Source organism: Dipteris shenzhenensis, chromosome 5, assembly GCF_047967505.1.
Source record: "Dipteris shenzhenensis isolate YYH24624 ecotype China chromosome 5, Dip_SZ_1.0, whole genome shotgun sequence".
In the NCBI taxonomy this organism is placed as follows: domain Eukaryota; kingdom Viridiplantae; phylum Streptophyta; class Polypodiopsida; order Gleicheniales; family Dipteridaceae; genus Dipteris; species Dipteris shenzhenensis.
The window spans coordinates 42,709,810-42,853,988 of record NC_141600.1 but is presented as its reverse complement, the minus strand read 5'-3'; the positions used below and the strand labels follow the sequence as shown (position 1 = coordinate 42,853,988).

Below are 144,179 nucleotides of genomic sequence, written 5' to 3'. Positions count from 1 at the left end.
GAAAGAGCATCAGACGCCATTACAGAACACTGCAAAATATTCTGTCACTACAAAAAAACACAACTTTTGCCTCACAAGGGCAAATCTGCAAAACTGACAAGAGTGGTATTTGACCACACAGTCACTTTCTAGTGACGATTATGCATCAACATGCAATAAGAATGATTCTGTCACTCCCAATATCTATGCGCACAGGCATACAATGCAATTTCTGCAATAACTTTTCACCAACCTGCAAAACAATGGTCGCACAACAAAAACAGGGCACTTTCCTAAGTGCCTGCGAAAAACTTCCGCCACCAAAATGGGCCCCAAAATGGCATCGAATCAAAAAAACTCCCGTAGCATATACTGCCCTCTCACCACATCGTGAAAGCAACACTGATCCTCTTACTAGGACACCGCGAACTTGGCTTACTTTCTTGAGCTCCTCACCACGAACCGAGCTCTGATACCATGTGAAGAGAGTGGGAGAGAAGGAAGGAGTCTCACTTGCAGCTTTCTCACATACACAATGGGGGAATATACACAAAGGTGGAGGCTGAAAATAGTTTTTCTCTTCTTAGTTGTGAAAGCCAAAAGAACTCTAAGTGCAAAAGAATAGGTGAACCCTATATGTGGGTCTCAAACCAAACTCAGCTAACTAAGGTGGCATACTAATTGAGCCACTAACTAGAGTACATAAAGATAGCTGTCATCTAGCTATTATTCATGGGCGGTGTACTAACCGCATCTACAACTAACAAGTTGGTGACATAAATGCACAACGGTCACCCTGGCATATCACGAGTGGAGCTCGATATCTCAATAGGGACTTGGGGGAGGGCTCAAGGGCAGGGGAAGACTCATGCGGAGGAGAAGGCTCATGCAGAGGAGAAGGCTCATGAGACTTAGGAGTGGACTTGGGAGACGGTTCATAGGACAAGCTCACGGGAGTCAGGGGAGGGCTCATGGGACCTAGGGGAAGGATCATGCTCTTGGGAGTTAAGGGAGGGCTCACGAGAGTTGAGGGAGGGCTCATGAGAGTTTGGGGAGGGCTCACGAGAGTTCCAAGAGGGCTCATGAGAGTTGGAGGAGGGCTCATGAGAGTTAGATGAGGTGCCACCGAACCCGGAGAGGTTCATGTGCGCAGATGCCATGGAGGTAGTGGAGCTAAACTTTTTATATAGGCCATCATTTTTTTACACCCCTTTTAATTACGTTTAGGGTTTCATCCTACCCCCCGCCCCCGCCCTCACCCCCACCCTAACCCATCCAACCCCCGTCGCCCACCCATCGACACCCACCTCCCTACTTCGCCCGCCCACCCCCATCTCCCTCCCCCTACCCCCCTCTCGCTGCTGTTGCCGCCCTCCCCCCTATCCCCCCCCTCCCCCCACCCTTGCCACCACTTTGCCCCCCTGCCCTGCTCCATGCCCCTCCCTTCTCTTCCCCCTCCCTCACCCTGCCCCCACCTTCCCCAACCTCCTTACCTCACATAGAACCTGGACTCCAAGAGTGAGTATACAAATTGTGGTCAAACTAAGCAAGACATTCATTTCATAACTGTATACAATTACACCATAGCTTATGTTGCTAGTTGGACCCATCTGCTCCCTTCTCTCACTCTAGCTTGCAACCAATGTGTGACTCCTCGAATCCCTATGGATGCTTTCCAAGCACTATGCCTTCTATTCTTTTATACAATTTGAACTGCTTTTGCAAGTTATGATGCCTTTGCCTTTTCAAACTTCAAAGTCCTACCTAGTAAACATCTAAAAAGCCAGTCGAACATCTCATGCAATTGCTACAAGTGAACCACCACCATGCCTTGAGTTCTTGAAGTAGGTTTCCTTGGCTCTATAGTGTTACTTCTCCATGCCTTGTGTATTCCAAATGGACAAAGGGTCCCAATTCTATACAAACCATGGTCCATGTGCATAGAGAATATGCTGCAAACATGGCGAGCATCATTTCTATTTAAAAAATATAATAAAGCAAGTGCTAAATATTACGATGGTGACAAGATTACCATGTAATGCGTAATGTGAGACTCCCCCCATGCTTTCACCATTAATTGCATAAACACTTTCATAGCCATCCTGGACCTTTCATAACACATCTTGTCGATTTGAACCTGGCGAAACAATTTTATCAATGCCTCTACCTTTGTCCATACTTTAGCTCTCAAAGCTGCTACTTGAGGATGAGAAGCCTTATTGGTCCTGCATTCACACAATGCTTTCCAATATTCCCAACCCAAGCTGCTTTGAGACAATGTATGTTTGTCTTTTTTGGGATTTTGATTAGATAGGAATCTCCTTGCCTTCGCTTCGCCCATGGATACTTTGGTAGGAAGATTCTATGTTGCCCTAGACGTTTTATTATCCTCCTTAAGTTTGACATGTCCTCCATGGAATCCCATATCTGACAGCAACTTCTCAGCTTTTGCAATTCATTGTGCGGATACTTCTTGAATTAAATTCCAAGCATAAACGAGATGCAAATACAACAACTTATCAAGAACGCGCAATTATGCGTGTAAAGTACATATGTGTACTCTCTCTAGTGGGATGGGCAAGATGGGATCCCAATTTGGATCCTTCTTGAGCTTGCATTTGGCTGCAAGATAAAATGCCATTCTCCCATAGTAATCCAGCCTTTTGCTTACGTCGCATGAACACATGCAATAAAGGCATGTGAACATTGCATTTTCCCCTATATAACAACCATGCAAGCACTTGAGGGCTTTCAAACCACCAGCAAGATACCATTCAACTCAAAATGTTCCATGTCCATCTATTGTCATTATTTGCCCTTCATCTTGTTTTCGACTAGGAGGCATTTCCTAAGTGGACTTTTCACGACAGACAGCCTAGAGGGGAGTTTTGATTCTTCGAACCTTTAGGAAACCACGTGTCACAATTGAAGACGTTGCTTTGAAAAGCTGTGGTCAAGATCAACGGTTCTCAATTTCCTCCAAATTTATTTCCTCTGCTCCAAATTTGCCTTCCCACATGATTTTTTATTTTTCATTGTCACCAACTAATCCTTTAATCGCATCAAATCTCAAAAGCCCATTTGAATCTTCCACTACGTGCTTCAAGTCTTCGATAGTTGCAATTGGCAATTAAAACAATATCCAAAGCCTGGAGATGCTCTTGTGGAGTGGGTGCATGTCTACATGTGAGACATATCCATGGCTCACTAGCCACCTCCAAAGCAGAGCTAAGAATTGTTGGCAATGTGGATATTAAGAATTACTTGAATCTTCTCCAATTGGGTATCAACCAAGTCACACATCCACATTGTTATCGGCCTTATTGGCGCATAGAAGTTCAGTCACCACCCATATCGTGTGTCCCTATTATTGTAGACAAATCGCACGTTAAAACAAACAATCACAGAAAAAACAAAATTCCTTGATTAGTGGTTCTTCTTTCGAAAAGAGTTGCGACACAAATCTAACTATTTGGAAGACCACCGGAACTCCTATCTCGACAAGTTAGGCCGCCACGATGGAGATTCATAGATTCGCTAGTCCTCAGAACCAAGTATCTTGACGATCGATTAGGCCCGAAATTTGTTGTAGATTGCAATGCTTCGCCTGGAGGAGGAATCTCGTAATTTACTAGAGAAGTATGGTGAATTGATAGATCCCAACTGGCTACTCGATTCGTCGGTGTCCAGCGCGCTCCTTTTGACACCAGTAGGGAAAAGATCATCGGTGAGTATTCTCTTTCAAATTAGAGAGCATCTTAGGTATAGACTGCCGTCATGAAGAGATTTGGAATCTTTGGATCATTTGTTTGAGCATCCCTTAGCTCTTAGATTGACAACAATGAAGGTGGTTTGAGAGCAATCAAAAAAGGAGTGCGTGCAGCCACATGAACTTGTACAAAAGGGCGTCGGCCAAGATTTGGCATCTGAGTTGTGGCTTGCCTTCAAATCCTTAGTTCTAACATCTGGTGGAGTCATTGGAGAGAGGAAGCCTCATTGGACTTGTCGTGTGATGTTGGGGTCACTTTTCGAATTCATAGCGTGTGAGGAAGTCACATCTTTTGTGCCTCATTAGGCAACATCCTGCTTTCGACTACTACTGCTATACTTTTTATGCAAGGAGACCCGAAGGCAGCCTTTGTTCTCACATTCTAGGAGCTGCTTGTGTGTAAAATTCTACTCCTGCACTCTATTTTGACACGATCAAACTACCACGGAGAAATATTCTCTCTATAAGAGATTTGACATCATTGGATGCAGAAGAATATGCAATGGTGTTCTCGAAGTTTTGAGCTAGAAGAATTGCATTTGGTCCAATGTCAGTATGTTGAATGCGTTGCTTCTCTCCATGGCATAAAGGTGTTAAAACTAGTCCACACCCTCAAGACAATTCAGTTCTCAACAGGTTTTTCTCTTGTGAATTCTCCTTATCCTTGCAATAGCCAGCATGAGCGCAGTTCTACCATTGTTGTTCCACTTTCTGAACAACTTCTTTTTAACCCTATCAACCTTTAAAAACACTTGTAAGACTTTGGGATCACCACTCTCTACTGCTAGATGAAGCCGATGCCAAGGGCCTCCGCATTCTTGTCGTATGGGCCAGTTCCTACAAAACAAGCAACAGAACCTCAAGCTGAAGCACTGATCCTTGTACATCTCTCTCGCTTTCCATGCCTGACAGCAGCACTAAGAGGATAGAGGCTTGGGTTCCATTGCAAAAGCAAAGATTGATCTGTAGCAAGCTTGCCCTTTCGGCCATAGGCGATCAAAGGAGAAGGAAAAGCATTTCGCAGCAAGCTTGCCCTTTCGATGTTTGTGCCCAATCACCCAGTGGAGCATATCACTTCTCCCGTAATCTCCTATGCAACAACAACATCCTATGATTCCAATGCTACCAGCAGGAAGCTACCTGCAAACCGAAGACGTGATGGAGTTGATCAGTGTAGCGATCAAGGTGGCAGTAGCATAGGTTCTAACTTCAATGATGCAGACTCCGCCAAGATGGACAACGATGGGACTGAGCGATTACGGTTGTTGACTAGGCAATATGCTAGTATCTTATCCATTCACGAGACTTATTCTCGACGCTTATATTCTCAGTGTTTATATTCTCGGCACTTAGGGAAGGGCTCGTTCCCTTGGATTATAACTCTCTGGGAAAGGAAGCACCCCACCTCTCCGCCCATACTATGTGTGGTTATAATAATTATATATTATATATTATCATGCAAATATTTTCAATTGCTCGTCCATTCAAAATAGCTTGTTTTCAATTTGAATTCTTATAACATTCTTCTCTTTTGATGCATGTTCTCGATGCAAGGGAGCAAGGAAACCCAAGCTGGATGCAAGATTGAAAGATATGGACACCTTTATTCATACGATTGTAGTCCATGTGACAATATTGTATAGACTACAACAATGAGGATCAGTTATGAGCTCTTGTAAGTGTTACCTTATTCATGTATTTGTTGGTCTTCAACTCCCAAATCACACAATTAATATGGATATCGCCAACTCAATAATAAATCACCACCCTTGACATTTGCAAGGAGGTTCGGGTCCTAACGGACCCTATGTCGTGTCTCATGTCCATATTTTTACTCGTTCACTTTTTTTCCTTTAAATGTTTGATAAAATGCTAGGATTCAAGTTCAATTTTGACTTAGTAGTAATGTGCTCCACGATGGAAAGGCTTCCTGTCGCAAATCTAGTTTGGCCTGCCTTGGATAGGTAGGCCATAGTAAAGACTCACTCATTTAATGAGTGAAAATTACATTTTGATGAATTTGTGCACACACTTTTGTGATTGGGCTTTGTATCCTTGATCTTGCTATTTGTACCGATCCCCCCCCCCCCCTTCTCTCTCTCTCTCTCTCTCTCTCTCTCTCTCTCTCTCTCTCTTACTTCTTCTTCTTATCTCGCTCTCAGCTTTCAATTCACCCCCTTTCCATGCACCATCTTGGGCAAGCCACATGAATGAAGTTCATCTTGTTATGATTTGGGCTAAAGTTGCCATGTGTACCCCATCTTTCTCTCCCCCCCCCCCCTCCCTCTCTCTCTCTCTCTCTCTCTCTCTCTCTCTCTCTCTCTCTCTCTCTCTCTCTCTCTCTCCTTCCTTCCTTCTTCTTCTTCTCTAGCTCTCAACTTTATTCGCCCCCTTGAAGCTCATCTTGTTTGAGTGGATAGTCTTTAACCTATTAACCACAGACACCCACAAAAAAAAAAAGAGGACACGTGGCAGCTTGGAGGAGAAGAGCCTGCCACATGTCACAAAGAAGGAGCTCTTAGATGGGCTTGGAGAGGGGAGGAGGTGGAAAGACAAGAGGCAGGCTTTGAGTGGGGAGGAGGTGGAAAGACAAGAGGTAGGAGAGATAGAAGGTCAATGGAATGGAAGAGATGGAAGTTCAACTTCGGGAGGGAGGAGGAGATGGAAGGTTAATGGAATGAAAGGAGGAGATGGAAGGTCTCAGATAGCTGGGCACATGAGCAGTTCTATTTCAAGTTCCATTTCAAAGGCTACTTGCTGGAGCTTATCAGAATCATGGGCAGATGCCTACCTCAACTGTGTTAGACCCTGCCGAAATGTATCAAAATCAGGGGCACATGCTTACAGGTTACTCAACCGGCAAGAATAGTTGCTGTGGCGGATTCTCATTGGTTATCGGAGCATTGCTAGCCTTACCTGCCTGTGCACTCCATTTGCAACCGTCAGATAAAAATTGGAGATCCGTTTGCCACATCAGCTGCAAGCTACTGGAACCGGTCAAAAAAGCTATCATGTGCCCGGTTAAGAGAGTGAAATTTTCAAAAGCCAATCCAAGTTTGAGTGAGGGAAGATCCACCTTCACATTCGTGTGAAATAGATAACTACGGTGCGGTAGGCCACCTAAGGGGAATGAATGAAGAGAGTAATCTATAATATGTTGATTATAAATTAACAATGAAGAAAGGATGACAGGACAGTGTTTAAAAAATACCTGACTATAAACTAAGCTGACAATAGCAGGCCCAACCAAATGTCGTATGTATTTAAGCATTCCCTTCTTGCGAACACCTCAACACACAAATAGAAAAAGAAGAATTTAGAATATGCAAAAGCAAAAGAAAACACAGAACTTGAAATGGAAAACATGTATATATAAATATGTATATCTTTTATATAGCCACACATAGTGTGGGCGGGGAGGCGGCGTGCTTCCTTTCCCAAATAGTTATAATTCGAGGAAACGGGCCCTTCCCCATGCACTGAGGTTGTAATCGCTGAGAATATTAACGGTGAGATTGAGTATCGCAAATATGTAAGAGAATTATATATTACCTAAATCTCAATGAGTGTATTTGTATTCCAACTCGAGCATCGACCAAATTCTTGTCATGATTTCTTCCGTCATTTACCGTGGAAATCTTGTCTCTACCTCCGAAGTGGTTTCTCTATGTGAGCGATGTTGGAGAGAGAGGGCGACAGAGCCAACATCAACTAGACGATCCAAAGAGTTGAAGTTTGCAAAATGTATAGATTTAGAGGCCTTCAAAAGCGCTCATGCCTTCCATCCAGAGCTTTTCATCAAAAAGCATGCTTTTCTCATCAAGTGTTGTGGGCCTTCATATCAAAATCAAATCCAAGGCTTATATTAAGACACTTGGCTCAAGGAGAGTTGAAGAAACCCAAAATTCCGCATAGGCTGGCTACCGTAAATAGATAGAGAGATTTATTTTCTCTATTTAAAGACTACTTTGAAACCCTAACCCTTGGTGTCGATTTCAATAACAGATTCTTTTAAGGAAAACTCTTATTATTAGTTCGATAGATTCTTGTTACTGTTTTCGATGTTTAGAACCGACGGATTTCTTCTTGTTGTTTCCGGCAGGAATTTTATGATGCTGTCGATTTCATCGAGTTCGCGGGATTGTTGATCTCGATTTTTTTTCTGTATTGCCGTTTTTGCGAGAAAGAACACAGAAGTTGCGAGATATTTCTGCCAGAGCTCTTAAAGATCAAGGCGGATACTTACAGCAGCAAGTTCGAAGATCGACGGAATTTTGCATCAATCGGAAGATCGACGGAATTTTGCACGGAGTTATGGAGTGGCGGGACGTGGAAACAGTATGGCTAGCACCGAAGCAAAGCTGTAACGTGACCGTTAATATAGTTCTCCCAGCTGCTGCTTCTCCGGCATTCGCATCGACGACGCACTCTGAAGAATCTGCTTCCGCGATCGTTCTCAATACCAACAGCTTCAGTTCACCGAAGATCGTCGTCCACTCTCCTTCGGACATCCTCAGTCGTATCCCTTACTTCGCTACCCGCCTCAACAAGCCTTGGTGTGACCACGATGACAAGCTTGTTGATGAGGATGATTCTCAAACCCTATTAACTCTCGTAAGCATCCCTCCCTCCCCCCCTAGCGCTTACCGCCGTTGCCTCCAGTTCCGGTGTCCATCCCCGTCGATTTTTTCCTCCCCTTTCGTCTTCAGCAGCGTCGCAGAGGCTCTAGAACTTCTGCCTGTTGCGGATCATCTCCTTTTCAAGGAATGTGCCGACGCTTGTATGGAATATCTTGTGTCAGTCTGTTGGACTTGGGAGGAAGAGGAATCCATCCGTTGCACGGTTTCTAATCTGGGTTTCCAGCCTTCGAACGACTTGAGAGAGAGACTGGATTTTTCCAATGCTCCCGAGACGCTCAGAAAGCTCCTGGTTCACATGCTGTCTAACAACAGCTTTGAATCAAGGTCTGCTCTTGAAGGGCTTGTTAGCAAGAGTGTCGAAAGTGGCTCAAGCTTTCTTGCTAAGACGACCACGGATATTTTGATGGAAGCATGGGATTCTAGTATGAAGAAATTGTGCTCACAGAATACCTTGGTGCAGGATGTAACGACTTGGTTGGGAACGGCAAAGCTTCTTGTAAGGCACACGAATGCAAAAGAACTCGTGGAAGCGATTGCTAGCTGCCAAGATTTTGGAGCTGTGCTTGAACGGAAGGTGCTACCCCATTGCACTCCTCTCACCATCCTAACGAACGATCTGCACAGCATCATCAGGGGGATACTTGAGAAAGTGAAGGATGGGAGACTGGTGTTGAGCAATTCTGTACGCTGTTCGCTGTTGCGAGTGTGGATGCCCATGGTGCACAAGGTGAAGGCTGAAGCAGGGTCGATAGAAGCGATTGCATTTGGGGGGATCATGAAAACATTATCGATTCATGACGATGAAGTGGTGCAATTGATGAAGAAAGTAGCCTTTGACGGTGCATTTACAGAGTGGACAGGGTACTACAAATGGTGGAGCGAACGCTTACTAGCACAACTGAAAGCTGCAGGGGAGCAAAACGAAAACCAACAAATGAGAGGTGCCTCAAATCTCTGATGCATCCAGTCCCTCTCTTTCAATCCCTGGTCTCTGCAGTTTGTGCTTGAAATTTCCTTGGTTTCTGTCTGTCTCATGAAAACCAACAAATGACAGATGCCTCTCTGTTTTTGGTTTGCTTCGAGGTGAAATTTCTTCTGGTTTCTGTCTGTCTCCTAGACCAAAATCCAAGAAAAAATTGCCCTGCCATCTCCCTTCCTCAAAGCCAACATCAGATGCAGCCACTTTGATGCTTCTAGGTACATGATTCTTTTCTTTGCCTTTTCTCTGACCCTATGTTGCTCTGTTGGTGCTTGTGTGGAATACTTTTTGTTAGGTGGATTGAAGAAATGCCATTCCATATCCTTGTTGGGGAGGCATAACGATTTGAGAAGATTGCATGGGTTGTGCTTGTAGAGATCGATTTGAGCAATGACATTAGACTCAATACATCTCCCAGAAACGTTCCTATTAAGTAAAATGACACAAGCTCTTCATAAATGGGGTGAAATCTGAAACTAGGAGGAGGGAATCCTCACATGGCCATAGTCAGAAAAGTGAACACCTAAGCAAAGGGTTGAGCAAGGGGTTCAAGAGACAAGATGAGGATGCAATTAGATGGAGTAAGGAGTAGGGGAAAGGAGGGGTGGCTTGGGGACTTTGTAATTGGGTGCCTTCAGGTGGAAGGTGTCATGAAGGATTGGTGGTGTTGATGGTTCCAACCCAATGCATGTGGGTCTAAGCTTACAACAAAGAAAGGTAGATTGCTTGAATGAGGATAAATAGAGTTCGTTGGTTGTAGATCCTATTGCTCAACATGCAAGGTAAATGTTGTAGTTGGAGAAGATCCAATGTCACCTACCAAAATTTTTCTTTGTGAGGGTACAATCGGCAATCCTCGTGTTATAATGTCATATTTCTAACTATCTATCTTTTTTTATGTTGCCCTTTGAATTGAGGGCAATCCTAGTCTCACAAATTTCATCTTTTCAACTATCTAATATATTTTCATCGCCCTCCAAAGCAAGGGTACCAGTGTGCAATCTTTGTCTCACAATTTCATCTTTCTAACTACTGAGCGTCCCCTAGGCGGTTTTCTAAAAGATGCTAGTCAATCACAGTGGCAAAGGTGATCACAAGGTATAGAAGATTTGTATTTTAAAATGCGGAGCTTCCACGTCTGGCACTTATGAATTTCTCTTTGTACTTGATCTTTTAAGATTAAATTTCTCAAAGAATGACTTGTAACTTGGGCATCTTGGTTTCTATGCAAAGCACTTGTCAAAGCCTAATGTAGTGCTTGATTTTGGAGAACTATTAGACGTGGATATAATTGATGATATTGAAATCGAAGTAGACTATGAAACAGTGTTCACTTTTTGGGCCCCATGGCACAATAACACCAACATTCATGTGATTGTAGTTATTTTAGAGGTTGTATTGATGATAACTTTCGTTCCAAAAGTAGTAATCTTTGTGGACATCCAATTCAATCAAGAAACAAGGCCTCTCAAGTAAGGCAACCAAATGAGTTTTTTATTAGGTTAAGGCTTGTGCACCCTCTTCCTGCTTGCTATACCCAAGGATCATGGCATTCCAAGAAATTACATCACGATGAGGCAATTCTTCAAAAACACACCGTGCATCCTCCAAGCTTCCACATTTTGTGTAAACATCCACCAATGTGGTTCCCACAAATGCATTTGAATCGAACCCATGCTTTAACACCTGGGAGTGGATGGCTCTACTTTTCTCTAGGCCTCCTATTTTTATTAATTTCCCGTCAAATTCCTTTCCCTCATCCAGAGCTACAAGGATATTGCAACCCTTTAGTGCTCCAACAAAGGTTCGAGCATTCGGTTGGACACCTTCTTGGTGCATTCGTGCATACAATTCGAAAGCCAGACCACCGTTGTCACAATTTGCATAACCCAGGACCATGGCAGTCCACATAACCACATCGCAATAAGGCAACTCATCAAAGATACAGCGTGCATCCTCAATGCTCCCATTTTTTGCGTATATATCCACTAAGGTGGATGCCAAGAATACATCCACCTCTATGCCACTCTTTATCACGTGGGAGTGGATGGTAGAATGTAGAACTACATTCTATCTACAAACTCTCCGTTAAGAACCACAAATAAAACTACTAAGGAATGACAGTAGAATATTTTACACAATGGCCATTTTTGTTTTTTCATGCTTGTTCTTAAGATTAAAAAATATCACTACGTGTATATATAATATGTCTTTCTTAAATGCTGACATAATTCTAGATTTGCATTTAAATACCCAAATCAAGTTTTATTTTTTTTTGTTTAGGGAACACATCTTCTTTTCACAACCATTCCTTTTTATTAGTAAAATTAAAATCATGGTACGCGTAGATTTGATCTTGTGCTACGAGTTTGTGAAACAATGTTTTTCCTCTTTTTATAGCTCAAGACCTTTGAGTCTAGTGTTTCATAGTCCTTTGTGCTCTAAATTTTGAATGTATTTGCTTAAACAAATTTTAAGTTGTCTTATGTTGATTCTCCTATGTTAAACCCAAGAAAATAACCCTTCACCTAAATATTTGGCATCTCAACATGGATTTTATAGTGGTGATTCAAATTTCTTAAATCTTAAAATGCTTGAGAATGTTTGTAGTTTGTTGGTGATCAGTAATTGCCCAAGAGACTCCGCGGGTCTTTAGAAACCCAGTATAGCTGCTTATGCTTGGGCACTGATGATGACATAAGTGTTGCTTTGCTTGCTAAGTATGTCTTCCTTTTGTTTTTCATAAAAGTTCTTGTTTACCTCTTTTTTCTTCTCTTTCATTTTCTATGTCGATTTTTGGTTTTAGAACAACAAAGAATCTAAATTTGTATGATTGGACTTATTCTAGTCTTACAAAGGTATATATATATATATATAATTATGTTTTTTGAGCACACACGCCGTACTTGCTCTTATGTTATTTCACTTAGCTTACACTTCCTTGCTAACATTTTTGGGATCAATATGCTAATGATCTTTTTGAGTAAGCCATTGAAATTGGATTAGATAGGATGTGTCCTACTTGATATGAGCAGGCTTAAAAAGTCAACTCATTTTCTAAAACTCCACTTAATCATGCAACATCATCTAACAGGAGTCCAATTTTAGATCCTGTTTGGATACATTTGGTTTTGGGTTTGTGTCGTCTTCTTCATACACTTGCATTTCCTGGAGCCCTCTTACCTCCATCACTTACAATAGCTCTTTCGCTTCCATTGTACCCAATAGTTTCCTTTGTTTTTTGCTCTTCATCATCCTCACCTTCAATCAACTTCTATGCCATGTTTGTGGTTGTGGAGGAGTGGAAAGGCCAAACCAACTACCAAAAGAGGTGAAGGGAACCTTCCTGTGTGTCACCTCCACACCCTATTGAAGATTTCAACAAAGAGATTGTCACAGGAATTTTGAGGAGCAACAAGCTCCTAAAGTATGCCCAGTTGCCATTGAAGTAGGCATGGAATGAAAATCTGGTAGAAGAAATACCAGACTCTTATGACACTAAGCACCACAACATCATCATCAACTATGTTAATGTTTGCCTAAGCATGGCTTTGTTGGAGTAGGTATTCTAGTTCAAAGCACACCCAAACCCATGACAACTAGCCTCTGCTTTGTGGTGCGATGCTTACTTCGACAAAAATAGCTACTAGAGCTTGCAAGGCTACTTGATCCTCAGTAAGGCATTCATAAGGGCCTAAGGATGGTTTGTAGAATTTATCTGAGTTTGTTGGCCTTAAGAAAAGCATGGGCTATGTTCCACAACCATATGTAGCTCGACTAGTGGCAGTGATATAGAATGACCTTATAGTGGGCTAGTTTGAGTCCCAATAACAGTAGCAGCAACGAATGAAGGCAATTTAGCAAGAGATAAACACACTGCACTCGATCCCCACCTTTGCACACTACTTTGCAGACTTGCAACTAGCTATGGTACATTGGATTAATGCCATTCCCAACACCGGCTGGAGTGGGCTCATCAAGAGAACAAGATGATGAAGAGCTCTTGGAAGAATAGGGCCCAAAGGAGAAAAATGATCATGCCAGCCAAGGCAACAAAGAGAATGAGAAGGATCAGACTCTGGAGGGTAGCAACAGCGAGAGCACCTCCAACGAACAAGTGGCAAATGAAGCTACTAAGACAAATAAAGGAAACACCAAGCAACCATAGCAAACATCCATGGAACAACGAAAGTCTGAGCAAAAGATTGGCGATACAGAGATCAAGACTCCAGCTAGTGCAATTACACTATCCCTTCCTCCCTTTGCTTTGTAAGGTTTTCTTACTCTTGAGCCATTCTCCCTTGACCCTTTGTAAACATAGGATAATCACCTGGATCAAAATGCCAACGAGTTCCAGTGGCAGATCCTTAGGGAGAATATGGTCCATGCAGCTCAATCCCTTGACTACCTAGCCAACCGTTTGCTCCCTCCCTAGGTTTTGGACCACAATCTGTTTCTTTAGAATCAGTACAGGCAGGATTTGACTCGGTTCTTTGAGGAGCAAATGGCGAGACTAAGGCGGACTAAGGGGGATCTTATGGAAGAGTGTAAGAGCTTATAGGAGCGGTTGGATAGCAAGAGAATTCCTCCCTACCAAGCCAAACTCGAGCTAAAGACAGAATTGGGAAACCTCAAGTGTGAGGTGGATAGTCTTAGAACCATTGCATGTTGCAACAGAGAATGTAAAGATCCAAGACAAGTTGGCAAAAATGCAACAGACAAGGGTTGACCCAAAGACAATCCAAGTGGCCCAGGCTCAAGTGGCACTACCACGAAAAGAGAACGATAGAGAATGCTTGACTTCCTCATGTTGTTGCCGAGGTTGATGAATTAAAGGAGGAGAACACTCTTGCTAGCAAAGTTAGAGTAGTATGCCCAACTTCAATCCCTTCTCTCACACCTCCAAGCACCTGATGAACATCCGCACAAGCTGCCCTAGAGACAACCACCAGACAATGATGATTCAAAAGCAAGACAAGCTGGTGTGCGTGAATACACTCAGACAAGACCCTTGGAGTCGAAGCCTATGGGAGGTGAAGGTACCTCAAGCACTAAGGTAGAGGAGGAAGCAATGGCCCATGCATTACGTTTCCTTGACCCAGTTAGACGAGTTGAATCCAAGAGCATGGCCGCCTAGATTTGTTGTGATTTTATAGAGGCCGTAGTGCGAAATATCTTCTCGAGGCCATGCCAATATCTGAAATCATGCATCAAGTACTAGGCCAAGAAGGGATGCCTATTCATTATTATGCCTAGCACAAATTGAGGAGATCAAGTTTAACCCTGTTCCCCCATGATAGTCGTTACATCAGAGTTCAACTTGTTATCTCTATCTATGATTGGGCCATAAAGGCCTTCAGTCATTTGGTTAAGGAACATTTTCAAGGCTGAGTGACAGTTGATTGCTGTTGCCTGAATCCATTAACTTCCCAAGCTTACTATGCTGAGCTGCCATCTTACTACACCCAGATTTTGAGGAAGTTAGAAATATTACTATAGGTAGCCATGTTACAGAGGCAGCTGGCCATGCGCAACAATGCCCGAGATCTATGCAAGGACCCTATGACTAAGTGGCAAGAGCGAGTTATACATGTTCATAGGAAAGCGGCCCATTTTGAATCTGCACTTGACATCTCCAATCCACATGAAGACTCTATTGCTGAGCTATGGATGGTGGAATGGCTCACCAATTTGGAGAGGCCACCCATAGATATCAATTTGTTATATCCATGGACGAGCGATGCCAAAATTTGAGCCCCAACCCCATAGCTTTCACTTCATCTCCCTGACCTCCACCCTTTGCTCCACCCACCCATGCTACCCACCCATGCTGTTTCCCCACCTCAAAAATGTCAACATCCTTCATGGTGTCCCCGCGGCTTCAATCCCAAAGTGTTAACATCTCACCAATTTGGAGAGGCCACCCATAGATATCAATTTGTTATATCCATGGACGAGCGATGCCAAAATTTTAGCCCCAACCCCATAGCTTTTGCTTCATCTCCCTGACCTCCACCCTTTGCTCCACCCACCCATGCCATTTCCCCACCTCAAAAATGTCAACATCCTTCATGGTGTCCCCACGGTTTCAACCCCAGAGTGGTAACATCTCACCAATTTGGAGAGGCCACCCATAGATATCAATTTGTTACATCCATGGACGAGCGACGCCAAAATTTTAGCCCTGACCCCATAGCTTCCGCTTCATCTCCCTGACCTCCACCCTTTGCTCCACCCACCCATGCCATTTCCCCACCTCAAAAATGTCAACAACCTTCATGGTGTCCCCGCGGCTTCAACCCCAGAGTGTTTAACATTTGAGCAACGTGGCTGCAGTCCATCACCATGAGGACTTGATTCAAGGATAGTCGAGGCAAAATGTTGGCCCTCAAGTAAGGCCAATAGGAACACAGGTTACGGTTAACACAAGAGTGTGGTTACCATGAGGACTTGATTCAATGATAGCCAAGGCAAAATGTTGGCCCTCAACTAAGGCCAACAGGAACGTAGGTTACGGCTAATACAAGAGTGCGGCTAACATAAGAGTGCAGTTACCAAGTGCAGTCTCGCTCGGAGGCAGTGGAAGCAATGGAACTTTTTGGACCAAGAATGTTCACAGCTAGAGGTGCAGGTGATTGTGGCAGGTGGTCCAACCAATAGCAAGTAGCAATGTGGCGCACCGATGTGATAACTTTTAGAAGGAATTTTTCTTAGAGAAAAGTCTTTGGTGACACTCTTTGCAGGAGCTTAAGAGAGAACTGAGGCAAGATCTTACATCCATAGAGCATCTTAGAGAGGTAGACCTAGCCTTGTAGTTCCCTTATCACTCTTCCTCAACTCGATGGTTACATCAAGGAGAAAAGATTATTTAGTTGTTCTTCTAGAGTGTTGGCCCACATTCAGTAGGGACACAACTCCAATTGAGGGATGCAAGTGGGCAAATTCACTCAAACTCACAAGAGATTTTAGAGATGACCATAGACTTCTACCATCAATTGTTTTAGTCCAAGGAGGAGTCCCCCTTGGTCCTTGTAGCCTGAGAGGTAGAATGGGTTTAGTTACCATTAGTGGTCTCTTAGAGTAGGACCAAGGAGTTGGAGGCACTGTTCACTGATGAGGAGCTCTAGTAGGCTCTCAAGGCTCTCCCACCTCAAGAGGTGCCCTAGGGAGGATAGTTTGACACCAACATTCTTTAGGTGCTTGTGGCTCACACATCCTTAGCCCCCTCCATTAAGCTTTTCAAGAGATGACTCAGGCTCCCTTCCTCATTATTGTTTGATTCTAGGCTGGATTTGTTTGATCTCGAAGGGGGGACATGTCCGACATTCGCTAGTGGAGACCAATCACTCTATTGGGCATCACTTGCAAGATCTTGGCCAAGTTATTGAGCTTATCCAAGTTCTTGATCTTGTGGTTGTGGGCTGACCTTATGAAATCATCCATGACATATAGATAGGTTTTTCAATAGCACAATATCCTAGAAAATACCTTCACCTTTTGTGGGGCAATTGATTGGACATGTGAGGAGATCACCCTATCTCATGAACCTTCTTCTATCTTTCGAGAATACTTATGATAGGGTGGAGTGGTCTTTTTTGGAGGGCACTATGCCAATGATAGGCTTTTCAAAAAAATGGATTTGAGAGGGGTATATATATATATATATATAGACAGATAATAGATAGATGGATAGAGATGTTACAAATTTACACGTTTGTTTCATATGGAAAAAATGCTAAGTCTTAATTGAGATCCAATTTGAAAGAAATTAAAGGTGGCCTTGAGGCCTGAGGCAAGTCTCAGCTACGCATGTAGGAATTGCTAGCCAAATTCTCATAGGTGGTCACATGGAGGAGGCCTTTTCTCTTTCTCATAGGTGGTGACATGGAGGAGGCCTTTTCTCTTTCTCACTCAATTTTTTAGGGTTCTCCCCTTGCTCCTTCCTCGTACTCTTTGTAGCAGAGGTTCTTGTCGAGATTTATACATCAATGTGATTGGATATGTTGAATCTACTTCCATGTGATTCAAGAATGTAGATATTGGATAGGGTTGGATGTGGATGATGGAGACTTGGTTCCTATTTAGTGGGTGGCTGCCTCACTTGTATGGTGTTGATCATTCTAGCTTTTGATTTGTTGAAAGTGATAGCTAATACAATCTTGTATATTAGAGCCTATTGTGTTTCCCTCCATTTCCATCTCTACCTTTGGTGGGCCTCTCCTCCATTGAGCATGCATAGTCAGTAGCCAATGATGTTTTTGTTGTCTGTGAATTTTGCATGTCTAATGGGGCCAAAAAATTTCCAAACCCCATGTTTGAAAAGCTTCCAAAGGACGAGTAGATTACAATGGCATGGACTGATTTGGCAATAATCATCTAGTGCACTAGCAAACATCACACTGCAAACACTTAGTTTGAGAAACCTTAAACAAGGTTTCTTAACATAATCCTACTTGCAATTCTTTCGTTATGGTTAATTCTCCTTGGAAATGTCCTGGAGGGCCCAAGTGGGCTTCCTGTAAAATGATTGCTCACTTGTGTGGCATAACCCAATAATGAAAAACACCATCAGCACATTGCCAATAAAGGTGTCCACCAATTACATTGTATTTCCAAGCCTTCAAGGCTAACTTTTTGTGCTTGTCATGAGGAATTGTGTCAATAAATGTACCCTTAGACAAATAATGCATCAACTTAGCATATTCATGCTCATAGTAGTCAACTGCAAAGAGTTCATCATGTAGAAATTCAATAGTAACTACTTGATTATCCTCTGGGGCAGGTAGTCTTAACAAACAGTTAGCTCCTACATGAGTTTTCTAAGGTTTATGAATAATCTTTAAATTGAAATCTTGCACAAAAAGCATCCATCATAAAAGGTGCCCTTGAATAACATTTCTTGTTGATCAAATAAAGTAATGCATCTGATTATCCACATAAAACATAGAGGGGTTGTTGAGTAAATAATGTCATAGTTTTTGCACGTTGAAAATCATATCCAAAGCTTCTCACTCAATGGTGCTATAGTTGGACTCAGTAGGCATTAATAACCGACTAGCATAATACACTAGATAGTCTAACCTACTATCTAGTTGAGCCAAAATAATGCCTAAGGCGTACCCAAAAACATCCACATTCACATGAAAAATAAAATCCCATCTTGGTTGCCTTAAAATGGGTGTAGCCATTGCTCGGCTTTTTAGATCAACCCACACACAACTCGGTAATCCATTCAAATTTGGCATTTTTCTTTATCAACTCATATAATGGAGTGGCAATCTTGGCAAAATCCTTAATATGAATCTTTAGAAGCTGATAAAGCCCACAAAGTAAATGCAATTGAGTTAGATTCTTAGGCTCGGGCATTTTTTGTATAGCGCTAAGCTTACCTGGCTCGATACATATACCATCCTGAGAAATGACATGATCGAGAAATATGCCCACTCGGACACAAATTACACTTTTAGCCAAGTTGAGTGAAATACCCACTTGTCTACATCTCATAAATACCTTTTGTAGATAACCAAGATGATCTTTGTCTTAGGAGTAAATACAAAAATCATCCAAGTAAACGGCAATGAACTCAATGAGATAGTCACGAAAGGTTTCTACCAAATTTTTGGGAAGGTTGATGGACCATTTATTAACCCAAAGAACATCACTCGGGTTGCATAAGCACCACATTTTGTGATAAAGGCAATTTTGGATTGGTCCTCTAGGGCTATAATAATCTGCTCATAACCATTGTAACCATCCATAAATGAGTACATCTCATGTCCCACAACTTGATCCAAGATCCCATCAATGAAAGATGTCAGGGACCGTTTGTGCATTTAACTTTCTATAATCCACACATACTCCAAGTTTACCATTCTTTTTAGGCACAACCACAATGGGAAACAACCAATCACCATGATCAATAGCATGGATAAAGCCACCATGGGAAACAACCAATCACTGCAATTAATAGCATAGATAAAGCCAGCATGCAAAAGTTGATCCAACTTGGCTTTTATGTATTTAGCATAGTTGGGATTCATTTTGTACCTCTGTTGTCGAATTAGTTTGGCATCTGGCACTAAAGGCATCTTATGTTGGTTGACACACAACTTAGGAGGAACTCCTCGTAGATTAGTGTAATTCTAGGCACAAACATCCTTGTACTTGGCTGATAAATAGATCTTTGGTGACCCTTAGTTGCTTGGAAGAAAGATTAGCACTTACCACTACCATTGCATGTTTGTCTTTTGTCATGAGATTAAGTTCTTATGTCGGCTCTAGTACTAGTTTCTTAGTAGCAAGTCACGTAATAGTCACTAGTGTCTCGGCTAGTACTCGTTCCCCTTCAATGTCTTTAGTGAAGTTACTCGAAAACAGATCATTTTGTTTTGCAATCTTCTCAACCTTTAATTTCTGCTTGATGTCTGCAGCCACTTGGAAAATACCAATTTCACCCACAGGTAGTATTTGCAATTCCATCAGCTATGACTCAACATCTTGAGGAAATGGATTTATAACTTCTAGTTCCTTAGGCTGACAACTACTCGAAATATTCCACGGATTTGTAGGAATGCATACATATTGACTATCTATTTTAATGATTGTCTCTTTTGAATCCCAATCATGGAGTATTTTTGCACTTTTAAGACGTCGTCCCAACTATATTTGATAGGCATGTTGCTTAATGGCAATTACAATAAAGCTAATTGTATAATAAATACCACCTATTGAGATAATAACATCCTATGGCATACCTTTTCGATCAACTGGCCACCATTGATCTTCCATTTGTACTCAGAAAGGTGAGGTTTTGAAAGACTTGAACTTCAACCTCTTAGCAAATTCTTCAAAAATAATGTTTACTCTAGAACCTCCATCTACTATCACGCTTGGCATAGTTTGTTTCTTAACTTTGATGGAGGTCATCAATACTTCTTCATTGACTACTAGAGTGTCAATGACAGGTATAGTGGCTAAAGAATCAATCTCTTTTGGTTGATTGGATGATTCTTTAATCCATTGAGCAAAGAAGTCCCGCAAATATGGAGCTATCCGCATCAACTCAACAAATGTTAGACTGATTTGCATGTTCTTGAATATTTCCCATGCTCGGGCTAGCTCTGGGCTAGATTCTAATGAATGGCTTCATTCTGATGCACTTGAATTAGACTTTAAGGACTCTCCTTGCTTGTTAATGGATGGCTAAATCTATTCTTCAAGCATCTCCACTGTCGGTGCTTTCCCTTTTAAATCCCTTGCAATTTTAGTGGCAAACTCCTTTTGAGCTCTCCAATTAATATCTTTTCTTAAGGAATTTTGTGTAGCCGGTGGGGTGACTCAATGTGTGATAGGGATCCTAGAGGGATGCCGACGGAGACTCCACTCTCGAGAAATGCCTTGCGAGAGCTTTGCAAGCACAAGCCTTTCACTTGTGTCATGCAAGTGTCTACCGGATTATGCCAATGTGACTCCACGAGAGTGAAGACGGAAGGGGAGAGAGGGCAAGGAGTGTGAAAGAGAAGGAAGGAGTGAAGGGAGGAGAGTGGCAATCACAAGGTAATACACAATAGAATGCAAGAAGTCTCACTCAACAAGAAGATAGAGAGAGCTTGTATTCCAAAAGTTGCAAGTACACAATGAAGACCAAAGTCAAACTTTTGGCCATTTATACATTCCATGTTTTGAAGGGAGGGCTAACCCTGTACTCTCTTTCACCTCTCTCACTCTGTTTTTACAAGCACTTGGGCCCATGTGACTCCAAGGTGGATATCATTCTAGCTACCTCACATCCTCTTCTACTTCTCCACTTCATCATATGAAACCTTTGGCGCCTGCATGAACTATTAACCATGGTGGTTAACATGCCCCCCTTCCTGCTCACAATCCATCCTTGGATTGTGTCTGGTGCATGATGTAGGACTTGAGGGCATTGTTCATGATGCGATGGTGATCGGATAATCTATGGGAGATTTTGCAAAATAGATGGAAAGGATTCCAAAAGTGTGCCTAAAACATGTCTTCAAAGGTCTAGATATGGTGACCATGAAGATTTTTTTGCATTGCATTTGCTTCTCTTGTTATCCACTTGTTTTTCAACACTAAGATTGTAGAGAAAAGCTGTTGGTTTTTTGTGTATAGGAAGCCGTGAGTGAAATAGAGGTGTTGAAAGTTGGTGTTTCCAAATTAACGTTGATGTTTCACTCTATGAATTTTGACATGGAACTAATCCTTTGCTAATCCTAGTACATGTACTTCATGAATAATGATCCACTAGGCATATCGTGGTATCATAGATCTTGTGTACGATGAATTTTGCAATCATCTCCAAGGTATATATCTTTTGGTTTATCAAGGGCTTAGTAAATCTTTTTCAAAGCTCATGTGGAGAGATGCTTTTAAATTATTATATTATGTGTCCAAATTGGACTATATTCTAGCCAGGCATTTTGTAACCAGTCTTTCATTTGTATAGTGTATTCTTTCTTCAAATTGTTCTTATTGAAATATCATGCCATCATTTGGCACTACAGGAAATAATTGTTGTATATACATTACTTCTTCATTTAACTTCTCTTGAGTTTGACTAATATCCCTTGATATTGTATGCTATACGAGCTTTTGTCAAATTTGTGATTTACTACCCTTTATCTCTACAACTTTTACATATTTTGTTATTGGCCTGAATCCTTGGTTTTCACCTATAGTGTGCAATTAAAAGGCCTCCTTTTTCACAAGTTTAGCATGTCAACTTGGACTCTAATGGTCGCTTCGCGCATTGTTGGGGGTGTTGTAAGGATAGTAATCATTTGATTTGTTTTGTTAAATTACTTTACTTTATGCCAATGATCCTTAACTAGGCAAGTGAACCCATGATTCCATTAGTTGTAAGAGAAACTTAGATTTATTTTTAACCCATCTTTATTGAGAATCTGGATTCACGTCTCGTCACCTCTTATTAAACCAAAGGTACGATAAATGAATGTGTTTTAACGTATTGTTATGAGAGTATAATCAACGATGAGGGTAGACTTCAATCTTCTCCACCAATGCTTAAAGTTTCTATATAAACCAATCTCAATATGGCAATCCCAACATGTGCATATTAGACAATAGGCACTAACAATGTTCAAAGTTCTCAAAAGGCACTATAGGGGCATGGAAAACTTCAACCCTGATGTGGGGTATTGTATTTGATAATTACCCACATTGTATTGTGTTGTGCTCTCCTCACCACTTGTCGTCTTTCTCCCTTACTCTCACTCCTTGTTCTATCATTATAGCAAAGATTTCTTACTAGACTCTTGCGAGTTTTCCACTTGTCTTTGTGCATTTTAGCACCACCAACTTCAACAACTTAGTAGCACACTACATCAGGACTTGTAGAGGAAGGTTAGCTAGTTACTTTACCTTTAAATACCTTAGTTTGGAGTTTCCAAGCCCAACTTTTAGAAATCTGAGTGTGTGCCCTCCCTTGTGTAAGCTTGAGAAAGTTTAAAAGGAGTAGCGAATAGAGAAGAAATGAAAAGAGGGGAAAGAAGATTAGAGGAGTAGAAGAGAGGAGAGTTGTGGTGGCAAGGTCCCCCTCAAACTTGAAAGTTTGTCGTTTTGAGCTCTAAGCTCTCGTACTCCTAAATCTAGGAATCAACATTTCTTTTGCACTTGATTCAAAGCCTTATTTTAAGGTTATCCAAAAGTTTCCAACTATAACAAGGTTGTAAAATCACAATATCCCCTACCAAGGTGAGGACACGTCATAAAATATGGAAGGGATAGATTGATGAGCATGAATAAATAGTGTCAAACAACATTTTAAAAATGCAATCATGAAACTATGGAGTAAAAGAAGGGTGGATAGCTTAACAATAGTATGACCATTAAAAAACGATCACTGAGGGTTTTGAAAAAACCTCATTAGGGTTCCTTTTTTAGCCAAAAATTGAAAAAACCTCATTAGGGCTCCTTTTTTAGCCAAAAACCAACAATTACAACCCGCTCATATCATGGCTTAGGACAGAGGTGGCAATAGGCCAAAGTTTGTATAGCAACAAAGAGACACAATTTGCACAGCAAACATCCTCCATGCCTACCAAGTGCATCAGGCCTTGTGATAGGCCAAGAGTGCTTTGAAAAGAACTCATTGCTTAGGGCTAAAAGGACCAAATTTTAAATGGCATCCAAAGGCCCATACCTTTAGTGAGCAACAATGCTAATTTTTTTCATGACAAACCGAACAAATCTCATAAACATCTAGCCCCATACCGAACAAATCTCATAAAGGTCTAGCCCCATCATCAAGTTTATGGCTCAAACAACGATAGGTTTTTTTTTACAAAATAATTGAGCACATTAAATAAGCATATAGTTTGAATTGACAAAAGAGATGCCTAACCCAAGCCTGGCAAGAAGAGCTAAGAGGACTCAATGCCAAATAAAGTCAATAGTATCAATGAAAGTAGACAACATAGACAAAGCAGCAAAGACTAACCTTAAGATGATCGCCCACTCTAAGGGCTCATAGAGGAAAAGAGCAAGGTCACACTAGAAGTTGACACATCGCACTTCAAACGAATCCTAAATCCCAAGCACACTCAACAATAGAACCAAGAATTGAATTGACATTCAAGACATGTGCACATGTTGCAAAGATAAACAATATAAAATTAGAGTTATATAGCAGCAAAAAAGATATGTTCCGTCTCCCAAATCAATGTTAAGTCTATTTAAAAGAAAAGGCTAGAAGGTTTTGTCAAGGAAGTGCAAGAACATCTTGTGAGCAAGTTCAAAAAGCATTTGATGGCTTAAGCCAACAACCAAAACATAGGAACTTTTTCAAAAGGCACAAATGAAGGCAGATTCGGCGAAATCTTGAAATGTTAGTAGGGATTGCTTTAGAATTGAGATGGTTTACTAGGCCAAATTTTAGAGATGGCAGTAACAAGTTGAGACCTTACAATGAGCTACCTTCTGTGGACCGAGTATAGCTAGTTCGTGGGCAACCTTATCCATCTAACGACTACCAAGCCAAACAACTCTTACGATGGACTACATTGCAAGGAAATTGCAACACAATTTGAGAAATATTGGTGAATCCTAGAATTGTGTAGCTTAAATTCCTCAAATGCACCACACAATTTTGGCAACTTTAAGGTCCTTCAAAATCTCCCAACGAAGCTATGTGAAAGGCCCAAGGATTGCATATACTTGTATGTTGAACCAATTAAGCTTGAACAATTTGTCTATATGATGTGTCGACAACCATTTGGCATGCCATGTCACACTGGCATATCATTGAAAACTTCATAATTCCTAATCTAAATTTATGATAAGGATCAATTGTCTTTGTGTTCCACCATCGTACACAATGTTCCTCTCCAATTGTCACAATCTTCTTGTATAGGCCACTCAAAAACCCAATTGTCAAAGGTCTACCACTTAGCAATCCATGCTAGCTACAAGTGCGAGTTGCAATCAAGAGATTACATGCATCAAATAAGAAGGCACTTACGAGTTGCATCAACACTCGAACCTCCATACGATCCAACTGCTCATTGAATGAAAAACATTGGCCAATTTCATACAAGGTAATGACCTCTGATTTATGTACAAGCAAATAGCTTTAGAGAGCCCGAAGTGAGGTATCAGGACCTGGTAGCTGTCCATATGTACTAGTGGTCATAATAGGACCGTTTGCACATTATTTATTGTAGAGGATGATAAAATTTAACAACATCGAAGAAACCATGAAGATTTCTCCCAAGGAGTCATGTTCGCACATTATTTGTCCTAGAGGATGTTGAGAACAAGCAAAAATAATTAAGAGTGTCTACCTTTAGGGGAAATGTTCGTGGTTTCTTCGATGTAACAAATAATGTGCAAATATGGGTCCTACCACGCACAAAGTCATTTAAGGGTCTACTCCTTGCATTGAGGCCCCAAGGAGGGACAGTGACATTGGGCAGATGGAGAGGCTGCTAGTGGTCCATATCAGCAAATTTCTAAGAGCTGTCTATCTCAATACAAATAACTACTGCAACATTGGCTTTAAAGCAACGCTAGGTCATGAAAAGCATTCCCACAAGCAGACATGAAAGTTCGCTAATACCACTCCTACTCATTCTATTATCATAAGCTTACGAAAGAGAGCTTCAGAGTGGCAAGAAAGAAAAGTCCCGTAATAAGAGCGCACACTAAGATTGAACTGAACTGAATGGTTACTCCATGTAATAAGCTTATAACTAGGGGGTGGCTGTAATAAGAGTACACTGAGATGGAACTGAATGAATGATTACTACATATAGGGAGGAGAATGCACACAAGTGGATGTCCATCAAAAGTGCATGAACGGGTGTGCACCTTTTTTGCAATACAAAAGTGTGACACATACAAAAGGGTGTACAATTCACAGCGTAAATAGAAGTGCTCACTCAAGGGTGTACAATTCACAGCGTAAATAGAAGTGCTCACTCGTGGGAAAGCAAAGCCCTAGAATTCAATAACAGAGAGAAAGCATACAATCTTGCAATCCTTGCAGAGTTAGTATTCCTGCTTTTCCAACAAACTGCTTTTACCAGTAAAGAAACCCATTAATTTCTCCATGTGGCGTTACATGAGAATGTAATGGACCTCATCTCAAAAATCAGTACTGCTGATAACCAAGCTGAGGCTAAGAAAGACAGCTCTCAACACTAGCAGGACACCGAGTGTATATTGAACAAAGGCCCCTCGAATTCAAGAAATAAGAGGCTCAAAAACCTTGACTCACACGACTGCATCAGCAAAATACTCTTGCAATAGACTGCTGTCCCATAAAGGATTCTTATGCTTTCATTATGTGACCCTGGTGCACACAAGCCAGTTGTTTGCAAGCTTTGCAATGGACTCACAGCCTTAGTTCCCAATGAGGTGAGTCAGGACGAACACAAAGTCTATCAGATCAAGCTGCTGAATATTAACGAGTGTCTCCCAAAAAGTATCTGCTGTTATACAAACATGAATGAAGTCCTGACAGACACCCACTCACAAAATGCTTTGTAATTGGCAAATATTTCATGTATTTAGCTTTAGAACTGCTACAAATAGTTCCTTTTCCAAAGTTGGTAGCAGCTCCATACATGTTCACCGTACCTCTATTGAACATCTTCGGTAATGTACAGATTATAATACACAGACTCTGAATGTACTGATGACAACATTCGTGATCAGTATCCTTGCCAAGATCATTTCAGCAAACTGAAAATAGCAACTGTGGTCCGTATTATTCTGAGCTTGTTTGAAGTAAGCCCCACATTGAAACAAAAAATGGTGTCGCCTGTGGCCATGTCTCCAATGTCTTTTTTTAACAAACTTCACTATGGTTCCTGCAGTACATCATTTATACTTTTCCAAGTCCCAGAAAGTACTGGCAGAATGTTGCAGCCTCCTTTAATCAAGAACCATACCTACCTGCACTGCAAAAATAAGCTTGAAAAAGCTTAATAACATGCAGGTGAATAAGCAGAACCAAACTCTGAACTGTCAACACCATACATAAATGGTGTTGACCAGGAATGCACAAGCAATGAACTGTAAACTTTGTGCGTTTTAGCACCAGTTATCGATTTCTCTTTCCTCCTTGCGGGTTAGTCAGCTTCTCCCGTAATGTCCTCTTTGTAGCACTTCTTGTTAGAGGTCGTCGTCCTACAATTTGAGAGGCATCAATGTCTTCCTTTGCTTTCTTCCTACGACTCTGCCTTCGCATTTTCACAGCTGCAATCAGATTTTTAACCTCAACGTCCAATTCTGGTTGAAAAACTGGTGTAGAATTTTCCTCATCTGATGATATATACTGAGCACTATCCAAACTTGAGATAGTTTGTATAGTGGGGCTTCTAACATGCATCCTCTCAGGACTTTCTTGCTCTTCCCTCGATGCCAGTGACTCTCTGTCAAGTGCATTCAATTCCTCAACTCCAATCGCTGTGTCAGTATTAGGTTCATTATGCAAAGAGTCCCTTTCTTCACAGACTGTGACAGCTGGAAACTTGTCTTTTGACTCATCATCAATGGCTCCAATTGAGAGAGTGAGCATGCTCTGCTTCAACGGTGAGCTTCTGCATGTGTTCCTGTTGTCTTCAGCGCTACCTTCAAGAGTATCAAAGAGGGAACTATCTCTTTCCGCAACTAAGACTGACCCTGCATTCTGGATGCCTATCTCCATAGTTGGCTTAGAGAACTCACTGTTTTCTTTCCCATACTCTATGCCTGTATCCATCTCCTTGGAGCCTATTGTTGATATATTGATTCCATCTTCAACTGTACTACTCAACAATATATGTCTGGTGGTCCAAACATCCTGCATCTCATTGTTTGCAAGTCTAATTGCATCAAAGCTACTTGAAACTCCGACTGTTTCCAGCACTTGAACATAACTGGGATGATACATATGCCCAGATGCCATGTTCCCATCCACACAAATATTGTCAGAAATTTGGTTGATGTTTACATCTGTAGGACTCGCAGGCACCGTTCCTGAAATGTTCAAATCTTCTTCTCTGGAATAGTCTAGTGAATCCTTCGCTGCATCACATGACAGTAAAAGCTGCGTGCAAGATGGAAATGGAGGCATATGACTGCAGCCCAGATTGTGATTAAATTGGGAGTGTTGTAAATTTGTAGCTGAGTGTAGCTGGCTAGTGTAGAGATCTCTTATTACAGAGTCATGCTGAAAACAATCATTTGCATCAAGAATGTCCGTACATGTCTTATCTTCACTGTGCCAGAGGCTCGAATGCATAGGTTCACCCATTTGCCCAACAAAGTTCCTGTAATCCATGTTCGATCTCTCAGATGCTTCTGAAGCAGATGCCGGATCACTGTCTCCCAGTGCAAACAGTCCCTGAAGTACAGAGGCACCATTTGTGGAGACCATACAATTGTTCGTAGCCAAGGCCAGGTAATCCTGTAAGTCGTAGCTTTCAACACCTTGTTCACATAACTCTTTGTCTATCAGCTCTAGTATAAGGGTCTGTATGTCAGCGCGTTTTTTAGAAGCATCTTCAGGATTGAACCATTCATTTGTCACCTGCAAGAACATATGGTTGAGAATCTTGCTGCAAAGAAACTGGTCAAAAGCATCACACTATGAGCTGTGGAAGAGTCCAACTTGCAGACTTTAGCTATCAGACCCATGCAGCAAATGACAGAGAGAAAAAACTCCTCAACATAAATGTCAGCGTGATCGAATACAGCTTCTGTAAACGGGTGACCCCCCCCCTTCTCCTCGCCCTCTTTTGAGAAGGCTTTTCGCTTTTTTCTGCGCTCCAAAAAAAGGAATGCGTGGTTTCCAATAGTACAAATGACATCAGAAGTCATGAGGCAGTAGAAGGAACATTATATCCATTTTCATCAGGATTAATGAAGGATGTCGCTCCCGGAAAAAAGGTGTTAAGTGAAGGATACAGTGAACAGGCATAGAAGCTACTGTCCATTCCTTGCATCCTACTTTCAGCCCTATCCTTGCCGTTAACTTCATCAGGTCTTCCCAGTTTAATCATGCATCACCAGGTCATATAGAATCTCCGTGGTAAGTTGCCTCATCATTTCAAAAGCCATCAACCCCCACCGCACAAGATGTCATCCAGAAATTCTATGCACTAAGGGCTGATAAGAGCTAGAAGCTGTGCCCTGGATGTATTTTGGAAAGCAGTTAGAAAGAAGTAAGTTTGAAGTAGACTAACCATTCTAATAATGTTAAGATGAGTAGTAGCACATCTGTGAAGAATCCATCAAATCTTCAGGCAGCCTATCTCCATCGCATACACCTCTAGCTGACATACAATAACATGCAGTCTATTTGTGCAATTTTTAAACACACTTACAAATTCAGTAGTGTCTTCAGCCTGGACTTCTTTGATAAACTGTTCAACATAATGCAGGAGGAAGAGCGCACAATCAGAATAGTTCATTTGTTGAGGCACCTGTTCATTCACCAAGCAGGCATTTCATGGTGAAATACAAAATCAGTATTTGACTTTTCCACTAAGATCCATTACCACTGACATTAGTAGTACCCAATTGCATACAAGAAAACAGCTGCAGACTGAAATTTGAGATCCAAGAACTGAAAGCGGGAACCTGCCATGTCAAAGCCTTACTCTCTTAAAAAAGGTGCAAATACCTGCGCAGATATATATTTCAATTCAGAAAACATCTTCCAGGAATGGCTGTTGAAATCTCCAGCGTAGCCATTCTTCTGAATCCATGCCTCCATAAGATAACTGAAATCAAAACCATATGGGATAGCCAGAGCAAAGAAAATGTTACTCCATAAGAAAGAGATTTGTATATTGCAGATAGTCAAATCTGAGTAGTAGACACTACCTTAGAAGCCAAACATCTCAAACTCTGCAAGAACTCTTCAAGGACAATGTATAAACAAAGTATGCAGCTTATTCTACTAGACCATGATTCAGCTAACCTTAACCTTATCCACAAGCTTACTGTTAGAAAAGTAGAGGTAGGTTGCCTGCTCAACAACAACCCTCCTACACACCGGAAGATTTGCCCTGATATCGTAAGACAGTTAACGCAGAACACAACTCACCCGTGTGCTTATAGATTTAATACACACAAATATTCGTCCAAGTACAAAATATAGCCACAACACCTTCAGCAAACAAGCGCCGATGTAAGCCACCAAGAACAGGCTCTGTTTGCTAATCTTCTGTTGTAGACCCCTCCTAGATCATTGCGTGTCCCTGATGGGCTGTAGTAGCTTCCCTAGGTTGAGCACTTGTGCAAGTATGCTCTGATAGGTGCTCCAGAGAAAAGCTCCCTTCCATGCAGTCCTGATGCTCTCCTACAGATGTAGGTCTGCACCTAGGTCTGCTCCAACTGTCAGGGCCTTGTGCTCTTGCTCACCTTCCTGTGCACACCACTCTGGCTCTTCTACTGTAGTGTCGATCTGCCTCTGTTAGTGCATTGGTGTAAAATAAGTGAAGTACTTTTGTGATGTCTATGGGTTTGTGCCTGTAATTCATGTTTAAGTAAAGAAGGTCTTATTTTGTATGTTGTCCATCTCTTATTTTGTTGATGATGTCGATGTACTGCATGTTGGTTTGTATCATAGGTTTAACCAATTCGTAGTATTTGACCTTTTCTTGCCATATGGATGGCATTATTGCCAACACTGTGTTGTTTTGTTGGGCTTGCCTGACAAAGATCTCCACACAATAAGAGATCCACTCCTCTGAACGGTTTAGAGTGGTTATGCTTAATCTCTCTCATACGCATGTCAATGGCAATGAATCTGTTCAAACCAATCAGCGAAATTTCATCCAGGAGCAATTCCAAGTTTTGGTATGGCGTTGACAGATATTGCAATGTCTCTGCTGAAAGGCATGTGTAGTTGGACATGAGAAGTTGTAGATGCAATGCAGAGTGAATTGTCATGCCTCCAATGTGGAAAGATGCTTTGCCTGTGTATGCTAATAAAAGGACTCGTGGTAGTAGCTATTTTGTGTTCTTTTATGTGAGTAATGTCGTAGCAATGCTTCTACTATCACATGGAGAGTGTAAGTTTTGCATGTTGCTGCATTTGTGGATAGGAAGAGAATGAACTGCTTGTTTTCATGTTTCCTTTTTTGCAACATAATGTCTTCTACTATTATACGTTGCTCGTTGTTTAAGTTCTTAAACATTTCATGGTATTCTTTGTTGAGCTCCCTAATCTGGCGCAGATTGCTGGGGCAGGAATAAACTCTCTCCAGGCCTAAGGACCCTCCTTTTATAGGGCTGTACAGCCAACTGGCCACTCTGTAGATCTCTACAGACCAGGTCTGCTGCCCCGACCTGACAGAATGACAGCTGCAGACTGTCAGTCTGCCGACCACCCTTGCCTATAGATAGGCCCTGCCTCTTTGCTGGCTTCTGTCCATCTGCAGCCCACCTGATCCAGGCTGCTCTGATGACTGTTCCACCTTCTGCCAACCTGCTGAACACCTGCCCAGTCCTGCAGATGTCTCTGCTGTACATGTCCATGCTGTGCCTGCCTGATTACCTGTCGTACCCACTGCTGTACCAACACAGGTACATGCACACACTTGACCTAACGGTAGATCTATGTGCTGCAAGTGGTAGCCAGTCTACAGCTGTCATAGGAAATAGATTACCATATGTTCTAATGTGTATTGTGTTATTTCATGAGGATGATAATGTGAATTGTCCTCAGGTAGAAGGAGTCTATGAAATATTGTGTACGTTTGATGTTTGTTTGTGCAGGGGTAGTTCATCTAGAATAAGATAGGGAAAGGTGGATGATGTGTAGGGGAATCTTCATGGGCCATCTTGCCACATAAGTGGACCCGTGTCAACATTAAGTGAGTAGGCACAAGGTCAATGGCATGGAAGTATAAAATGTGTGAGGGGGGGGTGGTGGATGGAGGTGGCAAGGAATCTTGGGCCAACCCCTAGGAATATTTTAGTGCATGAGTGGGGATGAGGTGGCAAAAGCAACGGGTTTCTAGCAGGACTGAAACGGCGAACACCACGTCATCAATGGGGGTTTAGAAAAACGAATTTCCAGCTGAGCACACATAGGGAGGGTTGAAGGACTGGAGGCTGAGCTATGAAGGTGGGCTGAAGGGGAGTGGATGATCAAGGGGAGCTGAAGCAACCTATAAGAGAGAAAGGACTCCCAGGGAGTGAATGGGGCTGGAGGAGGGCTAGAAAACCCTCAAAACTCCAAGAGGGTGAGGCTGAAGGGGTGGAGGGAGTGAAAGATTGCAGTGGAGGCCAAAAACGAAAATGCAAAGAGAGAGAATACCCGTCAGCAGAAATCATGATTTAGAGGGAGCCTGTGTTACTTGAAACGGCCCGTTTCAAGGCCCTGAAATGCGTTTCAGACTGGCTGAAACGTTTCAGCCAGCCGCTTCAGAGGGGGCTGAAACGTTTCAGCCCTGAAACGGCATTTTTGACCTCATGCCTCCACTTCCACAGCCTCATCCATCCTGATGTCCTGTTGCTAACAATGATGATGATGATGATGGTTATGATGATGCCGACGATGATGCTGAGATTGATATATATATAGTCGGGATATGACTATGTTGTACTTAGGACTTAGTACTGCCATTTTGCATTTTTTTGCATTCTGCATTGGTATGGATGCTCGTTTAGTAGCTCCACTACCACAGCTCATTGTATCAAGTTTTTCACAGTCTCATAGACCCATCGATCTTCCGAAGACGCATAATCCGTCTCAGAAAGGGGCAATTTACATATTTTGCCTCAAAAAAAGAGGGCAACACAGCATTAATTGCAGAACTTGGGGCTTGGACTAGTTCACAGTTTTCCAAAAAGAAATTGCAGTAATGGCCTCACAATATGATGCCATCTCATCCCTTGAGGAGAGTGCAAGAAATGATCAGGCCAAACAAGAAGTGAGCCTGCAATAAAGGATGAGGAATCCTACAAGCATTTACTGGCACAACTTGCAAAAGACAGGAGGGATCCATTGTTTCCCAGGCTCGAAAATCCTCATGCAAAGGAAGAACAAGAGAAACCTCCTTCTGAAGTAACTCAGGCAAGAAGAGAACTTTCAGTTTATTTATCTCTCTCCTTCAAGATGATATGCCTGTGAAGCGCAAGAAGGCTCGCCATGAGGGCAAGAAAAAGAGATGGTCATGAAAAGAAGACTCATTCTAGGAAGCAAAGGACCTAACATCATTATTATCTCCCAGTCCTACCTCCGGCTCCACTTCTTCATCTTCTTCTTCTAGAACATCCACTCATAGGACCAGAAAGAAGAGATCATCCAAAGGAAGGCATGCAAAGCCTAAGGAATCTAAGCAAGGTGGAAATTCTATAAAGTTTGCAACTTTCAATGGCCAGTATGGTCATTCTAAAAAGACAATGCAATTCATAAGGCAATTTGATGCTGCCTTTGGCACAGAGAATTTCCATGAGTCATCAAAATTGCATATGGTCAGCCTGCATCTGACAGGTACAGCCAGTGCATGGTGGAGTGCATAGACCACAAATGGTTCGGCTCCTAGGCACTGGAAGGGGCTTCAAGAAAGCTCTTTATAAGAAATTTATGCCAAAGCAGTTCAGGGACCATGTGTCCTTAGTTGGGAGAGTTTGCACATGGATGAAAGGGATTCCGTGGAGACTTATAATCACAAGTTTTGGGATGCACATCTGCAGATTGCACCTTTTAAGAAGGTCTCCAAGAAGACCCAACTCAAGAAATACAGGGCTGGCCTCACTCCCAAGATCCAGGCTGTGTTAAACACCCAACACATCAAAAGTATTCAAGACATAATGCATTCAGCCTCTGTGGCCAGCATAATGCATATGCAGAATCCCACCACTGTGCCTTCTTTGCAGGTTGGGACAGCAGAAAAGAAGTCAGCCACTTTTCAGTTTGAGAAAAAAGGAGTTTCGCAAGGCTCAAAAGAGGGAATTCCAGCCTCCGAAGTCGAGGGGAAAGCAAGCACAAAAAGCCTATAAAGGGAAACCACAGTTAACTCCTGAACAGATTCCCATTATGCAAAAAGAGGGTAGATGCTTCAGGTGTGGCAAAGAGGGGTATGTGGCTGCCAAGGAGCAAAGTCCGTCCGAAGTACCGCCCAAGCCGGTGGCGGGTGGAATTCCTGATGTTTCAGAAGAGTATCAAATCCAAAGGAGAGAGTGATGTTGCTTTCAATGGGGCAAGATAGAGACCACCAAGCACTTCTTCTGTTTGATCCATGGGCTACTAATAACTTGGTATTAGAAGACTTGGCCCTAAGGCTAGGAATTAAGACCGAAGAGTTAGGCAGAGCCCTAGATGCCGATCAGATGTTCCATGGGGTCCCTGTGTCTGTTACTCCCTTGATTGGGAAGCTTCATATCCATGTACAGAGTTACGTAGATCAAGAGGACTTCTTCATTTTCCCTCTTAAGCATCATGATGTAGCTCTGGGAATGCCTTGGTTTCATCGTAGTGCTTGAGTTTGTTCAAAAGGGTAAAGTGCAACGTATCATTGCCAGGAATAAAGGAGAGACCCTCCCCATTATATCTGATGTTTCTGTTGGCAAGGCAATAAAGTCTGCAGTTTCAGCAGACATGGTTTTCATTAAAGAAAGATATTTAGAGATGCATGCTGATTGCCGATAGAGAAAAATTCCAGTTTCTTGAAAATTTTAAAGATTGCTTCTCATATGCATTGGCCACGAGAGTTACCCCTTGAGAGACCAGAAGACCATTGTATGGAATTGATGCCTAGTAGTAAGCCACCCAACAGACCAGTTACAGAGTCAATGCTACCCACAGAGAGAAGATTATGGCCCAAGTACAAGACTTGCTGTCCAAAGGCTTAATTCATCCCAGCTCTTTTTATTAATGCTTGAAAACACCATACAAACAGTTGCCAAAAGGAGCTGTCAATGAAAGTATAAAAGAAAAACACGTTGCCAGCTATAGAAAAGCCACCTGTTTTTGGATCTCACGGCTCACCATCTAGAGAGATTCCGAAACAAGAGCTAGCAACCAAGATGGTGGTCTATACATCCAGAATTCATCCCAGCTCTTCTCTGTTTTGTTCCCATGTACTTCTTGTAGAGAAGCAAGATGGTTCATTTCATATGTACGTTGATTATCATACACTAAATAAGATGACCATCAAGAATAGATTCCCAATTCCACGCATAGACGTTGTGTTGGATCAGCTCAATGGAGCTTCAGTTTTCAACAGGATACATATTAAAAGTGGTTATCACCAAGTCCGCATATAGCCACAGATGTGCACAAGACAGCATTCCGGACTATTCTTGGTCTGTATAAATACTTAGTAATGTCATTCGAGTTGACAAACGCCCCTGCTACCTTTCATCGAATGATGGATCGTATCTTCCGTCTTTACAGGTAGTTCACTGGTACCTTCATTGACATCATACTCTTTTCCAAGTCCAAGAAGAGCACAAGGAACACCTTGTTACTGTCTTCCAAGAGTTGCATAAGCATCAACTCTACGGCAAGAAGAATGATTTTTTCCTACTATCTAGGCCATATCATTTCCAAGAATGGAATTCACATGGATGATGGATCCTACTAAGATTCAAGCTCTTCGGGAATCGCCTAAGTTGAAAAGTGTTCATGAAGTACGCAGCTTTTTGGGTCTACTACAGAAGGTTTATCCGGCACTTTGCTAATATAGCTGCCCCACTTCATGACTTAACTAAAAAGAATGCAGCCTTCAAATGACATGAGCCACAGAGGACAGGATTCACTACACCCAAAAGCAAGTTGACTACGGAACCAACTCTGATAGTCCTTGATTTGTACAAGCCTTTCATTGCAATGCTTGCAGAGAATGTGTTGGGTCTACACTTCATCAGAATGACCATGTTGTGGCTTATGAGAGCCAGAGACTACGGGATGTTGAGAGATACCTGGAAATCTATGAAAAAAATTGCTAGCTCTAATTCATGCCATTAATACAAGGAAGCAATATTTCTTGGATGCAGATTTTACTATAAAGACTGACCACCAAAGCCCGAGATAGTTTCTGACACAAACTAAGCTCTCCGAGAAAATATAAAATGGGCAAAAATGTTGTCGATGTACCATTTCCAGATTGTCCATACACCGGGACCACAGAATAAAGTGACTGATGCTTTATCTTGAAGACCCCAGGTCAATAATGTGACTATTGCATATTATGCACATAAAATACTTACTTGGAGCATCTTGTGCCAATCATGAGATGTCAAGCCATATAATTGCTCTACACCTCTTTTCTTGCTCTTTGTGAAGGCCCCCTTCAAAAATCTAATGCATCCAGTGGGAGTACGAATTGTAGTGATAGCTCACTTCACCACCACCATCTCTAGCTTTGATATCACAAGGATCTTGAAGAGATGAGGGAACACTCTGCCACTAATCCAGCCTTTGGAGAGATTATGTAGCAATGCAAGAGGAACAGTCAACGAGTCATTATTCCATAAAGGATGGCAACCTAATAAAAGATGCCTATGCATCACCTGAGATTTGAGGTAAAAGATGTTGGAGGAATGCCATGCACCTCCATATGGTGGGCATAGAGGAACTATGGCTACCTCCATATGGTGGGCATAGAGGTGGGCATAGAGGAACTACGGCTACCACTCGAGTGTACCTTCCATTTTTGGAGTTTGCATACAATAAAACCGTTCATACCTCCATAGGTAAAGCCCCCTTTGAGGCCATTTATGGAAAGGTGATTTTGTCACCAATCCTGAGGACCAAAGACGAGATATTTGCAGCTGATTAGTATGTCAGAGACCTCCAAACAGCATTCAGCCAGGTTCAGACAGCAATAGAGAGGTCTCGGGAGAAGCATAAGAAAGTGTGCAGATAAGCACAAGAGACAGCTAGATCTCAAGCAAGGGGATTGGGTACTTTTGAAGTTTAAGAAAGCTAGGCTCCACAAGCTTAAGGGAAAAGAGAAGGTATATGCCAAGCTATCTACCAAGTACTACGGTCCCTTCAGGGTCACAGACAAGATTAATGACGTAGCATACACACTGGAGTTACCAGAGGATTGGAAGATTCACACTTCCTTTTGAGTCTTCTAAAGAAATATCAAGGGCCGGAGCCTACAAAACCTATAATGGAAGATCCACCAGAAGTGGATGACCTAGAGGAGGTCCTTTAGCCAGCGCAAATTTTGTACCATACTATACGCAAAGGCCCTTAGGGCAAGGAATTTTACAGGTACCTTGTAAAATTCAAGAATTATTCGGCATTGAATGCCAAGTGGGTGGATGAAGACATGTTGTCTGACTCTCCACAAGTTTTGGATATTTACAAAGAAGCTTTTCAGTTGAGGTCAACTGATTAGAAGCCGAGGGGATGTCACCAAGTTGTAAATGCTCCAAGTCAAAGTACCACTTGACCTTTTAATTGATCACAATTAAAGACTTTTCATTTATTTAATTATGGTCAAAGAGTTTTCTTAATTGGTCAAAGAATTGACTTCGGTCAAAGATACTTGACTCCAGACAAGTAGGCATGACCTCCATCAAGGAGGCTTGGCTTAGGCCAAGGAGTTTGACTTCAGTCAACCAAGATAGTTTGACCTCAATTGGAGAGAGTTAGTCATAATTAAGGCACCTTGACTGTCGGTCAAAGCCCCTTAATTATCAGCAGGGTTGACCTTAGTCAACCCGAGAAATTAATGTATGTCATGTGCACACACGTATTTAGCATGGATGCCCACAATGACTAGGCATAGTCTAGAGTTTTATTTTGCATGCAAAAGCTAACCGTTAACGGATGCCATGGTGGTATGCTTCATTAATTTGTCGCAGGTACCAAGAGGGAGGTAAAAATGCCCTACATTTGAGGAGCTATGGGAGAATATGCCTTAGGGAAGACTAACCATGGGTGTGGGAAGACCCCAAAGGACCAAACCCATAGTACTAGTTGTGTTAGTTGTTAGAAACTTGACAATTGGCACTTGCCAAGAGTGGGAAGCTAATCTCCCTTGTAATCAAAATTCACACGTCTGTAACAGCAGCTTGGAGCTTAGAACTTTTGTACTCTCAATTTTTGAAATAAAATTGCTTTTGGGGGGTCCAGCCTGCTTGGGTTCTTGGCCCTTATGTGTTGCACAGAGAGAGAGAGAGAGAGAGAGAGAATTTCTCAATTCTGGAATCGTCAGAAATTTTTGTCGTCTAGCTTCACTTGAGCAAGTGGTCGCCAGTTACTTCTTTACGTTTGCAAAGCCACTTATTCCCATCACAGATCCGGGAGTGTAATGCACATATACGTGGCATCGCTCTATGATGTTCCCGGTTCATGCACCACCTGATATGTCCTCTCTACCCAGGACCACCACATGTGCAACAACACCAAAATGTTGTCCCTGTCTCTCCCAAGTCCACGTTCCAAGGGTGTTGGTCACCTACAATCATGTCATAGAATGAAAAGGCTGCCTTATGTCGGCTTCACAACCGATGAGCCCAAGACCATGAGCGGTTGCAGACTAAGCATTTTGCACATGGGCAAGAGGCCTTGCTCCATGTATCAATACACAGAAGCAGGAGACCCCACTGAGATGAAAGGGCCTCCCTGCGGCCACTAGGAGTGGCCTGCAAGTTGCCCTGGGACACTGAAACTCTTGCCTCCCAGACCTAACACTACTTTGCGGTATGAGCATCTGTAAGACCTGTGCGATGAGGGCGTCTCGCAGTTATGAACAAATGACAAAGGGGGTAACGGGAGCTTTTGGTTCATAATCCTAAGTGGTGTTGGAGGGAATCCCAATGCTCATGGTCAATCTGTGGGTGATCCTAGCCTGTATCTCATGAGTCTCAGAAGAAGATATGTAACAGGCAAGTGAGCTACACCACTTTATCAATAGCCTGTAGAATTATCTTACCAGAGGGAGAGCATAACTGACCTGAAAAGAAATGTGTTTGCAAGAATGTGTGTGAAGGTGCAAGAGAGAAGCAATAGGTGTAGCTGGTTTCCCACTTCTACCTCCTCCCTGCTGCAATAGGGGCTCTGCTGATGGCTGACTGAACGACTGCTGAAGGCTGCCAGGATGAATAGAATGAAGGGAGATGGGACCTTTTAGAGGCTGCTACCCCCCAGCCCGGCTGTAAACCAACCTGAACAGTCAGCCTTAGACAGGTAGGTCGACTAGTACAGGTCTGACCTAACCCTGCCACTGTACCTGACTATGCTGCTTGCTGCTGACCCCTCTCTGCCTGCCTGGAAACTTGCCCTGCACATCTGTGATGACGTGTGTAACACCACCTAGCTGTATGGCTGCTGAAGTCTGCCACCCACATGTGAGATCTGCTCTGTTGCTGTCTGCTGGTCACCGTACTCATGTGGACGCCTGCATACATTCTAAGTGAGTCACAATCTTCCTCATATTCGCTAATGTGGCAGCCCGCAGATAAAGTCAAGCATGGCTGCCTGGTGTGGCTGCCATGAAGGCAGCATCCATGACGACGGTCTGCCACCCCTGAAGACAAAAAGTGTCTAGTTTTAGGAATGGAATTCCTTAAGAGAGAAGAACTAAAGAGGTAGATTAACAGGTTCTATACATACTGCCTTTCACATACATAAAACTGCAAAAATGTCCATGGCACTTTCTACCCATTTGTGTACAGTGTTTTCATCATCTTCACTGTTCATTTCAGCAAAGGTATGATAGCTCACTTCTGAATCGGTCCTTCTAAGCCTGTCTAGTTTTAGGAATATGATTCCTTAAGAGAGAAGAACTAAAGAGGTAGATCAACAGGTTCTATACATACATGCTTCAAACTGCAAAAATGTCCATGGCAATTTTTACCCATTTTTTATACAGTGTTTTCATCATCTTCACCGTTCATTTCAGCAAAGCTATGATATTCTAAAGGTATGATCCAAATCAGTTCTTCCAAGACTGTCTAGTTTTTAGGAATGGAATTCCTTAAGAGAGAAGAACTAAAGAGGTAGATTAACAGGTTCTACACATACCGCCTTTCACATGTATAAAACTGCAAAAATGTCCATGGCACTTTCTACCCATTTCTTATACAGTGTTTTCATCATCTTCACTGTTCATTTCAGCATTCTGATTTCAGCAAAGCTATGAAATTCTAAAGGTATGATAGCTCACTTCCGAATTGGTTCTTCCAAGCCTGTATGACAACCTTCCAGAGAATCAAAATGCAGAATTGAAGGCACCTTATTGGTGCTCATCTCTTCACACCCTGTAGTCACCAAAACCAGCTGCTATGGAATTTGTACAGTAAAACATGAAGTAATCATGATTACAAAATATAGTCTCACTATAGGAAAACACAGAATTTAGAAAACACCTGTTGATATGTATCCAGGGTGACAAATGACGATCAAACTCCAATGAGCACTGGCAGAAAATAGTCGAACAATATTAAAGCCATAGTCATTTGAAAGCTCAATCTTCCCTCACCCAGGTTGAAGATAAAGATAAGAGTGTCTCACCTCTGCATGATGGGAATAAAGAGGTAGTCCTTTTCAAATATGTTAATTTTTGCTGTCCATCTTTTCACACGCTCAAAAGCAGATTTGTATTTCTCAGGTCCATCAAGAAGGTTTTTCTCTATCTCTGTTAGCTTTCTAAAGAAAAAGCTGTTGAAGAAATAAAACCGTTTCTTATCATGCTCTGAAAGAGTGCTCTGCAGATACCTGGATGCAAAAAATTAGCAGCACGATTTTATGCCTGTGAAAAGGGAGTATTTGCTTCTCTATAGGTGTATTCCACTACCATTCAAGCTACAACAAGAAACTAGATCCTATGATTTCATAACCATGGGAGTGGTGGAGGTATGAGTAGAAAAGATGCATGGAAAGATCAGAGGAAGGGCAAATTATGACATCAAACAAGAATACTTTCAAATTGAACAGTCAGCCCTATTTGTCAAGGTCGTGACATGTCATCCTTACTGTGTTACCATAATAGAGAGTGCTGGTGAGCAACTGTAGAGAAAGAGCAGCACCTCAACAAGCAAACAATGCATACACAGCCGAACTAAACTAGTTTTGGTGGCCAGTGAAAGTGTGCACACGTAAATTAGCTACCATATCCAGATACTGAGATAGTGATAGCACAGTAAATGGGACAGGATTGCTTGTAGTTTTAGAAAAGCTTACTTGATGTAGAAATCAACAATATTATCACTAATGAACTCTCCTGGACTGAGTAACTGAAAGTCATTCTTTGTCAATGTGACGGCATCATGGTCTCCTTTTGGATAGACTATATCAAACCACGTAACTTCATACCTGTCAGAGAAACAGTTTCATTTATAAAGTGTAAACATATGTAAAAATGCTTTACTATAATAGATTTACAAAATCTTTAAATGAGATCTAGGAAAGAAAGGAAAATATTCCCCTTCTTATCTGAACCAAGACAAGGAAAAGCTAAAAATAGCAGTCGCCAAAAGACTGGGCTGACGCTCCTACAAAGGTATGACCATACTTTGCACAGCTCGCTGCATTCTGAAAGTAGACATTACCTTTCTTCCTCCACTTGGTCATTTGATCCATCCTCCTCTCTAGAGTTCGTCAAATCTTCACTGAAAACGAAATCTTCCTCTCTGGAGTTGGCCAAATCTTGTCTGCAGTTGGTCAACTCTTCTCTGAAAACGAAATTCATTCAAAGTTTTAAGCAGAACATCCAAAAATTTTGAAGGGCTGAACTAGCAATACAAAGCCAATGCTTAGGAAAAAAACTATATCCATAACCTAATCTGATCATCCTACAAGGACTACGAAGCCACACTCTTCTGCCCTCCCATGCACAATATCCACAGGCAAAGGGACAGTTTACTGATACTCATTCCTAAAACTGGACAATATCCATTGCACAATAGCCGCTTGCACAATGGGCAGGGCAGTTTCATTGCCATCCATGTTCCCACTATAAGATGCCCTTACATAAAAGTGACCCGAATTGAAAATACCTGCCTAACCTTAGCCCCATTATCCATAAGACCTTATTCCATGACTAGCCTGACATCATCTAGCCATTATCAATTGCCGCTATGCCTCTCTCCCTTCAGACGTAAGTTTCTTGGTTTCTTACTAGATAAAATTTTAACACCACCCTCTGAAATACAACCACAAAACCTTTTCCTGATGCTAATTGATGTTTCTCATATTGTAACTTTCAACACCATCCTCTGAAATACAATCATGAAACCTTTTCTTGATTGTTTTTTGGAGCCCAGTATCAGTAGGCTGCCAATAGGCTAAAACCAAGGAGTCTGTTCTCTACATTGGATTAGAATGTCTTCTAATTCTGTCTGTGTTGCTAAGACTTCTACATTTTTTGCAGATTAAGCTTTGGGCATCTCAAATCTGGCAATGATTTGTGTATGAGAGCTTAAATATTGTATAGATGCACAGTTGTAAACTGTAATGAAGCATATAGTGGTAATTCTAATCACATATAAGACACGAGACATTGATCATGATCCATGATGTCACATAATGTAAAATGAGGTAAAGAGCTGCCACATTGTAATGTGCAAGGCAAAAGCCCAAGCTGATCTCCCCTGCATGTAGCCACTCTCCAACATAGTGATAATGTATCTCAATATGTTTCGTACGTGCATGAAACATAAGATTCTGAGGAATGTAATGGCAAATTGACTGTCAGTGATAATTGGAGTAGACTTCTCCAGTGATGCATGTAGTGTAGGGCCACGCAACAATGCCAAGTGGCACCAAGAGCGCACCGGGTATTGTAGGCCATCTTCTCCCAGTTCTAGTGATGCCCTATGAGCCCTGGTATGTGCCTTGTAGGCATAGGTATAGGCACTTAGTTTATTTTGTGCCTTTTATGCCACATAGGACACTTAGTCCTATGACGGCTGTTCTTCATCGAACCTTGTACCTTGTACTTGCTCTCTTTCATTCAACGATCCTACAGTGGTATCAGAGCTAGGACCTGCTCCGTGACCCCGGACCTTCATTGCTTTCTGCCTCCCCTTTTTGTATAGTCCGTACGCACCTGCGCCGTACATCCTGCATGCGTTCTGTACAGCAACCATAGCGTTCCGTACTTGAGCCATCATACCTGCGTTTCGTACCCGAGCCACCATACTTGCGTCGTATTTGCGCCGCCGTACAACCGTACAAAAGGCTCCGTACATGATCTGTAGCTGTTCCATAATGCGCTCCATAATGCTCTCCGTACTTGCTCCATACTGCATTTTGTACACCGTACAACTTAGTACTTGCTTCCGTACAACCGCACACCTTGCATCTGTACATTGTACCAGTCCCGTACCTGCTCCGTACGATTGTACGTACACAACACAGTGAACCGGCTCCGTACATCCGTACATTGTACCTGCATCCGTACAGTTGTACTTGTTTCGGGATCTCCGTACAGGTTTTGCACGTGCGAAGTAATATTCAGAACATTCTCAAAATTTGGGGCTTTTGAGGGCTTTTGCTGTCCTTACCTTCCTTTTACTATTTGAAATCTTCTCAAGCCATTTCAACAGTTTGGAAAGCCTACCCCTTGAGGTCTATACTTTGGGACAGTTGCACTTTTGCAGTCAATTTGTGGACAGCAAGTCCTAATTTTGCAGTTGCAAGCCTTGAGGCTGTCTTTTGGGATTTGGTCTGCAATTTCTTATTTGATTGCAGTACATTTGGGTCAGATTGCAGGACATTGAATCACATTTGCAGGACATTGAGTCAAATTACAATACATTGGGTCACATTTGCAAAAATCTCAACAAAATTTGGGGCTTTTCTGCATTTGCCCTCTTTTTGGCCTATTTGCCCTCATTAAATTGGGGCTTTTACCAGATTTGCTGTTTTTGCAGTGAACATTGCCTGACACAATCACATTTGGGTCAAATCTGCATTTGCCCTTTGATTTGGGTTGGAAATTTGCAGAATATTTATTTGCAGATATTTGCTATCATTTTTGGACAGCCAGCTCTTTGCAATGATAGCCTTGAGGCTTTTGGGTTTTCAAGTCTTTTTCAGAGTATCCCATTTGCAATGGCGGGGAACAATCGTGATCTATTTGGCATTCTTCGTGAAGATGATAAGTTGGATGGCACCAACTATCTGATGTGGTCTTATCTCATGAAACATATTCTTGTTGCAAAGCATTTATGGAATATTGTTTCTGGGGTTGATCTGAGGCCAGCCAATGCCACAATGGTTGCCTCTACTACTGGTCCCTCTGTAGGGGGTACTCCTCTTGATGCCTTATCTTCTAGCACTCCTGCTGCTGCTCCCCCAACTCAGGAACAATCAAGATGGGATGCAAGAGATGCGAATGCACATTCCTGTATTGCTTTATCATGCAAGAAAATCATTATTCCACACATCCGGTCTTGTAAAACAGCAAAGGATGCTTGGGACAAATTTCTTTATCAGATTCGCAATGAGGCACGTGTTGCATTTTTAAGAAGACAGTTGCAGGAAGTCAGTATGAATGAAGGTGATTCTATGGATGCATATTTGACAAAGGTGAAGGACCTCATGGAACAACTTGCCAATATTGATGAGGTGGTGCCAAATTCTCAGCTTGTCAGTACCACATTGAATGGATTGCCAGATTCATATCAAGGGTTTGCTACAACCCTTCGGTTAGTGGCCATGGGTAATCCATACCACTACTCTTTTGATCAGCTAGTTACTTTGCTTTTGCAGGAAGAGCAAAGTCGTGCTAATAGACAAGCCATTGTTCCTAATCATGCATTTACTTCACAGCAGACAGAAAGAGGCAAGGCTTCCAAGCCTATGGGCAAGCCTAAATGTGCGCATAGTAGTGGCAATTCCTCCAATGCATCTAAAAATACAGCAGATAAGTCAAAGAAGAAAAGATGCAACTATTGTCACAAGCCTAGACATGACATTTCAGAATGCAGGAAGCGCATTACTTCGGAGAAAAAGAAAGCAGGATTGACTATCAATGCCTCACATGCAATTGAATCCCACGAGCCAGCAGATGCTTCACATGCACATGCTCTTCAAGATGATTGGGCATGGGCTGTCCATTGCTCATTTGATCCCTCCAAAGTTGATGCACTCTTTACTGCTAATGATGCTCAGTCTTGGTATTTTGATAGTGGTGCTTCCAAGCATGTCACATCTTGCAGACAGTTGTTTCATTCTTTAGCTGATGCACCTCAAGGGGGGACTGTCACATGTGCTAATAATGCTTCCTATGCTGTGAAAGGAATTGGAGATGTGCAGCTCACATCCATTTCAAACCATCCCGTCACTTTGACAAATGTTCTTTTTGTGCCTGGAATTGAAGTCAACCTGATTTCAATTTCAGCAATTGCCACTTCAGGATTCAGAGTGATTTTTGATGGATACGAATGTCTAGTATATGATCTTCGTGATGACAATGCCATAGTTCTCACTAGCACTTTGCAAAAGGGACTTTATCACCTTGATCATCACTCAGCTACACTTTCTATTGAAGCATTTGCTATTTCAAATTCACAGCTTGCTGAAACTCATCTTTGGCATGAGAGAATGGGTCATCTCACTTATAGAGCTCTTGCAAAGCTACATTCACAGCAGATGGCTAATGATGTACCTCAAACTCACACAGTTTCCAAACATGTGTGTGAGGGTTGTCTTTTGGGTAAGATGCATCGGTTTCCTTTTCAAAAAAATTGTCCAAAACTCTCACAAAGGAAATTGCAGCTAGTGCACAATAATGTCTGTGGCCCAATGAAGACAGCTTCCATTGGAGGGTACAAATATTTCATGACTCTCATTGATGATTTCACAAGATATTGCTGGTTATATCCTTTAAAAGCCAAATCTGAAGTGTTCTTATGCTTTCAGAGGTGGCTGAATATGGTTGAGAATGAATCAGGATGCAAGCTTGTCACCCTCAACACAGATAGGGGGGGAAAGTATATGTCAAAGGAGTTTGATGCTTTTTTGTCTTCACGAGGCATTGTTCACTCATGCACTACTCCTTACACTCCTCAACATAATCCTGTTCCTGAAAGCAAAAACAGGTCCACTATGGAGATGGCCAGATGCATGCTTAAGGCCAGGTCCTTGGCCAATAAATTTTGGCTTGATGCAGTGATGTGTGCCAACTATGTGCTGAATAGATCACCTACAAGGGCATTGAAGACTGTTACACCTTATGAAGCATGGAAAGGCAGGAAGCCTTCACTTTCACACATGAGAGTTTTTGGGTCTCTTGCATATGTTCATGTACCATCTCAGCTGAGACATAAGCTTGATGACAAGGCAATCAAATGCATATTTATTGGTTACAGAGCCAAGAGAGCAGAGGGTATAGGTTATACCAACCAAATACTAGGAAGATTATTGTCAGTAGAGATGTAATCTTTGCTGAACATTCAGCTTCTCCTCTTGTGGACTGCAAAGCTAAGCCAGAAGTTGACATGTTTGATGCCTTTGACTCTTGGTTACCTCTGCTTTCCTCAGAGGAGGACTTTGACCAGCAACATGAGCCTCCTACAAGCCCTCCAACAAGCAATGATCAGCCAGCACCCCATGCTGATTTGCAGGTCTCTCTTCCAGCACCAAATGATCCCACTATTCATGATGCAGTGATTGAAGAAAGAACTATCAATTGACAGCAAAGGCAAGTTCCCAGATGGCTTCTTGATACATTGAGGGACAGCAAACAAGATCATTGGCTGCCCGGACAAGTTCAGGGAATAGACAGATGCATGGTCACTTTCTTGAGTTTGCACTCCTTGCTACAGCTTGCAATGAAGAGCCTCTGTGCCATAAAGATGCTTTTGACAACAAAGAGTGGATGGATGTAATGAGAGCTGAGTTACAATCCATTGCCAAAAATGACACATGGGAATTAGTAGTTCTCCCTCCCGGCAAGCATGCCATTGGTACCCGGTGGGTCTACAAATTAAAAAGGAAATCTGATGGTAGTATAGATCGACACAAAGCCCGTCTTGTTGCAAAAGGGTATGCCCAACAACAAGTCATTGACTTTGAGGAGACATTTGCTCCCACATCCAACCATTAGATGTGTCCCATTTCAGCCCATCATCATTGGCAAGTGCACCAGCTTGACATCAAAACTGCTTTTCTTCATGGGGATCTGCAGGAAGAAGTTTATGTGACACAACCTCCTGGCTTTGAGGTTGTTAATTCTGAAAACAACGTATGCCGGCTCAGAAAAGCCCTTTATGGTTTGAAGCAGGCACCCCGGGCATGGTATGCCAAAATTCATGCACACTTACTATCCCTTGGTTTTCAGAATAGTCCCACAGGACCCACTCTTTATGTCCGTGGGAGTGGATCTGATTTTTTAGTGCTGATTTTATATGTGGATGATATGCTCATCACGGGCCCAGATACTCAGCATATTGCAGCTTTCAAGACTAATTTGCAGCAGATTTTTGAAATGTCAGACATGGGACAGCTCCACTATTATTTGGGCATTCAGTTTGCTCATGTTGAGGGGGGTATCATGATGTCACAGTCCAAGTATATTGGACAGCTCCTTGATCGTTTTCAATTCGAGGATTGCAAGCCAATCTCTACTCCAGTGGACCCTGGCTTCAAATTCTCAGCTCATGATGGGAACCCACCATGTGATATCACTCTTTATCAGCATGCTCTTGGATGCCTTATTTATTTATTTGTCACACCAAACCTGACTTACAATATGTAGTATCTCAACTCAGCAGATTCATGCACATGCCCAGCTCACAGCATTGGCAGACAGTGAGAGTTTTCAGATATCTCAAAGGCACTCAGAATTTAGCCCTCTTCTATGGTGATCAGGGCTCACTTACCATGCATGCTTAACGGATAGTGACTGGGCAGGTTGTTCCGACACCAGAGTGTCACATACCGGCAATTGTTTTTTGCTTGGCAATTCATGTATCTCTTGGCTTAGCAAGAAGCAACCAACAGTTGCCACATCTAGCTGTGAGGCTGAGTACAGGGCAACTTTCACCGCTATAGTAGAGTGTGTCTGGCTTCGATAGTTACTTACAGATCTTGGTATTCGCCAGACATCCTCCACTATGGTCTACACTAACAACCAGAGTGCTTTGGCCATTGCGCGTAACCCAGTGTTTCATGCACGTACCAAGCATATTGAAGTTCACTATCATTATGTTCGAGAGCGGTTGTCAGCAGGAGACATAGATTTGTCCTATCTTCCCACAGAGGACAACAGAGCAGATCTGTTTACAAAGGCACTTCCTCATCCCAAGTTCGAAATCTTCCGCCAGGCTTTACACTTGGTTCCCTTTGTTACGTGATCTGACATACCTTGTACATTCATAGGTGGCTATATCCTTTTGGATGAACATGTGCCACCATGATCAGAAAATACCAAGTATTCTAAGACGTTTCCAGAATACTTCAGCCCATACCATGGAGGGGGGTTTGTAAGCCATCTTCGCCCAGTTCTAGTGATGCCCTATGAGCCCTGGTATGTGCCTTGTAGGCATAGGTATAGGCACTTAGTTTATTTTGTGCCTTTTATGCCACATAGGACACTTAGTTCTATGTGACACCTAGGAGGTCCTTTGTGTGATGCAGATATGGCTTGTCCGGGCAACCAGTCAATTACTCCGGTGATAGGCAAGCTGCGGATGCATATTCAGAGCTACGTGAACATGGAAGAGTTCTATATTATGCCGTTGAATGGTTGTGATGTGTTGCTGGGGGATACCTTGGCCCTTTCGTGTTGGGGCTGTTTTGGATACAAAGAATAAAACAATCACAATCACTCACCGTGGCAAAACCCACGTTCATGATACTACATTGAAGGGAGAATCCATCCCTGTTGTATCTGCTTCTGCCATTGGCAACGTAATGAAAAAACATCTTTCAGCGTACTTAGTGTTTGCATCTCAAAAGAAGTCACTAGAAGAGGAGTCTCAGTTTTCTAGGCTGGAAAAACAGCAGACAGATTTTCTTTTTCAGTTTAGGGAATGTTTTTCTAACTCACTTCCACAAGAGTTGCCCCTTGAAAGGCCAGAAGACCACACGATAGATATATAATCCTTGGTAGCAGCCCTCCTAACCGACCTCCTTACAGGGTCAGTGCAGCCCAAAAAGAGGAAATTGAACCACGTCAAGGACTTGCTGGAGAAGGGGCTGATTCAACACAGCTCTTCACCCTACTATTCACCCGTGCACTTGGTCCAGAAGAAGGATGGATCCTGGCAAATGTGCATTGACTACAGAGCTCTCAAGAAGATTACCATCAAGAACAAATTCCCTATACCTAGGATAGATGATATATTCGATAGGTTACAGGGGTCTGGAATGTTTAGCCACATCGATCTCAAGAGTGGTTATCACCAGATCAGAATTCAGCTAGAGGATGTCCACAAAACAGCATCTCGTACCACATTTGGAATGTACGAGTTTATTGTTATGCTATTTGGGTTAACCAATGCACCTGCCACCTTCAACAGAATGATGGACAGGATTTTTAGAGAACATCGAGCCTTTGTTGGCACTTTCTTTGATGGCATCATCATGTTCTCTTAGGATGAGGCTGAACATAAGAAGCACCTAGCAATTGTTCTTGAGGAGCTACGGAAGCATAAGCTGCTTGTTAATGCCAAGAAAATTGAATTCTTCATGCATGAGATCCATTTCCTCGGGCACATTGTTTCCAAGGATGGAGTTAGGATGGACCCCGCCAAGGTAGAGGCCATCAGGAATTGGTCACACCTGAAGGAACATCCATGAAGTACGCAGATTTTTGGGCTTGTGCTCGTACTACTACAGAAGGTTCATTCGGTATTTTGCAAAGATTGCATCTCCTTTACATGCCTTACAGAAGAAAGAGTCACTTTCAGATGGGGTCCCAAAGAAATTCCAGCTTTTGACCTACTAAAGGAACAACTCTACTCAAATCCTGTAATTGTTTTGCCTGATCTTCGCAACCCCTTCGTTGTTTAAGCAGATGCATGTGGGAGCAGCATAGGAGGGGTACTTATGCACGATGGTAGAGTTGTGACGTACAAGAGTCGAGTGCTCCAAGCCGCTGAAATGAATTTTGGCATCTATGAGAAAGAGATGTTGGCTGTCATACATGCTCTTTCGACCTGGAAGCATTATCTTTTGGATGTTGATTTTCATGTTCAGACTCATCATCAATCATTGCGGTACTTTCTCACTCAGAGAAAGTTGTCTGAGAAGCATATGAGGTTGGCAAATTTTCTTTCTATGTTTCATTTTCAAATTGTGCATGTGCCTCGAAAGAAGAATGTTGTTGCAAATGCACTCTCACGAAAGCCCACTCCAGATGCAGTGTCTATTAAGCCACAAGTTTCAGCAGTGACCATTCCATATCATGATGAGCTTGATGCCATGAAGGATCAATATGCCAATGATGCTGATTTTTCATGTATTTGTGATCAGTTGGTTGATGGACGGAGGTATGAGCACTATACTCTCAAAGACGGTTTTCTGATGATGCATGGCAAACAGTGTGTCACGAAACAGTTGAGGCCCAAAGTGTTGACAGAGAGTCATGCTCCATCCTATGTAGGACACAGAGGCATCGATGCCACCATCAAAGATGTGGAGCACTATTTCTTTTGGCCATCATTGAGAAAGGATGTCGAGGCATATGTCAGGACATGCATCACTTGCCAGAAGGTGAAGTGTAAGAAATCCTAGATTTACTATATTTAGAAATGTGCTAAGGAACAAAAAGGAGACTAAAATAGCAGAGAACAAGGAATAATTGTATTGCTTGAATGTCTGTAGGGTAGATGTAGTTGTCATCCATACAGTTGGGCCTCTCTTATATAGAGAGTGAAGAGTCACACATGAAAAGGTGTGTACTCCAAAGGGTATGTGCATGAAGAGGTGTGTACCCCTTGTGAAGGGTGTGACCCTTGATGAGAGGGTACATTACAATAGAAATGTCTCTTCAATAGGATGTCTCTTGTGAAGGGTTGTGCCTCATTAGGAAGTGTCCTGTCGAAAGGGCAAGTGTCCCGTCGAAAGGGCATACCCTTCCACAAGTGTCCATTCACCAAACCATCCATAAGTCTAGAAATAGAGAAAGGAATACGTCACAGATCGTGACATCCCCTCCCACTCAAAAGAAGACCCTGGTGGAGATAATGAACTGATGTAGAAAATATCACTGTAATTTCTAAAAATACTGCTGTAAAATGTCAGGGTACTGCTCTAAGTCTTCATCAGATTGCCAAGTTGCGTCGGAGTCGTCCAGATCTCGCCAAAGAAAAAGGAATTCCGTGATAAGTCGATGTCGAGTCTCTCGCTGTCGATGGTCCAGAATGCGCTCAGGAATAAGGAGAACATAATCGTCTTCGATTTCTGGGACATAACCACCTGCAGGAGGAACTGCTTCATCGCCTGGAATGTACGTCTTTAGCCAAGAAATATGAAATGTTGGATGGATTTTACCCCATGATGGTGGTAAGTCCAATTTGTAAATTAAAGGTGAATTTTTCTTGACGATCCGGAAAGGTCCATAGTAACTTGGTCGCAACTTAGGAAACACAGACTTAACCGTCTTATAGCGATGTGGGGCTACAAATAATAGCACCATGTCACCAATGTTAAATTCCAGGTGACGTCTATGTTTGTTGGCAGACCGTTGATACCGCTCTTGCGCTTTTCGCATATGATCCCTGACTTGCAATAGAATGTCTTGCATTTCTTAAACCAGTTGATCAGCTAGGGCCACTCAATGTTGAAGTACAAAATTTGTTGGTACAATCGGAGTGTGTCCATAAGCTGCTTGGAATGGAGTCATGCTAATGGCACTATGAAAAGAGTTATTATAAGCAAACTCAAGGAGTGGTAGATACCCTTTCCAAGCTGCTAGGCGTGACTGAATATAATGTTGAAACATTTCTTCCAGAACTTGGTTGACTCTTTCAGTCTGGCCATCTGATTTTGGGTGGTAGGCTAAACTGAACAGTAGAGTTGTACCCAAAGATTCGAACAGTGAAATCCAAAAGTGACTGGTAAACTTAGGATCTCTGTCGGATATGATATTCTTGGGCAATCCATGGTGTCGAAAGATGTGTTGTATGAAGAGTTTGGCTATGTCCGGAGCCTGGGCACTACTTTTGCAAGCAACAAAGTGTGCCATTTTGGACAAACGATCAACAATTACCATAATCTGAGTGTTACCTTTGGAGGATCGTGGTAGTGTTGTAATGAAATCCATGGAAATACTTTCCCACCTTTCAATTGGAACTGGAAGAGGCTGAAGAAGTCCTGTTGGAAGTCGTCGGCTTGCTTTCATTTGTTGACAAGATAAGCAAGATGTAACCATTTTGATGACGTCGCCTTTCATCTGAGACCAGTAGTATGTTGCACTGAGTAACCGATAAGTCTTATTGATGCCTGGATGGGCAGCATAGGGAACTACATGATGCTCTTTTAACAAAAGACGTCGAACATCCTTGTCATGTGGCACACAGACGCGATCTTGATAGTACAGAAGGTCGTCCGTATAAGAATAGGATGAGAAAATCTTCTGTTCGGAAGTCGAAGGTAGATCTTTTGAAAGAACCTGTGCTGTTGTGCCGACGTCTTTATCATTGAAATATTTTCCTTTGAATGAATTCGGAACATCCACAGATAATGTAGAGATTACCATAGCTGATGCTAGAGGTAACCTGCTGAGAGCATCTGCAACTACATTGCGTAGTCCTGGTATGTACTCAATGGTCATGTGAAAGTTAGCCAGAAACTCAACCCAGCGTGCTTGTCGAGTGTTCATGACTGGCTGAGTAAAGATATACTTTAAAGAGTGATGGTCTGTCTTGACCACAGAGTCGGCTCCCATGAGATAATGTTTCCAAGAGCGATAAGCATGTACAACAGCAAGGAACTCCTTATCATAAACCGAATATCGGGTTTGGATATCAGAATGTTTATGGCTATCAAAAGCAATAACTCTGCCTTCTTGCATCAAGACTATACTCTGTTTCGGGAAGCCACTAAAAACTGATGTGCTTTTCAATAATTCAGACATAGGAGCTGCGATTTCGGAAAACTGATAGACCTTTGTATGGTAGAAGTTTGCCAATCCGAGAAAAGAGCGGACATCATGAACATTTTTAGGGGTAGGCCAATTTCGGATTACCTCGACCTTCTTGGGATCCACAGAGATGCCTTGAGCTGAAATAACATGTCCCAAATATTCGAGTTGGGTCTTGAAGAACTCACTCTTCTCAATGTTGATGTAGAGAGAATTTGCGCGGAGAACTTCAAAAACTTGGTGAAGATGTTGTTTGTGCTCATGTAGGGATCTGCTAAAAACGAGGATGTCATCGAGGTAAACGATGACGAACTTCTGGAGAAAAGGCCTGAAGATGTCATTCATTAATGTCATGAATGTGGCCGGGGCATTGTTTAACCCAAAAGGCATGACCAAACATTCATAGTGTCCATACTTTGTTCGAAAAGCTGTCTTGTACTCATCGCCTTCTCGTATGCGAATTTGATGATAACCTGAACGAAGATCAATCTTTGAGAATTGTGTTGCATGTAGAAGTTGATCGAAGAGGTCATCGATGCGAGGCAATGGATACTTGTTTTTGATAGTGAGCTTGTTGAGGGCTCGGTAGTCGATGCAGAGGCGCATTGACTTATTCTTTTTTTCCACAAGTAGTACAGGAGATCCGAAAGGACTGCGACTGGGCCGAATATGACCTTTGTCGAGTAGCTCGGTCACCTGTCTTTGGATTTCTTCATTTTGAGTGTAAGAAACCCGATAAGGAGGTTTCGACGGTGGATTACTGCCTCGAATGAGTTTGATTGGGTGATCCACTAGTCGTCGAGGTGGTAACTGCTTTGGCAATTCCTGTGGAAAAATATCCAGGTAAGGCTGGAAAAAAGGTTGGTTGAGGTATTCAAGAGGATCCTTAGTTGGTGTCTCCTCTACTGCCGTAACCAACAGAAGTGAAGTCCTTACTTGGCGTTTACGAACCCACTTCTTTACTTGTAGGGCAGAGGCAACTGGGGTTGAAGGAGAGTCCCTAGAACCAGTTAGCTCAATAAGTTTTCCCTGGTGGACAAACTGGATAGTATGGCTGCGAAAACTGATTGATGGATCATAGTCGTAGAGCCACTGTTGTCCAAGTATGACATCATACCGAGAAAGAGGCATGATGTCAAAGTTCAACTTGTCCGTATAATGTTGGATGCGAAAAGACAAGTTTTTGATCCTGGTGTTGCACAAGAAAGTCGTTCCATTGGCGAGTTCAATCTGATAGTCCATGAGACTAGGACTGGTGGTCAACCGAAGTTTGTCGAGCATAGAACTAGCTAGGAAATTATGAGAACAGCCACTGTCAATGAGGATAGTGACCGTTGTTCCACGAATCGATCCTTGAACACAAAGTACTTGAGTGGCCAGGGAAGGTTCGGGGTTGCGGGCAAGGCTCAGGTGGATGGTATTCGCCATTCGAACAGCTTTGCCTTTCTTGTCTTGTACTGGGGTAGCATCTTCTCTTTGGGAAGTGCTAGGTTCCATATTGGAATTTTGCTTTGGTCGCTTGGGACAATCGAACCATCTATGGTCGCCTGTACAGATGGTACAAAGTCCTTTTGTGCTGGAGCTGTTCTTCTTGTCAGTGGCCGCACCTTTATGTTGGGGATGTCGGTAATGACTTTGTGAAGAAGAAGAGGCACGATCCTTGGAGGAGTGCTTCTGTTGGAATCCAGCATATGATTTCTGAGGCTTCTGGGGATCTTGAGACTGTCACTAACCTTGATTACCAAAGTTTTTTCGAAACCTGGTGTTATCTTGAGGGCGAGCACCTTTGGCCAGAGGAGAGTTCTGTGTGCGATTAGCACTCTGCTTCCCTGTGTTTTGAAAATATGTAATGCGCTCTGCGTAAGCAATAGCGCCATCTGTGGTGGTGATGTTTGCTTTAAGGACATCAATGCGTAACGAGGGATTTAGGCCTGAGATGAAAGCATGAAGGCGATCATGCTCAGTTAAATCATCAATCTCCAGCACCAATGTGGTGAACTGAGAGATGTAGGAAGACAGGGAACCCGTTTGCTCCAACTGTCGGAGTTTTGAATGTGCTTGGAAGTCCGCATTGGCAGGTATAAACTGCTTACGGAGCACGTGTTCAAAACGTTCCCATGTTAACACACTTTTGCCGTCCTTTAAGCGTCTTTGCCACCATAGAAAAGCTGTATCCTTGAGGAGGGAGGCTGCCAAGGCGATCTTTTTGCCTTCAGTGAGGTCAACAATATCAAAATACATGCGTATTTTTGCGAGCCATTGGTCAACTGTTCGGCGATTGCGTTGACCAGTGTAGGCTTCCGGAAGTTTGATGTCAAGTCTTTTGGTTTTGGAAGCTTGAAGTAAACGGTAGAGGGCACGTAGTTCAGTGTTTTCTACCTCTGGTGGGAATGAATCCGCATAGTCGTCTGGTTGCGTCACGTCATCCTCTGTATGTGTAGTACTTCGAGAATCGTGAAGTTGTTGAACTTTCTGGACCAAGTCGGAGATGCTGTCCTGAAGCTGGGATATTTGAAGTTGCGATAGTGATTCGCCTTGTACGTTGACTTCAGGGGTCTTTTTTGGACTTGATTCTTTGATCTCTGGAGAGGCTTCACGCAAGCGTTGCGACATATCGGAGATCCCTGTGAGAAAAGCGCGAACTTGCGCTCTAGTTTGTACCGTTCCTGGAAGAGGATTCGGGCTGCTCCCTAAGGTTGCTCATGTTGGAGGGAGCAGGCGAGGCAGGATGGAACCACCCGTGGAAATCTGGTAAGGGAGGTCCTGTCTGAGGTAACATTGGTGATGCCGAAAGTGGTGTTACTGCTCGTGAGAGGACAGGAGTAGGTAGCAGAGTCCACGGATCTGAGAAAGGATAAGGAGCTGCTGTCGGAAGTGGAGGATATCCAGGAGAAGGAGTGCCTTCAGAGTGTAAATACTGTCGTGGAGAAGGTACAACCTGTAGAGGAGGATATCTGGGAGCTGAAGGAGGTGGAGAGTACCCTAGAGATGCCGAAGGTGAGGGGTAAAATTCTCTCCACAAATGGACAGCAAACTCTTGAGGAATATCGGGTTCAGGATATCTTCGTGTCTCGTGGAACACAACTTGTACTGTGCTGAGGAAGTAATGTAACTGAGGTGCCTCACGCAAAAGGTAGAGGATGTGGTCCAAATCACTAGGAGGGCACGTGACACAGAAGACCCAAGATGCAAAGGCTCCGAAATGGGCTGGCTGTGCAATTTGAACACGATATTGTGTGGTAGCTGATGCCTGGCAATAATTTAATCTGCCAAATTGTTGCGTAGAAGAAGGCTGCAAATCGCTGTCCGGGGATCCATGTTGCAATGGTTTGCGAGGAGCGAATCGAGGCTGGTCTGGTCCGGGCTATTAACAGGATGTCTTCATCGCGCGAGGAGCTGCAACTGGTGCTGATTTGGCAGGACAAAGATGGCGAAACAAGGGGGGGGCTGCAGGCTGTCAATGGCAAAACACAAAGCAGTTCCCAGGGCTGGACTGCACAGGAAACAGCAGGAGCGAAAGATTGGCTGGCAAGGACTGCGCAGGAGGGGGGGGCTGTGTGCAGGAGAGGCCAATGAATGTGCAGGGGCTAGCGTGCTGGAGAGGCGAGGCTGCGCGAAGGGCTGGTCGTGCAGTACGGCGCAGGGCTGCGCAGGCTGTACAGTGCAGGGCTGCGGGTAGTACGGCGCAGGGCTGGTGAGCGGTACGGCACAGGGCTGGGCAAAGGCGGGTGTGCAGGTAATTCCGTACGATGCAGGGCTGGCGCTGCGCAGGGCTGCAAGGGGCCGTACGGAATAGAAAAGGAGGGGCTGGCGACTTTTCGTTGAGGCTGCCTAGGTGGTTAGTTGCCCCAAAAATTAAATTGGGGGTTTAGTTAACCCTAGGTAGCTAGGGTAAACCTAAGGATAGGGGATGGGTTTTTTTTTTTTCCCTTTTTACCCCTCTAGGTACCCTTTTGTAGGTACTTGGGGCCTAAAAGGTGTGCCTATTCAAAGGGGTGTGACCCTTGGAATAGGTGCACCACATCCCTCTGTTGCAATGGACCAAAAGAAGATTCAGCTGAGTGCACACGAAAGACTACTTTCCATTATCTTCATTGACAACACTCCAACAACCATGAACATTGCACAATCCAGAGGACTGGATCAGGAAGGGGGGCATGTTAATAGATTGGTTAACAATATGCCACCACGCGTTAACAATATGCCACCATGGGTTAAGTGATGTGATTTGATGGACAATGGCAAGTCCACAGAGCTTGGCTTGTGTCTTGGAGCTAGATGGGCCCAAGAGGATGGTAAAAGAATGAGATGAGAAGGGAGAGTGGTATAAAGAGATTAGGGTTGGCGCTCCCTTCAAAAGGTGATTGTATAAAAGGCCTTTTCATGAAGGGGTGTGTCCCTGTTTTTAAAAGGGGTGTCCCTACATGAATAGGTATGTCCTTTTGTCCACGATGGGGTGTGTCCCTTGAGTGAGGAGTCGAGACTCGTCATCAAAAGGTGTGTCCCATGGTGGAACGACGCTAGAAGGTGAGGGGCATTTCCTACAAGCAGGAGCGAATTTTGCTCTGATACCACTGTAAGAAATCCTAGATTTACTATATTTAGAAATGTGCTAAGGAACAGAAAGGAGACTGAAATAGCAGAGAACAAGGAATAATTGTATTGCTTGAATGTCTGTAGGGTAGATGTAGTTGTCATCCATACAATCGGGCCTCTCTTATATAGAGAGTGAAGAGTCACACATGAAAAGGTGTGTACTCCAAAGGGTATGTGCATGAAGAGGTGTGTACCCCTTGTGAAGGGTGTGACCCTTGATGAGAGGGTACATTACAATAGAAATGTCTCTTCAATAGGATGTCTCTTGTGAAGGGTTGTGCCTCATTAGGAAGTGTCCCGTCGAAAGGGCATACCCTTCCACAAGTGTCCATTCACCAAACCATCCATAAGTCTAGAAATAGAGAAAGGAATACGTCACAGATCGTGACATGAAGTATGATAGACAGAAGCCGGCTGGACTGCTGCAGCCTTTGCCTATTCCTAATCAACCCTGGCATAGCATTGCCATGGATTTTATCTTTGATCTTCCTCGTACACCATCGGGACATGATGGGATATAGACCATTATTTGCAGATTCAGCAAGCGGGCTCACTTTATTCCCGTAAGGAAGAAAATTACAGCAGACCAGATGGCGAGAGTCTTTATGTCTCATGTGTTTAAACATCACGGGATGCCTCAATCAATTGTCAATGATAGAGACCCGTGGATGAGGTATCTTTGAGAATATGAATACCACGTTGAATTTTTCATCCTCTTTTCATCCTGAATCTAATGGGCAGTCCGAAGAAGCCAACTCCACTGCCCTTGATCTTCTCAAGTGCTATGTGGCGGATCAGCAATCGAAATGGAAGCAATTTCTGCCACTTGTTGAGTTCGCTTACAACAACACTGTACACTCATCCACATGGAAAGCACCCTTTAAAATTGTGGCAGGAGAACGAAAGATACCTACCATTCTACATATGAAAGAGAAGATTTTTGAAGCGGACATATTTGTGGAGAGCTTGGATGTTGCTTACCAGAAGGTCAAAACAGCCCTCCAGAAAAGCCAAGAGAAGCACAAACAAGCGGCAGATAAGCATCTGATGGAATGTAAACTCACATTTGACCACCTTGCAGTAGCCATAGGAGTGCCCTTCAGTGACCATCGGCTCCTACAACAGCCCAAAGGCTCGGAGCAGCCGACTCTACAACGCGGATAGCAAGCCTACGACCTAGTAACTGTAGGCGACTCAAGCAAGCAGCTATTCTACACACAACAGTTAGCCACGACGACCCGAGCGACTAAGCAGCAACACACATCCACGAGCTACTGCAAATGGATGGCTCAGCAAACAGCGCCTCCCACACCTGCAGACAAGGATGACTCCAACATCCAAAGACCAGCAGGCGAATCCCTCTCACACAGAGCGACGGATAGACCTCTAGTGGGCACCAGCGCAGTCTCCTACTCCTACAATCACTCCAGCGCCATAGCTCCTAGCTACATGCAACACTCACAACGAACGAAGGGAGCACGAAAGACCTCTAGCCGCCATGCTCAAGCGCCATCTTTGCAAGACAACGGCATCTTCTACACTCCAGCGCTTCCATCGACGACACCACAGACGAAGTTCTCTGCAACATCGCAACCAACAAAAGACTGCGAATGGGAGGACCTGGGAGTAGGGAAGGCTTACCAAAAGCTTTAGAGTTTACAGTCCAAGGACGGCTATTCAAGGAGGGAGGCAAAAATGCATTTTGGTTTCGCGATCATGACGAACAACAGTCTCTGTGAAGAAAGCCGCAAACAGCTTCAACGATGAAGGCGAAAAACCTTATTCTTCCTAAGGTTCCCAAAAATTGACACGTGGCAATCCGTTGATGGACACATGGCAAAGATAAAAATTGACCATGGTTGAATGTTTTTTAACCTTAGTTGAGTTAACTCACTAGTCAAGTTTTCCACTGAGCCATGGTTAGGATTAGGGCTAGTTAAAAGCCACATCACCATGTGCCACCTAAGCACAAGCCTGTAAGCAGCATGTGAATCCGTATGCCACATCATCAAAAGGCCTCTTCTTCATAAAACTTCAACAAGCTGTAACTTCTAATCCATGAAGAATTCGGACATGCTCCGAAAAGAAAAAGTGATCATCTTTTCGAGCTCTACGCGCCTGTCAGATCAAAATCATTGCATGCAATTAGACACTGCCAATATTGAAAGAAATCAATTGGTAAGACCTTTGCAACAAATGACAAATCAAAGCACGAATGCACACATTGTTGTAATAAGCATGCCAAAAGCACAAGTGCATGAGATGACCATAGCACAAAACATTGCATTCACACATAAAGCATAAGAACAAAGCATCATGCATCAAGCTACATCAAGCAAAGAAGAGAACACCATCGACAACATGTATTGAGAAGCAACAACCTTGCAACCTTTAGACCTCACCACCTGAGAGTAGCTATGAAAGCACTCAGGGGAGGTATTGACATGTAAAAACCACACTTGACCACCTTAAGTAGCAAGGTATGCACTAAGGGGAGGTGATGGAATGTAAACTCACATCTGACCACCTTGCGGTAGCCAATGGATCATGGCACCAAGGGGAGGTATTGAGATATGGTGCCATGTGCACATGAATTAGAGGCAAACGTATAAGCTAAGGAATGTATTAAAGTAGCCACCCTAGGATATGGACTACATGATGTGAAGATGTGGATTAAGAAGATTTCACAAGTGTTGACTATTCAAAGGGCTCTCTCTATATAAGAAGCCTATCATGTATTGTTGAATAGAGAAAATGCACATACACTCAAGATTTTGGTTATGAGTCCAAGCTAATCTATCTTGGAACCTAATTGACTCGAGGTACATGTCATCAGCACTCTCTTCATCATGTTTCCACATAGGTTCCATCCACCTTAGAGCGCTCCATAGATCCTGAGGCACGCATGTTTTCTCAGCATCACCGTGAGTTACTCTTGAAAGAGGGCGATTGAGTGCTGCTGCGTTTTCAGAAAGCACGACTCAGGAAGATGAAAGGCAAGACCAAAGTGTACACAAAGCTGAAGATGAGGTATTATGGTCCTTTTCAAGTTTTTGAACGCATTAATGATGTAGCTTACAGGCTGAAGCTACCTGCCACTTGGACCATACACAATGCCTTTCCCGTGAGTTTATTGAAGCCTTTCCAGGGTGATGTGCCTACTGACCTACTTCATGAGAATCAGCTCGAGGTTGAAGAGTTTGATGAAATCTTGGTTCCGAAACAAATTTTGGCACATATGGAAAGAAAAGTAAAAGGTAGAGTTTCCCGTCGCTACTTGGTGAATGCGAAGTGGATAGAGGAGGGTGATCTCGCAGAGTCACCTCATCTTTTGCAGCTTCACCTGGAAGCATTTCAGCTTGAGCACACTGTGATGCACGCTCCTACAAGTTCAGCAAAGCAGGGTTCTGGAGCATTGCCTGGTGCTTGAGAGGAGAGTAGCACCTCCACTTCCTTGATGTAGACTGCTCATGTATCACTCGGTGACACCGATTGTCTCACCCGAGATGCTGCTTGCTAACAATATTTCTACCATGAGGTCTTCATGATGGGTGTTCGCAACACTCGACACAGAGGATGCATTGATGTATGGATGGACTCTCGATCTCTCCTAGCCCATATTATCATTGCAGGTTGTATCTAATAGATGATGTATATTCTGGTATGGGCTATTTCTACCTATTTACTTTACTTTCACTAAACTTTTTCAGCAGCAACCTGGGTAGTTTGTTGTTTTAAGAGGAGGGTATGTCACGGGAACGTATTAAGTATCTTTGTAACTCAACCCACGCTTAACCCTGGGTTAACCATGGTTAAGTGTAGTAATGGTTTGGCCGTGAGGGACTGGCTTGAGGAAGTGCACGCTTCCTAGAAGTTCCTAGGGGCAAAGTCTAGGTGCACTATTGGGTCCTAGAGATAAGGCAAAGGCTTTAAAGAGGGGTCTAAAGGTTGGCTCCACGAACAACCAATTGTCCTTGGTATGGGGGTTAGGACTTTAATGAAGGGGCAAATGGTAAGAAAGAAGTGTCATTTGTCATGCATGTGTATGCATGCCCTTCCCCCACCTTCCATTTCTCTCCCCTCACTCTCCTGGAGGTTTTGGACGTCTAGCAGAAGCTCCCTCTAGTTGTTTTTGTTGCTTTTTGATGCCCTGGTGCATTTGCTACTACTCTGACTCTCTCCCCAGCTCCTGCAAGCTCTAGAAGCAACCCCGGCTGCTGGTGCATTTCCCAAGACAGATGTACGACTGTGACACATCCCCCGAGGCGGATTCTGGCGTTGAAAACAACACCTTACAAACGTACAGACTGTACGGCCTTGTACGAACAGGGGCACGGATCCCAAGGCGGCGGTTGAGGTTGCTGGAAGTGAGGATTGAAGACCAGATCTCGGTGCTGAGGCTCTGAGGCAAATCTGCAAGCTCAAGATCCTCTACAGCTCTTTCTTGCTCACCCTCCGCTCTCTATCTTCATTTCTCTCTTATCCTCATTGCTAGAAGTTACCTGCATCCTGCAGGGAGCTTGGACAGAGGATAGGTGCAAAGAAGGAGCTCACTCCTCTGCCATAGATAGCGGAAATTGGTTCCAGGTTCTGTTTTTCTTGTTCTTTCTTGCTCTGCAGCTTTTTGCAGTGCATGCGTGTTGTTTGCAGTCCTTTCAGGACTCCTACAGGTTCTAGCAAGCACCCTGAGGCAAGGGCGTTCCTATGGTACGCCTAAGGATGTGGATGCATGTGATAGCCTTGAGGCTGCCTTGAGCTCAATTTGCCAGTAGTTTGGATGCCTAAATGCTTCTCAGTGGGGTCAGATCAGAAGTGGATGCATGGGCATGCCTTTCCAGTTGGAATTCTAGTGGTGCACTTGGATTAGATGCCTTGAAGACAGGTAGAGGATTTGCAGAGAGGAACAGTGCAGGGCTGAATCCCTGTTGTAAAGCATTTCCATTCAAAAGCATTAAATAAATACCATAAGGGGCGCCAAGGCATTTGGGGCCAGTGGGTGTACTGTGTACTATTTTCATTGAGCAGGGGCATTCTAGCCTCACCTTTGTTGTTGTTGAAGTTTGTTTCTAAGTTGTGCTAAGTGGTTGAAGTGACTGAAGCTTGCATTGTGGCTATTTATAAAGTTTCTCACTTAATAGAAGAAGATCACTACCCTTTGTTTATTGAAGGCCAGTTTCATACACCATCTGGATTCTGTATTGGTAGGCAACTTCAGATAGCAGTCCGTCCATGGACCCCCTCGTTCGCTCCAACCACAAGTTCCAATCGTCCTCCTCTCAAAGTTCTGGGATTTGGACCCATCATTAGGGTGTTTTTTTTTTCTTTTTTCTTTTTTGTTTTGGGGGGGGGGGGGGGGGGGGGTTCTGGCCCTTGGTGAGTGTGCCATGTGTTCTCTCTCTTCCTCTCATATGTGGGACGAACATCACCCCGACAATTGAACTGTCTTGCTGCCTGGGATAGTAATGCGCACATTGCAAACACCAAGAAACCATGTTGAACCAAGATTATCAGAAACATTGTAGACGTCATCTGCAGTCATGACATCATCTCTTGCTGGTTTCTAGAGATCTTTCTACTTATTGGCAAGACAATCACAGGCCATGATATGGGCAGACCATGGGGCTGGGCCCCTGCATTGAATGGAGGGCCACAAGGCCTTGGTTATGAGGGCCATAAAGTCGGCTTGTGGGGGGGGGGAAGTCGGCCAGTTCCCCCCTTGCTGTTGAGGGGGTTTTCCCCTATTAAAGGAGCCCCTTGGGGGGCATAACATAATCCAGCAGGTCAGCCATCAGAGGAGCAGAAAGCAGCAGCCTACCCTCATCCCAGGGCCTAAATCCAGTAGGTAAAGGAGTGCTGGAGGTGGTGCTGAGATCTGGACAGAGAGTCTACATACGCTCAAGGTAGAGCACACGAACTCAGAGATCTAGAGGTATCCAGCAGATAGTAGAACCTTTTGGTAAGATCAGAGAACCACATCCTAGTGGGACTTTGGATCTATCTTTTGTATTGTGTCCATAGCTTTAGACGGAAATAAATTCTTTTGGTGAATTCTATATTTGGCTTGGTTCAACTGTCTATTTGCTAGTCTGCAAAACACAAATATGTGAAGCACATTAAGTGATTCAACCCAAACCACACACTGTGTGAGCTCCTGGGCTGTTCTATCAGTCTTCTGCTGTGCATAGCTTCTGTTGGTCGACTTCTAACAAGGCCATCGCTCCAGCCGCAAGTTCCAATCGTCCTCTCTCCAAGTTCCGGGATTTGGACCCATCATTGACCACGGAAGCTCTCCTCTCCTCTTCCATTAAAGAAAGTGACAAAAGATAAGCCTCACCTTGTAAGAAGCTACAAATACTTTTAAGAGACATTAGGTTCAAAATTCAAGTTTGGATGAGACAGGAAGACGTGTGAATTGTGAACACTAAGTATTCCATGTTCTTCACTTTCCCTTAAACAAGACCCGAGCCACCTTTGTGAGGCTTATAAATAGTTAACCAGGACCCTATCCGAATATGAGAGATTGCTCCGTGACACAATAAAAATACAAGAGTCTAATATATGCATAGAAGCTTGTACCATGAAAAATTTTGGAACAAACAACAAGACATGCATTTGAATAGCAATTGGCACCTTGGACTTTCATCAGCAATGCACACATGATCAGGGCCCAATATTCCATGCTTATAACCCAGCTTACCTTTCACAATCATATGTATCCATGATTTCCTGCCCTGAACTCGTTTGAAAATCTTCCATACACTCTGAAACTTGCTTGATATTCAGCTCCCTGGAAACAAACTTGACAAATAGCATGGCATGTTGTTCCAATCTCCATCTCAACATTGTGTCCATCCACAAAAAGCATATATACACAACGGAATCCAACTAATCCTTTCCAAAAAAGACAAGTGTACCTCCACAAAGACTTGTACCCATCAGAAAGAGATGTAATTTGCCTTAGTTGCTCAGTCCAATCAACATCGCTTATCTTTGCCATAAGGTCGGAGTCTGTAAAACGTAAGAGATTCCTGGTAAGACATTGCTAGCAGGCAGCAGCACAATGCAATAGAAGGTAGGTTTCCAGTTTTATAAACATAGAACCTTGAAATCAGAAGACAAATGCCAACCATAGCTCAGCAGACAAAACTGAATCCTTGCCCTACCATCTTTGTCTAAAGCAGCAGTTCCTTTCAGCTGTTCCCGGAACACTTTCGCTCCAGATTCGGTGAAGCCAAGCGTAAGCAGAGCACAACCTGCCTGATATCACGAAGCAATATGGGACTCAAGCACATCCTTAAAAGAAGTCTTCTTACAAAAAACATCTATGAGCTAAAACATATTTTTCATTGTTAACACAAAGCAGTAGCAAAGGACCTTCAATCAAACTAAAGAAAGCCAAGGTTCATTGTTCCACCAGCACAAGATAAACAGACATAGCTGTTATTGTTAACCACAAAGCAACCAGCAAAGAAACCTTCAATCAAACTAAAGAAAACCAACTCTCCTCATTGAACGAGCACAACGTAAACTCGAGACAACACATATTTCAAGTATTTGACTTTATAACATTCATAATAGGATAATCACCAAATATTTATTCTAGGTTTTTTAAGGAGGAAAACCATACATCTTGGAAAGTACGAGTGCCAAATCTGGTTATTTCACACAGAGGCCACTTAATGATGGTACAACCATGTTGTGCATTTAATGCAATGGCATCAGCCGTAAAAATGAGTTGCACCAAGCCTGTGTCAACGGACTGTAAAAGTTCTGCTGTGACAAATACTTCTGTAACCTTATCTGCAACAGACTCCTGCAAAAGTAAGAGCCTAAGTTAAATTATAAAAAAGTTAGTTTAATAAGCATAAGACATGCATCCAAAGCCTCCAAATCTGCTCTTGCATGACACCCCACAGAAAGAGAATAGAAAATCTTTCAGACTGAGAAAACAAGGATCTTTTCACAAAGATGATATGGAAAATCCAGATTTAGTTAGACATGAGCTGCACTTTGGGTCAAAAATTTGGCATAAGATTAAGCAAGCTAATAGCACCCCTATGGCCTCGTATTCCATTCATAACTATACAAAATCATCTGATTATCAGACAGCAGTTTACATGTGGTATTGCCTCACGTCTGTCAGGTATCATAAAAAACTCCCAAAAACCTCCAAAAGCTTCCCTGGGCACTGGTACACATTCTGTTTGACAGCATGCCGTGATGCTCAGATGCACCCCATTTGCAATCATAAACATCACCCCATCTGTAATCATATACACACGACTGAACTGCTTTTCACATTAACATCATCTCTGCCAGGTAACATCAGACATTGTAACAGAAAGGTCTTATCTCTGCTTATTGTAAAGAAACACCAACATGGATTGTGAAAGCTAGAAACATAAGCACAGGCAAAAATCAGAAGACTTAAATCTTATCGAGCCTATGGGACAAAGTGCACAGAAAAAGCGAACTCGTACAAGCCTCTATGGGCTGAAGCAAAGGGCGCGCGCTAGGGCCCTTGCTGAGTACTAATCTATGCTAGCAGAATCAGAATCAGAATCAAAATCAGAATCAATCAAGTAGAAACTGAATCAAATCAATCTATCCAAATACAAACTGAGACAAGTCACTCTCGGAGCTGGGATTCAGAAACCGAAGTGTTAGAAAGGAGTAAGCAGGCTGCAGGATGCAAGGGAGCAAAAGCTGGAGAGCCAAAACGTGAAACCTGCAATAGATAAGATGGATACAAGGTAGTGTGGAGGTGGTTTTGTCTAAGTGACAAAATCACACTAACCCACTAACTGTGGTTAGGGGGAAAAACCTCTAGTGAGGGACAAGTGCCCCTAACTCACTTATGGATTACATTGGTCACTGCCTAGAGTTATGGCAATAATTCTAACACCCCCCTGTAGTGCCAATGTGATGATGTACAAGGAAGTGATCAATCACCAAAAGGAGATAAGTTCAGGGCACTGCGAAATGCCTCAAACTTCTCACGTGGAAGTGCTTTGGTGAAGATGTCTGCAACATTGTCATGTGTTGACACATAGATCATACTGATCTCCCCTGCATGCAACTTCTCTCTGACATAATGATAATGAACCTCAATGTGCATGTGCTTCGTGCGAGCATGATTCTTTCCCACTGCTATAGCACTCTGACTATCAGTGAGAATCGGAGAAGGACCCTCCAATGAGAGATAAAGATCAGCAAACAAACGACGCAGCCAAACACATTCAATTGTCGCTGTGAAAGCTGCCTTGTACTCAGCTTCACATGAGGAAGTAGATTGTTTCTTACTCAGCCAAGAAATGCAAGCTTTGCCCAAAAAGAAACAATTACCACTTGTGGGCTGCCTAGTGTCATAGTCTCCAGCCCAATCTGAGTCACTGTAAGCATGCATCTGCAAGTCACCCCCCTGGGAAACATCAAGCCATAAGACTTTGTGCCTTGCAAGTAACGAAAGATGTGTTTAACAGCCTGCCAATGTGTTGTCTTTGGGTTGTGCATGTACCTGCTCAACTAAGATACTGCTTACTGAATATCAGGCCGTATATAGCACAAATAAATTAGGCATCCAACAACTTGACTGTAAAGTGTGGCATCCACTGATTCACCTGCATCATACATAGTAAGCTTCAGGGCTGGCTCTGTGGGAGTGGCTGTAGGCTTACAATATTGCCTGTTGAATCTATCCAAGAGCTTTTGCACATACTTGGATTGAGACATAACGATGCCACGCTTATCTTGTATGAATTGGATCCCCAAATAGAAATTTAACATGCCCAAATCTATCATGTCAAATTCAGCTTTCAATTCAGCCTTGAAATCTGTAATTATTTCCTCATTTAACCCTGTGTTGCAAACTTGAAGTGCATTGCTCGAAAGTTCAAAGCTAGGAGGTTGTTTAACATAAACCTCTTCCTCCAAGTCCCCATTAAGGAAAGCTGTTTTTATGTCCAACTGCTGGACATTCCTAACAAAAGTTGCAACCATGGCAATAACTGATTTGATAGTTGTCATCCGAGATGTAGGAGCAAAAGTCTCCTCATAATCTATGCCCTTTTTCTGAGCATATCCTTTGGCAACCAACCGTGCCTTGTACCTATCAATGGACCCATCTCGCTTCCTTTTCACTTTGAAAACCCATTTGGTACCAATGGCATGTTTTCTTGGTGGTAAATCCACAACATCCCAAGTCTGATTTTTCTCAATGGACTGCAATTCATTGTGCATGGCATTCATCCAGTGCACATTATCCTTGGCTTCTTCGAATCAGGTTCTTCTTCATCAAGAAGAGTACCTCCATAAGCTGATTCAACAGAAAGAGCCCCCCCAGCGTGCCTTGCTACACTACGAGTCCTGCCAAGCAAAGGTGCCTCAAGTCGACTCTCCCTGAGAGTCTGTAGCAACCAGTTCGGAACTGTTTTTGCTGCATGTATCTCTTGAATCTCTTGCTTGACAACATCATCCACTACCTGTGGAGGAACAAAATCAGCAAGTGGCTGAATCAAGGCATGTGGAGCAGGAGGAGGCTGTAAATGCTGATTTTCAACATGAGTATCAGTTGGGAAACCAAAAGCAATAGGAAGGAACCCCTCAAAAATATCCTCTGAAGAAGCTGGAATAGTGAATTCAGCATGTGTATGAGCTGAATTCTCTAAAAAAATTACATCTCTACTCACAAAAATCTTGCGTTTGGCAAGATTGTAGAGACGATAACCTTTTCTTTCTGCACTATACCCAACAAAGATACACCTTAGTGCCTTATCTGACAACTTATGTCGGAACTCCACAGGCACGTGGGCATAAGCAACACATCCAAAGACACGAAAATGATCCACTGAAGGCTTTCTCCCATGCCAAGCTTTGTAAGGAGTGATTGTCTTCAAAGCCTTTGTGGGAGCTCGATTCAAAACATAATTGGCACACATGAGCCCTTCAAGCCAGAATCTGTGAGGCAACTTCTTACTAGTGAGCATGCATCTATCCAGCTCCATGAGAGTTCTATTTTTCTATTCAGCTTTGCCATTTTGCTGAGGGGTAACCCTCACTGTAGGCTGATGTGTGATGCCTTTCTCCTTCAAAAATGCCTCAAATTCATGAGACACATACTCCCCCCCTCTGTCAATGCGAAGTGTCTGCACCTTGAGTCCTGTCTCATTTTCAACCTTGGCCACAAAGTGTGTGAAATGCATAAACACATCTGATTTTTTCTTCAAGCCATAGACCCAAGTGTAATTTGTGTAGTCATCTATAAATGTGACATAATACAGATAACCACCCAAAGCAGGTGTCCTCATGGTACCACAGACATCACTATGTATCAGGTATAATTTCCGGACAGCTCGTACTACACCATCCTTTTTAAAGGGAAATCTATGCATCTTGCCGAGGATGCATCCTTCACAAGCATGAGGAGGAGGTGAATCCAAAGGAGGCAATGCATCAACCATAGCATGCTTCTGAAATGTCATCAAGCTGCCATAGCTCATGTGTCCATATCTGGCATCCCATAACTCCGCATTCTGCATAGCAGCAGTGGGAGTGTTTATACCTAGATGAATCTCACGATAGTCACTCATCCTCTAAAAACACAAGATAGTGCAGTTTCAATTTCACGATAGTCACTCGTAAGATTGAAAACCATAAACTCCATCACGCATAGCAGCAATGGGAGTGTTTACTGCAAGTGCAAGATCGGATCTTTTCTCATAAACATCAAGCTAAAAAAGACCCCAATACAAAGTACCAGACAACATCAAAGCATAATCATTTTCTTTGTCTCGGACTGCACACTTAGCATCATCAAAGATGACCTGAAATCCTCCTCGATTGAGTGAGGACACTGAAAGTAAATTCTTCTTGATACCAAGCACATAAAGAACATCAGAAATTCTGACATCTGTGCAATCCGTGGAGGTAAGTGTAATGTCATCCGCTCCACACACTGAATAAGAAGAATTGTTTGCACAAGTCACCCTCTTTCCAGCAAGTGGTACATGCAAAGATGCAAAAAGACTCTTCCTGGAAGTGATGTGCTTGGATGCACCACTATCAAAATACCATATGTTCAATGTCTCATTGACACTGAAAGTGCATGCATCTTTCGAAGGGTCATAACTGCAAGTCAGAAAGCATAAGAGTCATCCTCAAGAGTGGGTGTAATATCTAGACCAGCCACTTGAAAATCTGAAATGCAAGACAAAAAGGCATTATCCTCTTCCACAAATTTGGTTGTAGCATGATGCATCTGAGACAGCCTCCAGAATCAGCTTATGCTGATGTGTAGGCTGATTAGCATGTTGCTTTTGCTGTCCTTTCCCTTTAGGCTTGAATTTTGAAAGCATTGCATGCTCGCTGGCCCATGTGGCCATGTTCTTCCTGGTTTGCTCCTCCTGCAACAAGAGTCCTACCAACTCGTGAAAAGAGAGAGGATTGGCACCCCCCCTCAATGACAAATTCAGCGAGGTATGAAAACCACGATACGACTCAGGAAGAGAATTCAGAGTGGTGGTAATCATCTCTGAATCAGGAATGATCTCATCTATATTCAGCAATTGTTCCCTCAAATCCTGAAGCTTGGTGAGGTGAGCATTCATTGAATCATCCTCATCCATATGTGTGTGAGATAGCTCTCTTTTCAGGAAAGAGACCTGGGCATCATTTCTAGCTGCAAACATGCTCTCTAAAATATCACAAGCTGCCTTCGAGGTCTTGCATGACCGAATGTGAGGAATGATAAACCTTTTGACAGAAAGGAATATCTCTAGCTGTGCCCTCTCTCCTCATCTCCACTCTTCTCCTCTACCCTCTTCATATTTTGTCATGGTATCAGAGCATGGTTCAGCCTTCCGTTGAGGCGCCATCCTTCTTGTGAGAGATTGATTAAGAGATTGAGAGTTCATCTTTCATTCTGATGATGAAAGATTTCCTTTGAGAGAAAGTTCCGTCCATTGGAAGAAGATTTCCATCCATGCATTTTCATTCTTTGTGAGAGTTTCACTCTTGAGGGTTGTTCTTCTCTTATGGAAAGAGAGAGATTTATATAGATCTGTGTTTTTAATTGTGATAGTCTTGAGAGGTAGAGAGCTTTCAAATCTCAGATTTATAGAGGAGAGAGTGTGTCTCTCCGTTGTGAAAGAAAGAAAGAAAGAAAGTTTATTAAAGTCTTCGGAAGACCGATGGGTCTATGAGACTGTGAAAATCCTGATACAACGAGCTGTGGTAGTGGAGCTACTAAACGAGCGTCCATACCAATGCAAAATGCAAAATGCCAAAAATGCAGAATGGCAGTACTAAGTCCTAAGTACAACATAGTCATGTCGGTGGTCGACTATATATCAATCTCAGCATCATCATCAATATCATCATCATCCCCAGCAACAGCAAGATATCAGGATGGATGAGGCAGTGGAGGCATGAAGTCGACAATAGAGTGATGTCGGCCACTCAGAGGTGCGGTCCTGGCACGTCTCTTGGTCGTAGCTACTGTGACCCCCGTCGATCGGGCTCCAACTCTAAACAAGGAGGGAATGTCTCCAAGTGTGATCTGTGTGTCGACCCTCTGTCTGAGCTGTCGGGTCACGGGCTCCGGGTCACGGTCATGTTGAGCCCTCGTCTCGTTGGGGTCCATGTGATCTAGCTGAAAGAACTCCATGATAGAGCTCTGAGAGGGATCAACCGAGGAAGAAGTCTGCTCCTGTCTCCGTGCTCGGAGTATCCTCTCGCGGTATCTAAGTGCCTCATGAATGAAACCTGTCAAACACCGTTGGTCTGGGTAAGAGAGGAAATGGGCTAAAATCCCATAACTATCTATGAAGAGGCAGTGGAAACGTCCTCGGATCTCATAGTACACAGGACACCTGAAGATGAAATGCTCCTCTGTCTCAACCTCCTGTATGTCACATAGTGTGTATATGCGCCGCTCCCTGGGTTGTCGCTCTGCTCTGCCGCTCTTGATGCGAAGTCTGTGTGAAGAGACCCGGAACTGCCCAAGAGAGATCCTCATTGAGTGGGGTAGGTGAATCTGTGTGTATCCTGGTGGGCCAATGAAACCCTCTGCTGTGATATGTAAGAAGTGATCTCTGTAGAAGCTAAGCTTCACTGGGAGTTCACTCGGTTCCAACCAGGTCCGAAAAGTGTGTAGCTGTAGTGGATCCTCACGGATAACTTGGTTGACCTCGTGTGATCAGAGGGGAGAGAACGGAGCATCCATGCTATACTGGAAGGGAGGTAGTCTATCCATGTGGAGCCCCAATCGCTCAAACCATCTCTCTGTACGTGCATATCAGAACCTCTGATCTCCTCCTGCTGCAAGTGCCATAGAAGAGGATAAAGCTATCCATGGTAGCCTGCTACGCCCCGAGGTATAATCCCCATATTCCCTAACTCGGTACAGATATGTGATGACCTGAAATGCAGCATCTAGCTGTAAAGGGGGTGACCCAAACTCAGCCTGAATGATCTGGTGAGGAACAGATGACTTACCACGAATCATCCGTGATAGCATGAGAACCTGTAGCCGCTCCACACGAGCCCACTCTGTATCCAACAAGTTTGGCCCCCAACAAGGACTGCCGTACATCCCCGTTGGGCGAGCCAAGGAGTCAAAAAGCAACCCCTTGGTGCGTGGATCCTGAAAGTGTGAGCGGAAGCACTGCCTCTCTAGCTTGGCCAATGAGGCATACCCTCTACTCAAGCGTGCTTGCATCGCGGGTCTCATAGTGAAGCTCGGTCCGGAGAAGATAACCTTAAGATAAGTGTACGATGAAACTATCTCAACAAATGACCTCGCAAATGTGAACTGTTCCTGACGAATGATGGCTCGAGATGTATTGAAGATCATGACCTTGGTTTTACCCAGGTTGACCTTCAAATGATGAGACTCACAAAAGGACTGTAGTGCATCTAGGTGTCTCTGAAGCCCCTCTGCTGAGGAAGACAAGAGAGCCACGTCATCTGCATAGAGCAAAATCTGGATCAGCGTGCCCGCAAGAGAGCAACCTACACCCCCCTGTGTCTGCATCACTGGTGGGAGAAAACGGGCTTTCAGGTCGGCCACAAACGTTGCCTAAACGAAATTCATCTTAAACGTTTTTGAGTCAGTATGCTTACTAGCCCAATGCTGCCACCAAGTCACCGCCTCACCTGTAAGATGAGGGGATGCAAAGTGGACGTTATCTTGCTCATCGCTAACGGAAAATGAGCTACAAACTGATGAATAAATTGCAAAATTGCTGAATGATCACACTTACCATCATACTTAACAAAATTTGGAGTGGACCGAGTGAGTGGTGTTACCTTTGTCGATGGCGAGGTTGTGGCGGAGATGGCTGCTTGCTACATTGGTATCAGAGCTTCGGTCTACATCCAGCTTGACCACTGCGAGTGTATGGTTGTGCTGAGATCCGGAAAGGACACAATCAAGCGCCATGGAAGGGTCAGGAAAAGATTTCAACCGTGAAGACTTTGAAGAGGAGAAAGACTACCAACAAGATACGCTTCCGCCAAATGCTCAAGAAGTGACGGCGAACCTTCAAGAGCAGAATCGGGTCCTGCTGCAGCAACTCGAAGAACATTCATCCCAACTGGAAGAAAGCAGAAGATAGCTGGACCAGACAAAACAACGTCTGGAGGAAAAGGAAGCAGAAAAGCCGCTGGAAGAAAGAGAAACCACAGATTGTCACATGCACCCCTGCACTTGGGTGCAAGGTGACACACTGGCTACATCGACAAGTTCAGAATAGTTCCCAGATAGGAGATTTTGTCGTATGCTGTGACCCCTTTGTGAGCCCTTGTCCAGGGACAATCAGGCACAAGCTACGTAGGTCAGTCTCTCAGCCTTAGGTCAAGTCAGTAGTCAGTTCTTGTTCACTAGTACCCACTAGAGAACAGTAGGTTACGTGTTTCCATCTTATAGTTTAGGTCTTAGCCTAGGTTAGGAGTCCCTTTAGGGTCCCCAAAGGCTGGACAGGTAAGCAGGGAAGGCAGCCTGCAAAGGCTGCCCAAAAACTCCCCTGGCAAATGAGCCAAGGAGGGCTTTTTATAGGCTGGTTGTAGGCCAACCAGTCTGTAAAACAGACTGAGTCGGTCTGTTTACAGACTGGGTTGGCTCAGTCCAGCCCTATAAAAGGGCCCCTTGGCTGCCCTATTTTCTCATTCAGTTTGCTCCTGCCTTCAATTCTCCTACAGCTCCACTTCAGCCTCATGTGCAGCCCCTAAGATCCTCAGATCTGGCCTTGCTCTAGCCTCAGTCCCTTGGCCATCAGTTCAGCCTGATCTGAAGGTGACCATGCAGCACAACAGTCGCAAGTTTGGACCAACAAACAAAAAGAGGTTTGGACACTGTTTCCTCAGCTTTCTCAGCTCTCTTTTACAGTTTACACAGCTCACTCTCAGCTCTATATTTCAGTCATCTCTCAGTTCTCTCATAGGATCTATCACTTCTAGTTTTCACTCTCTCACTCACGCAGTAACCCTGCATTCCGGTAGACAACACAAGCCTCTTCCTTGCCTTGCAGAAGCGTCCTACATCGTCAGTGTGGACAGCATCAAGGTCTCGGTATTGGTCGGCGTTGCCTCTCAGGTCCTTGGGTCTGCTATACATGTGCACAGTGAGCTCTTCAGAAGCGTGTTCCGTGCTCTCTTGAAGAGTGTTCTTTGTATTTCTCAGTTCTCCAAGTATAAAGCAAATTCTCCGCTGATTGGGGGAGGGGGCCCTCAGTGGGTACAAGGACCCAATCGGTTGTTGACTCTACTCTCTCTCTACCCTCATCTCCTTTCTCTCTCTATGGTAAACAACGCTCATTCCTCGCTAAAGGTTTAAAGAAGGTCTTGCTATGAATTACATGATCAGGTAACCGTTGCATGTAACATGAGTGGTGTTACCTTTGTCGATGGCGAATCTGTGGCGGAGACGGCCATTGCGCTCAAACTTGCTTGCATAGCGGCTAACATCTGTTTGTGCTGGAGAAGCATCGCCTCTCGGTCTAGCTTTTGATGCCTCTCTCCCTGGGCGAGCTCTGCACGTCGCAGTGCATCTTCATTTTTGCGTTCCTCATGCATCAACAAGAGCAGTTTTTCAAAATTTGTGGTTCCTCTTTCTTCCAGCGGCTTTTCTGCTTCTTTTTCCTCCAGACGTTGTTTTGTCTGGTCCAGCTGTCTTCTGCTTTCTTACAGCTGGGGTGAATGTTCTTCGAGCTGCTGCAGCAGGACCCGATTCTGCTCTAGAAGATTCGCCATCACTTCTTGAGCATTTGGCAGAAGCATATCTTGTTGGTAGTCTTTCTCCTCTTTAAAGTCTTCGCACTTGAAATCTTTTCCTGACCCTTCCATGGCGCTTGATTGTGTGTCCTTTTCAGATCTCAGCACAACCATACACTCGCGGTAGTCAAGCTGGATACAGACCGAAACTCTAGAACCAATGTAACATGCAACGGTTATCTGATCGTGTAATTCACAGCAAGACCTTCTTTAAACCTTTAGCGAGGAATGAGCGTTGTTTACCATAGAGAGAGAAAGGAGATGAGGGCAGAGAGAGAGTAGAGTCGACAACCGATTGGGTCCCTGTACCCAGTGAGGACCCCCTCCCCCAATCAGGAGAGAATTTGCTTTATACTTGGAGAACTGAGAAATACAAAGAACACTCTTCAAGAGAGAACGGAACACGCTTCTAAAGAGCTCACTGTGCACACGTATAGCAGACCCAAAGACCTGAGAGGCAACGCCGACCAATACCGAGACCTTGATGCTGTCCACACTGACGATGTAGGACGCTTCTGCAAGGCAAGGAAGAGGCTTGTGCTGTCTACCGGAATGCAGGGTTACTGCGTGAGTGAGAGAGTGAAAACTAGAAGTGATGGATACTATGAGAGAACTGAGAGATGACTGAAATATAGAGCTGAGAGTGAGCTGTGTAAACTGTAAAAGAGAGCTGAGAAAGCTGAGGAAACGGTGTCCAAACCTCTCTCCGTGTGCTGGTCCAAACCTCTGACTGTTGTGCTGCATGGTCACCTTCAGATCAGGCTGAACTGATGGCCAAGGGACTAAGGCTAGAGCAGGGCCAGATATGAGGATCTTAGGGGCTGCACAAGAGGCTGAAGTGGAGCTGTAGGAGAACTGAAGGCAAGAGCAAACTAAATGAGAAAACAGGGCAGCCAAGGGGCCCTTTTATAGGGCTGGACTGCCCCCATATGAGGAGAGCATGGGGGAGGGAGACCTAGGGCAGTACCCAACAGAAACAGAGAGAAAGGGGCTGCCACATAGACAGCATCATGGCTGTCATGTGGGCAGCACATCTAGATCTGTTAAGGGCAGGACAGAGGGCCAGGAAAGTACGGAGCAGAAGCAAGACAGTCTGGGACAGATTGCGGAGGATCTAAGACATGGAGGCGCACTGTTTGCAGAGGCGCAGACATGGCAGGGAGTGCAGGCTCAGATCTGCAGCAAGGAATGTGACTGGCAGTGGGGAGGTGGCAGGCCTTTTATAGGCTGCATATTTGCCTTGAATGGAGGGCCAAAAACCCTGGAAGTTTGGGCCATAAAAGGCCTGAATTGTGAGCCCTTTAAGGGCAGTTTTTCCCAAGCAGACTGGGTCGGTTTTTTGTACAGACTCAGTCGGTTTTTGTACAGACTGAGTCGGTTGGCTGGCCAGGCCCTTGAGGGCTATATAAGGGGGCCATTCAGGCCTCATTTTAGCATCATCTGGAGCAGCAATTCCATCAGCAGAAAGAGCAGCAGCAGGGCTTTCTTTGGGCCTACAGTCAGGAGGAGAAAGAAGTGCCTTGTGCTGCAGGCTTAGCTTGCAGGAAGCTGCCCACCTAGACTGGTTTCCAGACAGCAAGGTGGAGAAGATCATTCTAGACGGAAAGTCTACTCACGCTCGAGGTGGAGCACGCGGACTCTAGTCTAGAGATAGCCAGCAGATAGGAGGAGGACTTTTGTGGTAAGATCAGAGGACCACACCATTGGTGGGACTCTGGATCTGTCTCTTTTGTATTGTGTCCATAGTTGTGGACGGAAATATATTATTTGGTGGTTTCTCTATCTGATTGGTTCATTGTCTATTGATGAGTCTGCACACCTATTGTATGCACATAAGTAAAGAAGTCTGTGATTCCACACCCACACCGCACACTGTGTGAGCTCCTGGGCATTACTATAAGTCTTCCGCTACGTGTACCCTCTGTTGGGTAAATTCTAACATGGTATCAGAGCCCAAGTAGGAGGCTCACAGGTGTGGGAGCCTGAAGGCAGGGACCTTGCTGAAGGACGACCCTGATTCAGAAGCTCTAGGGAATCGACTTCCACAACTGGAGGATTGTGCCCTTGTGAGAAGGAGGGTGACTCAGGTTCAGTCAGGTGCGTTCAGAGTTCTGGTTTACTGCATTTGAGTTTGGTTGACTTTGCTGTGCGGTATATACAGCAGAGATGTCGACAGCCTCTTCAGCCCCTGCTATCCCTTCCTCCTCCTCCAGTTTTCTCTCTTTCACTATCCCTAACTTTGGAGAGTCTGGGAACCTGGACGGGACTAATTACCCGATCTGGAAAGTGAAGATCCTAAGTCATTTAGTGGCTCGGAAGTTGTGGAAGCTGACCACGGGAGAGGAGTCGAAGCCGGAAGACATGGTGGACAGTAAAGGGAAGGTACTCATGGCAGTAGACAGAGAGGAGCTTGAAGCTTGGGAAGAAAGAGATGCCCATGCCCTGGCAATAATCATAGGGACTACGGCGGACTCTGTTCTTCCGCATATCCAGCTAGCCGAGACGTCAGTAGAGGCGTGGGCCACCCTGAAGGATCTGTACGAGACAGATAATACCTCCCGGATCGTGCTTCTTCAGCATCAACTCTACAATCTTGATATGGAAGAAGGCGATACGGTGCATGATCATCTGACGAAGGTCAAGGTGGTGCGGGATCAGTTAGCAGCGATTGGTCAGAAGACGGACTCATGCCATCTGGCCTTGATGGTACTGAGGAGATTGCCTCGGAGTTTCAAGAGCTTTGTTACGGCTGTGACAGCAAGACAGAGGACCAAACCTCTGACATTTGAGGAGTTGTCCTTTACTGCTACAGGAGGAAGCTCGGGAGAAGCTCTACAACGGGGACAAAGATGACAAGGCGATGCTGGTGAAGGATTCCGCAGGTAAGGGAAAGGGCAAGCCTAACAATGGCAAGTCCAATAACTGATGACGAGGGGACTTCGAAGAGGAAGCACAAGAAGAAGTGTTTCTATTGTGATACGCCCGGACATTTTGCAAAGGACTGCAGGAAGAAAAAGGCGGATTTGAAAAACAAACAGGAGTCTGACCCAGATTCAGAGGGAAAGGCCAAAGCTAATGTGGTAATCGAAGAATTGTTCCTGGTGACATCACCGAGTGTTACCGAGGTCAGGTATGTTGATCCCGAAATCACAGTAAGGATGTCTGACATAGAGAGTTGGGTCGACGAGGAGTCAGATGCCTTTGTGAAGGTGAAGGACAGTATGGAGCGCTTGGTACCTTCCAGGTGTGTAGCTGTTGACACTGACACGAGGGTGGATTCCATGGAAAGCCCTGGGGTCTCATGGTCAGATGGATGCTGGACTTCAGAAGGGGACAGTACAGGATTACACAGGATCTTGGGGGGTCCCTCATTGAGGTACAGGGTTTGCTTTCAGAGCGAACATTCAGGCAGTACAACAGTCTGGTATGTATTTGATATTCTACATTTGAGCCTTTATAGCATGCTGTGGAGAGATTCTGCTCTTCATTTGTCTCAGGTGATAAGAGATTGGAAGGAATTGGCCTTCTTCGAAGGCAGAAGGGGAAGTTTTGGTGCTTCTTCAAATCTCGAACGCAGATTGCTAGAAGGTGATGGACAAAGAGTACTGAAGCCAGAAGAGTACCTGCTTGAGAACTCAGCAAGAGTTCATGGTCCAGGTTATCTGGAAATATTCATTGGTTGCAGACCTTGCCAAAGGAAGGACGGGTTGAAACAGACCCTCAGAGCATGGTGCCTGGAAGACTCCAGGTTGTTCACTCATTATGAGGGGGACAACTGGAAGATCGTGACGGCTGGGTTGCTCAAGTTCAGAGGCGGGAATGCGACTGAAGGAGGTGGTACCAGGAGGTGCTACCAGAGATGGACCTGTGTACCAGGATGGTGTGCGGAAGCGAAACCGGACCTGGTGGAGCAGGAGCCACTGGATGAAAAGCCAGGAAAAGATTTCGACACCGAAAGGTTCCAAAGGACTATGACCAGGGAGTTACTGGAGCATCTTCATCGACATGTTGGCATTGGGCTGAGATGTGTGTCGGTGAGAGGGGGTGTTGGAAAGGTCACCTCCCCATCTGTAAGCCCCCATATGAGGAGAGCATGGGGGAGAGAGACCTAGGGCAGTACCCAACAGAAACAGAGAGAAAGGGGCTGCCACAGAGACAGCATCATGGCTGTCATGTGGGCAGCACATCTAGATCTGTTAAGGGCAGGACAGAGGGCCAGGAAAGTACGGAGCAAAAGCAAGACAGTCTGGGACAGATTGCGGAGGATCTAAGACATGGAGGCGCACTGTTTGCAGAGGCGCAGACATGGCAGGGAGTGCAGGCTCAGATCTGCAGCAAGGAATGTGACTGGCAGTGGGGAGGTGGCAGGCCTTTTATAGGCTGCATATTTGCCTTGAATGGAGGGCCAAAAACCCTGGAAGTTTGGGCCATAAAAGGCCTGAATTGTGAGCCCTTTAAGGGCAGTTTTTCCCAAGCAGACTGGGTCGGTTTTTTGTACAGACTCAGACGGTTTTTGTACAGACTGAGTCGGTTGGCTGGCCAGGCCCTTGAGGGCTATATAAGGGGGCCATTCAGGCCTCATTTTAGCATCATCTGGAGCAGCAATTCCATCAGCAGAAAGAGCAGCAGCAGGGCTTTCTTTGGGCCTACAGTCAGGAGGAGAAAGAAGTGCCTTGTGCTGCAGGCTTAGCTTGCAGGAAGCTGCCCACCTAGACTGGTTTCCAGACAGCAAGGTGGAGAAGATCATTCTAGACGGAAAGTCTACTCACGCTCGAGGTGGAGCATGCGGACTCTAGTCTAGAGATAGCCAGCAGATAGGAGGAGGACTTTTGTGGTAAGATCAGAGGACCACACCATTGGTGGGACTCTGGATCTGTCTCTTTTGTATTGTGTCCATAGTTGTGGACGGAAATATATTATTTGGTGGTTTCTCTATCTGATTGGTTCATTGTCTATTGATGAGTCTGCACACCTATTGTATGCACATAAGTAAAGAAGTCTGTGATTCCACACCCACACTGCACACTGTGTGAGCTCCTGGGCATTACTATAAGTCTTCCGCTACGTGTACCCTCTGTTGGGTAAATTCTAACAACGAGGTCCTGTACTTCTGAAGCTTAGTCTTTTCTGAAACATCTTTGAAGGGAATAATATGAAGGTAAGCTGACCAAACTTCTTGCTGTAAGTCTTGACAGTATCTGAGGTTGTCATGCTTACATAAAGCAGAGGTGTCTAGCAATCGCAACTACCAGAACGACTTTCCGAGGCTACTTGCCACCTAGGGTCCTATTTTTAAAAAACTCATATGCTACTATTTAAGGGCATGACTTCGCAGTAACTTATAGCCATAGGTTCGGCCAATGGTTCACTGCTCCTAGGTCCAATTCCTAGAGTGTAACAACCTCACTATTGGTATAGTCCCCACTGCACCATTATAGGTAACATAACATTCCCTTCCCTTTAAAGTTTATTTATATTCTTAAAAACAATATCTGGAAAAGTTTTGTATATAGTTTTCCATGAAATATTCTTGAATAAGCAGATCATTTATCTTTACATGAAGAATCTTTTATGTTTCATGTGGAAGAGCTGGTGATTCAATCAAACCAATGGAAAACTTTTCCATTATCAAACCATTACTTTCAAGTAGCCTCTTAAACTGGCTAACATAAAATACTAGATGTACTCTACATCCTTCTCATTGGAGCGAACCTGTAAGCAAGGTCTCCTATTCTTTTAAACTATTGTGAAAGATCCATACTACCTTGGAGACAATTTATGACACTGACCACTCTTTAGGCTTTAGATATCTCCAATACCTCTTTCCTTCTCAACCTCTATGGATATTGTTGCTTAAGACTAAAACACGTATCTCGACATGAATGGATTATACCATGGAGAGAAGACAAACAAACAAATAGGAAATTTGTGTTCGAGGGTTATGCTCAACATCATCCATTGTTTAAATCACTGCTATATAGTGAAATTGCCAAATCAAATCACTAGCGAGGACAGATGTAAAACTTTCGATGCATTGCCTAAAGTTGGGCTGCTCATTTATAGCATAGGATTACAAGCCAAAGAAATGGAGGATACCTTCTGGACTTCCAAAAATAGAGTTGAAGGCTAAAATAAGCCACAGTAAAACCAGCCTATTATACAATAACTGCTCTATAAATTTCAATGCCATACCAACTTAGCTGGCCGGTACATGCTACTTAAGACACGTGCAGCAAAATTGCATAGATATAAGGCTCGCAATCTAAGCAAGCCATGACACACTTAAGTTGTTGAAACAATTAATTCTTCCAATTCCTCTCATGGCTATTCTCACGCAGAAACATATGAGTATCAAAATGGATACCTTGCTAGTACAAGCATCAGATGAACTCGATTCAAAAACTCCTGCATTACACCAGTCATAAATATCAGCATCTGTGGCCTTTGGAAGGAGAACAAGGCACACATTTCGAGGAGAAACAGGAGCACCTTCTGTCTTCAGATATGGTTGCTTTGATCCCTCCTCATGTGAATCCTCTGCCTGCAAATAAATCATTGAAACTTTAGACCCCACAGCGTCTGAACCAGGTATTTAAGCCTTTAAAAACTCAAAATAAGCTATTAAAGGTACCTCGATTGGAACGCTCGGAGGTGCACACTCGGAATTAAAGACTTCTTGAGCTATTAGTTTTTTATGACTTGGAGTTTTTCTGGCAAACTTCCAGCCTTGCTTGTTTTTTTTTGTTGTTTTAGCTATCCGTGGAGATCTTCGACTCATGGCTGAAATACGGCTGCAACCTTTAGCTTTCGTACCTGTGACTGCAAAAGCAGCAGCAACAGCTTACAATTGCTGCCTGAACTTTTCGGGACTTCAAAAATGTACTTAAGAAACACAGAACTTGTTTTATAATTAAAATCAATCAAGCCCGTTCTTCCCCGCTTTGCGCGATGTGGTGGACTAAAAAGAGAAATCAAGCACCAGACTCACAAGCCCTCATGAACATCTCTGTGTGGCTGGAAGGCTTGGGGTCCTTTTCATCGAAATCGAAAACTCTAGTGTCCTTTTCATCAACAGATTTTCTGGCTCTCTTGCCTCTGAAAGGCTTGGTGTTCATCCCGCAAATTGAAGTATCTGAATGTGTTGTCTTTCTATATAAATGCCATTCCTTCCTTCATTTCCGATATAAGACCTTTTCAAAAATGATTCCAGCGCTATACGCAGTCCTTGAATGAGTATGGCGTTCTAATATTCTGAGACATCTTACATCAGAAAAAGAATTTCACAAAACTACCTGCACAAACGATCCATTTCCTTCAACAAGTGGCGCTCCCGTTCTAATGCTCGCTAACTTGAGAAAAACGAAATCCCATGCTTTAATACGCAAAATGAAGATTTGAAGTCTCTGATGCATACCAATCCACGATCTGGAAAGTCCTTTGGAGTTGTATTTCTTCGTACTACCCTAGCTTGCTTTGATATCACCCGACGGTACGAAGGCACTGTAAAAAGGCTGTGCATCGACTTTCCCCCGGACTGAGGTCCGCGTTTCATTATGCAGTTGGACCTAGCTTTTGTTTCAAAAAAAGCAGGCGCTGCAAAATCGCCGTGCGCCGACTGTCGGACTGGTTTTAGGAACTGGTTCGAAAGGGAATTAATCGGGCGAGGTCATAAAAGGACAAGCGAATCGATGGGGGAACTGAAAAAACGCGAATGATTCTGCAATGGGAGGGAAAGTTGACGAAATTGGCAATGCGCGAAAAGAGGAGAATCCAAACAAAAGGCGCAGAGGTGTGGAGGAATAGAAATTGGAAGAGAAGAGAGACTGCGGAGGGATGAAGGGAAAGAGGGTGACCTGCTGTGCATCGCCATAGCCATCGTCGTCCTCCTCAGCATGTGACATCGCCAGCTCAAAGCATGTCTTCCTAGTGTGAACACAATTCGACAATCCGGATCCCTTCCTTCTTAGGCCTTTTCTTTTCTTTGTGTGTGTGCGCGCGCGCGCACGCGTTTTTTGCTTTTTTTTTTTCTTTTTTTTTGTGCGCGTGCGTGTGTGTTTGTCTATTTTGGATAACACCGGTGCACAACCTGTGTTGCATCAGACATGACCTTTCAGACACATTCCGACATTATCACAACATCATCAGCTTTACCAGGGGCAGCTGCGTGCCAGCCCACAACCTTGGTCAAGCCATCCCCTCCCCCCAGCCGCACCTAGCTGGTTGCTTGGTGCCCCCCCTGCAGCACCAGAAGCTCATGATGCTGAATCCTATCATTTCCTCAAGAGAGAATGTCGGTACGTACATATGTACGTACTTAGACTAGGTTCAGATGACCTGCCCAGCCAGCCTCACCATGTTCTCACCAAGTTGGTCACAAATTTGCCATAAATGCGACGTGATTGGTATTGGATGATTCCCAATGTTCTAGATTCCAACCTGACAACTGCTCACCCACGAGCTTTTCGATTCGTGGAAGGATGGGCTGGCTGATGCTTGGGCGAGGGGGGCCTAACAAACCTCCCAACCGATGGGCATCTCTTCTCTCCTCACGAATAGCGGCGGCGATGCACCTTTTGCCCCCTTAGCCGCCGCCAAGTTTGAACCCACTTTGTTTGTATAGGTAAATGCCCATACATAATCTACATATAGGCTCACCTCATCTTGCCTTCCATCATGTTCCTTGGAGAGTTGATAAGGGGTGTGAGCATTTTTCTTTTTCAAAGAGACTAGGTGAGAATAGGAACGATACACCCAAAAGCTAGGTATAAATTGTGCTAAAGACATGCATCACAACACAAAAAGTAGCCCACCAAAAATAACCAACCATGTGGAGCTCAACTCAATTCCTTAAACACGACGTTAGAGAAACTCAAATTGTTTCCATACCATTACCTCAAGGGCACTACTAATAATAGTAGGACCTCATTACATCGCGATGAAGCTATAAAAAGCAATATGCTTACCAATTTAGGTATGCTCACATATGGGTATTGCATCCCAATGTACAACATGTGTTAGGACTCAAGACAAAACTCCATGACTATTGTGTAGCTAGAGTGAAATTGTAATGAGGTTCAAAGTAGTAGGCTTACCAACTTAAGTATGCTCGTATAGGGATAGTGCATCCCAATGTACAATATGCATTAGGAGCCAAGACAAAAGTCCATGAGTAGTGCGTGGTAGAGTGAAATTGTCTAGTTAGAGTGAAATTATAACAAGATGCAAAAGTATTTGAGTGCATAAAATAATGAATGACCATGTAGTGAGGCAAATATGTATTGGAAAGTAAATGAAAAGAGAAGTAAAGGTTCTATGAGAATAAGTAGACATGCAAAAGAAAAGAAAGCTAGGAGGATACACCAAGCAAATATGCACCAAGATAAGAAAAAAGTATGGTGCGTGATTAAATATGAAAAATGAGAGAGCAAGGTGAAAAGTAAGAAAGAGTGCACAAGTCCTCAACCTTTTGTAAAGGCACATTCTTTATGGGCCCTTGAGACCTTTAAAAGGAGATGTAAGCATATGTACCATCTCTTTGAGTTTTCCCTTCATTATGGAGAGATTTTGTTAATATGATTTTGTTGCTTCATCATTCACATAGGTGTACTATTGAGCCTTGATTTTCAACATCTGATATTAGAGCACCAACTTGATGGTCCTAGACTAGCTTGTGTTCCAAAGTTTTAGAATTTTTGCCCCTTGTGTTGAGAGATTACCCTTCTATTCGAAACCATCTCTATTACTCTACTAACTGATATATTATCATCTTCTTAGGTTGAATATAGTCGCAATCTACCTAGTTCATGGCATATAGTCATTCCATTATTTCTTAAGAACTAGTATGTTAGTCTATGAAAAAGCGCTTTGGAAAAACAACCCAAATAAATAGAACGTAATGAGATATGAAAGAGAATATTGGGGCAACGAGATATAGAAGAGAAGGTTAGGGCAATGAGATATGATATGAGGGGAGTGAAATTAAATATTCTACTACAAAAGACTAGAAGGAGGTTATAGAGCTCCATGACATACTATTCAAAGGCATTCAAGAAGACTCATAGCATGTGCATAACAGCATACTCAACAGAGTAGTATAGCTCATGATGGTACCTACGGTACTCATTTCAAACTACAGACCACAATACTCAAAACAATACTCATCTCATATGATGGACCAATAATACTCGCAATAGCACTCACAATATGTTGTAAACCAAATTTTATCCAGTAGGCTCAACAACCAATTGATATCATGACCACTAGCATAACCGAGAGCTTTGAATAATAGGAGAAAAAGGTGCATGGTAATAGTACCCATGCACAATCAAGGCATTGCAAAGATCTAATGATTTAGAGTCTTTTCAACTTAGATCCGTGATACATATCGGATCTGAGCATATTCCAAATCTAGTCCGATGTTAATTCTAGACTAGTTCATTTTGGATCCAATAGAGCCCTAATATAGATCCAAAGTTATAGTTTCCATATTATGGGGTACATTCCTAGCTTTTTAGACCACATCTAGGAGGTCACTATTTATGGACGAGGTGTTTTCCTCCTCCATCTTGGCTCCCCGGATACTAATTTGGCTCTCGTGGAGAGAAGCCCTATACTCCTGGGCCCTCATTTAAAGTATATTATCCCTTGGTATCACGGTTTCACGGTGGAGGACATGGATTCGTGACTCACCATGTTCCCAGCTTTCCAGTGATGCTATGCTTCTTAGGGCTTCCAAGGGAATATAGGGCCATCCCTCCATAGGGTGTGCTTTTGGAACAGCTCTAGAGTATCCTTCACAGTCAAAGATAACAATTGTGATAGATGATGGGGTTTCACATCACAGATTGGTTCTAGAGAGCCTGAACAAGCTTTTGGAGGTGATTCTTTTGGAGACTCTTGAGGGAGGGACCCTTCGCCAAAGACTGGAGGTCTCTGGTCTACCAAGCTAGTGCTTGAGGTGCAAATAGAAGGGGCAGCTAGCCAAGGACTGCTGTGCGAGGGGCTCTCGAGCATTGCCCACCCCTTCCCACCGGAGACACAAGGGCAGCACAGTGACACTCGAGAGAAGGGAACCCGACGACCACCCAGGCATACACAATAGTAGTCTCAACAACAACATTTCGAGTCCTAGACTCCCTAGGTTGAGCTGTCTGAGGGACGTTGGACCAAGGTAGGGAAGAAGAAATGGAGCAATTGGGCAAGAAAGAACCAGTGACAATGTGCCAACCGTAAGAGGCAAGCACAGGTAGTTGCACAGCCATAGAGAGACCAGGTTGGAGACCCCCAAGCAAGCATATCACGATATCCAGAAAGGGGACCTTTGACTTTAGGACATTCCTCACAGGATTTTCCGTAGGCGCATGATCCTCCATAGCAGTAACAGGAGTAGGATTCTTAGCCAGCAGCAACATGAACAGACCCTAGAGGCTCTAGGGGCATTAGTGCCCTCAGCCACTTAGACTCACCCATCACAATGATTGGAAAGGGAGCCTCAAAGACCCCAAGGGCCACCACAACAACGCCCTTTGACCTCTTCCGTGCCTGCCCCCTCACAGCCCCCCCGCCACCACCTTCGGTCCCGCCCCCTCACAGCCCCCCTGTGCTTGGCCCCTCACAGCCCCCCCCCCACCACCTTTGGTCCCCCCCCCCTCTTTGCAGATGCCCTTTGAGCCTTCTACCCCACCTCCTCCACTTAACCCGTCTCCCCCCTCCCCCCGTTCCAGTTCCGTAGGCAGAAGTGCCAGCATCTTCACATAGGGCCTCTTGCCCCCCTCTCATCCCGGTAAGGGGCCCTTACAGGGGAGTAGGGGCAAGGCAAAAGCCACCTCGCCGACCTCTACTTAGCAGCAGAGCAATTACTTGAGCACCCAGGATTCATCTCATATCTTTGGGGAGAGGGACGCGGTGGGATCCAACACCCACCCCTATTTGGATCCTCCATTTTGCCTCCACAGGGGTCGAGAAGTGGACTCCAGAGGTCTTCGATGTGATGATGGAGCACCAGGTTTACCAGATGATGGATGACTAGATGGGGCCACAAGGGGTAGACCTTTGGCTTGCCTAGCGTATTTCTAGCTTGGCTTCTCCCTAGCAAAGCCGAGCTCCGGCTTGGCGGTAGTGGTGATCCACTTCCCACCAGAGGCGATACTCACACACAGCCCCACTACTGGATGTTACAACAATGCGCTGACCTTTTTGGCATAGACATCTCCTTCATGCTGTATTGGGAATGGAAGGTTAGGATGCTAGTAGCAACCCTGGTTCATTGGCGTACGAGCATAGACTACTCTCCCTCCAAACCTCCTGTGAAGTCTTTGAATTTCGGTTTCCTTAAGCAAGCTCCCACACATAGGTGAGCCTTGTTCGCTACCGCCCGATCCCCATGAGCCTGACAGTGGTGAGTTGGAACATGCACGCGCTTCACAACTGTGCACATAGTCAGCCACAATACCTGATTCTCTGTCAAGAATTGCAACGGGCTTTGGTAGGCAAATCGGTTGACTTCCTCTTGGTTCAGGAGCACATGTTCTTAATGGTGGATATCACATGTCGTCACCACCTCCTCCTTGGGAGGGGCCCATAGGTTTGGTCCCTTGCAATTGGTAGGAGTGGAGGGGTATGTAGTTCGGCATCCTAGGTGGTGGCCCTAGAGATATTTGCATAGGGCAATTCTAGGTTGCGCAGGATGGATGGGCCTTCAAACAAGAGAGACTCGGATTGGTGGTATTCTAAACTTATAGGCACCCGCTTGTACGTAGCACCAAACGGCCTTCGGGTAGAGGCTCATAGATTGCCTCCCAAAGGTGGACTTGTGGATGACTTCAACAACCTCGAGTTCATGGAGGATAAACAGGGAGGAGCCTCTTTTGCAGAGATGCCAGTCAGAGAGATGAGTACCTAGGAGTAGTTTATTTTTGCCATCAGTGGTAGGGATCCTTGGTGCAAGCTTGAGCTTTCCAAGAGTCCAGGCAGCTTGCACTACTCCTTCGGGCAGCGGCGTCATGACAGGCTGTTGGAGCGCCTTGATAGATTCTACATAGGGGACTGGGCCCTACTCCATGGTGGCTCCACTGACATTGTAGCAAGTACCATGATGTCAGACCATTCTCTCACAGTTCTTCACCTAGAGTAGTCCCATCAGACTTCTCCAAAAGGGGATCTATATACTAGATGATCTCCTATAGGAGGAGGAGATACAACGTGCGATAGTGGCACTTTGAGGATGGCCCAAAGATAGACCCTTTGAGGGGTGGGCAGCATGGATGGCTGAGCAAATTCAGTGGAGCAGTTAGGAGCTCTAGTGTTAGGCCATCAGATGGAGAGCTGCCCTCCAAGAGCAGGAGAGGGCACTTTGGCGAGACCTCACTTCTATCGAGCGACTTAGAGAGCAGGACCCGGGGTCCTAGTGGCTTAGGGACCATCTAGAGTGTGCACGTTTGGAGCTACAGGATTTGGAGGTCCGTAGGTGCATGGTCTGTAGGGACAGCCACTCGGAGACTCTCAAAGGCTAACACACACCGACCCTCATGAGATCCTTGAGATGAGCATAGTCTTCTAGCCAAAGGAGGTCTCACACTCTTCTGGCCAGAGAGGCGGTTTGAGAGCAGGTCCCCTCGGTCATTACATAGAGTCTTAGTAGACGATTGGAGGTGCCCTTTATAGATGAGGAGAGCCTAGGAGGCCCTACAGGCTCTTCCAACCCCAGGAGTGCCCCGGAGAGGACATCCTGACTCCGACTTTCTTTCAGTGCTACTGGGAGATTATCTCCACCCCATTTGGGTTAGCCTACTAGGAGATCTTAGACTCCAATTCCCTCTCACATTCCTTGAGCAAGGGATGGATATGCCTGATTCTGAAGGGGGTGATAGGTCAAACATCTGCCAATGGAGGTCGATCACCCTCCTTTCCACCCCTTACAAGATCTTGGCCAAGGTCTTGAGCTTGTGAATGTGACCTCAATTACTACACATAATCCATGAGCCACAGACCGGCTTTGTCTAGAAGCATAGTATCTTGGATAACATCTTCATAGGGAGGAGTCTCAGCCTCTTGCCATTCTTCTTCTAGATTTTGAGAAGGCACATGACAAAGTGGAGTGTTCTTTCTTGGAGGGTACCATGCAAAGACTTGGATTCTCAGAGAGGTGATCAGAGGAGTCTCAGCTCTTTATGAGGGCAACTCCAGCCAAGTGGTTATTGGGTGACACACAAGGGAGAACTTTCTTCTCTCCCATTCAGTGTGACAGGGATGTCCTTTGGCCCCCTACTTATTCCTATTTGTAGCAGAGGCCCTTGGTTACTTTCTACGCTCAAAGGCACTTGGCCTTACAAAGATGAGGCTCCTGATCCGACAAGAGGATGAGCTTCTAGACTCTGTGTTTATAGATGATAGTACCCTCTACGTGGCTGGTTCATCATCAAGTCTAGAGAGGGTCAGAGGCACCCCGTCCATTTGCTACAAGGCCTCCAGTGTGCTCACATAAATTGGACCAAATCAGTTGATTTTTTCACAGACTTGGAGGAGGCCCAAGAGGTTCAAGATTGGGCTATTGATTTTGGCTTTTAGTAGATCTTGAGAAGGGAAATGACGAGGTACCTAGGTTGTCAGCTTGGTATTGACATCTTGGCAAAGCAGCAGTTCAGCCTAGTACTAGAGAGTGTTTGGCGCAAGCTATTGTATTGGAGCTCACCAGACTCTTGCTTTTGCAAGTCCGGCATTGGTAGTTAACCAGGTCCTTCTTGCCACGACCTGGAATATTGCATCTTGCTAGTGTTTCCATCAAGGCTGCATGGGACAGCTACGGTGATTGGTGGGGAGCTTTCTTTGGTCAGGGTCAAATGGAACATGTAACACCAAAGCCAAAGTGGCTTGGCAGACTATGATTCTACCTCAGGATCATTGATCCAGAGATGCAGAGTAGAGCCCTCTTTGGCAAGTTGGTGGTGATAGGCCTCACCCCTAGGGCTGAACCCTGGAAGCTCCTCCTCTAAAAGGGGCTTCTTGGGAACACTCCTCATACAGGAGGGGAGTGGTAGTAGTCTTGCAGGTGGATCTTCTCCGAGGCCCCGAAGGACTCTCCATTGAGGAGGAGTCTTTACAAAGTTTGGCAAAGATAGGCAGGAGGACTCATTCGGGCTGCAGCGAGGAGTTTGAGAGATAGCCACTCATTTGGCACCCGGAGTTCTGTGACTCAGAGGGGCGCATGTTAGGTCAACGGAGACACATTAGCTGGGCACAGTGAACCAGCTAAATCCTTCAGGGATTGGTGATGGCTTCCCATAGAGATAGAGGCCCATGGCTAGGCTCTTTCTCACCTCCAAGGGGCACGTACTAGGATGATAGAGATCGAGGCGATGAACCCGGATTCATGGTGGGATGGGCTATGGTGCCCATGGCTTCCTCACTATCGGGCATGGTAGTTCTCATGGACAAAGGTACCACTCAAGATACGCTTCTTTTGCGAGTCTCTTGGTAGCCACTAGTCACGGTTTTATAAGGTGGGACTTGGAGGTGCTGTAGGTAGAGTCATAGATGGATGATAAGACAGAGGTAGACCTAGAGGCTCTAGAGTGGTAGAGGGTCAAGATAGTGGGGTTCTTGGGTAGGTGGTACATCAATCCCACCATAGTCTTTTCGACCCCGCAGTGATTGATGTGATGCCTTTGGATTTGGGAGTGTAGACCCTTATGCAACATTCAATGGGATCCAGGCGAGTGGTTCTGCTAAGCCCACACAGGGCAATCAAACTGGGGGGAGGAAGTCACCTTCTTTTCCTACACGACGTGCATTGGGTAGCACCTCTAGCTCAAGGCAGTAGCATGGTCCCCCTTGAGGGAATGACATTGGCTAGAGCAAGACATCCCAACAGAGATCATTTCTTGCTTTTAACCTCGCCTTTGGACTAGCTTGTACCCGCGCAAGATCTCCTATTTCTTTTGGCTGATGGTTCATGGGGGTCTGCCCATTGGCCCTTGGCTAGAGCAGATGTGGGTAGATGGCAGATGCATTGGCTACACAGTCGGAGTTCTAGAGAGGATCCCCCATTGCTTGTGGGGTTGCCTGGTAGCACAGTAGGTCTAGTTGTTGGCATCCCTTAGGGTTGTGGCTAACACATGGAGGATGAGTTGGCACTTCACTTGGGGGATGGCATTCTGGCTCATGGAGGGAGCCCATGCCTTCGCCATTGATCCTATCTCACTGGCATACAGGATACATGGGCAACGGATTCCCAGGATACATGGGTAGCAGATCCTCAGGATTGAGATTCATGATGCGCTTCAACCTTCTAAGTCATGACCACCATCTATACTGGAAGACAATATGTGGGAGACAATTTCCAGCATTACTGCCTAGAACATCTGGGTTGCTTGATGTAGACCAGTGATGAGGCCAATCAGTTTCTCCAATGGTTACCCTAGTAGCCATCTGGAAAGATATCATTTTGACATTTGGGAGCACGGTACTCCAAGTTTGAGAGCGATTACTGAGAGGCAAGAATGCTTCTATTAGGCATGGCTGGTAGGAATCTTCTACACCCTTTTTGTGAGGGGTATTTGATGGATGTATAGACCACCACCCTAGTTGCTAGCTCTTGTTTTGTCATCTCTCTAGGTGGTGAGCCGTGAGATCCAAAAACAAGTGGCTTCCTTATTAGCTGGCAACCTATTTTTATCTTGTATTTTCATCCACAGCTCCGTTTGGAACCTATTTGTATGGTTTTTTCTCAAGCATTAATAGAATTTACCTTTCTACTTTAACAAAAAAAAGTTCATTGTTACTGAGCCAACTTTACCAACATTCAAAAGCAAAGCCCCTTATTGTCACTAAGTGGTATCATGGTGTCATCTTGAATTTATTATGGCATCATTCTTCAAAGGTATGACACCATCTTCACTACTAGAAGAAAAATCATTTAGATTATTTAAAGCAATTTTTAAGCTTAAAAACATCTCACTATGGAAATTCCATTCACATGGGGGAAATGGTTATAGTATATTGATGCAGTATCAATAAAAGCCAAATCTTGAAGGAGTTTTGAAGCACTATTGAGAAAGTCTCATTCACAAGAAGCACATCGTTCTTATATATTCTATCAAAATCTAATAGGCTTATCAGCATGGGAATATCCTATTCAAAGTTACATTCAAAGTAGATCAAAGAAATTGATATTGAAGTAGTCAACAATTCAAGGCTACAATTTATGAAAGACAAACCAATTTTATAAGGTGGCAATCAACAAACAAAAGTAATAGATTTGGCCTACCTATAAAGGACTATTTCTCTAATGCATTATATATACCATAGATAACGAGACCATGGATATTTTCAAGTGATTATCTACCATAGATAATGACACAATCACTGCTTTAGAATAGGCCACTTCTACTTATATGTACATGACCTTGCATATACAATACAATACAATACAATACAATAGAACATTCTTGGAAGCGATTTAATACTACAAGGCTAAACCTGTTGGTCGCCAGCTTTCAGTCAACTTGTAGATTGACATGTGACTCTATGGTCATTGAGTAGGTCCTCAAACCAGACTTTAACATGTTTGGACGTTGGCGCACTATCATGAATCAAAATCTCTCTAGATGTCTCCTTGCTCATGACCTTCTTTAGCACTCACATGACCAACTTTAAAGCTCCTCAATCATAGAATAATAATAGTACTAAGAAAATGAGAAGAAAACTTAAAATTTTGAAATGTGCTTGGACCAAGGCATATATATATATCTTCTAGCCACATATCAATATGCTATGGTGATTGCCACTCATACATAAAAAGAGCAAAGTAAATGCTGAAAATATGCAAAGCTTCAATGAATGAAATCATGTTATTGCCTCTTTCTTTATATCCTATGTAAGGTATAACAGGGGACCCTTGTTGGTAAAAAATGGTATTAGAGCATGAGAGATGGGGAGAAGGGGGGAGGGGGAGGGATACTTTACCACGTGCCCTCCTTTTGAACTTCTCTCCACCGCCTTCTTGAATGATTATAAAGCACTTCACCCTCACCCTTGCTATCTTTTGCACACCCTTTCTCTCCATCCAGCTCATCCTCTGGTGACGCCATCTCTGTTGCTCGCCAGCTTTCTTTAAGAGAGGGAGGCACCATCCTTAGCCACCCCTGCTAGCCCCATCCCTAGGGTGCTATCATCTTTCAGCCTGCTTTCTTGCTCTACCCCTCTATTGCCATCGTCTCTTTTGTCCCCTACATCATCTCTCTTGTCCCCTTCCGGCTTTGCCCCTATATTGCCATCGACTCCCTTGTTCCTATAGTCGATTCGGTTGGAAGGGCTAAGTGGAGCAAAGAGTCAAAATGAAAATTTTAAATGTGTGATCCAAATTGCTTGATTTAGGGTTGATCAAATCCATTCACCGAATGTCGATACAATTGATGCACAAAACTATGAATCCAATGCAAAAAATATCAAGGAAATCTGATGCGAAAACAGGTAGATGTTTCAATTTAGGGACAATATGGAGATGATAGCAAAATAAAAGATTTATTGTGGATGTTCAAGTATTGTTACAAGTATCAGATGGTAAAATATTTGGAGCTTCCATGATTTCGATCTGGACAATTTGTTGATTGCTAAAATATGAAGGTCTCTTAAATATACTTTTTGATCATCTTAGTGATGATGCTTGGTGGATACTTAAGATAATCTTTGCAAGTTGTCTTGAACTCATTTACTCATAAAATCAAACACAAAATTGAGGCTACTTAAAACCTAAGCAAGAGGGATGTTACAAATATTCATTTCCATCATTAGCTTCTTGCTTAGGATATTTATATTTATATGATCTTACTCATATGAGACTTGTAGTGGGAGACTATGGTAAAGTCACCATGGAACCACACGAAATGTGGTGAGTGTTGTAGACTTTGTAAGTTTACTAGAGATGCTTGAGTAAGCCTATGTTTTATCATGATAGTTACTCTATATCAGTGTTATTGCAATTAGTACAAGCAATATTAATGTAATTAGTGTTACTATGTACCAAATTATATAGCAAAATTCTACTGGGTATTTTGGGTAATGGTAAATAATACTAGTGGTGCTAGATATTTGGTGGTGATGTTTTTGATGTCTATATGTGTAGCATAATGTTAAGTTTAGTGCATGGTGGTAAACCTCATAGGGGTGTGCTTTCTAGAAGTGGTATGCCACGTGCTGATTTCCCATGTAGCTTTCAATGTGGTCCTAGCTTTACAGGATTGCTATAAGTTTTGACTATTGAGTGCATCTATTTGTCAAAAGGCGTGTGTCGCCATCTCTTAGTATTGCATCAGTTGCATGTGTCGCAAATCTACTTGGTTCATATGTGTAATGAACTCATCATTTTATGCAGATTATTGTGACCTATGTGGTCTCAGCCTATGTGGCTTGTAATAGCTTAGTCTTGTGATCATATCTTTAATTATATCTCTGCTATTAGCCTGGTTGGGCTGCATAGATTTGCTTTCAATATAGTTGTAGTATGAGTCTTGCAATCTTGTCTCGACTATTGGCTCTCATAAAGTAAATAATATTCAAGTTTCGTTTTCTAACACATACTTATGTCAAGATTAATAGTTTTCTCATTCATTCAGCTACTATTGATTGTTACTAACATGGCTAGTAGCTTGAGTGTACTTCATGAAGCCAAATGATGATGAAGACATTGTCAAAATTAAAGTGTAAAGCAAGTGGTTGAATGGCCATGGACCAATTTTGTAAATAATGTACAATAAGAAGATTCTTAACTTTTAAGACTAACCCATAAAAAGCCTTGGACTATTTGAGCTTATGTAGGTATGTTTGAGAATTCCTCTAATTGTGGACAAGGATATGTTTACTGGATCTTTCTATTTTTCAATACTAGTACTCTAGATGGGAAGATAGAGCCACCATCTAAAGAGGGGGATTGGATCCAATGTTGCATTTCATGTCCATGGGATTCTATTTGTTTAGCATCCACGGTCAAAGATGAGATGCTCAAGCATTAAAACTCATCATACAACCATTAGATAATGTTATTATTCTTTTCCTATAATTGCAACTTGAATGTTAGCAAGACTTCTTTAAATTCTTTATAACATAGTTCCTTTTGCATCCACAAAAGCACGACATTCCCATTTGCATCCATAACGAGCCTCCCTTCAACCCCTCAATGGAATATTGAATAGGGGCATCGCGTTACCACTTGCTAGCCTCTGCGCCATGTGAGCGAGGTTGCTAGTACAATGGTTGCAATGGTTCCTAGTGCTTGACTATTTTGTGATGCCTCAAGTGTGGCATGAGCCTAGGACCATGTGCTCTTAGACCTCTTATGCTCTTGCTCCTCCCACATGATTTTCTATTGCTAGGAGCTTATGAAGAAGATTTCACAATTTATCAACAATACTAAACTTTTCCTTTAAAGGACCACTATATCTACTAGTTACATAAATACCATGATCACTCCCATTAGATGCCATATTGGATATATATGCAGCTAAAACAATGACACTCCCACTGAACAAAAGATGGAGAATCATTTAAAAGCTAGGGAAGAGAATAAATTGTTCTTTTATTTCTTTTCATAATATCAATAAAATAAGAGGGAAAAAGAGGTATAGGAGAGAAAAAGAGGAGGAGAAAATCAATCAAATGGGGAAGAGGTAGAGAAGAGGAGAGAAAAAAGAGGAAAGGGGAGAAAAGAATAGAAGGAGAAAATGAATATGATAGGGGAGAGATAAAGGGGAGGAGAAAAGAGACAAGGAGAAAAGCACATGGTTTTGGGAGACAAGGTGCCACGGAAGGTGCAAAATAGAAGGAGAAAGGAGGGGAGAATGAGGGAGGCAGACAAGAGGGGAGAGAAGGAGGAAATAGGGGAGAGAGATGGAAGAAAAAGGGGATAAAGAAAGAGTAAAGGGGAGAAAAAACAAAGGAGAAAAGAGAGAGAAAGAAGAGAAGAGGGGAGAGAAAGAAGGAAGAGGGAAACCACTCAATATAAAACAAGAAAAAAGAAAAGAGAAGGAAAGGAAAGAAGCAAAAGGAGAGGAGAGAATATGAAGGGAAAGGGGGAAAGGAGAGGGGAGATAAGGAAAGGAAGGAAGCTAGAGGAAAAACCCCCCCTTCGGATGTGCACAGTTTTCGAGCAAAAACCTACGAGCAGAAAAGTCCGAGCGATAGTTTTTGACACCAACCATGCTTGTATATTTCTCAAAGGAATATACAATTCTTTCTTAATTTCTCATTTATGGAACCATATACTTACTTATTTTTCATTATAACCCTCATTTTAGAGAACATCATCTATATATGAACAAATAGTAAACACTTTAGAAACTCCTATAGAGAAGGGTGGAGCTAATTCAAAGAGGTGGAGATGATTGCTAAATTGGTGGTTTCTTCTCATCTACATTACTTAGGCTTCCTTCACATTTTGTTTCTCAATTAACTTGGTGTTTTCTTCATGAATAAAGCTTTGTGTTAGTATACTAAGTGATACCTTGTTCCTCTCTCATGTTTGTCAACTCTCTGAAGTTCCCTCCATAGCTCTACTTCAGCTGCATGCTCCCTTTGCATACTTGAACTATTACTTGAATATCAACATGGTATGATAGCACCTTTTGCTAGGCTAAGGGTTAGGCTAGTCGAGAGAGAGAGAGAGAGAGAGAGAGAGAGAGAGAGAGAGAGAGAGATCCAACTACAAGACAAATTCTATTTAGACATTGTATTACAAACTACAAAAGAGACTCTTTATATTCATGGGCACTTTATGAAAGGGAAGAGTTGAATCGTGATCTGCCTAAGTTGTATCATATTTGTTATGACCTATGCAATAAAGGGGTTTTCTTTTTTTGTCTAAACAACATAATTTGGAAAGAAGAATTGAATATGAACCTACAATTTAAGCATGTATTTTCTATCTACCATTGTGTTGCAAACTAGCAAAGAAAGTAGTGCATCTTGTTCTCCTTTGTGATTAGTCTCAACTAGCAAGAGCTGCAACAACTGAGAAACTACTTTTCTTCTTTTTTTGTGTAAGATAATGATATGAGAGTGCAACCCTCTAATTCAACTAGGATAGATACATCCTAGTTATTTATTTCTTCCAAACCAAGATAAACTATGACACCTAGTAGAAATCTCCCTTTCTGTGTATCCTCTAAGGAAGACTCAATCCATGATTCATGTTGATTTTTTTTCTAACTCGGAATTTCTAAAAGCATCTCACATTGCTACATAGGATGGTATTCAAGAGCTGCCAACAAATCACCAAATATCGTGTGTTACTCGTGGTATTGTTTTTTCCCGAGCATATCAACAACATAAAAGGGATGTGTGGCTCAGTACGAGTACTTTGGGACAGATGTTGATTATGATTGTAGAGGACTCAATTTGTATGGAGTGGGACATAGTACTAATGTGGTGCCTCCTATATAACCTCTCTCTTAGAATATAGGATTTTGTCCCATCTTTATTCATGTAATACAAGAAAATCTTCATGGCAGCTCCATTTATTTTTTAAATTTTGGTTTCAAATGTTTACCCATGCCGATCCTAGTTCATGATGCACCTTCAAGTCAGCAAATCCATTGTTCATAGTCAAGATGAAGACATCAACTTTTCATAGTCAAGATGCACTCTATCACACCATCAAAGAAAAGTTCACACACACACAGAGTAGCATTCAATACAAGACCAAAAACTCACTCTTTTATATTTTCGACAACTTTGCATTTTGCCTAGAGGCCAAATTGCTCATGCACTCGGTACTCTAATCATTATAAATTTTATTTTTCTTTTCTAATTTTTATTTTCAAAACATCAAAAGACATTTTAAAGAGCCCTTCAATTGCCCAAGACAATTTAAAGGGGATATATAATCAGGCCTTAATTTCTCATAGGAACCCAATCTAATGGAGCATTGGTATAAAGTTGACTTTTATTATAAATCTTAAAAAAAGAATATAGTGTACTAGTTCATGTGCTCTCTCTCTCTCTCTCTCTCTCTCTCTCTAGTGTGTATGATCGAATAAGGCCTGAATTTCTCATAGGAACCCAATCTAATGCAGCATTCGTATAAAGTTTACTTCTATTCTAAATCTTAAAAAAAGAATATAGTATACTATGTCATGTGCTCTCTCTCTCTCTCTCTCTCTCTCTCTCTCTCTCTCTCTCCCCCCCCTAAACGAAATCCAATAACCAAAATTCTAAAGTCTACGATTTCCATCCCTCTTTTGGCATATTACTTACAATGTCAAGAAGCTACAACAAGAACAATAAGTGAGTGTAGACCCTAGTACAAACATATATGCTCTCACACACACATATCCAAACCCGACAGGTACTTGAGCATCCATTTATACAAATATCTTCGTGAAGGACATCTTTGACTAGTTGACCTAATATACATATACCTCTAGATGAATCCAAGGAAATTCCCAAACTCAACCTCTAAGAACACAACAAAGTGTGCAGCTTCAATCTCATGATAGTCACAAGGTGGAAAACCATAAACTACATCACGCATAGCAAGGACTAGCTACTATGACATCCCTACTCACATCATCATTGCCCAACAGTGGGTGCATATGCTCTCACACATACAAATCCATGCACCGACACATACTTGAGCATCCATTTATACAAAGTCTTCATACTAAGTTTCGGCACTTTGGAGGTGAAGGGCAAACTCAACCATGACAAAGACTAATTGGTTGGAAGTTTTTTTAATGGTAACATTGCCATATTGAACCAAAATGGCACGTATACCACACCTTCTTTTAACAAGTCCTGCCATATATGCAAAAACACAAGATGTTGCTCTCTTGTGGTGTGGATGTGCTTACTTGCTAATAGAGGTATTGTCATGAATATGTTCATGCCAATGGTAAGAGCTATGCATCTTGTCATGCCTTTTCTTTTCCTCTACATTGAGAAAGCTTCCATATTTCCCATCTATTGCCACTTTACTATCTAAATGCTATGAAAACAAGCTACCAGGTATCCACTGTAAACTCCTAGTGCATCATAACAAGGTGGACTGATGATCCTTGATCATTAGCTCTAAATTCTGAGTGACCTTGTTTGCAACCTCCTAAATCTTTGGCATGAAGCTTTGGACACACCTTTAAATGTCTAATCTGAAACCGTGGAGTATGTTGTTGCTCAATTCGGTCTTCACTCTCCAACAAAGTGACCACTTGGCGTGAAATAGTACTTCCATCTTGGTTCAATAAAATGACCACTTGCATGAAATAATTCACAGAAAACAAACTTAGCCTTCAATCAGTCCACATGTGGTGGTGGTAAGAATCTATAGCATAAATCTACCTTCAAGGAAAACTTATCCAAGTTCACGAGTCCCACGTGGTGTTACCTAGATTTTTAGTAGGATTGAGTAATAGATCACTTAATAATTTAACATATGGTAAGATAAGTTAAAATCAACCATACCTTTAAAATTTGAACAATGGCTATTTACTCTTAAATCTGTTTTATTACTTCTTAGAAGTCAACCTTTAGAGTTTGAGTCCTAAGGCTTATAACTATCACCAGATATTTCAAGTTTGTTGCAAACTTTGACCACAAGCCTATTACTTCGCACTACTTTAGTAGGCCTAGTGATTACATGGGTAAACCCTAGGCACAATGATACGCTCAAGTCTAACTTGTCACAGAGGTCACATCACTAAATGTCACAATCGATCACTTGAATATTTGCCTAACTTTCATCTTGCAGGATAGACAATGAAAGGGCATGCCCTTTCAACAAGACACTCCCATCAACCATAACCCTTCACAAGCCACATACAAGAGACATCCGAGGTCTCTAAGGGATTCATGGTTGTTTTGCCAAAGCGTGTCCACACCATGCATTTCTAGGTCCCATGCAGTTTGAGGTCCCACTAGACATGTTGAATCTTCTATTTAGGCTAGTTAAACCTTACTGGCTTTGTTTTGCTTTTCGGAATTTCATTCTATAATCTTGCAATCTTCTTGTAAATTTTCCTAGCACGGAAACGTACACAGTTCAGGGAGAAAACCCTGAAAGTTCTGGAAAGAAGAAAGCTCCTTTTACTATAACATAGTTATTGTCATCATGTCTCGTGGATCTAGCTTGCAAAGAGGCCTTCTTTTGGCAGAGCAGGAACAGCCGGGTTGGTTGTTTACACACTATCATGCAGGGGCCGGGTAGGTGTGGGGGGCCATCCTCCGCTCTACCTGTCGTGCTCCCTTTTGATAACCATTGCCATTGCTTTTGTCTGGCAAGGGGTGGCATCGACCGAAGGCTTGACACCACCTCCTCTCATTCTTTAAGTCTTTCCATTCATTGCAGTCATGCCCACTGTCACAGACATCACCTCCTCTCATTCTTTAAGTCTTTCCATTCATCGCAGTCATGCCCACTGTCACAGACATCTATACCCCTAGCCATCTACCTAGAGCCCCTCATTGAGGATCAGTCCAGCAGTTGTCCACAGCCTCTTCATGAGGATCAGCTTCGAGTTATATTTATTGCAGCTCAGCCACAAATGTATTATTTGTGCATACCATCATTCGTCTGGCCCTACTAGTGTTCTACTGTGAGCAGTAGTCTGTGTGTAATATAAGGGTTTCTGGCTCAGTCGGTCAGCATGGACAGGTTTGTGAGAGAATATTATAGTTTACATGTTTCTTACATTGGGATTAAGGTTCAATGGTACTCTCTAAGATTGTGAGTCGTAGCAGAGACATGTTGCAGTGGCAACATTGAGACACCCAAGTGTACCCATAAACATAACATCAACAGAAGGCACAGATTCAAGCAAAGCTAGGTACGGAAACATTGCCATCACAAAAACGAATTACAGCTGCACAATAGGACCTACAGAACGATCAAATACATTGTCAGAATTTTAAAGAAAGACCAACCTGGCATCACATGGTATTGAAAGGGACAAGTTTAACATTCCAACATGAGAGTTCCAGCACGTACTAATTTTTACTCAGAGCCACAGGGAAGCTGGGCCAGGAAAGACCATTTAGTCCAACATGAAAAGCCTACAGCACATGGAAGGAGCTCACCAACAAAAACCGGGCAAATTTGTCGATGGCCGTCAGTCCTTCACTTTAAATCGTTGGATAAAGAATGTGAATCAAAATTGATATCTATTATAACTGTGTCCGTCAAAGTTCACCAGCCTTGGACTTTGTCAAATCTGAATTCGAATTTCCTGACCACAATCTTTCAAACCAATCTGCAGCCTTTTCTATGTGTTTTCGAGTTCCATGGTACATTGTACTCAAAAAAGATTGACCATGGTTTATAAACTGATTTAATGAAGTGCCCTTGGTTCTCGCTGTGGTTCCCTGAAAGATGAGCATTACAAAAATCATTAGAGGAAAGGAGAAATACTGAGATTTGTTCCCAAGCATACTTCAACGACATGTCAACATTCCACAACAAGGACTCAGGAGTATCGTTTTAACAATTTAATCGTACAATCAAGCAAAGCAAAACCCCGTAAGTGCTAGGCAGCCCCAAGAAACATGCTGCAAGGCCTTCTTGCTTTTACCACAGGTTATTTAGTCAGCATTAACTAATTAAGAAAGAAAAAAAACATATACAGACCAAAGTATACTAATTGTTATATCTATATTCCATACTCACAAAATTTCAAATTGATCGCACTTGTCTTTAGTCGTCTTACTCTGATGTTATGCACAAACTAGCAGCAGGAGGCCTTTACTGCCAAGCCGTCGGCATATCTATCTGAAGGGTACTACCAACTTCTCCCGAAGCACCACTGCCATGCCCATGTCCAGCGGTCACCTCCTATTCCAAAGCTAGTCCACTGAGGATTCCTAGCACTATTTGGACACTAGGACAACACTCAGTCGCAAGTAGGCACTACAATTTTGAGGCAAACCAAACCCGCAAGAGACAATCGACGTCCTTGCACACATATTTCGTTAGAGAAACCTAGTCTAGTATCCTTCAGCATAGATGCCTAGCCAGTGACTCCACACAACGAAAATATATTGTGTATAGCATATGCAACAGAAGAATCTCAAGAACCCTATCATCCAACTTCAGACAATCTGTGTGCACAAGGAACACAACTCACAAGCACTTGAACTGGAGTAATTGACAGCAATAAAATATCTCAAGATGTATTGCTCCAAAACTGAGACAAAAAACCTCTTACAGGTAGCTCCCACAAAGATCCATCACTAATCCAGCAGGGTGCTTCCCTGGATGCTCTGTGGTGAGCTCCTACCTGGCCTCGCATTCCTAAATTGCACGCTCCTTAGTGAGCTTCAGTGACCTTCTATGAGTACTCTACGTTGAGCTCTTCAGGATGCTCCCTCCTGCACACACTCATGCTCTTCTACCTGCTGTAGGTATGCACCAGGTGGCGCCCCATATGGATGAGGTTTACTGCAAAGATTGAACTGCAGAACTGCCCCCAAATGGGACCTTTTATACGGGAAGGCCCTCTCTAAATTGGCCGAAAGGACGAATCCTTTGCAGGCACCTATTGTTGGGTATTCACCAAGCCCTTCTGCCCACACAATGGCAGGACCTATTGCCATGCATTCTTTCTCCTGGATCTGCCTGCCATCTCCTACAGCGCCAATCTCCATCTCTTCAAGCATGTCTTTCTGCTCATGTGGCATCCCTCCATCTGCCCACATGTCTGCCTCACTACCAACACCATGCTCTCTCTCTCTATATTTGTGTGTGTGTGTGTGTGTGTAGGTATGTAAATTTTTATTTTTTTTTTGTGTGTGTGTGTAGGTATGTATGTATGTTTGTATATATGTATGTGTGTGTGTGTGTGTGTGTGTGTCTCTCTCTCTCTCTCTCTCTCTCTCTCTCTATATATATATATGGCAATTATTGCTGGATATTCACTGAGCCCTTCTGCCCACACAATGGCAGGACCTATTGCCATGCATTCTTTCTCTTGGATCTGTCTGCCATCTCCTACAGCGCCAATCTCCATCTCTTCAAGCATGTCTTTCTGCTCATGTGGCATCCCTCCGTCTGCCCACATGTTTGCCTCACTTCCAACACCATGCTGTCCACACACACACACACACACCCCCCTTTGAAAGACTAGAATATATCTGATCGTACAAATTCAGATTTCTGTTGATCGAAAGTCAAAATTTCTACAATGAAAATGAACGATTAAAAATTTTCACTGTTGGATCTTCTGCACCCACGTAAGGTATGTCAATATAGTTGAACAGCTGATCACCACTTGGACGAAAATTCAAAGAATTTGCATGTCCGCTAAGGTGATAGAAAAATATACCTTAGTAAGACTAGAATATATCCGATCGTATAAATTCAAGATTTTGTTGATCTAAAGTCCAAATTTCTACAATGAAAAAGCACTACTGAGGATTTTCACTGTTGGGGCTTCTACACACGCGTAAGGTATTCCAATGTAGTTGAACAGCTAATCGCCACTTGGACAAAAATTCAAAGAACTTGCATGTCCGCTAAGTTGATAGGAAAATTTATCTTTGTAAGACTAGAATATATCCGATTGTACAAATTCAGATTTTTTATGATCAAAGTCCAAATTTCTACAATGAAAACACAGTATTCAGAATTTTAGCTGATGCGGCTTCTGCAGCCGCGTAAGGTATTTCGATATAGTTGAACAGCTGATCACCACTTAAACGAAAATTCAGAGAACTTGCATGTCCGCTAAGGTGATAGAAATATATACCTTTGTAAGACTAGAATATATCCGATACGGTATCAGAGCCCAAGTAGGAGGCTCACAAGTGTGGGAGCTTGAAGGCAGAGACCTTGCTAAAGGACGACCCTGATTCAGCAGCTCTAGGGATCAACTTCCACGACTCGAAGACTGTGCCCTTGCAAGAAGAAGGGTGACTCAAGTTCAAACAGTTGATCATAGGGACTACGGTGGACTCTGTGCTTCCTCACATCCAAATGATCAACATGTACTATAGAGGCGTCGGCCATTCTGAAGGATTCTGAGGAACCAAGATAATACACCTCAGATCTTGCTTCTTCAGCATTAGCTTGATAACTTGGATATGGATGAGGGAGCTTTGGTACATGACCAATTGACGAAGGTCAAGGTGGTGAGGGATCAACTAGCATTGTTGGTCAGTAGGTAAACTCTGACTAGTTGGCCTTGATGGTACTTCGAAGGCTACCATGGAGTTTCAAAGGCTTCGTTACAACTGTGACAGTAGGACAGAGGACCAAACCTCTGACTTTTGAGTTGGGTCCATTACTACTCTAGGAAGAAGCTCTACAACAATGACACCAATGACAAGGCGTTGCTGGCAAAGGATAAAGCTGGCAAAGGAAAGGGCAAGCGAAACAGTGGCAAGCCCAAGAAGGATGATATCGGGACACTTCCAAGAAGAGGAAGCAAAAGAAAAAGTGTTTCTATTGTGACAAGCTAGGATTGTATCTACTATCATAAAAAAAGAAATAACATAGTCTAGGAATCAAGATGCATCATGCTGCAGCTTGCAAGCTGCATGCATGATGCATCTGAAGTGTCATGACTAGGAGTAGGCTAGCACTGTAGTCTGTAGTCGTAGTCAAGTGACAAGGACTAAGGTACATCACTACTTAGTACTGATCATCTGCATCATCCATGGACTCCTCGTCATCGTCATCCTTTGCCTCCTCAAATGAGCTTGAGGCATCTGTGTCACTGTCTGAAGAAGAAGAATCATCAACATCAGGATCAAGACCATCAGGTGCAACTGAAGTACTAGCACCATCTCCAGATGGTTGAGTGTATGATCGTGTGTGGGGTGCTAGTGCTGACAGTTCCTCATACAACATGGTATATATGTCCAACTCCTCCCGTGGGATATCTAGTATGGCCTTCATCTTCTCCACGTCCACCTTGTCTACATTCACTTGGTGAGGTTCGGGGCAGCCGGCGGCGAACTCAAGGAGACGGAGGTTGCTATGACAAAACACCAACCGCTCCAATTGATCCGTGCTCAATCTGTTCCTCTTCTTTGTGTGAAAGAGGGCCCAAGTGCTCCAGTTCCTCTCACAAGGACCGGAACTGCAGTCTTGTGAGAGAACACGTATAGCAAGGCGTTTCTGCCATAAGCCAATTAAGCAGAGATAAGTATCAGGAACTTGATAACTTTAAACATATTTGTAGTAGATAAAACTTCAAATTACTTAACGACTAAGCTCTAACTAGAGGCGTTGTAACTTGTCTCTTACCAAAGTAGGAGTACAATTGCCATATTTCTCCCACCAGGAGACAGAGGCTGCAACTGTGTCTCTCAGAGCCTAGCCGTAGGTCGACCAAAGGAGAGGCTATGATTGCGGAACAATAGAAGTTCATCCTCCATTCTTCGTTGCATCTCCAAGTCACCACCCGTCCAATTTTGTAGATACTGTTGCATCCCCTCCTTCAACTCGTCATTCTCATATTGCTCTTGACTGCGCCAGAGGGGATGCAATACATGTGCCACCGCATGGATTGGGCGGTGGAACCAATTCCACCGCTTATTCCATATTGCACGGATGGACTCAACCCTAAATCATGCCACAAGAAATTAGAATGCATTATGCATGCAAAATTCATAGACTAACATACATAATATATATCTGAAAATTCCAAGCTTCATGATAACAAATTGCAATTTAGTAACTGCAATAATTATACATATTACAAAAGTAAAAAGTCCTACTTATCAGGCGATAGGGAAGTGTTTCTGTTGAGGGCCTCTCCAATCTTGTCCATAAACTCGTACAAGAGCCCTAATGTGCTTCCCTCCATGTCCGTGATGCGAAGCACCGTGTAGATAGGATTAATCGATTTGATTAATGCCTCCGCCTGATTCCACCAAGACTCATCCATGATCATGCGGACAAATTTGATAGACTTTGCTTGGCTCTATCATCCCAATCTCCCCACTCCCGAGACACAACCGTGCGCAACAAGCCTTGGCGCACTCGCACAAGCCTCTCCACCACTATGAACATGTAAGCAAACCTTGTGGCTGGAGGTTTCAATAGCTCAAGGTCACTGTAAGCCCGATAGATGCTGAGGACTTTGGTCCTCTTCGTGACAAACTTCACGATACTGCGTGCTGTGAAGAAGATGGCATCAATCCAAGGTATCTTCCCTAGGTCCTCGATCAAAAGATCAAGGCAATGTGAGGCACAGGGTGTCCACACAATCTTAGGAAACTCATCTTCTAACATGGCACCCATTGACACACAATTGCTACCATTATTTGTCACCACCTACACCACATGCTCAACACCTATCTCCATAATGGCTGCCCGTAAATGCTCCCAAAAATACAACCCTGTAATCACTGTAGCCGTAGTGGAAGCGTCTATGGCTCTCAAGAACATGGTTCCCTTGCAAGAAGACACTAAAATATTGTACACACTCCTCCTGCGTGCATCTGACCATCCATCGCATAAGAGTGTGCATCCATATTTTTTCCAAGTCTCTTTCAAGGGCTTCATTTGGTCTTCCACACATTCCCTCTCTCTTCTTAGCTCTCTTGTCCGCAAGGCCTCATATGTAGGCCCATCCCATTCATAGCCAATGCGGCTCACGGCTCTCATGGCCTTCCTCCGTCGTGTAGTCTTCGCCACATGAAAGGGTATTGCACACTGTATGAAGAGCTTTGTGAGCTCACTAGTGGCCTCCTTCACTGCTTGCTTTTGCAAGTGTGCTTGAATGCTAGACCTTTGCAGTGATCCTCTTTTTCCCGCACTAGCATCCACACTAATTGATCCATGTGGCAAGGGTGTTCTTGTAGCACTAGGACCTGCGCTCGATGAGGTTGATGCCCCTCTACTTCTCTTTGTAGAACCCAATGTGTTGGCATCACCCAATGGCTCAGTGTCAGCAGCCTCTTCTTCATCTTGCAGCCCTTGCTCTCCACTCTTTGCAGCCAAGGCTGCCATGCGCACACGCTTCCATTCTGTTAGGCCACTTTTCACTAGAGTAGGCACAAACTCACAAGGTCCTACATCCTTAAACTGTAAAAGAGAGCTGAGAAAGCTGAGGAAACCGTGTCCAAACCTCTCTCCGTTCGCTGGTCCAAACCTCCGACTGTTGTGCTGCGTGGTCACCTTCTGATGGCCAAGGGACTGAGGCTAGAGCAGGGCCAGATCTGAGGATCTCAGGGGCTGCACAAGAGGCTGAAGTGGAGCTGTAGGAGGACTGAAGGCAGAAGCAAACTGAATGAGAAAACAGGGCAGCCAAGGGGCCCTTTTATAGGGCTGGACTGAGCCAACCCAGTCTGTAAACAGACCAACTCGGTCTGTTTTACAGACTGGTTGGCCTACAACCAGCCTATAAAAAGCCCTCCCTGGCTCATTTGCCAGGGAAGTTTTTGGGCAGCCTTTGCAGGCTGCCTTCCCTGCTTACCTGTCCAGCCTTTGGGGACCCTAAAGGGACTCCTAACCTAGGCTAAGATCTAAACTATAAGATGGATACACTTAGCCTACTGTTCTCCAGTGGGTACTAGTGAACAAGAACTGACTACTGACTTGACCTAAGGCTGAGAGACTGACCTACGTAGCTTGTGCCTGACTGTGCCTGGACAAGGGCTCACAAAGGGGTCACAGCATACAACAAAATCTCCTATCAAGGAACTATAATGCACTTGTCAATGTAGCCAGTGTGTCACCTTGCACCCAAGTGCAGGGGTGCATGTGACACCTGACAATTTCCCAGAAAGGCTTGTCTCCAACCTCAAAGAAATTTGGGCAATAGAAAGCCAACTTGTGGCAAGAGCAAAGAGAAGTGTCTGGGAGCACCATCCACTCTTTTACATGCCCATGTCGACAAAATCTTCTAAGCTGCCACCATGAAATAGAACAAAAATCATGTGTCTTTTCTTGAGCGATGCTCCCGAGGACAGCTTTGACTAGTTGATTTGGCTAACCATACTTCGTTCTTGATAAAGGAGCTTTGTGAGGTGTGAATGTGATTAGATTGGCAATTTTGATCATTGTGGACATTGGATGATTGGAAAACCTTTTCTTGAATTTTTTAAATGACACAAGCCATCCCACAAGGTGCATTTGTACAAATTTTTTTTTTTGGTGGGAACTTTGGTACAATTATCTTCTTATTGTGAGAATTGTAGCGGAACTATATTGAAATGAAGAGAGAGAGAGCCAACCTCACACACAATAGACTGGAAAGGGGAGAGAGAGATATGAGAGAACTGCAAGTGATCTCAGGAGAAACCCCTGTCCGGTGGGGAAAACCTCTCGCTATATATGGCTGAATGGCTCCACAATGAGATGAGAAACACCACTGAGGGGCCTATATATAGCCCCAGCCAACCCCCGTCGGTCTGTAGACTAGGGGGCCGGCCAGCCTGCAATGTGGGCCGACCCACAACCCTAGGGGCCGACCCCTCCTGCTCTCATATGGGGCTGCTAGGCAGCCCTACAAGGGCTAAGCCTTTGCCCTCCAGCCCGACTAGCAGGGCTCTAGGGCCGATTGCCTTGGGCCCTCCACAAGGGCTTCACCCAGCCCTACATAAGGGTGCTGCTCCCCCTCCCTATGCCTTGATCAGCAGGCCTAGGTGGCCAACCAGCAGGTCGGTCCACCTCAAGGGCTGCCATGAGACAGCAGATGCTCCAGTGAGGGGCTCAGGATAGCCACACATCTGCATGCATGCCCTACCCTAGACTACCCTCACAGGAGCATGCACACCCACAAGCAAAGGACCTCTCTGTGAACCCTACCAAACCTCTCTCTGGGCAGGCACGCCCACAACAAAGGCCCTCTCTCTCTATGGTGACATCAGGAGATGTTGACCTCCAACACTTTCGATCCATGCCACCCATAAAGATCTCAAAATATTTATTAAGATTTTTGAGCTTGTTCTCCAAACAACATGCGTTCAGATTCTCAAAAAATTGTAGGAAAGTACCACAAGTATATTTAAAAGTGGTATTTTGTCCACGTCCTCATCTCTACAAGAAAATCTGAGACGTTTGAAAACATTAAACATGGAAAACACCATGGAAAACCCTAAGTAATGAGGGGACATCTTATACTCAATATCAATAGTTGGTGGGTAGTTTGACATACTTGAGTAATACCTGACTAGACATTGGTTTCTCAATGGGGTTACTATGTTAAAGCCAAGGGTGAATAACTGGAAGGCCCACACGAGGGTACTTAGGTATCTTAGGGGTACATGTGGGTATGTGAGATCATCGATGGCTTGTACCAATGTAGTGGGTACTATGATTTAGATTAGGTTGCAGATTAGGATACTAGATGAGTGTTACACCTTGCATTGGTTAGGGACCACATTTTGGCATAGCAAGAAGCAACGGAGAGTCGCTCTATTTGAGAGGGGTGGAGTTCACATCAGCTTGCGGAATAGAGTGTATGTAGAGTAGATGGATCCATGTAGAGAAAATGGATACTTGAGGTCCGAGGACATGGATTCCCTTTAGGTGGACGCAAGGGTAATTCTTCTGACAATCAGCGTTCCCTTGCAATTGCCAATAACCTAGTGTTGATGCTCTAATGAGCAAAACATCAAGGTTTAGTGCAATTTCATTAGAGAGCCAATTCAAGTGGAGCAAGTCAAAGCGATGTGCATGGATGGATGATAAGTGCTATGTGGAGAAGCACTTTCATAAATAGATCTTTGACACCCATCTCAAATATTGCTGCCCACCGACTGCACTTCTCTTTTATGAAAGTTATTGTCCGAAGTATGCACTTTGCAGATATTCACACGTCAAAAGGCTTGTCAAAAGACACTAAATTTGTAGCATACAAGTTGTAATCCTTTTGAAAGGGCGTGACTCTTATGCTCTTTCAAATGCATGCTTTGAATGTGTGTATATGTCCTGGTTGTTTTTATTTTCTTGTACATGTTTCCTTGCAAGTAGAAGGGCAACGTATACATACAATTAGACTATATGTGCAACCAAGCATAATTAATGTAAAGGTAGGAAACATCTAGCCTTGAAGGTCAACTTCCACATTGAGTAGACTAAGAATATACTTGTAACATCCAACGGTAATCTGATCGTGTAATCACAGCAAGACCTTCTTGAAACCTTTAGCGAGGAATTAGTGTTATGCACCATAGAGAGACAAAGGAGATGAGGGCAGAGAGAGAATGGAGTCGACAACCGATTGGGACCCTGTACCCACTGAGGGCCCCCTCCCCCAATCAGGGGAGAATTTGCTTTATACTTGGAGAACTGAGAAATACAAATAACACTCTTCGAGAGAGCACGGAAACGCACTTCTAAAGAGTATACATTGTGCACATGTATTGCAGACCCAAAGAACTGACGTTGACCAATACCGAGACCTTGATGCTGCCCACACTGACAATGTAGGGCACTTCTGCAAGGCAAGGAAGAGGCTTGTGCTATCCACCAAGATGCAAGGTTACTGCATGAGTGAGAGTGAAAGCTAGGAGTAATAGATTCTAAAGAGAGCTGAGAGATGACTGAAATATAGAGCTGAGAAGTGAGCTGTGCAAAACTGTAAAGAAAGCTGTAAGAGCTGCTAAAACAGTACCCCAAACCTTACTCCGTTTGCTGATCCGAATCCCCAATTAATGTGTTGCATAGGCACCTTCCAGGAGGGCTGAACTGAGGCCAAGGGCTGAGGCTGGTCAAAGGCCAACTTCTAGAAGTGTCAGGTTGCTGAGGGCTGAAGGCAGGAGGAGCTGAGAGAGAAATGAGGGCCTAGAGGCTGCTGGAGGGCTGAGCCAATCTTGCCCAAACTGGCCGACTTTGCAATCGATTGTTTGGGCCTGGTTGGCTGGTCCCTTGGCCCTATAAAGGCTGCCCTTGGCCCCATAAAAGGTGGCATAGGGAGGGGTGCAAGGTAGCCTATAAAGGCAGTGTCACAAGGACGTGAAAAGTGAAAAGTATTTTTGTAACCCAACCCACACTTAACCCGGGGTTAACCGTGGTTGAGCCTAGTAATAGTTTGGCCGTGAGGGACTGGCTAGAGGAAGCGCAAACTTCCTAGAAGTTCCCAGGGGCAAAGTCTAGGTGCACCACTAGGTCCTAGGGGCAAGGCAAAGGCACTAGAGAGGGGTGTAAAAGTTGGGCCCAAGGACAACCAACGTTGTCAGGTGAGTTAGGCCTTTAATGAAGGGCCAAGTGTCATGCATGGAGGTGCATGCCCTTCTACCACCTACCATCTCTCTCCTCTCACCCTCCTGGAGCATGGCAGGCCTAGCAAAAGCTCTCTAGGCAGATTTCGTTGCATTTTCTCGCTCTCCAAGCTGCATTTGCTGCTCTGACTTCCTTTTCAGCTCCTGTACTCCACCCATAGCAGCTCAGCTGCTGTTTGGCTAAAGGTGAGACCCCCAAGGCAGGTGTACAGCATCTGGCGTGACTCTCGAGGCAAGTACGATGCATTTAATGCAGTCCGTACACCCGTACAGATTGTACGGAGTGGCTTCTACGGGCTGTACGGACTGCTAGGGCACAAATCCCGAGGTCGAGGCTTTGGGACAGATCTGCAGGCTTGTGTCTTCAACCATTTTTGTTGCCCCTCTTCCACTCTCTTTCTTCATTTCTCTCTTCTCCTGGTAGCTGGAAACCTCCTGCACCCTGCGAGGGATAGGCGCGAGGAAAGAGCTCGCCCCTCTGCCGCAGACAGCGGGTATTGGTTCCAGTTTTGTTTCCGATTGCTCTCTCTTGATTTGAAGTTTTCTGCGGTGTTTGTCTGTTGTTTGGAGTCTTTTCTTGTCCCCACAGGCATAAGCAAGCACTCATAAGCAAAGGGTGTGCCTAGGGGAAGGCCAAAGGGACGGTGTGTTGCATGTGAAAGCCTTGAGGCTGCTTGGGAACAGTTTACTAGTGGTTTGGATGCTTGGATGCCTTTCAGTTGGGTCAGGTTAGGAGTGGATGCCTAAGTTTGCCTTACTAGTTGGATTCTAGTGGTGCACTTGGATTAGATGCCCAGAAGGCAGACAGAGGATTTGCAGAGAGGAACAGTGTAGGGGTGAGCCCTGGTGTAAGCATTTCCATTCAAAAGCATTAAATAAATACCGAAAGGGGCACCGAGGCATTTGGGGCCTCTAGGTGTGTTGTGTACTATTTTTCAATGAGCAGGGGCATTCTAGCCTCCCCATTGTTGTTGTTGAAGTTTATTTCTAAGTATTGTTAAGTGATTGAAGTGACTGAAGCTTGCATTGTGGCTATTTATGAGGATTATGATTGAGTAGAAGAAGATTACTGCCCTTTAGTTTCTTGAAGGCCGGTTATAGGCAGCCATTTCCCTTCACTTGTTTCATCCGTGAGGGGGCCCAAAAGGGCTCCTATCCTAGGCTGGACCTAAACCTATTTCTAAACCTAAGATGGAAACACTACCCTACTGTTCTCCAGTGGTTACTAGTGAACAAGGACTGATCTGTCTGACTTGACCTAAGGCTGAGAGACTGACTTACATAGCTTGTGCCTGATTGTCCCTCGACAAGGGCTCACAAAGGGGTCACAGCATACGACAAAATCTCCTATTAGGAACTATTACGCACGTGTCGACGTAGCCAGTGTGTCACATTGCACCCAAGTGCAGGGGTGCATGTGACAATACTTAAGCTGCACAGTGCATTTCGTCATCCTCAAAATACACTGGGTAGAGTAAGAATATACTTAAGCTGCAGAGTGCATTTGATCACCCTCTAAATACAATTGGCATTCTAGCCCCAAAATGGCAAGATACGCCTTGCTGGAATAATAGAAGCAACCAATGCTCATCACCACCTTGGGACCAACAAACATCATCATAGGAGCATGATAGTTGGCAGACCATAGAGCACTGGTGAGTCGGGAAGATAGGACAATCACTGGCAGTCCTGAGTTCTTACAATGGTTCTCAAGCTCTCTCACCACAAGTCGGTAGCGAGTTGGTAGCAAGTATGTTCATGACTCAGAAAAAGATTATAGCCGGAGAATATTATTGATGGATGCCAACCTACAGCAGGAGAAGATATAGTGGAAGCAAGCAGATAAAGTTTCCAAAGTGACAGAGCCAACATCTGAGTGCTTGTGTCTGGATTTGAATGCACTTGTGTACACACATCTAAGCATGAATGATTCTGGTATATCAATCTTCCACTGTGTTTAGACAGTATGATGCTACTCACTTTCCCTGGAGTTTCTTGCGCATCATCATCCTCCTCATCCTCATCATCTTCCTCTCCATCGAAGTTAGGCATACCATTCATCAGATCATCTTTAGAATACATCTTCATGCCAGGTGCTCCAGGCATATCCTGCACATAAGATAACCTCAAATGTAAGTAGAAATGTAACATCAAACCAGCCTTATTAGAGCAGTTCCTTAAATATTGCTACATAGTTCAGTACTTACACTCATCGATCTCATGATCCTCTCAATCTCAGCATCTTTGGAGGATTTTGGGGTAAACACCTCTCCTGGTATTCGATCCTGCAAAACCACATACAACAATAAGTGGTCCACTCTATGACGACTTGGAAACCTTGCATCAAAGCACTTTGGCAAAGTTGCAGTAAAGATTTTGACACCTTTGGTACAGGAGGTATCTTGCCACGACAGGCATTACTGAGATCCTTACAGAGATATTTGGATAGCTCATCTCTGTCAGCCGCCCCTTTATAAATAAATTCAGCCATATCTGTATCATGATAACCCATGACCTACAAAATGAACAGCTAAATTAGAAATGCAACAGCCATCAGCAGATAGCACAAATACACATGGAAGAATGGTGTAGATATCACTTCCTTGAAGGATATTTTGCTATGTCCACAGAATCAACTAGATGTCCAGTCTTTGCTATCCCACAGAAGCAAGCAAGGCTGGGAATTAAAACATACCTCTTGGCAAGCCTTCTCAATGGTCTTGCACTCTGTCTTGCATTCTCCTTCCTCCTCCTGCTCCACTAGCTGGACAAGGAAGCATGCTAACCTTAAAGGGAATGTTCCCTCAAATTTTTCAAACAAGATGTAAAAATTGGACGAATGTTCAAAGCTTTAAACGCTCAGCAATATCAGAGAAAATAAGAACTATTGAATAGCTTAACAACATCAATTGTTCAAACTTCATCTGCATAGGAATAACAAAGCTTTGCAGGAGCTTCATTACAAATGGGGGGACGTTAGCGCAAACGAGAAGTGCAGTTTTTTACATTAATCCGTACATACCTATGTACATAAGTCTATAAGTATTAGTGCAATGAGTTCGTATAGATTTATAGGGACAGATACACATGCCCAAAGACATCAATTGAATTTCAAGTTTCTGCATTTCAAGACTTCTGACACGCTACATTGCAGCGCCCCCCCCCCTCCCTTCCGGAAAAACAAACACACAAAAGGGGGGGAAAGCATAGAACATGCATGCATCGTCTCTAAGGGGAACATATCACGGGATCATAATACAGATATGTTAAGTAGCTCATGGAAAAGTATTTACAGGATTGACCGAAAAACTGTGTGTGAGGTGGGAGAGATAGAACACTGGGCAATACCACTAACTTGTCGCCATCTTCGACGATATCTTGATGAAGCAGCCAGTCACCCTCATGCCTCTTCAGATTACAAATGTTCTCTGCCAACTCAATGATCTGATACTCTGAAAGCTGCGAAAAGAGAGAATTCAGGTCATCAAACTCGCATACATAGACCTACGTCTGTTTCATCAATGAAGTCAAGCCCAATTTTCATATGATCAAGAGCTCCTGATTTGCATGCAGACTATAAATAGCATAGTATCGTGGAAACACCTTCTTGGGTCGCGAGGTTCTCGATGCCATTAGAAGTCGTTCGATTCGGGAAAAACATGTATAAGCTAAAATCTCACAGATCGAAGAAAGGGAAGACAACAGAGACCTGCTTAGGAGCGACCTCGACTCGTTTCTTTTTCACGTGACGGGAGAGCTGGTTGGCGATCTGGTTGCAGACGGCGCATGTGATGAATTTGAGATCCTCCTTGCGAGCGGTAGGGGGGGGGGATTTGGAGGAAGGTTTGGCGATGGCGAGGGTGGAGGAGACGGAGAAGAGGAGCAAGGGAAGCAGCAAAGCAAGGTGAAAGGGTCTCGCCATAGCTCTTCACCTGCTCTGCTCTCCTATGATGTTATGGAGAACCTTTGCACCTTGCTCTGCTCTATGGTTAAGCTTTGCAGGACTTTTTTTTTTTTTTGTGAGAATTTGCATGATGCTAAAGCTTTGCACGACTATGATGGTATGGAGAAAATGTTGTAGAGAATGCCACCAGTAAAATTCAAGCTTTGCACCTTCTCCGCTCTCCTATGAGTATGAGGTTATGGAGAATGGCACCAGTGAAATTGAAGCTTTGTAGGACTAGGATGTTATGGAGAATGGCACTAGTATAATTGAAGCTTGGCACCTGTTCCGCTCTCCTATGAGGTTATGGAGAATGGCACCAATGAAATTGAAGCTTTGTAGGACCGTGATGTTATGGAGAATGGGCATCAGTAAAATTGAAGCTTTGCACCTGCTCCGCTCTCCTATGAGGTTGTGGAGAATGGCACCAGTGAAATTGAAGCTTTGCACGACTATGATGTTATGGAGAATGGCACCAGTAAAATTGAAGCTTTGCACTTGCTCCGCTTTCCTATGAGGTTATGGAGAATGGCACCAGTGAAATTGAAGCTCTGCACGACATTGCCTTAAACCTTAGAGAGAAACCTTCACCACATTCTATCGTATGCACTTTGGGGAAGATAACCATAAGGTAAAAAGTCAATTTCACATACATATATCGCCCACTTACTAGGGGCAAATCTATCCGTGGTCTACACTTACTGGTAATAGGGGGCAAATCTTCCCGTGGCCTACACTCACTAGCAACAGGAAGCTTCTATAGAGAATTGGCAACAGGAAGCTTCTCTAGAGAATTGCCTACTCTCCTATGAGGTTATGGACAATGGCACCAGTGAAATTGAAGCTTTGCAAGACATTGCCTCAAACCTTAGAGAGGAACCTTTTCACTTTGAGAGGATCGCCCACATGTACGTGGAGGCAGAAAAACAGAAGGTAACTAGGGTGGGAAGGCCACTTAAGGAGAAAATTAAAGTAAAAATAACAAATGAAATTGAAATTATATTTACATGAATGTATGTTATTGAGTTTGTGCCAATGTTTAAAACTAGGATGAAGCATATATATAATAAGCCGATGAAATTCGAATTGTCGTGGAATCAATGTGTACATGACAATGTCAATGCTTGGAAGATTGAAAACATTTTAATAGAATCAATTTTAGTACCACATGAATTAATTGCATTTACATTATTGCAAAAAGATAAGATAAGAAGAAAGAATAAATGATATGAACTGCATTGCGAATGCTTGAAAATGGAGTCAAGTAAATATGCTTGTTATTCAAATCAGGTTGTCGCACTTTAAGTAGTAATATTTTTTGGAACTCACAAGGTTTCCTTTTATGTTGTTGTAATCCTTTGAACTCAATGTTGTGTCTAGTTGTGCAATCTACTGATGCTCTAAGTTGTTCGCTTCCTTTTTATTTGGAGTCGATGCTAGGATCTCTGTCCTTAAAGTGTTTGTCAAATGAAACGTACCTGTGGACATCATCGACCATTTTAGTTGGTGGGTTAGTTTTGTGTCGTTTCAAACATTTTTCAATGTCTATAGTTTGGTCAAATTTTTTTTTTCATTCTCTAGACAAGTGATGCAGTAGATAAACTTCGTTATCAACATGTCATTGTTGCTCGACATGCTAGGCTCTGTATTTGTGTTAATTGTGCATACAATTGAATAAAGTATGAGAGAAAGTTAAAGCAATTATATGACAATATGAAATGACAAGGAAAGTGTTGATTTGGGTAGGGTTTTACCTTGTGTAGTTGGCATTTTGGGTTTGCGAAAGAAAGTTACCGATGTTCAATAAATTATAATATCACTCTACGAATTTCAGGTCCACTTTGTGTGCGATCTTTTCAATGGTTACTAGCCATTGACCCTGCTATAGACCGTACGCATCCTTGAATTGTTGTAGTATGCTGTCAACTACTCGCTTGTCTATTTGGCAAGCTCTTTAAGTTTGATGTTGAACCCAAAGTGTAGCATTGTTATGCAGAAAATAGCTATCCCTTTGGTGTATTTGTCAAGTATTGTTTGCACTTTTGTGTGAGGCAACAACTCATCTATCGGCTCCTATCCATTGGATAGTCTTTGCTTTATTAACCCATCTGTGAGATCATTGCTTCCTCTTGGTCTATCTTGCAAGATACTGATTGAATTAGCCATTAAGGGATGATACTGCTCGTATGAATCAAATCTATAGATGCATCCTTATGGTAGTATCCTTGCTACATTCGCTCTTCTCATTTGTTTATAGTTGAAAGAAAATTTTGCTCTCTTTTTTTTGTTTCTTTAGAGCATGTTCTTCCTCGTCTATTTTCTGTATTGCTTTTTGTTTGAATTGTTGGAAGAGCAACAAATAAAAAGGAATTTATGAATAAAACCATAGAGCAATATTAAATAGAGTGAAGCTTAGAAAAGATACTAATGCATATACACATACCTCTTTTGTGTTGGTCATGTTTGTAAAAAGAGACACGCTTTTGGTACCTAATAAAGAAAAAGTAGATGAGTTATACAATAGATGAATTTGTTATTTTTAGTTTATTTAGAGCCCACCTTTGAGAATTGTTTCTTAAAATGTATAAGCAATTGTATAGCCATTAAAATTATTGTATTACACCTTCATGCATTTATCATTCATTGGGAGAGAGGAGATGTGAGATATAGCCAATGCATGAGATATGGATATTACCATTTTTAATTATTTTGAGGCCATAGTGTATAAGGCATGGGCACGAAGTCAGCTAGTTTCATGCTGTGCAATATATGAAGATGTCGACTCGTTACTCGAGAAATCACGATGTATGTCAAGCCTGGAGCAAACGATTGATGTATGACGGTCAATGTATTGCCATGTATTGCCAAGCCTTTGTGGCTTGTGTTCACTCATGGCATATGCAAGCATGATAGAAAATGTCGTCTTGTGGTACCACATCTCGTTCAAGACCTTACGTGTATGCTTCGAGCATTTGAGTGCAATAGGCTTGCCTGTGGAAGAGATGATGGCATGAATCTTTGTTAATATGCAGTTGTTTCGTGCCACTCTAGGGTACGAATAGTTGCTTGGTAGCTCCTGATAGGGTTACCTATCCCACATTACCCCTGAGATGTTCTTGGGTTACCCCGAGATAGGCTACCCCTGAGATAGGTAACCCTGAGGGAGGTAGGGTTAGCCTCTAGACCCCCTCCCCTCCCCCCAGTGCTCACGTGGAGTGGAGGGGGTAGGGTTACTCCCTCCCCTCCCTCCTCATGTGTGGTAGTGGCCGTAGTAGCGCACGTTTGGAGGTTGTGACCATGCTCGATGATGGAGGGGAGGCGGTAACCCTTACCCCTCCCCTCCCTCCCCAGGTGGTATAGCCACGGCTATGCGTGCTAGGGATGAGGGGAGGGGTTGTTTTCCCATCTCAGGGGCAAAGTCCCCTCCCCCTCCTGGTCTACCACGCGGCCATGAGGGAAGGGGCACATAGCCCTTCCCCCTCCCCCCTCTCAGTTTGCTGCACGGCTATTGTGTGCCCCTTCCCTCTTGCCGTGCGATAAGAGTGGAGGGGGGATGGCGGGACAAGGCAGGGGAAGGGGAAGGGGGGGGGAGGGGAGGGAGGGAGTGGAGAGGGAATGGGATGGGAGGGGAGGGGGATGGGATGGGAGGTGGGAAGAGAGAGGGACTAACTGAAAATCTTAAGTGCTATAGTGATGTGATCTCCCTCCTCTTCACGATCTCTCCTTCTTTTTTGCTAGAATGAGTGAGAATGTGGGAGGGAGTCCTTTATATACACTTTTAGGTTTACGGTTTGTCATCCCATCTTTTAAAATTTCCCACCTTTCTTTGCTTTTCAAAAAAACTTTGGAGCTCTCTCCATCTTCATCCTTCTTTTCGTGTCAATGACACTTAACTCTTTTTTTAATCATATTAAAATCTTTCCACCACTCTCCCAACTTGGGAAAGATTTCCACCCTCTCCCAACTCTTTTATAAATCACTCCCACTCTCCCAACTCTTTTTTAAGTCACTCGAAGTAATCAATATAAATCCTCCCATGGTCATGCGAATTAGTTAAGCTTTCCATGCCTCCCATCAAATATTAATCCCCGTCTTTTTTTTCAAAGATTACGCATCATGCAGGAGTGTCAACAATTATGCATCAGGGTGGTTCTATCATATTTGGGTGTCTGTGTTGGGTCATTGTATTAGGTAGTGTCCTTAATGTACTTTGGAAGTGTAGGCAACCACATGATATGCATTCAAACATGGGACAATCTTTCACGTTCTTCAAGTATGTCAATTACGTTGGATTAACTTTTGTCTTCCTTTTCCTAGTCAATGTCATTATTGATATAACATCTGGTAGAGGTCCAATTGGTTGTGCAATATTGTTGTTCATTGTGTGTGCCATGTCTTCCATTCCCCACAGATGTTCCTTAATAATGGGCTTACATGGGGAAGGGCAAGAAGTGAGTTTTTTGAGCAAGTTTATGAGCAAGTTTTTTTTGGCAACCAGCATGTTTTGTTCCAACTATTCCACTAAGGACATCTCTCTCTATTCTCTCTCTCTGTGGCATCCCTCTCTCTCTCTCTCATATTGATCCTCATCAAATCTACATGGTGTGTAGTTTGTAAACACAAAAGGCCTTCATTTCTTTTTTACAGCTTCTCAATTACATCTCTCTCTCTCTCTCTCTCTCTCACAGAAAGCTTGTATGGTATGTAGTTTGTAAACACAAAAGCCCTGTATTTTATTTTTAGAGCTTCCCAATTTCATATTCTTGAAGTCTCTCTCTCTCTCTCTCTCTCTCTCTCTCTCTCTCTCTCTCTCTCTCTCATATTGACCCTCATCAAGTCTACATGGTGTGTAGTTTGTAAACACAAAAGGCCTTCATTTCATTTTTATAGCTTCTCAATTACATCTCTCTCTCTCTCTCTCTCTCTCTCTCTCTCTCTCTCTCTCTCTCACCGAAAGCTTGTATGGTACGTAGTTTGTAAACACAAAATCCTTGTATTTTATTTTTAGAGCTTCCCAATTTCATATTCTTGAAGTCTCTCTCTCTCTCTCTCTCTCTCTCTCTCTCTCTCATTTCTATCTTTGTACTACATGTAGACCCTCTATCTTTGTCTATGTCTTTTTGTCCCACCAATGTGGGCAAAATCTTTTAGCCCCAAAGGGCTTCAAGACGAGAGCTGGCATGCACAAAATCACCATAGAGATGAAATTTCATGAAACTTACTAGAGGAATGAGCTCATTTGGCATATTTTGATCATTTTGATACCAAACATGACTATATTTGGATAGTTATAGCAAAAGTTATGAATTTTTTAAAGCTAAAATTGGCATCCAGAGGGCTTAAATTTTTTACTTTAAATCCTTCTCTCTCTCTCTCTCTCTCTCTCTCTCTCTCTGTGATGATTTGTCTTTTTTTCCCATCATTTTGGGCAAACTTTTTAGCCCAACAGGACTTCTAGAGAAGAGATGAAATTTCATAAACTAACAAGAGAAATGAGCTCATTTGATGTGTTCCAATTATTTTGATACCATACATGACTAAGTTTGAACATTTCTAGCAAAAGTTGTGAAACTTTTGTTAGGCCAAACTAGTAGAAAGAGAGAGAGAGAGAGAGAAAGAGAGAGAGAGAGAGAGAGAGAGAGAGAGAGAAAAGAAATCAAATAAATTTTTTAAAGCCCAAACTGGCATCCAAAGGAGCTGGCACCCTCCTCTGGATGCCAATTTGGGCTTTAAAAGAATTTCACAACATCTGCAAAATGTCAAAATATAGTCATGCTTGGTATCAAAATGATTGAAATACATCAAATGAGCTCATTTCTCTTGTTAATTTCATGAAATTCCATCTCTAGTGTAATTCTGTGCATGCTAGCTCTCCTTTGGAATCCTTTTTTGGCTAAAGAATTTGCCCAAACTGGTGGGAAAAAAAGATAAATTATCCCGACCAAAAAAGGAGAGAGAGAGAGAGAGAGATGTTATAAGTGGAATAGGTAGAACAAAACACACTGGTTGCCCAAAAAAACTCACTCCAAATCTCACTCAAAAAAGTCGCTCCTCACATACACTCAGTTTACATGATGTTGATAATCGCATTTTGTAAATCTTGTTCATGACACCGTGCATTGAGTACCTATAGTTTGGATGTTTGTGCATATATAAGGCTGCTATTTCTCCAACAGGTTGTGCTAATCGAGTTTCAAGCTCTTGTATTAAGTTGGCCTCTTCTTCCTCTATCCAAGGGTTGTATAATTTACACTTTTTTTGGATGGATGAAAATAAATTCAAAGTGATAGGGCATGTGAAGTCACTTAAGAAAAGAGTATGATTCCTTCATGGATCAGTTGGACCAATTTTGTAAGGTGTCACTACTTCATTGCTTTTCATTGATATTACTATGAACACCTCTTGGAATTTGCATGACAATTGTGTCAAGCAATCTACAAGCAATGCTCTAGAGTTACATGAATTCAATAGTGCCCTACATAAATCTAGTTCATTGATTAAATTGTTGCAGTTACTGTGCAGAGACAATAGCAAATGCCAAGGAGTCTTATTAATAATTTGATTTGCATAAATGTGGTGCAAGATAGCATCTACTAAGTAGTCATGTTGTTTCAAATGGATAAAACTCTTGTATGCATTTCAAGAGGTCTGTATTGTAGGAGTTGTTGACATTGAACTCTTTGTTCCAACATTGAATAGCTCCAAAATTAAGTTTACACTCATTTATAGCTGTACATCTCTCTCCATGGCTTGCTCAGCAAAAGAAAAGCTCATGTGAAGATAGTGGGAGAGAAGAAAGGAGTCTCACTTGCGGCTTTTTCACATACACAATGGGGGAATACACACAAAGGTGGAGGTTGAAAACAATTTTCCTCTTCTTAGTTGTGAAAGCCAAAAGAACTCAAGTACAAAGAAATAGAAGAACCCTATATGTGGGTCTCAAAACAAACTCGGCTAACTAAGATGGCATACTAACTAAGCTACGAAGTAGAGTACATAAGGATAGCTGTCATCTAGCTATTATTCATGGGTAGTGTCCCAACCGCATCTGTAGCTAACAAGTCGGTGACATAAATGCACAACAGTCACCCTGGCATATCATGAGTGGAGCTCGATATCTCAACACTCCCCCTCGAGCTCAATCCCAATTCCTGCACACCAAGTAGGTCTTTGAACTTGCGTAGCTTCTCTGTGCCCAATGCCTTCGTGAATATGTCAGCTACCTGATCCTCTGTGCTGACATAAACTAGATCAATAAGACCTAGTAAAACCTTCTCCTGCACATAGTGATAATGCACCTCAATGTGCTTTGTTCTAGCATGATAGACTGGGTTATTTGCCAAGTGTATACTGCTCATGTTGTCACAATAAATGACAACTGGCCCATCTGTAGATTGATCCATCTGGCCCATCTGATCCATATCATAAAGTAGCTTCTGCAACCAAGCTACCTCACATGCAGCCATTGTTGCACCCCTGTACTCAGCCTCTTGCTCGACAAGGCAACTGTAGGCTATTTCTTGTTGCTCCAAGTGACTGCAGCACTCCCGAAAGAGAACACATATCCACTGGTAGATCGTCTATCAGAAATACTACTAGCCCAATCAGCATTAGTGTATCCATGCAACTGTATCTGAACCCCAGTCTCATAAAATAGTCCATACTGCAATGTGGACTTCACATACCTGAGTATGCGTCTAGCCGCATCCAAATGCGGTTTCCTTGGAGCCTGCATGGATTGACTTACCAATCCAACAGCATAGCTCAAGTCTCTGGCCTGGTAATAGTCATATAAATCAAACTTTCTACTATGCATCTATACATAGTAGCGTCTTCCAAAAGCTCACCTGCATCTGCGCTCAGCTTCACATTCTGCTCCAAAGGAATTGAAATAGGCTTATAGCCTGTCATCCCATATTTGGACAGCATGTCCAATCCATAGTGCCTCTGCAAGAGCCATATCCCACTTGGTGATCTAATCACCTCAATGCCCAAGAAATAACGCAGCTCTCCCAAATCCTTCATCTCAAACTTCTCCTTCAATAGCATTTTCACATTAAGGATATCTTCATCACTATCACCTGTGATGATCAAATCATCAACATAAATGACAAGCAGCATAATACCTTTCTCTGTTTTCCTCACATAAAGTGAGAAATCTGCCTTGGAAATTTGAAAGCCAATAGTGACAAGATACTATCCTATCTTGTCAGACCATGCTCTAGGTGCTTGCTTCAAGCCATACAAGGCTTTCTTCAACCTGCAAACAAGAACAGCATGAACATAACCTAGTGGCTGCTCCATAAAGACCTCTTCTTGCAAATCACCATGCACGAAGGCATTCTTTACATCCATCTGATGTAAAGACCATCCCTTTGATGTAGCCATAGCAATGACTACTCTTACAGTTGCCATCCTTGCAACCGGACTGAATGTTTCTTCATAATCAATGCCATATGTCTGTGCATACCCTTTGACAACTAATCTTGCCTTGTATTTGTTCACAGAACCATCTGCATTGTGCATCACATTATAAACCCACTTACAGCCAATTACATTCTTGTCTTCAGGCAAAGGCACCGATTCCCATGTAGCATTTGCTTCCAAGGCATCCATTTCTTCATCCATGGCTTTCTCCCATTTTTCTTTTCCCATGGCTTGCTCAAAAGAGGTGGGTTCTGGTTCCTATATCACTTTGACCATATAGGCATAGTGAATGGCTGTAAATCCATCATATTTCAGCCTATCCACATGATACCTAGCTCTGGTAGACCTGTGCAAAATAGGCTCACTTCTAGGTGCTCTCAAAACATCCCTGGTCTTCCTTATTCCAAGTGTAACAACAGAAGGAATACCCAACTCATCATCAATGCTCTGTTCTGAGCCACTGGATTCACCATCCACATAAGAGTGACCTGCATTCACATCAAACATGGGCTGATCTACCTTCTCTTTTCCTTTTCATGATACCTACATACCACTATCTACATTGCTTTGAGGAGATTCTCCTGATCTCAATTTGCCTGTCCATGGCGAAGTATGTGAACCACTACTAGAGGACACTGCAAGTCCACTAATATTTTGTGATTGCCGCTATGAATTCTGTGTAGCATTACCATTTTGTGCATCTACATCATCAATCACATTTATTGGTTTATACTAGCTGCTCATCTCATCAAAAACAACATCTCTGCTCACTGTAAACTTACAAGTAGAAGGGTTATAGCATCTATACCCTTTCTGCTGCAGAGAATAACCAATAAAGATGCACTTCTTAGCTTTTGGATCCAACTTGGACCTCAACTCATCTGGCACATGAACATAGGCAGTGCAACCAAAAATTTCAAATGAGAAATATCTGGTTTCCTACCAGTATACATCTCCTATGGCGTCATGCCATGTATTGCTACAGTGGGAGTCCTATTCATTATGTAAACTATTGTAGCAACTGCTTTAGCCCAATAATAATCTGGTAGGTCTTTTTCATTTAGCATGGCTCGAGATACCTCTCCAATATTTCTGTTTTTCCTTTCTACAAGTCCATTTTGCTGTGGGGTATGATTGCATGAATATTGCTGCTTTTTGCCATGCTCTCGCAGGAACCTTGCAAACTCATTTGAGAGGTACTCTCCCCCTCCATCTGACCTTAGGCATTTTATTTGTAGGCCTGTTTCTTTTTCAACCATAGCTTTAAAAGCTTTGAAATGCCCAAACACTTCACTTTTCCTTTTCATAAAATACACCCAAACTTTTTTGATGTAGTCATCAATAAAAGTGACAAAATAATGACAGCCTCCAATAGATGTAGCTTTAGTAGTCCACACATCAGAGTGGATTAATTCCAATGGCTTCTTACTCCCTTGAACATGTCTAGGAAATGGTTTCCTTGCCTATTTTCCAAATTGACAGGCTTCACATACCTTATGCATTTTTGCAACCTTGAATTTAGGCAATCCTGCAACAATATTTTGGGCCTGCATTGATTTAAGTTGTTGTACATTAACATGACCAATGCGTTTATGCCAGATATCAATATCTGCAACTATACCGGTCCCATGTGCAAACATTGCTGCACTCAATTTAGGCATGTCGGCATCCAATGTAAACATCCTACCCTTCTTCTTTCCTTTTGCTATCAAGCGATCGTTATTTTTCATATCCTTAACAAAGCATTCATGAGGATTAAATTTGACCTGCAAGCCCTGCTCAACCATTTGACCAACAGAAACTAGGTTCTTGGTGATATTCAGGACATGAAATACATCAGACAGATATTTCTTTTTCCCATCCTGCATAGACAAAGGAATTTTACCAATCTGCACAATAGGATGTGCAGTATCATCACTAGTCTCCACAAATCCTGGTCTTTCCATTTTCCTTGCATCCTGCATCCATTTTGCATGACCTGTCATGTGGTTTGACGCACCTGAGTGAACATACCACACATCATTGCTTTCTTCTGCACTTCTCACAGAATTGGTCATGTGCTACACCATAAACAGATGCTCATTTCTGTCATCACCCTGTCTACTAGAAGATGCATAATTCCCTTGCTACAATTTTCCATTTATGATGTCATTCTGCTTTTTATAGCAATCTTTAGCCATATGACCCATTTTACTATAGTAGTAGCATTCAACATTACTGTTTGTATTTGGCCTCTCTGCCATCCACCACGCCCTCTTTGGCTCCCCCTGCCTCTAGAGTTACCACATCCTCCTCCATAGGACTGGTTTTCTTGAGTTTGCTGCATATTATGATTTCTACCACAGCCTCCAGATTGGCCTGCTCTACCTCTCCCTCTACCTCTTCTAGCATTTGAGTAGAAGATAGTTTCTTTTGAAGTTCCTCCTGAAGATGATGCACCACCATTTCTTTGCTCTTCAGAAATTAGAAGAGCAAACAACTCCTCAAAATTAGGAAATTTTTCACGGACAGCAATGGATGTCCAAAACTATGCATAATCCTTTCCTAGACCATTCAAGGTCATAGAAACTAAATCATCATGTTCCACTGGCGACCCAATGGAAGCAAGTGCATCTGCAATTTTCTTCACCTTCATGTGGTAGTCCTTGATGCTCATATTTTCTCCCTGCACATTGTGCAACTCCTGCTTAAGCTACATTTTCTTGGCTTGTGTATTTGTGCTGTACATTTTTGCCAAAGTATCCCATGCCTCCTTTGGCATACTTGCATCTTGAATATGCACAATCATAGAATCTGAAATACTAATAGACAGCCAATACATAACTTTTCTAGCTCTCTCATGCCATCCTTTAAATGCCTACATTTCCTGTTGATTGGAAACATTAGGAAGAACTGGTTCTTCTTCATTTCCTGTAATGAACTCCCAATAGCCTTTTCCCATAAGGAAATTCGTCATTATAAACTTCCATGCTTGGAAGTTGTTCTTGTCAAGCTTTTCAGTGACAATCTGTGAAAGAGAATCAGACGCCATTACAGAACATTGCAAAATATTCTGTCACTGCAAAAAACACAGCTTCTACCTCACAAGGGCAAATCTGCAAAACTGACAAAGTGGTATTTGACCACGCAGTCACTTCCTAGTGACGATTTTGCATCAACAGGCAAAAAGGATGATTTTGTAACTCCCAATATCTCTACGCACAGGCATACGATGCAATTTCTATGGCAACTTTTCACCGACCTGCAGAGCAGTGGTCGCATAGCAAAAACAGGGCCTTTTTCTCAGTGCTTGCGAAGAACTTTCGCCTCCAAAACAGGCCCCGAAATGGCCTCGCCACATCGCGAGGGGCGTCTCAATGTGAGACAATGCACTCTTACACTTTTTGGCTATGCTACCTATAGAGATTTGCTCCCAAACTAAAAAAAGGAAAGCAACACTGGTCCTCTTACCAGGACACCGTGAACTTGGTTTGCTTTCTTGAGCTCCTTACCACGAACCAGGCTCTGATACCATGTGAAGATAGTGGGAGAGAAGGAAGGAGTCTCACTTGCGGCTTTTTCACATACACAATGGGGGAATACACACAAGGTGGAGGCTGAAAACAGTTCTCCTCTTCTTAGATGATGTGTACTTGCAGGTAAATGTATGCATCTCAGCATCAAACTTTCTCACAATAAGTGGTATAGATGTATGTAGTATTTTGATTTAGTTGTGAAATTGCATAAATAATAATATTTCCTTTTATGTCCTAGGTTCTCATTGATGAGCTTCAAGCCTTATGGACTAGAGTAAATGTATATGACACAAGTGAATTTGATCCAAAAGGCAGAGTATTCACTTTGAGGGAAATCTTGCTATGGGCCACATCCATGACTTTCTAGCTTATGGTTCATTTTTGGTTGCCACAAAAAGGGATATAGTACTTGTCCAATATGTGGTCCTGCATTTTAAGGAAGATACGCATCATGCCTTAAGAAGATGGAATATATAGGCCACAAGCTCTTTCTTCCAATGGACCATAGATTCAAAAGTTTAAGAATTCCATTCAATGGCTTCACCGAATATAGAGAACATCCTCTATGTACTAGTGTCTGCAAACAAAGGGAGAAGTGGCTAGTGGAGATAAATAGGAGGTCTAAAGAAGATCCAAGATTATTGACTAGGTGGAAATGATGGTCAATATTTTATACATTCCTATATTGAGAGGTAAGCACTAATGCTTCCACATGATACATTTTTAAAAAATACCTTGTTTCATCTTCCATGGAAAATTAAATCTTGTATTCTTTTTCGTGCACCACCTTCTTATCTGTAACACTCTTGGTGTGATGCATGTGGAGATAAATATTGAAAGTGTTTTAAAGACACTCTTACAATCATCAAATGAATATTCTTTAAGAGTTTTTCTAACAATGTGGTTCAAACAAAAGATAAGTAATAATACCCTTGACTTTCATTCACATGTAGATTTTCATCACTAAAGATAGTTCTAATTTTATTTTATATTCGTCATGTAGGTCACCAATAGTTTAAAGTGGAAGCTTTGAAGGTGATGACTATTTCACACTTCTTGATTTGGAAGAAGAACCTAGTCATAAGGTGGTTTCTCATCAACAAATCCATGTCAATGGATACCACCTACGAACAAAAGATGGAGATATTGGGGAAAAAACACAAAATTGTGGAGTTGCAACATATTTTGATATGCTAAACCAAAGTAGTATCAAAGATCAAAATCCAAAACAAATCTTTATTCATTTTTTTAGAAAGATTGAGAAGATACTTCAATTGGACTTTGGGTCTTTGACTACTACAATCTTATTGTACTGTGATGTTGAGAGTTGTGGTGCCATGAGCACATAATTAGAGGCTAAGGTATGGTATAGGAAAGAATTAAAGTAGCCACCCTAGGATGTGGAGTACATGATGTGGAGATGTGGATTGAGGATATCCACAAGGAGAGATGTGGATGAGAGGATCCCACATGGTTGACTATCCAAAGGGCACTCTCTATATAAGAGGCCTATCATGTATTGTTGAACACACATTGCAAGAGATAGATTTGCTATCTCCCTCTCATGTCTTATTTAGTGTGCTTTGGGCCTCCTTAGTTCTTCCGTTGATCTTGTGTGCACTAGGCTTAGTGGCGATCATATATTGGATCTTTCACTTGGTATCAGAGCATAGGTTGCCCACAAGCCTAGGTAGTTTAGAGTGAGTGGCACACTCTTATCTTGATGTTAGGGAGAGTTTGTGAGATTATGTCTATGAGATAGTTTAAGTTCATAGTGGATTCTTTGAGTGTTCATTGAGAGCTGTTGAATTCTATTCTATTGAGAGAGAGAGAGAGAGTTTTTTTGAAGGTTTCTTATGAGAGGAAATGCTCCTCTATGAGTTGTGAGATTTTTGAGATTACAGTGAGTTGAGAGAGTCCATAGTGCCTGCCATTTCCTCCATAGAGTGAGAGAGAAAGAAATATCAATGACTTCAAATACTCAGTAGACTGAGCAACTCTCCAACTAAAGCCCTCATAGCTACAATGCATTCAACGACCATGAGGACTCCTTCAGCAACTCGGCTGGAACAACCTCACCCACAGGAAAGACATAGCAGCGCCATAGCTCTAGTAGCATGCACCTCTAGCAAGAGTGGCTCAATGCCTCCATAGTCATTGACCCACCTCTGATGACCAACTTCTCCATCAGCACACTGGCTACCTACAGCCTCCAGCTACTAGGAGTTGCCTCCTACAACGGCTCAACTGCACCGGCTGGCTCCACTCTAATGACAGACCAATGAACCCATAGCAAAGTTATTTTAGTGATGCCTCTAGCCTATCGAATTTCCAACCCCTGTGACTCAACATGACCAGTATGTATTATTTAGTGTGCTTTGAGCCTCCTTAGGTCTTCCGTTGATCTTGTGTCCACTAGGCTTAGTGGTGATCATATATTGGGTCTTTCACATGTGATTGGTTCAAATTGAATACCAAAGGAAAGAATGCTACAATGAAAATAGATAAGTATGGATTCCAACTAGTCAACACAATAAAGAAAATGAGCTCTTAAAATCTTTGATGTGACCATCCCTTTGTCATGGCCACACATGTACAACAACATTCTCATGTGCCTAACCCAAAGGAGAAAAATTGGAGGAGTAGGGGTAGATAGCAATTCTATTGTTTATTTCTCTATTTCCAGAGATATTGCATGCTCATCATCATTTCCACATGATATATTAGATACTTATGATGGACCTAGAGAGGAAGAGGAACCAATTTTAGCTTCCTTGGTGAATACTAGAGATGATGGTGATGAACGATGATCCAATCAATGAGGATTAAGCAATCATGTCACTTGGGTGATTTCTTTAAAACTTTTTACAGTTGTAATGTCCAAAACTCATACATATGTGTGCATAGATGCATTGATAGATACATAGATACATAGATACATAGATACATAGATATATAGGTAGGTAGGTCGGTAGGTAGGTAGGTAGTTAGGTAGGTAGGTAGGTAGAGAGAGAGAGAGAGAGAGAGAGAGAGAGAGAGAGAGAGAGAGAGAGAGAGAGAGAGAGAGAGAGAGAGAGAGAAAGAGAGAGAGAGAGAGGGGGGGAGAGAGAGAGAGAGAGAGAGAGAGAGAGAGAGACTTTGCTCATGGATGATTTTGCCTGGTATTTGACTATATAATTCAAAAAATAATGATATATCAGGTTTTTTACATTCCATATTTTCTTTATTTGTATTACTATTTGGATTGATTTTTATTAATTTCAATATCTTGACATTATCTTTGTGTGACTTATTTTTCTTATTTTTGCTATTACTTGTTTCTAGCAAATTTTTCCAATAATGTTCATGATGAAGAAGTTACGTCACCTGTAACAAAAAAAATCAAGAATATTAAAGAATGATGCAATAGTAGAAAGAGAAAGATATCTTAGAAGGGCGTCTAGAGAGGCCAAGAAAACATGTATCGAGCCAAGAAATCATATTAACATTGCAATAAATAAAAGTTGTACTACTCATTCAAAAGGAGGCAGTGAGAAGATATGTTGATGTAAGACTTGACTTTTTCTTGATATCTTTCAATGGTCTTTCTTTTAAATGTTTAGTATTTTAAAAAGGCCTTTATAGCAATTAATTCTTTTGTGTACTTTTTATTATATTTACAAGCTTGATATGAATGTAATATCAGAACAAATGCTAGAAAACTCAAGTCTCAAAAGCATTTAGAGAAAAAACAGGTCATATGTGAATTTTCCAAATATTGTATATTTGAAAACTATTTACTTTTGTAAGAAAATAATATGTCTATGCTCAACAGATAATAGGATCTCGTACACAAGAGAGAAAACAAGATAGTATGGAGAATCAAAAATTTGATTACTGTAGAACTAATACAATAGATGGCGCTACCTCCCAACCGTGCACTCCTGTGAAAGAAGCTTCGATGGCATGCTGGAAACAGTAGAAGACGGAGGCTGGATGCTAAGGAATCAGGGTTGTTGTAGCTAGTGATGAAATGGGCTTCACGGGCTTGCTCTTATATAGCCACCAGTCGTAGTCGGTTAGGCTCAATTGGGTGACCGACCTAGTCTACCCAAAATGGTCGCGGTCTCGAAATAGGCCACCGACCATACGATAGAATCGGTTCGGCACATTTGGGATCATCTGAGGCTCCAAACGGGCCCTGCAACCCGAGAGTGGGCTGCCCCAAGAAATGCTCCGTCTACCCTCAGTGCGCTCAATCAAGGGATCCCTTCCTGCACTTGCATGTAGCCGAGTTGGTGGTGTGTTAACTCTATCTGAAGCCGTCCAGCCATCAGGCCACACATGGCCCCCATTTGGTGTCCAAACCAGGACCTACTGGATAACCGAGCTACTCAAATGCCTTCTCCTCATATGGGGGGCTTACAAGTAGAGTTAGGTGGTTCCCGCATAGTTACACGAGAGTGGAGCATTGATATCTAACAACTTTAACATTGATTTTATTGAGTTTTCATTAATGTATTGTTTGTTATGATTTGATTCTAGTCTTATAGTGTTTCCTTACGAAATGGAGATTATGCACAAAGTTTAACATAGCTACCAGATGATGTATGGGAAATAGTAAAGATAAACACACTATTCAAAATTTTTGGACTTGTGAAAAGTCCAATTTGAGAAATGGACTAAAAAACAGTCCAAAAATTTTGAATATACTAGTAATGTTGTTTTTTGAACTAGATTTGACAACTCAAAACAAAAGATTTGATGATTAAGTACTAAGAACATCAATGCATAACCAAATCTCTTACTGACCAATAATAGAGGACCAATTCTCTTAGAAAGGTGGTGTAAAAAAACATCTTTATGTATAAGTGGTGTGCACACACCTTTATGACCATTTCTTTTAGAAAGGTGGTGTACATAAACCCCTTAGAAAGGTAGTGTAGATAAATCCTTTTATGTGTAAGTGGTGTACATATACACCTCACTTGGTATTAAAAAACACCCTTAACTATAAAAATACATTTGACACAAAGTTTAAAATACACCATTAAGTATAAAATGGACCTCATAAACAATCTTTATACACAATAATGAGAGTAAAGAAATAAAAAAAGTAGTAAACTTTTTATTAGATATTCGCTTTATATAGAAGTTCAAAACTTGTGATTACAAAGCCGTCAGCCATCATGTTACTCAGTACCAATGTCCTCAATGCCAGGCCCTTGACTACCAGGGTCCTGACTAATAGGCTGCTCTAAGACTGGAGTCTCAGTAGCAAGGTCCTCAGTACTTTGCTCTTTAGTTCCAAGCACCTGACTAGTAGGCTACTCTAGAGTCTCATGACCAAGTTCTTGGTGAGTAGGGACCTGGCTAGTAGGCTACTCTGGAGTCTGTAAGGTCATGGTTGAAGAACCATCTATGCATCCTGGTAACTCCTCCTGGTCATGCTTTGCCTCATCCATACCTTCTTTGAGTAAGGCTTCTTTGCTTGATCCACTTGCATGTCCTTTGCCCAAGATCAAGGGTGCCTTCCTCACTTTTAATTTCAAGGGAAGTGCTTCCACCTCTTTAGCCTTACCTTTTCCTGTGACGTGTTGCACTACTACTTCTTGTTGCCGCGAGCCTTCCTGTATGATGAGTGGAACCTCCTTGACTCTAGTTGACAATTGATCACCCTTATTCTTTGTGTGGATTTCTTCTTGGCGTAAGTCATCGGATGTAGAGCTTTCATCCTCATCATCACTTGAGCTAGAATCATCACCCTTAGACTCACTACCCTCATCTTCGACATTTTTCTCACTACCCTCTTCTTTGACATTTTCCTCTTCAAAGAAGGTAGTGCAACTGTAATATGTGTCAAAGAACTCAATTTGATGGGGGGTATCAATGACATTTACATTTTTACCTTGGCGTAGAAATTTCTCAGCAGCAAAACCCATTTGATACAATGCTACTTCCCACCCATCATTCAGTAAATTCTTTGTCATCTCTCACATCAGGATCCATCAGCTTTCTATAATCCACCATTGCTGCATCAAGCTTAACCTTATTGTCCTCAAAGTAATGAATCTCGAGAGTCCTTAAAGGAATTTTGATTAGATTGCCACCACCCCTAGATAAGAAGCACATCAAGAAAGGTTGCAAGACTTGAATGGCAGTGCCTTCCAAGACAGTCATATGATTATGTAGGACTATACCATGGTATACTTTTGAAAGCAAATACCCAAATGCAGATGTCAAACTCGCATACAAGGCATCCCTTTGTGATTCTGTCACGAACAAGACCAACGTTGATCTTTTCTTATCTACCATAGGACCTTCTACGATAAACCGCACAAGTTCAACTATTTGTGACACTGCAAGGTCTTGGAATTCATCTATGAAAAATATGCATGGCTTCTCCCAAGCATGACCGCTCATTGTTATGAAATGCTCTGTATCAATGCCATTGATGTGTGTAAATTTTGTAACATTCTCTAATAGCAGGATATCATAGGAGAAGATGTATGGAGAACCATCATCTAAACCACCAATTGCTCTACCTTGGGCAGTGGACTGCAAGGCCTTTTTCTTGATGTCCATATATTCTGTCTCAACAACCTTTGGCATTTTAGCTCTTAGATCCTTTGTTGGTGTGGCATATGCATCCATTGAAGCCAACCACTTTCTAGCCCATGTCTTATCAAGGAGTTGACCTAGGATAAGTACTTTCTTCTTATCCACATCAATTGACTTGCCAGCTAACTCATCATCAGATTTCAATAAAAATAATAGTGCCGAGAGAGCAGCCTCACTTTGAATCATTCGGGTGACCACTTCATCCCAAGTTGCTATGCTTGCTCTTCTTTCCAAAGAAGTAGTCACCACTTAGGATCTTCTTGCATACTTCTTTTGCTATTGCATCTAGAACAAACCTTAATGCTCTCCACCAAACAATAGACATCGATTTCTTTATTTCTTTACTCTGAGTTGCAGTGTGCTCTGGTGCCTCAAAGGATATCTTCCCTATTTCAGATGCTTGGCAAACATCCACCATGCTCTAAAACATTGAGTCCTCATGGAAGACAATGCAAGTAACATCCTTGTATCTTGCAACGGCGGTGTTCAGATCCTTTGCCTCAACCTTATTACTTGGTATGCCTTGCGTATTGCTTACAACACCTTTCAAGCATCTATAGAGCCGAGTCCTCTTTGCCATGTACTCAGATGTAGGTCTCCCGCCCTTCACTGTTTGTGGCTTTCCACAGCCCATCCATAAGTCCCTTGCCTTTATCAAGATCTCAGAAAGAGAAGAGCTTTTTTTCAAGTACTAGAATGTACTTCGAGTCATCATTAAATATGCATATATGACAAATGACCCATTGAAACTTTTCCATCCACTCAATCTGTGGCAAGTTTCCTTTTCTTCCCTCATCAAGGGCGATCCTGCAAGCTTCACAAAAGTGTTGCCCATCAATGGGCTCAAACCTGCATCTTTCCAAGAATCTATTCTTTGCCAGCATGTATCTCTTCTCGATGTCAGTCCCATATGGGCTTTGGTACAAAGCCTCTCCATGAACAAAGTGACTCCTTCTAAAGTTCTCAAAAGCATCAAGAAAGTCCATGCGCTTTTGAAATGTGACATCAGGCAATATAGGATCATCTTCTTGAAGTCTCTTAAATGCCATAGGATGAAGAGTGATATTAGTGGCAACTGGAGTTCTTATTTTCCTCGTATCTTCATACATTTTGCGTGCGAATGTCTTATCTAGCTTTCTTTGATTTGTGAACAATGAAGCTTGATCAATAAGCATTGTGGCCACGCTGAATTGTAAAAATCCCCAAATGTACCCCTCATCCTCTGGAGGATGTAAGTCTGCCACACTTATAGAAAAGTCTTCAAGACTTGTATCTTCTTCTTGCGGATCCTCCTATTCATCGCTATCCAATTTTTCGCCTGGTTTTAAATAACTTGCACTTGAACGATCTGCATGTGGAGTAGGAGTTATTTTTGCTCTCTTTCTGGGAATAGCTGTAGAACTTGAATCTGCTCCACGATCACTCCTTCTTGTTCCTGTAGTTGCAGCAGTAGATGGTGTAGGTACAGTTGGAGATACTATCGTTACTGTCCTAGATATTGTAGTTACTCTTGCCAGAGTTACCGTAGTTATCGCCATAGATATTGGTGGTACTTGAGGGTTACATGTTATAGATGGCATACTTATTGTTGCACTTACTACTGCTGAAGGTACAACACCACCACTTGGAAATGCATGCCACATTTTCTTCAATGCTTCTAAGGCACTAAGTAATTCTTGGGATCCCTCGATTGAATCTGGTAAGGGCTTCAAGAAGTGCTTGTGCGTAACTCGTAACTTGTAAACCACCTCGTCATTCTTTCCTTTGCACACAACTTCTATCAAATTGTTTTCTTTAATGTTGATGTTTGAGACCATGCCACCATTTCTTACTACCTCTGGAGAATATTTCACACTTGATACATTCTCTGTAGTGATCACCAAAAAAAACTTTGGTTTGTGCTCCCTAAAATACCAAGCATGTTCAAGGTATTTGAAAGACATGTTGGAACCGAAACTGGAAGCCATAGTTTTCTGAAAAACAATCAAAAATAAAAAATGAGAATTACAATGATTTTCAAACTCAAAATATTAAATAAATTTCTAATTAAATATTATTTTAAGTTTTATTTATTTCTAATTTTTAAAATAAAATAAATTAATATATTTTTTATCTTTTTTAATTATTTTATTTAAATTAATTAATTTATTTTTATATTTAAATTTTAATTTAATTAAAAAAATTAGGTTTTATTTATTTTAACTTTTTTTATTTTTTAAAAATAAATTAAGTTAATTAAAAATTTTCATGTTTTTTTTTCCTTTTTAAAATGAAATTAAATTAATTTTTTGGTCTTCAAAAATAAAATAAAAATTTAAAGCCTTTGGGGGCTTAAGGTAGGGGAGGGATTAACCCCCAACCTGTTGTGTGTGCAATAGGTTGGGGGTTAACCCCCTCCTCTCCTCCCGCATCCCCATCCCGCCTCTCCCTTCCTCTTTCTTTGCCTCCCCTCCTGTCTGCGCCCTCCTGTTGAGCCCCTCACCTCCCTCTTGCCTTCCCCTCCAGTCTGCGCTCTCCCCACCCTCTCGCCTCCTTGCCTGCCTCCTCTCCCTTCTCCATCCCGCCTCCCCGCCTGCCTCCTCTCCTCCTCCCTCCCACCTCCCCACCTGCCTCCTCCCTCCCGACTGCCCTCTCCTCTCCCTCCTCCCTCCCCTCCCGTCCTCCTCACCGCTCCCCACCTTAAAAAAGATCGAGAAGAGGGGGGAAGCGGGAGGAGAGGGGAAGGGAGCGGAGGGAGGGGGCCGACGGGAGGGGAGGCAGGGAAGGGGGAGGGGGCGACGGGAGGGCGGGAGGAGAGGAGGGAGGGGGGGTTAACAACACGGGAAGGGGGAGGGGAGGCGAGGAAGGTAGGGCAGGGAGGGGGCAAGAGGGAGGGGAGGCGAGGAAGGGAGGGCGAGGAGGGGGCGAGAGGGCGGGGGGGTTTACCACGAGAGGAGGGAGGGGGAGGGGGTTAAAACCCCCATGGGGGTAAATGGTGGTGATCACTCTGTTGAGCCCTTTTTATTTTCTATTATCTCTCCAACAACTATGATTTCATAGGACAGGTCCTTGATTGGGTAAGGAGGACTCATGGTAGTGCTAGAGGTAGAGCAAGTGGTGTTACTGGCGAGTGCTTATGGAGCGAGAAGTAGCAATGGGAGTAGGAGAGGGCAAGGGACCTGACTAATACTGGGTCTCGGGACCAAGTGGAGACCTATAGGGATGTGAGTGTGCTGACTCGTCTGCATCTCCCGAGTCAGCAGCACAACATAAGCGACCCTTCCTACTATTCCTTCTTTTATGATGGGCATGCCCAGGTGATGAGCCCTCAGTCGAAGGGGCTAGAGGGGACGGCTGGACAGTAGGTCCAGCCATCGGTGTAGGAGAGGGATTTGCTGAGGTCCTCTGGGATAGCAGAGAGAAGAATCTCACTGCCTCTACATCGGTCATCTATGCGACAAACTCATCGGGACTCCCGACAAAGCCATGGGTTGCTAGCAAAGGAGTTCCCCAAGGGGTAATCACAGTGCTACGTCTGAGAGGAGTCAGGCCAGGGGTAGGCCCCTGAGGTGTCGCCCGAGTGGAATCAAAGTCATATGGAGAGTAGAGATCATGATGTCTTCTCCTATGAGGGTTTTCGTACTCATCGGACATGTGACATGATCCCATGTCTAATTTGGGAGGATTGGACAAACATAGACACAAACAAAAACAAGAGTGGGTAAGAAGTAGATAGATAATTAATTTCTTAAGACAATTATGAAATTGAAATTCAAGAAATTATGAAAAGGCAATTAATCACTTGTGAAAATTATGAAATGACATCAACACATAAAGGATAAATATGAAAGGACAATTATTTACTTAAGAAAATTATGAAAAGCCAGTTTTGAAATGACAAATATTTATGAAAGACAAGTGGAATCCAATAAGATTTTCATATATATATATAAAATAGAGACCAAAAGTATGTCTCCAAAATTATGTATATAAAAAATATATGTCTCCAAAAGTATGCTTAAGTAAAATTTGTCTCCAAAAAGACATTCTCCCGAAATGCCAAAATGATGGAGGAGGTCTACTGCTTTGCATTAATGTCTGAGGTACTTTCCTCCTCCGCACCACTAGGCGGGTCACTGGGGACCTCATCCTCCACCTCTTCTAATATGCGGTCATGCTCTTCAGTGATTATGTACTCGCAATCCACGAATGCCTCCACACAATCCATTATGTCCTTTGCACAATCATATTTGAGGCTCCACTATTCATGGCAGTCTCTCCACAACCTACAAAGATCCCATAGGTTGTGTCGTGTGTTCCTCAGTCACCCTTGCTCCACTACCCTTCGGCTTGGACCCCACCCAAAAGCATGCACCCCCATGTACTTCACCTAGTCACTCTCTTACGCAATCTTCTCTTTTACATGAGCTAACAGAGAAGCTATGTCTATAATCCTTGTGACATGGGGAACTGGGTTGGGGTTTAGGGAGGACACCCATGGGTGAGGGCATGGTTGTTCCATTTAGAATCTATTTGAAAAACAAAAGAACCAAATACGGCTAAGGAGCATGTGAAAAAAGAACTGAATATGACTAAGAAGAAGGGAAAAGAAGAGAAGCATAAGCATAAGAGAAGCATAAGAGAAGAGAGAAGCATAAGCATAAGAGAAGGAAAAACATATGCATAAGAGAAAAAGAGAGAAAGCATATGCTTATGCTTATGCATGAGCATATGAGCATATGCTCATACATAAGCATAAGCATAGGCATAGGCATATGCTTATGAAAAGAGCATAAGCATAAGAGAAGGAGGAGGGAAAAAGAGATTGAAAGAGGGAAAAAAGAAGAGAAGGAAGAGGGGAAAAGAGATCGAAAGAGGGGAAAAAGAAGAGAGGAAAAGAGCATAAGCACAAGAGAAGGAAGAAGGAAAAAGAGCATAAGCATAAGTGAAGGAAGAGGGGGAAAGAGATTGAAAGAGGGAAAAAGAGATTGAAAAGAGGGAAAAAAGAAGAGGGAAAAAGAGCATAAGAGAAAAAGAAATAAAGCATATGCTTATGCTTATGCATGAGCATATGAGCATAAGAGAAAAAGAGAGAAAGCATATGCTTGTGCTTATGCATGAGCATATGAGCATATGCTCATGCATAAGCATAAGCATAGGCAAATACATATGCTTATGAAAAGAGGAGAAAAACAGATTGAAGGAGAGGGGAAAAGAAGAGAAAGAAAGGAGAAGGAGAAGGAGAAGGAGACATATGCTTATGCTTATGCATGAGCATATGAGCATATGCTCATGCATAAGCATAAGCAAAGGCATAGGCATATGCTTATGAAAAGAAGATAAGGAAGAGGGGAAGAGAAAGAGAGGGAAGAAAAAGAAGAGGGGAAAAGAACATAAGCAGAAAAGCATATGCATAAGAGAAAAAGAGAGAAAGCATATGCTTATGCTTATGCATGAGCATATGCTCATGCATAAGCATAAGCATATGCTCATGCATAAGCATAAGCATAGGCATAGGCATATGCTTAGGAAAAGAGCATAAGCATAAGAGAAGGAAGAGGGGAAAAGGGATTAAAAGAGGGGAACAAGAAGAGAAGGAAGAGGGGAAAAGAGATCGAAAGAGGAGAACAACATGAGAGGAAAAGAGCATAAGCATAAGAGAAGGAAGAGGGGAAAAGAGCATAAGCATAAGAGAAGGAAGAGGAGAAAAGAGATTCAAAGAGGGGAAAAAGAGATTGAAAAGAGGGGAAAAAGAAGAGGGGAAAAGAAGAGAAGAAAGAGGGAAAAAGGAGATTGAAAGAGGGGAAAAAGAAAAGGGGAAAAAAGCATAAGAGAAAAAGAAAGAAAGCATATGCTTATGCTTATGCATGCGCATATGAGCATAAGAGAAAAAGAGAGAAAGCATATGCTTGTGCTTATGCATGAGCATATGAGCATATGCTCATGCACAAGCAAAGGCAAATACATATGCTTATGAAAAGAGGAGAAAAAGAGATTAAAGGAGAGGGGAAAAGAAGAGAAAGAAAGGAGAAGGAGAACGAGACATATGCTTATGCTTATGCATGAGCATATGAGCTCTTTTCCCCTTTTCCTTATCTTCTTTTCATAAGCATATGCCTATGCCTATGCTTATGCTTATGCATGAGCATAGGCATATGCTTATGAAAAGAAGATAAGGAAGAGGGGAAAAGAGAAGAGAGGGAAGAAAAAGAAGAGGGGAAAAGAGCATAAGCATAAGAGAAGGAAAAGCATATGCATAAGGCAAAAAGAGAGAAAGCATATGCTTATGCTTATGCATGAGCATATGAGGGAAAGAGGGAGGAAAAGACGAAAAGAGGGGAAGAAGAGGGAATAAGAGAAGAGAGGGAAAGAGAGGGTTCCTACGCCCATCACTCCAGCTAGCGCTTAAGGCATTAGCTATAGGCCAATGCAAATAATAGAAATAACAAAAGGAAAAAAGAGGAAGCACTTTCTTACCTGGAAAAGTCCTGCTCGGTGTTTCATGGACTGGCCCTACAAAAAAGAGGAAACATGCCATTTTTTCAGATAACTAGTTAGAGGAAGGAGGAGTTTAGAGAAACAACTTTTCAAAGGGATTGGATTAAGGAGACAAGCATAAGCCTACAAACAAGGAGAAAGAGGAGGAAGAGAAATACCAAAAAGAGAAGAGGTGAGCCTTCTTTCTTTCACCAAATCTCGTTTTTTGTCTTTAACCTCTGAAAATCAAGCATGAAAATTAGCACATAGGCTTAGCAATGCAAGGAGAAACATGCTTCAACACTCACAAAACTAAATCTCACAAAAAATGAACCTACATTGCTTAAAGAGGTACACCTTCTTGAAAAACTTCCTTTCACACAAGCAGAGAGGGAGAAGGGTGGAGAGGGAGCACAAGTGTTGCGAGAGGGGCTAGGTAGGGGTGAGGACTGTGGGGAATAGAGAGGAGGAAGGCAAGGTCATTGAATATAAGGTGGGAGGAGAGATTTTTGCTTTTCTCACAATAGAGATGTGAAAGATGGCATTGCGTGGGGTTTTGAGTTTTAGCCCCCTAGTGTCACTATATAGCGATGCTGGTCAATCGCTATATAGCATCATTTATCATCGCTATATAGTGACAGAATAGAACAAAGCATTGCTATATAGCGATGGTTCAGGGCACTTATTGTTAGAAGAGAGGAAAGGAGCTCATGGGTGGCTATTTTTTGGATCCTAATAGATTTCCTTGTAGCTCATGTTGTGATTTTGGAGGTGTACAGATGGAAGGGACGAGTGGAAGCTCGTCAAATGACGTGCCAACACCCGAGAGCGTAGAGTGGCTTACAGAGAGGTTGTATTATCATTACACTCATTGCAAGCAAGAAGTACGACATCAACATCGTATTGTCATGCACCACTTGCGGATGTATGGGGAGGAGCCCGAAATAGTTACCACCATTGGTGTTGCACGTGGTGATGGATCATTGGTAAGTCAATGCTATTTGAGTTCGTGATTAATATTGCATACCATTATGACACGAAACCTTGAGACAAGATCTTATATTTACACAAAATCTTGAGATAGGATGAGGAGGGTGGCGAGCGTGCGCATATACCTTCACACTTTGAGCAAGACTATAGTCTCCTAGATGTGCCAGATGATGATGAGGGTATGGTGGACATGATGGATTCTATTTTTAGGGCACTACATCACATGTATACGTGATGTTCGAGTTTGAGATCAAGTCTGAGGTCAATATGCGAGAGTTGCAATCAACACAGTTGTACGAGGGTGCTAGGATGTCTATACTATGGGCCTGTCTCTCAATCTTGAATCTGCAAGCAAAGTATGGGTGGTCAGACACAAGTGTCTTGGCCTTAATGAGGTTGCTCCAGAAGATGTTGCCTGTACCAAATACCATGCCCACATCAAGAGATGAAGTGAAGAAAATGCTAACAACAGTGGGTATGGATTATGATACCATCCATTTGATTGTATTCTCTTTCGTCATGAGCATGGAGATTTGGCTAGTTGTATGAAGTGTGGGGAACAACGATATAGAGATGACTTACACGGTGAGTAGATATTGGTAAAGGTCTTGAGACACTTAACCATCATTGCAAGAATACATCACATGTTCCGATGCAAATCCATAGCGGAGTTGATGACTTGGCATGCATCTCATCGGTCCACTGATGACACATTGATGATTTTTGCAAATTGTACAGCTTGGAAGCACATAGATAATCAGTGGCCGGACTTTGCGAGGAAGCCATGCAACTTACATCTTGGCTCGCCATGGATGGCATGAATCCTTTCGGGTTACGCTCGACATCTTGGTCGACATGGCCCATAGTCTTGGTAAATTAAAATATCCTACCATGGCTAACAATAAAGAAGGGACACCTCATGCTTGCTCTACTTGTGCCAGGGAAGTACAAGGCCAAAAATATGGACGTGTACATGGCACCTTTGATAGAGGAGTTACAGATCTTATGGAGAGAGTGCGGGTATTTGATATTTCTAGAGCTCTTAGACATACCAATGACATTTTGGTTCGGGGTATCTTGATGTGGACCATGCATGACTACCCAGGATATGGAGAATGCGTAGGTACGTGGTTGTGTCTTTACATGTATAATATAGGATTATGCTTTTATGACTCTCTTTCGTGCGCATGTCTTATACTAACACATTCATGCATGCATGCAGGACTTGTTACAAGTGGGTACTATGCTTTTCCTGTTTGTGGACCGGGTTTGAAACCACTTGCATGATACTCCAAACATATAAGGAAAAATGTTTATGAAGGTCATGCTCGATACCTTCCGCTGGACCATCTCGCGCGTGGAGGTTAGATTGATCCACCACCACCATACTTGAAGGCAAGTGACTGGATTCATGCTTGGAGGGTGAATGGAGAGGAACCTCCTCGTGGTAGGAAGAGGCTATCCATCTTTCAGGAGCTTCCTTATTGGGGTCAGTTACAAATCAATCATCTCTTGGATCCCATGCATATCTTTAAGAATGTGGGGGCTACTATTTGGGCACACTTGGTTGGTTCTAAAGACTCGAGAGGAGTGCGAGAAGACTTGCATGCTATGAATAGGATGTCTCATTTGTGGCCCCAAGTGTGTGCTTTGGGAAAAGTTGTCCTCCCGAAAGCAACATGGATCCTCTCTAAGAGAGAGAAGGCAGCGGTTAAGGCGCACATTGCCTCTTTTCAAATACCCACAGGGTACATGCATTGCTTAAAAGGAGCATTTTCAAAGGACAATAAGCTTAGTGGGCTCAAGTCCCATGATTGGCACAAGGTCTTACAGGTATTCTAAGCTATAGGATTAGTGTATCGATAATCGTGACACGTTAGTGTAATTATGATTATGTTATATTATTGACATGACTTCTTTGTTGCTTTGATAGTTCATCCTCCCAACTATAGTAAAAGGGTGCTTACAAGAAGATGTTAGAAATGCTATACTCAAGATCAATGGTATTGTGAGGTATGCTTACTATCAAATTGCATTGATTGCATTTTCTTCAATTTAAGTTGAATTATCTATAGACTGATTATGAATATATTCGTACATGGGCATATGAAATAGGTGGATATCTCAAAAAGATATCTCCATATCGAGCATCAAGAAGGCCAGGGTGGACTCCATTGAAGCCAAAAGCACTTTCCCTCGAGCATTATGACAAGTCAAGTGCACTTGCTTGTGCATATAATTGATGAGGTGGCCATTGCAGAGTCGGTTGATGTTTTTTCTCGAGCAGTTTATGAAAACTTTAAAGGGATTTACAAGGCAGAGCAAGACCAGAAGTAAGCATGGTAGAGGGATGGCTTATGCAAGAGTCATTAGTATATATCATGAAGTTTCTTGCATCCACGGATCCCAATATGCCGCAGGCTTGGCATAACAAGGATGATGATCGTATCGTTGGTGAGGTTCCCCAAGGAAAAGGTATTGAAAGAAAGATGAGCGAAGAGCAAATGGAGAAATTCAATAAGTTTTGTATCCTCAATAGCAAGGAGATGCAGAAGTGGATTGAGAGATATGAAGTGACCAAAGCAGAAAGAATAGTTGCAAGGAAGAGATTCAGAGTAATTTACAGGCGATCGGAACCATATCCATGGGATCTCGCCCTTCTCCCCACTCACATGTCACTTGATTGGCTATACAACTGGCTCTACACGATGGAGAGACAATAAACGAGCGCGAGCAAGAGTTATCATCTGGATGTATGATGCATGTAAGTTTCTTACCTCTTGACATAATTAAGAAATTATTTGTGGCAATATATGCTATAAAATAGATGCATCTTCATTGTTTTAATGATGCTCTTTTGCAGTACAAAAAGTATAGTGCATTATGGTCATATGGACAACATTTTCACGTGGAATGCATCAATTCAAAGAGAGTCACATATGATTGTGGAGTCATGGCTAACTTCACACAAGATAGCCGAGCAAGTGCTTCAGATACCAATCTTCTCTCCTTGCAGTTGGATTATTGTGGGACCATATGCAAAATCTATGAAATTTATTTCAGACGATTTATTATTTTCATTCTTGATGTAAAATGGTTTAGAACTATTTGAGAACTATTTACAATGGTCCCCATGCGATAGTGAGAAAAGACAGTAGCGGTTTCTTTGCAATAAACTCCGCCAAACTTGGACCGATCAAAGTGATACTTTTGTTCTTCCTGAGCATTATGAGCAAGTGCATACTAATGATTTAATTAATCGAAGCTTTCATTTTTAAAGATCCATTGATACATGTACCTGAGCATAATTTCATACATAATTTCATATATATAATTTCAATATAGGTGGTTTTTCATCCGGATCGTTCTAATCCAAGATG

At 42.9% G+C, this 144,179-nt stretch overlaps 3 protein-coding genes across 3 annotated transcripts; 1 reads left to right on the top strand and 2 right to left on the bottom strand.

Annotated features, from left to right (window-relative positions):
• The first annotated feature begins 5,902 nt into the window (after nucleotides 1-5,902).
• LOC147902053 (BTB/POZ domain-containing protein At3g50780-like) lies at nucleotides 5,903-10,248 on the top strand. The gene is made up of 3 exons (XM_087375151.1): nucleotides 5,903-6,000; nucleotides 7,682-9,329; nucleotides 9,663-10,248. Exons 2-3 carry the CDS (start codon nucleotides 8,063-8,065, stop codon nucleotides 9,740-9,742), a joined length of 1,347 nt encoding a protein of 448 aa, XP_087231277.1. The 5' UTR covers nucleotides 5,903-6,000; nucleotides 7,682-8,062; the 3' UTR covers nucleotides 9,743-10,248.
• A 15,570-nt stretch (nucleotides 10,249-25,818) lies between these two features.
• Nucleotides 25,819-82,643, bottom strand: LOC147902052 (uncharacterized). The gene is made up of 18 exons (XM_087374675.1): nucleotides 82,572-82,643; nucleotides 82,133-82,435; nucleotides 81,707-82,010; nucleotides 81,350-81,537; nucleotides 81,208-81,259; nucleotides 81,083-81,123; nucleotides 65,078-65,263; nucleotides 64,614-64,707; nucleotides 64,365-64,458; nucleotides 64,148-64,237; nucleotides 41,369-41,491; nucleotides 41,001-41,132; nucleotides 40,332-40,535; nucleotides 40,187-40,236; nucleotides 39,985-40,078; nucleotides 29,523-29,622; nucleotides 29,224-29,322; nucleotides 25,819-28,427 (listed from the first exon to the last, which is right to left on the bottom strand). Exons 3-18 carry the CDS (start codon nucleotides 81,831-81,833, stop codon nucleotides 26,958-26,960), a joined length of 3,144 nt encoding a protein of 1,047 aa, XP_087230801.1. The 5' UTR covers nucleotides 81,834-82,010; nucleotides 82,133-82,435; nucleotides 82,572-82,643; the 3' UTR covers nucleotides 25,819-26,957.
• A 17,963-nt stretch (nucleotides 82,644-100,606) lies between these two features.
• Nucleotides 100,607-114,986, bottom strand: LOC147902051 (nucleophosmin). The gene is made up of 7 exons (XM_087374913.1): nucleotides 114,578-114,986; nucleotides 114,217-114,327; nucleotides 113,564-113,632; nucleotides 113,252-113,383; nucleotides 113,076-113,153; nucleotides 112,849-112,977; nucleotides 100,607-101,061 (listed from the first exon to the last, which is right to left on the bottom strand). The coding sequence occupies exons 1-7, from the start codon at nucleotides 114,788-114,790 to the stop codon at nucleotides 100,879-100,881; spliced, it is 915 nt and encodes a 304-aa protein (XP_087231039.1). The 5' UTR covers nucleotides 114,791-114,986; the 3' UTR covers nucleotides 100,607-100,878.
• Nucleotides 114,987-144,179: the final 29,193 nt, after the last annotated feature.

Excerpts from the sequence above, each read along its gene's own strand:
- LOC147902053 (XM_087375151.1), top strand. The coding sequence starts at position 8,063 with ATGGAGTGGCGGGACGTGGAAACAGTATGGCTAGCACCGAAGCAAAGC. Across the intron at positions 9,330-9,662 it reads CGAAAACCAACAAATGAGAG|GTGGATTGAAGAAATGCCAT; the intron begins GTGCCTCAAATC and ends ACTTTTTGTTAG.
- LOC147902052 (XM_087374675.1), bottom strand. The coding sequence starts at position 81,833 with ATGAACACCAAGCCTTTCAGAGGCAAGAGAGCCAGAAAATCTGTTGAT. Across the intron at positions 64,459-64,613 it reads TGCTGCTTTAGACAAAGATG|ACTCCGACCTTATGGCAAAG; the intron begins GTAGGGCAAGGA and ends TACGTTTTACAG. Across the intron at positions 40,237-40,331 it reads TTTATTCCCATCATGCAGAG|TGCTCATTGGAGTTTGATCG; the intron begins GTGAGACACTCT and ends ATTTTCTGCCAG.
- LOC147902051 (XM_087374913.1), bottom strand. The coding sequence starts at position 114,790 with ATGGCGAGACCCTTTCACCTTGCTTTGCTGCTTCCCTTGCTCCTCTTC. Across the intron at positions 114,328-114,577 it reads TCGAGGTCGCTCCTAAGCAG|CTTTCAGAGTATCAGATCAT; the intron begins GTCTCTGTTGTC and ends CTCTTTTCGCAG. Across the intron at positions 113,384-113,563 it reads TTGAGAAGGCTTGCCAAGAG|GTCATGGGTTATCATGATAC; the intron begins GTATGTTTTAAT and ends TTCATTTTGTAG.